Source organism: Jaculus jaculus, chromosome 6, assembly GCF_020740685.1.
Source record: "Jaculus jaculus isolate mJacJac1 chromosome 6, mJacJac1.mat.Y.cur, whole genome shotgun sequence".
NCBI lineage: Eukaryota > Metazoa > Chordata > Mammalia > Rodentia > Dipodidae > Jaculus > Jaculus jaculus.
Genome location: NC_059107.1, coordinates 167115750 through 167259928, shown reverse-complemented (window position 1 = coordinate 167259928; position 144179 = coordinate 167115750). Strand labels below are relative to the sequence as shown.

The window sequence follows — 144179 nt, the reverse complement described above, 5'->3', positions numbered from 1 at the left end:
GTGAAGTTTGTAAAAGAACAAAAACAAAAAAGACCTAACCCTCATAACAACCACCTACCCCCTCTTGGGAACCAAAGGCAAGGGAAGCACCCAGGAGAAGACGTGGCAAATAGATTTCACCCACTTGCCAGGGGACCCCTCTTAAAACTTGCTTATTACTGGTATGGATAGATAGCTCTACTGAGTGGGTCAAGGCTTTCTGCCAGACAGAAAAGACCCAAGTAGTAGTAAAGGCCCTTTTATGTGAAATTATCCTGATATTTTCAATATCCAAGAGCATACAAAGTGACAATGGGCCAACCTTTAAGGAAGAAGTCACTCAAAAGGTCTCCCAGGCCCTAGGGATAAAATTTAATCTCCACTATGCCTGGCACCCTCAATCCTCAGGAAAGATAGAAAAGATTAATAGCCTACTTAAAAAACACCTAATCACAAACTAATGCAACAAGTCCAGACTTCTTGGGCCAAACTATTGCCACTAGCCTTAGTACAATTAAGGAATACTCTGGGACAACTGGGATTAACCCCTTTTGAGGGATTATATGGCTCCTTTGTTTTGAGACACCTGCTACATGACCCTCTGATTTTCTGCTTTTATAGGTATTAATTGATCACTGTGTCTGCCACTAGCATCCTGGAGCTGGTTGTCTACCAGTAAGAGCAGTGTTCATACAATAAGTTCCTGATGCTGCTTCCTCTGTAAGGTCTCCTGGGACCTGGAAGATGAGGGAGAGGTAGCAGATATCATGATGGGCTGTCAGTTATCCTGTTGTCTCATTAATGGATCTTGGCTCTCCTCTGTTTTCTCTGCCATCTGCAAAATAAAGCAGATTCTCCAACCAAGAGTGAGAGCAGCTTGGGTTAAAGAAGATATGCAAAGTTATTTGAGAGACTTTTGGTGTGCAAGCCCACTCTTCTTCTCCAGAGAGCAGTGGAGGTTCTCTCTACAGTCTGAGTTTCCTGAGTATGGGATTCTGACTTAGTTTTCAGTACCAGATATGAGTTCTCTTCCACTGATCAGGACCCAATTGGTAATAGCTGGTTACCCACAGAGGCTGTATGCCATTGTTGCACAAGTGTGTACTTCTTGTCTGTGTGGTTGATTTCATAGTCTGCAGAGTCCCCTGCTTATTCATGCTACTGGTGACTGTTTTCTTCCAGTAGGTCTCATAGGGCTTTCCAGCACTATGAGAGCTAGTTTCCCTTTCAGTTCCAGCATGGTACCCCAATGTCCTGTGACTACAACCTGTGGGGTCTTCAGCAATAGAGTATTACCTTTTAGTGCTGGCAGGTAATCAAGTGTTTTGGCAATGACCTACATTGTTTTGGGGACCTCATGCATCTCCTTCGCTGAACAGCTCACTGTAGTGGGGGGCAAGCCAACTCTGGGCCTGGGAATTAGTGGCCAGAGTCTGTGGTTTTAAAGTTAGATACCTAGTTTTAATAAAAACATACAGAGATTACTCCTTCCTAGAGCCTACTTCAAAAGACCCTTAACCAGTCATTTTGTCTGCCCCTATGGCTGTCAAGATGACAGGCATAGACTCTTGGATTCATCACACCAGGGTCAAAAGGTGGCATACCTCCAAGGAGACACCACAGGAATCAACAACAGATACTAACTCCTATACCTGTGAGTCCATAGAAGACCTCAAGATGCTTTTTAGATGCTAGCCAGCTCAAACCTAAGTTTCTACCCTTGACACTGGTGTTAACTGTCTTTCTAGGTATTTTAATAACCATATGTAGAAGCCAAAGCCAAATGGAGACACCAGAACTAAAAAAGGACAACAGATATTTTAGCCCCTTGCTCCCAGGTCAAAAAAGCCACAAGAGATGATGGGACACATCTAGCATCTCTGGCAACTCTGGTAAGTCTTCTTGATCACACAAATCCAGAGACTGAACTCAAAATCATTGTATAATCTTCAAGGACAGCATCTAAAAAGAGGAACACGTCCTCCAAGGAAGCCACTTAGTCAGCACTGCCCTGAATTGTTTTAGCTGATTACACCAATACTGAGAGAGCCATAAAGTTTCTCCCAGGTCCCTATAGTCTCTCTTGGAGAGCCACTATTGACCTTCAAAAGTATATATTTAATTAAATTTTGGCTACTTTGGTCTTAAACAGAGAGAAAAGTATAATCAAAAAATAAATAAAGGGGTTCCTCAAATATATAGACAACCATTTCCCATTAATAATATTTTCCTGGTAAAGAAAATGGCTTCTGGGCGTAGTGGTGCATGCATTTAATCCCAACACTCAGGAGGCAGAGGTAGGAGTATCACTATGAGTTCAAGGCCAGCCTGAGACTACATAGGAAATTTCAGGTCAGGCTGGGCTAGGGCAAGACACTACCTCAAAAAACAAACAAACAAACAAACAAACAAAAAACCCTGCTGGATTCAAGTCAACAGACTCTACTATATCTACTGGGCTTCACTAATCTGAGTCAAGCCTCTCAGGTCAAAGAAAGAAAAGGCTGGAGGAAAAAAAAAAAGGAACCTGATAAACCAGACACAGACATAAGTTTGCTCTCTCTCCCATTATAAAATATGCCTTGTTTTCTGTCCTTGCTATTTTTCAACTTTTCCTTTGTACCTGCCTATACTGAAAGATGAAAATTTATTCCTTGTTTGGGCTCAAGAATATATTCAAGAGACCAGGTGTGGTGGTGTACTCCTTTAATCCCAGCACTTAGAAAACTGAGGTAGGAGGATCACTGTGAGTTCGAGGCCAGCCTGAAACTACATAGTGAATTCCAGGTCAGCCTGGACTAGAGTGAGACCCTACCTTGGGGGGGGGGGGAAAAAGGAATATGCACAAGATAGTAGTCAGACCAATTGCTGGGTCTGTGGGTCTCATACCCACTTCCAGCACCTCTGGACTCCCATGGTGCGTATCACCTCTTCAAAGAGATGACTGGAACCAATTACAAGTATATAAACCAGGAGAGAGTTGGCTTTCCTACCTTAACTCAAGTTACTAGATGGAATGTTTCTCAATAGGCTATTAATTCTACCAGAAATGAACAGGGACATAAAGGAGCTTTTTAAATAAATATAATTATATATATATAATTATTTTATTATATATATTATTTATTTATTTATTTGAGAGAAAGAAAGAGGTAGAGAGGGAGAGAGAGAATGGGCACGCCAGGGCCTCCAGCCACTGCAAAGGAACTCCAGATGTTTGTGCCCCCTTGTGCATCTGGCTTACATGGGTCCTGGAGAATTGAATGGTGATCCTTTGGCTTTGCAGGCAAATGCCTTAACTGCTAAGCCATCTCTCCTGGAGAAACGGCTTAGCAGTTGAGGTGCTTGCCTGTGAAGCCTAAGAACCCATGTTTGACTCCCCAGATCTTACTTAAGTAAGTCACACAAAGTGACACATGTGCAAAGTTGCACATGTGCACAATGTGGCACACGGAGGTGGAGTTTGATTACAGTGGCTGAAGGCCCTGCCATGCCAATTCATTCTCTCTCGCTCTCGTCTCATTAAAAAAAAAAAAAAAAAAAAAAATGGCAGTCTGTTGGGCTTGCCTTGAAAAAATGGTGGGGGCCCACAAAGCTCTTCTAAGGTATGTTGGCCCCTTCACCAGTACTTCTAGTCCATGATAAAGGAAAATAATAGATACCAAGATGGCTATTTTCTTGTTTTTGTTTCTTTTTATTTATTTGGTTTTTGCAAGGTAGGGTCTCTAGTTCAGGCTGACCTGGAATTCACTATGTAGTCTCAGGATGGCCTCAAACTCAAGGCAATCCTCTTACCTCTGTCTCTCAAGTGCTGGGATTAAAGGTGTGAGCCACCACGCCTGGCTTTAGATGGCTAATTTTAAAACTAGGATATATGGATAGGTCTGATCAAAGGCCACTTAAGTAAAAAAAGCTCCCTTATGCTGGGAACAACAAAATCATACTCATTCAAAATATCCCAGTAACATTTGTAATCTAGGATGGATCTCTTCTGACTTGTTCCAAAACATTATTGTCTTCCACTCATCAGAACAGTTTGCTAATGAATGGGACCTGAAGCTAGGAATATATTGAGCAATCCCTAATGGTACCAAATGGCTCTTTTGAACTAACCTTTGGCCCTGGCTACTCCCAGGATGGATTAGAAGGTGTACTCTGGGATTTCCCTAGATGCATGGGTGACAAGCAAAAACCTTAGAATACCTTGCCAACTTACTTGTATAGAAATTTAGGTGGATCAGAAGTGTTTTTCAATGGTCAGGTCATTTAACTTCTGTTTTTATTCCATCTATTGGCTTAGAAGATGTCATTTGACATACAGAAACTCTCACTAAATATACTCCAAAAGGTTTTAAATGACACAGGCTTAGGGAATCTCCCTTAACTCTGAATTTAAATGATAAGAGGCAATTATACAAAATTACATGGCTTTATACATCCTTACAGCAGCCTAGGGTGGTACATGTGCCATTATCATATTCCTGATAATTCTACTAGTGTCTCATTTGCTTTATATGATCTATAGGAAAAAATTCAGATCAGATACCACTGTGCCATTTGGTGAACAGTTTTTTTTTTTAATTTTATTTATTTATTTATTTATTTGAGAGCGACAGACACAGAGAGAAAGACAGATAGAGGGAGAGAGAGAGAATGGGCACGCCAGGGCTTCCAGCCTCTGCAAACGAACTCCAGACGCGTGCGCCCCCTTGTGCATCTGGCTAACATGGGACCTGGGGAACCGAGCCTCGAACCGGGGTCCTTAGGCTTCACAGGCAAGAGCTTAACCGCTAAACCATCTCTCCATCCCTGGTGAACAGTTTTTGGAAGTGAGCTTAGAATTATCATGGTAGAAAAAAGTTTTATCTATTATAATCCCAATAATAATTCTATTAATCTTTGGACCCTGTATATTCAACTGCTGTTTTATTTCTTCTCATTTAAAGTCAGTCCACACTCATATGGTTATACAACTATCTAACTCTGTCTATTACAGCCCTTTTGATCACTCTCTGAGAGCTAATCAGTCACCACTTCTAACAGGGCTACAACCATCCCTCTCTCACAATGTTAAACTTCCCAGACCCTGAGATAGATGGACTCCAATCTTTTCGTTACTAATATCTGTAATCCACTTTTACACCATATCTAGAAAAACAGACCAAAGCAGGAAAAAAAAACCCTACATACAGATGGCAATGAGATATCCAACTGACTTTTAAGTTTCTCTCTCAGGCCTGTAAGAGACTCTTAACTGCTGTGCTCTATGACCCCATTAAGCTTGATGAAGTTCAAGAATAGTCATTGTTTCATTTCCTCCTAAAAGAAAAAAGAAAATAGCCAAATAGTTTAGAGTTTCTTCTCAAAAGAGGGGAAATGAGGGAGAAATAAGAGCAAGATGGTTCTTTTTTTAATCGGCAGTCAGCTAGGGGAGGGCCTGATGAAGGAACCAAAAGAGACATCACACCACCTGCTTCTTTCAACAGAATTGGAATTCAGCCACTGCAAACAAACTCCAGAAACATGCACCACCATGTGCATCTATCTAGCTTACATGGGTGCTGGGGAATCAAACCTGGGTCCTTAGGCTTCATAGGTATGGTGGTTTGATTTAGGTGTCCCCCATAAACTTAGGTGTTCTGAATGCTAGGTTCCCAGATGATGAAGATTTGGGAATTAACACCTCCTAGAGGTGGTGTGTTGTTGGGGACAGGCTTATGGGTATTATAGTCAGTTTCCCCTTGCCAGTGTTTGGCACACTCTCCTGTTTCTATGGTCCACCTTATGTTGGCCAGGGGGTGATGTCCACCCTCTGCTCATGCCATCACATTCCCTGCCATCATGGAGCTTCCCCCTCAGGCCTGTAAGCCAAAATAAACCTCCTTTTTCCTACAAGCTGTTCTTGGTTGGGTGATTTCTACCAGCAATGTGAATCTAACTGCAACAACAGGCAGGTGCCTTAACTGCTAAGCCACCTCTCCAGCCCCACAGGTATATTTTTATGTCAAAATATATACTTCCCATACCATCAAGCTCTTCCATCAACATTCTGAAAGGAGATAAATGAAAATTCACACCCTAACCCTACCCATTAGGGATATTTAAAAACTGCCTCTAAATCAAGTATAGGGGTACATGTCTCCAGCCCCCCATATTCCTTATTTTCTAGTTAGATCATCTGGCAAAGCTATGTTACCCCCCCCCCCCCAATCCTCAACTGATAATGCAGAGGCATATAACACTTGTCAGTTTCATTAAGTGTGAAATAAAGACCACACTTGATCTATGGCTTCAGTTACCTTATTTTAGAATTCAAACTCAGTATTAAAAAAGGAACAATAGGGGCTGGAGAGATGGCTTAGCAGTTAAGCACTAGCCTGTGAAGCCTAAGGACAGTGGTTCAAGGCTCGATTCCCCATGACCCACGTTAGCCAGATGCACAAGGGGGTGCACGCATCTGGAGTTCTCTTGCAGTGGCTAGAGGACCTGGCATGCCCATTCTCTCTCTCTCTCTTTCTCTCCCTGCCTCTTTCTCTCTGTTCTCTCAAATAAATTAATTAAATTAAATAAACAAAAATTTTTTTAAAAAAGAACAACAGGGTTGGGTGTGGTGGCACATGCCTTTAAGCCCAGTACTCTGGAGGCAGAGATAGGAGGATTGCTGTGAGTTCAAGGCCACCCTGAGACTACATAGCCCAGGTCAGCCTGGGCTACAGCAAGACCATACCTCACTAAAAAAAAAAACCAAAACAACAACAACAACAAAAAAAACAATAATAGGGACTGGAGAGATGGCTTAGCAGTTAAGGCGTTTGCCTGCCAAGCCAAAGGACCCAGGTTCAATTCCCCAGTATCCATGTAAGCCAGATGTACAAGTGGCACATGTGTCTGGAGTTCATTTGCAGTGGCTAGAGGCCCTGGTGTGGCCATTTTCTCTCTGTCTGTCTCTCTTCTCTCTCTCTCTCTCTCTCTCTCTCTCTCTCTCTCTGCTTACACATAAATTTTTTTAAAAAATCTTAAAAAAAGAACAATATGAATGTATAACAATTCAACTTTATTGAAGGTTGAAGAAAGGATGGGTATATTTGATACAGGAGGGTTTGGGTTGAGTTGTGGCAGGCAGACAGAAGTCCACAAAGCATGTTTTCATGTATGAGTGTGTGTGTGTATTTATTTTATTTCTTTTTTCTCAAGAATGAAGGAAGGGTTCACTGGATCTGTTGAGAACAGGCTCAGATCAGGAGGAGAATAGTGGGAGTTCTGTTGTCCTGTGTACTGATAGCTGTATGAGACAGGAAAAGGCCTATCCCTCAAGATCTCTGAGAGATGAACTAAAGCCTTGGCAAAAGAATTTGTTGTGGCAGGTTTGGTGGGAAATGAGAATGTAGGGAAAGATAAGGGTGGGGGTGGAGTGGGGGTTGAAAGTAGGGGTGGAGGTAAGGGTTGGGCTTGAGCTACAGGTGGTTGAGGTTGGGGTAGAAAAGGCTTAGAGGGCCTAGAGGGCCTAGATGGTCTAGATGGTCTAGGTGGCCGAGAAGGGTAAGAAATGTGTTGGAAATACCAAGGAGGATGAGAAGAGGGAGGGCGGAAGGAGCCCACAGGTCTGGCAGGGGGAGGTGGTCGAGTAGTAGGTGGGCGAGGGGTGGCTGGTTGAATCATATGCAAGGCGTTAGGACCAATCTTGGAAGCAATCCAGTCCAGGTAGTCCCAGGTGGCTGTGTAGACTCCAGGACGTTTAGCACGGGCACAGCCTACCCCCCAGCTTGTGATCCCAACGACCACAAAGGGGCTGTCAGCGTTGTCTCTGCACATGAGAGGCCCACCACTGTCCCCCTGTCCAGAAGGGCACAGGGGTCATTTTCAGTTTGAGCCACTCTCTCTTCCCAGAGGGGTCATGGGGCTCTAGGTAAACAATGTCTACAACCACATGGTTTCCTGATACCAGAGACACAAATGGTAAAGATGAAAATGCCAACATCTACTGGGAAGTGAGGAGAGTAGGGACGGTTATGGGTTTCATTGCATTAAGCAGATGAGTGAACCCACATGTGCATCATGCCTGGGGACCTGTGGCTTTAGGACCTTGAGTTCTGGGGAAGATGCAAGTAATATCTTCAAGTGCTCGGTTTGGGCAATATGTTCTATATGCTAATGTTGGTTCTTTGTAGGGGCAACTGATGGATGTTACCTCCATTCTCATTGTGACAGTCTGTGCTAAGAAAAGGGATGGAAGGAGTCACTAAAGTAAAGCCATAGGCAGGGAGTAAAAATGGTGACCCAAGGACCCAAAAAGAACTTTCCTTAGGGGATGGGAAGGAACCCAGGGGTATAGATACCAGAAGGAAGTTACCTGGCAGGTGTCAATCTTGCCTTCAGGATACCCTGCACACACGTTGGTTGATGTGACACGCCCATTGTACCACTGGGTTGAGTTACACAGGTCAAGGTCGATGAGATTCACGCGTGCCTCCATCAGAACAGGTGATGGCCTGGGGACTACAGCCAGGCCACACAGTGGTCAGTGATCAAGGAACACATGAAGAAAACCCTACCTTCTCCCACCATGAGCCTCCTTCCTCTATAATGCTGTGGTTACACCTAGATCTCTCAGCTTCATCTCACACTCCTTAAGGGAGGAAATGCACAGTGAAAGTAAGACAGTGATGGAAGTGGAAGAATGTTGGCTGGATGAAGAAGGGGAAGAAGAAAAAGGTAGTTGTGTATATTAATAATGGATGAGAGATTATGGAGGTTAGTTGCAGCATTAGCAAAAATAGCTAGCATGTGCCAAGGACTGAGTCTGTGAGCCTGTTATTCCCATTTTGTATCAGGAGTTGAAGCACTACTACAAGAGCGTTGATTGAGGAGCTGGAATCTAACCAAGACTGTCCTTCTCCAGACTGTGACATACCTTTCATTCTCCAAAATATATCCAGAAGTTACCCTCCCTGCTTTTTGTCCCTCATCAGAACCTTTCCATCTAGTTGTAGAAAGGATCTTCCCAAGTGATATGCCTCATATCTTCTTTGAGGAGATTTTAAGAAGAAAAAAGCTAAGTCAGGGCCTCCTTCACTGCCCTAGACCCTGTTATGGCCTTGGCATTAGGAAAGGCCTTATTATGCACCAGCATGCATCTGGCTTAGGCACTGCCCCAGAGCCTGCTATGCCTCTTCATCACATGCAGCCACTAGCATGCTGGTCCCCCTCCCACTATAGCACCATGGCTAGGTTTGGATGTCATGAGCAGAACACGTAGGGTAACTCAATATAGGGCAGACCTGGAACACAGCCATGCAAGCCCAGAAGGTTAAGATAAGAAACTTAAAGACCCACATACACAGTACAGTAAACTCAGCAGGATAGCAGTACATGGCTGTTAAATGCATGTTTGCTGAGTTTCGGATTTTTTTTAAGGGGTATGGTGAGGGTTGTTTTTTGTTTGGCTATTTTTTCCTGTTATTAATAAGAACCTGCACTCTTCCTCCCATTCAAACAGCAATGAGATGTTTTATGAGAACTGTTCTTGGGATAGGAATGACATTGAGATAACAATAACAGACTCTTGGTTTCTTAGCCATTAGGATAACTTTAAATCTGTGGCTGAATCCACAGTCTGAAATCATGGATCTCATTGTGTAAAGCCAAGTGTCTTAAAACAGCCCAGCCAATTTAACTAAGAAGCCTGCAGGAACTCAAAATTCAAGAGAAAAGAGCAACATCTGTGGCTCTTCCAGCCCTAAAGCAGAGGAGTTCGAGGAAGAGACAGAACTAGGCAGATATGGGTGGGCCACAGGAGCTTGAAGCCTGCTTTTTTTATTTTTAAATAAGGCTTTAGAGGTGGGGGGCTGTGTTTGCAAGTCAAAAATAAGTGATGCCACCATTAATTTAATGGGATTTTAGAACAAAAAGGTCTTACTTGACATCCCTGAGACCAGCCTCCCGGAGAGTACAAGAACCCCCAAACTATGGACATGGTCAGAAAGCAGATAAGTCAGAACAGAGCTTGTAGGCATCAGCTGCCAGGGTAGGAATGGGCTGCTCAAGCCAAAAAGCTATAGTCACTTGCTAGTAAAGGCCAGTGAAAGCAAAGGTAGCTAGGACAAGGCCCTCTTCTCTGAAAGACAGAACAGGTAACAAATATGTCAAGAATTAGATCAATATCTAGGAAAAGAAAATAAGAGTGAAAATCACAAAATTATTGATTGGAATTCACTATGTAGTCTCGGGCTAGCCTTGAACTCACAGTGATCCTCTTACCTCAACCTCCTACCACAGTGCTGGGATTAAAGGCATGAGACACTACACCCAGCAATTTTCTCTAATTTTTTTTGTTTGTTTTTGTTTTTGTTTTTGTTTTTCGAGGTAGTGTCTCACTCTGGTCCAGGCTAACCTGGAATTAACTCTGTAGTCTCAGGGTGGCCTTGAACTCATGGTGATCCTCCTACCTCTGCCTCCCAAGTGCTGGGATTAAAGGCGTGCGCCACCACGCCCAGCTAACTTTCTCTAATTTTAAAGAAGGGTTATTTTTAAATCCCAAATGACTGAACTGCCTTGAATCAAGAATCCTAAAATTTCCATTATCAAATAAGAGACTGAAAGTTAAATTAATTTATTACATTTTCTTTCTTTTATTTTTTAAATATATATATATTTTTAGATTTAATTTAATTTATTTATTTGAGACAAAGAGAGGGAGAGAGAGAGGGAGAGGGAGAATGGGCACACCATGACCTCTAGCCACTACAAACTCCAGACGCATGTGCCACCATGTGCACCTCTTATGCGGGACCTGGAGAATCGAATCAGGGTCCTTAGGCTTCACAGTCATGCACCTTAAATGCTAAGCCATCTCTCCAGCCCAATTTGCTACATTTTCACATCACTAGTGTGACAGTAAAAATTTATGCAGCTACTTACAGAAAGCTGAAAACACTAACAAAACCTTGTTGTCCGTTGTTGCTACTTAAGGGGATAATCTTTTGCTTCTGGGATAAAGAGTGGCTACAAGTTTCAAGCTTTTCTTGGGACTCAGCCTATAGCCTTGGAGTTAGCAATGAGTCTAGGTCATATCCTGGGTCCCCTATGAACTGGTCTATTGTGGAAGAGATTCTCCTATTCACTTTCTACTCATTGATGAGTGAAAAGTCTGTGCCTAGGAAGAGGCAGGCAGTTTGGACACCAAGGGAGAAAGCTACATAGGCAGCTATATTCATCTTGAATGGCAAAGGACCTGCTGGCCAGTTCTCGGGGGCTTGAATCCCTATAATCTGGAGAAAACCACCCACTACTTCCCTCTCTCTGTCTTAGTTTATAGAGAGGACATCAAGTAACCCAGAAGGAACAAGTGGATGTTGGTGCTGACTGTACAAGGATGGGAGGGGGCCTAGGTGCTTGTGCTGTTGACGGATGAAGATGAAGACAGCTCAGGAATCACAGAGGTTGGAGATGCTCAACTCTAGAGGCCTCTCATCTAGCTCTTCCATTCATAGATGAGGAAAACATATGGCCACAGGATATCCAGAGCTCTTTTCCAAATGCTGTTTCAGTATATGTCCCCAATGTGCACAGTCCAGCAGCTGGGGTTCCAGGTCCTAGATATAGACACAGCCTGGCTTCATTAAAAAAAAAAAAAAATGTCGAGCTGGAGATATGGCTTAGTGATTAAGGCCCTTGCCAGAGAAGAGTAAGGACACAGGTTCAATTCCCCAGTACCCATGTAAGCCAGATGCACAAGGTGGCACAGGCATCTGGAATTCATTTGCAGTGGCTATAGGCCCTGGCGTGCCCATTCTTCTCTCTATTCAATAAATCAATAAATAAAATATTTTTAATTTTTTTTAAAAATGTCAAAGTTCTAGTATTGCCTGTCTCTAGCCTTCCTTGTTGGCAAGACTCACTAGTCATGTGACCTTGGACAGGGAACTCAGCTTCATTCATGCTAAATTCTCCAGCCACATAAGGGTCTGTGACCGGCTCTATTCATGATGCCAAGAGGAGGACAAAAATTGCTCAGCCATGCATAAGCGTATGACCCCTGCCCCAAAAAGACCATCAGGAGAATGGGCATTAGTGCCCACTCATACTCACCCTTCTCTTTTGTGTATCCCCACCCAGTCACATAGCAGGTCTGAGGAATTTTGGGAGGACCAGCCTTAAAGTGGGGTAGACAGCCTGGCCCAATGAAGCGCCCACATGTGACAGGAGGAGTGATCTTCAAGAGAGCAATGTCATTCCCCTCTGTCACAACGTTGTATTTTTCATGGATGATGATTTTCTGCACATATCTCTCCTGTACAGGCTCTTTCATTGGTCTGTTGCTTCCATATTCAATTTCCTGTGCTCCAAATATCAGTCTCCAGTCATAGACTTTTCTGTGGGCACAAAATCATTCTCATTTAGATTGGCCAGAGAGAAACCTGTCAGGAGAGGGTCCTCAAAAGCTTCCCCACTACCAGGATCATTAGCATTTGGCCCAGGACTACAGACAGACCATGGGAAGATCCTCGGGAGAATGTCCCTTTCTAAGAAGAATGTTCTCAAGACCTCCCTCTGATTCCCCACACATACTTTTGGCTATCGAAGCAGTGAGCAGCTGTAAGCACCCAGTGAGAATTCAGCAAGCTGCCTCCACAGGCATGGTACCTGCGGCTGTCATGAGATATGATCTGCAGGCTCACCATCCAGGGCCAGGCCCCATGCTGTGCAGTCTGCCCTCCGATAATCCGGAAACCCCCTTGTGGGTTTTGCCTGAACCGTAACCCACAGGGGCCACTGAGGAGAGACCAAAACACTGTTCAAACCCAGAGGCAGACAGTCCTTGTACCTCCACATGATGAGGGGAGGCAAAAACATGTTGTTAGGTAGGATGAACAAGAGCTGTGAGGAAATGGGGACATCTTGGGGTATAGAGGTAGCTATGGGCTCCAGGAAATGACTTTATGGGTCCTGGAGGTTTGGGGGATTCCTGGGCAGAATTGGAGTCAGAAGTGCTGTAGGTAAAGTTGTAATGGCCTGGGGTCTTCAGGAGGAGAGAGACTCCTGGGGGTGTCATGTGATTAAGAGGGTCTTGGGATTACAGGGTTGGGTTCAAAGGAGAGAGTAGCTACAAACATTTACAGTGACCTGCAGACATGGTCAGTGGCACAGGGGACAGCAGACTAGGAGCAGTGGGAGTCCTGAGGTGGATGAGTTTGGAAGTTGTTTGCATTGTGGGTCCCTAAGAGTAAGAGATTCTGCGAATAGATGGAAGTGCCAGAGGCACATGATGGATACCTTTGGACTCAGGCACAGGTAGGACACCGCCATTGTGCAGAAGGAGAAAGAGGCTCTGAAACTCCAAACCCAAAGTCTAAGAGGCAGTGGGGCCAGTCAGTGGGGAAGTAGGGAGCATAGATTTAGGAATGGAGACTTAGTGGTTCTGGGATGATGGTTCTAGAAGCAGGGAAAGTCTGAGCTAGAGATTCAGGTCACAAAAGCTGTGAAACTACCCAGGGAATTTTAAGGCTCGAGCTTGGTCCCCTCTCTAGCCCTGGACAAAAGGAGCGTGGGTGGGATCTAATTTTCAGAAAATGCCTTTTCCTCCCACCAAGGTACCCCTAACACTTACACACACGTGGCATTATCTTTGGCAATCACAGACACTGCTGAGACCAGCAGAACGACAGTTGGCAGCATCTCTACCATACCTCTACCCTAACCTGTCCTGCAAGCTGTGACCTCACAAAGCTCCACACCCTTCTAGCCAATCAGTGGGGTGACCTCCCACCCCCACCCCAGCAGTTAGGCTAGGCAGGCCTCCTGGCTTAACTGATTTGTGCTGAAGTGCCTTCTTGACTTCCAGTGCTAACTCTCCATTCCCAGTTGTACAATCTCATTCTTTCTGTTGGCAGACTAAGTCTTCATTACTGACAACTCTTCTGAAGTTTTGTGAGCCGTAACTACTATAGTCTCATAGACTGAGGAGCAACTTGACCCACCTGTAATGAGATGGTGCACTATGCTTGTGGTTAAAAGGATTCAGCTTCAGCTGGTCCATAGAACCTCAGTATTTAGTGGGGAAAGATGTCTTTTCTTTTTTCAAGTATGTATCATTAGCACAAGTTTCAAAGAGACATTTTGAATTTTCCTAATTTCTGACTAGAAATCCCACTTTCCTGTCTACTGCTGAACGTCACAGTGTTTCTTGAATGTCTCCAGATCTCCTCTCCTAAGTGCAGCAAAGTATTGTCTCCTATACTTGAATGTCAGGAGTTTTCATCATAGCTACCTGCATATCATGAAATGTCATCTTTTTTTTCAATTAATTCTTACATACTAGAGTGTGACAAAAGCTCATCACATACTCCTGGATGCTAAAAGGTTTCACTTCCTCCACTAGAGCATCAGAAGGTCTTGTCTCCTCTACCTTATATAAGTCTGTACCAGCCCACTATCTAATCTCCCCCTGTGTGCTAAGTTCTTTATTTCACTAAGCATCTTCTCAAACTGGATGTTCACAATTTCTTATATGTAACTGTTACAGTCAGTTTTGCATGGCTGGTAGGAAACACCCAATTAAGAGCAGCTTGTGAGGAAAAGGGGTTTGTTTTGGCTTATAGACTCAAGGGAAAGTTCCATGATAGCAGGGGAAAATGATGACATGAGCAGAGATCACCTCCTGGCCAACATCAGATGGACAACAGCAATAAGAGTTTGCCAAACACTGTCAAGAAGAAGCTGGCTTATAACACCTATAAGCCCACCCCCAACAATACACTGCCTCCAGGAGGCTTTAATTCCCAAATTGCCATCAGCTGGGGACATAGCATTCAGAAAACCTAAGTTTATGGGGGACACCTGAATCAAACCACCACATTCTTTCCCTAGCTCCCATAAACTGATAACCATGCATGATATAAAATACAATGTATTCATCCAACTTTAAAAGTCCCCACAGTTTTTTTTTTTTAATCAATCTCAGTGATGTTCAAATATCCTCAGAGTGCAAGGTCTTTTAGCTGAGCTGCAATACCAAAAACAAAACAAGCAAACAAAAAACCAGAATGGCACAGAATGAACAGTCACACTGCAAAAGATGGCATTGGGCTTAGCAAAGAAATATTCAACCAATACAAGATATAAACAGGGCAGCCAAGCATGGTGGCATGCACGCCTTTAATCCCAGCATTCAGAAGGCAAAGGTAGGAGTATCACCGTGAGTTCAAGGCCACTGTGAGACAGTGAATCCCAGGTCCGCCTGGGCTAGAGTGAGACCCTTACCTTAAAAAAAAAAAAAAAAAAGCCGGGCATGGCGGCACACACCTTTAATTCCAGCACTCAGAAGGCAGAGGTAGGAGGATCACTATGAGTTCCAGGCCACCCTGAGACTGAGAATTCCAGGTCAGCCTGGACTAGAGTGAAACCTTACCTCAAAAAAAAAAAAAAAAAGGGCTGGAGAGATGGCTTAGCGTTTAAGTGCTTGCCTGTGAAGCCTAAGGACCCTGGTTCGAGGCTCGGTTCCCCAGGTCCCACGTTAGCCAGATGCACAAGGGGGCGCATGCATCTGGAGTTCGTTTGCAGAGGTTGGAAGCCCTGGCGCACCCATTCTCTCTCTCTCCCTCTGTCTGTCTTTCTCTCTGTGTCTGTCGCTCTCAAATAAATAAAAATTAAAAAAAAAAGATACAAACAAGGCAAACATCAAACTCTGTAGCTCCAAGTCCAACAACTCTAGTAAGTGACAAGTCTCCAAGTCTGATCATTCTAACCAGTGACAAGTCTCTGGTGTTACAATGCCACCCCTTCAGCTAGGCTAATCACAGTTCCAGAAAATTTCATCTGGCACCAGCATCTTTCCTTGGCAGCCATCCCATAGTCCTGGTACCTCTAATGGGTCTCTACTGCAACCCCACAGTTCATCCTCATGGCTCCATCAGTTCTCCACACAGGTAATCCAACAAGTCTGCTTCACACTGCCCATGGCCATTTCCAAAATATAAAACCATGTTGCAAATTAAATTACCCTCTCTTTCCTTCATTTATTACACTCCATAATGCCAGGCAGACTACCAACTTGTTAATCCAGGGAGGGGGGGAAGCAGACTTTGAAGAACAGGACACTACTTTAGTATTCAGACCCCTTAGAAAGACTCTGCTTTCTTCCTGTTGTCCTAATGCAGGGCAACTGGCCCATTCTCAATGGTTGTAATCTCTCATACAATTGCAGCTGATTGGGCAACAGTTTTGGCTCAAAGACTTCATTTTTTCTGTGCAATATCCCTCTGCTCACCCCAGCCAATTTATATGCAATGCAACCCTGCACAAGTTCTCAGGACACGGGCATACAGAAAGCCTTTTACACAAACTGCTCCTAGCCCATTCCAGGCAAAGCTCTTTCTCACCCTCATAAGCCAGACCTCACAGCCCATAGTTTTTATTCATTCAGGTCTTTGAACTCTGATCAGAGTCATCAAACTGTACTTACAGCACTGCAAGGCAGCTCTTAGGCCAAGATTTCAAGTCTTTCCACATTCTCACTAAAAAATCAGCTCCAAAAGGCCAAAAGCCACACAATCAGGTTTCTATCAGCAACAGTCCCACTTGTGGTACCAGTTTTACTGTTGCAGTCAGGTTTGCATTGCTTGAAGATAACACCCAAGCAAGAGAAGCTTGTGGCAGGGAAAAGGGTTTATTTTGCTTACAGACTTGAGGGGAAGCTCCATGGTGGCAGGGGAAAGTGATGACATGGGCAGAGGGTGGACATCACCTCCTGGCCAACATCAGATGGACAACAGCAACAAGAAAGTGTGACAAACACTGGAAAGAGAAAGCTGGTTATAACACCCATAAGCCTGTCCCCAACAATACACTGCTTCTAGGAGGCTTTAATTCCCAAATTGCCATCAGCTGGGGATGTAACATTCAGAATACCTAAGTTTATGGGAGACACCTGAATCAAACCACCACACTAACTTTAAAAACATAGTCTTGGGCTGGCCTTGAACTCTCATTAATCCTCCTACCTTGGCCTCCCAAGTGCTAGGATTAAATGTGTGTGCCACCATACCTGGATCATGTGTAATTTTCATAAAGCTACATCTCCGTGTGAACTAAAGTTCTAGGAAAGCAACTGCACTTTCAACCATCCTGAAAGGCTGATGGACTGATTAATATTTCAATGATTGTGGAGAGGAATGCTGCAGAACTACAGCCAGATTATATTGGGCTATCTTTAATGGCCATCTCTGGTCTACCACTGTGTCTGACATAACAAGGCCTGCATAATAGGAGAACAAAAATAATGACATGAAAACAGCAAGGTATAATTAGAAAGAATGGGCTCAGTGAAAGGGAGAGTCAGAAGAGGGTCCACTGCTAGTTAGAACTATTGTTGACTTTTCTCCCTCAGCAGCCTGCATAGCACTTTCCAACATTATGACAGCTATTCAGTAGAGAGGAGGCTTCCAGATCAGTTCCAGTTTGAGTTCCTACAACCAAAGCATTTTGTGTCTTCAGCAATAGGGTTTTACCATCTAGGTCTGGTGGACAACCAACAGCATTAGCAATGGCTTGTATTGATTTGGGTCCTTATGGTCCTCTCCGGCCAATAACTCATTGGGAGGTAACTCACCCCTGGTGCTGAGATTTTCCTGTAGCAACCTAAGGCTTCTGGGCACAGCATTCTCAACCCCCACAGACTCCTTCTGCCCAATAAAGATATTTTGAAATTTTATTTTATTTATTTAGTTAATTAGTTTTGGTTTTTTGAGGTAGGGTTTCACTCTAGCTTAGACTGACCTGGAATTCACTATGCAGTCTCAGGGTAGCCTCAAACTCACAGTGGTCCTCCTACCTCTGCTTCCCAAGTGCTGGGATTAAAGGCATGTGCCATCATGGCTGGCTAAATTCTACTTATTTATTTATTTATTTATTTATTTATTTATTTATTTATTTATTTATTTGAGAAAGATAGAAAATGGGCATACCAGAGCCTCTAGCCACTGCAAATGAATTCCAGATGCACATACCACTTTGTGCATCTGGCTTATATGGTACTAAGGAATCCAAACTGGGTCCTTAGGCTTCCCAGGCTCCTTAACTACTAAGCCATCACTCAAGCCCTAAATTGAATTTTTTAATTAGATAACAAAGAAGTATATTTCTGTGTGGCTTATTCATTACACCTTTAGTTTTGGTTAATCTCTTCACTGTCCTCTCATTCATCTTCCTCTCCGGACTCCACTTCAACCTTTCCACCCCCAATATTCAGCTGCTCTACCTACATATCTACTATCCCCCACTTAAACCTTCTTCCCTCCTCTTTCCTCTTAAGCCCCTTTCAACATTTCTGGCTTCTACTACTGACTCTTACTTCAACTTACATACAGATATAACAATTCAAAGTCAGGATCTACATATGAGAGAAAATATATGGCATTTGTCTTTCTGAACCTGGGTTATTCACTTAGTATATTTTCCAGTTTCACCCATTTTCCTATAAATTTCATATTTTATTTATAGCTACTAAGCCATCTCTCCAGGCCCTACTTTTTCAAGTTCTTTTCATATACCCTATATTTTAGTCCTCTGTCAGATGTATAGCTGGCAAAGATTTTCTTCTGTTCTGTGTGCTGCCTCTTTGCTAGAATAACGAATTCCTTTGCTATACTGAAGGTTTTTAATTTAATGATCATTGGCCTTATTTCTTGAGCAATTGTATTTCTATCCAGAAAGTCGTTACCTATGCCAATATAGGAAGTTTACCCCCTACTTTTTGTTCTAGCAGTTTCAGAGTTTTGGGTCTGACATTAAGGTTTGATCCATTTGGAATCCATTCTTGTTTGTGGAAAGAGATAAGGATCTAGTTTCATTCTTTTGTTAAGATTTTATCTATTTGTGTTTACATGTACACACATGTGTATATGAGCATACTTTATGCAAATGAACTCCAAACATACATGCCACTTTGTGCTTAGTTTTACGTGGAGGCTAGGGAATTGACACAGACTGATAGGCTTTGCAAGCGTGTGCCTTTAACTCCTGAGCATTCTCCCCAGCCCCTAGTTTTATTCCTCTCCATATAGTTATCCAGTTGTCCCAGCACCATTTATTTTAGAGGCCGTCTTTTCTCCAATGAGCATTTTTGCCCTTTTTGTAAAAAAATTAGATGGCTGAATTTTGCCCGCCAAAATCCTAAGCCAACCAGTAGAATACACTGTTTAAATCAACCAATCAGGTACCCATCCCCTTCTTCTATGTTCAAATACTTATAAAAACCCTACCCTCCCACTACTCGGGGCTCTTGTATGGAACCACTGCGTTGGTGAAGTCAAGAGACCGAGCTTAAGCCCAAAATAAAGCTCCTTGCCCTTGCAAAAATAAATAAATAAATAAGATGGCTGTAGCTAAATCGGTTTCTATCTGGATCTTCTATCTTGTTTCAATGATATAAATTTCTGCTTTTGTGTCAGTACCAGTCCATTTTTGTTACTATGGCTCTGTAGTATAACTTGAAATTGGGAGTGGTGATACCTCCAGTCTTATTTTTGTTTCTCAGGATTTGTTTGGTTATCCAAGGTCTTCTAAATGAACTTCATTTTAAAAATATTTTATTTTTATTTATTGATCTATTTATTGAGAGAGGGAGAGAGAGAGCATGGACATGCCAGGGCCTCTAGCCACTGCAAACAAACTCCAGACACATGTACCACCATGTGCTTCTGGCTTATGTGGGTCCTAGGGAGTCAAACCTGGGTCCTTAGGCTCCTCAGACAAGTGCCCTAGAATTTCTTTTCCTATTGTGTGAGAATTTAGCTATAAGAACAAACTGAGAATGAAATATGGAAATGAACTATGGGAAAACTGTGGGAATACTTCTTAAAAGACCTACCAAGTAACTTTTCTGAGAACATTGCTGTGAGATGCTTTTTCTGCTAAGTTCTTGTCTTATAACTTGCCCTGAAGTTAATCTTCCAACCATGTAATCTGAATGCTTAGAGCAATGTGATCAGTTTCCTTAGCCTTAGTTTACCTTTAGCCTGAATAGCACACATGACCAATACTAACAAAGAATGTTAAGAGATGCTGAACTTAATCTATGCTCTTTGCCCTACTTCCTCCTACTTCCTGTGCTTAGTTACACACCTGACCCAGAACAATGTGTACATGCATGAGACATGATGACCATACATTGAAAGCAATGGACACATTAAAAGTAATGAGCCTGGTCTGGAGAGACGGCTTAGCGGTTAAGGTGTTTGCCTGAAAAGCCAAAGGATCTTGGTTCAACTCTCCAGGACCCACGTAAGCCAGATGCACGAGGGGGCACATGCACCTGGAGTTCATTTGCAGTGGCTGGAGGCCCTGGCATGCCCATTCTCTCTCTCTCTCTCCCCCTTTCTCTGACATAGAAATATTCATTTAAGTTCAAGGCCACCCCGAGATTACATGGTGAATACCAGGTCAGCCTGGGCTAGAGACAGACCCTACCTTGAAAAACTTAAAAAAAAAAAAAAAGAAAAAAAGAAAAAAGTAATGAATTGCCCACAGAAATGTTGAGAGCTCAACTTGCTCACATATTACTGTTTTTGTTTTTTTTGGTTTTTGCTGTTCAATAAAAACATCAATGAGTGCCTGTCAGCAGAAGCAACAGCCACAGAAACATCAGAACAGTGGCAACAGCAGCATCAGCAGGTTCACTCTTGGTTTAGATGACTCTAAGAGTTTTCCTCCTTTCAGGTTTTGCTCTAAGAAGCAGCTAGGTAAACTAAAGTAAACTTAAAACACACCCACCATGGCTCAGAGAACTCTGTAGAAGAGGGAGCAGAAATATTGTAAGAGCCACAGAGTGGGAGGGAATATCCAAAGGCATTGCCCCCCCCCCCCCCCAATGACTGCTGCTCTCACAACTCGTAACCCACAACCCCATGGTGAATACCAGCAATCCCACTGTGGAGGACCCTCAGTGGGATGGGGGCAAGTAGGAGGAAAATGATGGTACCAACACATGATGTGTCCATTCAAAGTTTCTACTTATTAAAAAAGATAAAATACATAACTGATTTAATATTGTGGTAGTTTGAATCGATGGCCCTCAATATATTAAGTGTTCCATTAGTTTGTAGTTTGGATATGGCTGGAGGAGGTGTGGTGGTGGGTTTGAAATTCCAGATATGCAAAGTGTGCCTAGCTGGAGTTCCTGAAGTGTGCTGTGTGATGTGGCTTTTTGGTTGTGGCTTTTCTCTCTTTGCCTGGTCCTTTAAGAGGGGACCAACTTCTTCTACCATTATGGAACTTCCCCTGGATCTGTAAGCTTTAATAAATATCCCTTTCTCACGAGCTGAGGATGGTGGTGCATGCCTTTAATCCCAGCACTTGGGAGGCAGAGGTAGGAGGATCACTGTGAGTTTGAGGCCACCCTGAGACTACATAGTGAATTCCAGGTCAGCCTGGACCAGAGTGAGATCCTACCTTGAAAAAAAATGAAAAAAAAAATATATATATATCCCTTTCTCCATGTCTGTGCCTGATTTGGAAGTTCATCTCAGCTAACCTGAAGCTGTCTACTACAAATATCACTGCTTACTATAGATCTGTTTCAATGATTATCTCATCTTGGTTTAATTTTGGAAGTCCATCCATTTTCCAATTAGTAAGTATATGTTTTTAAGTTATATCCTCATGATTTTCTGGATTTCATTATTATCTTGTATAATAGCTCCATTTTTACATCTAATTTTATTAATTTGTGTCCTCTCTCTTTCACTAAGTATTTGTTAAGATAATCTTGATTATCTTTTCAAAGAAACAACTCTGGTTCACTGATATTTTTGTACTATGGGGGAGGTGCCCTATTTCATTTATGTCTTCCCCAATCCTCATCATTTCTTTTCATCTACTGATTTTTTTTTAACTTTTATTTACAGGTTCCATAATTATAGACAATGTCATGATTATTCCCTCATGATTATTCCCTCTGCTCCACTACTTTCCTCCTCACAAATCCACCCTTCATCATATCCCTCCCTCAATTAATCTCTTTAATTTTGATGTCCTCATCTTTTCCTCCTATTATGAGGGTCTTGTGTAGGTAGTGCTGTCATGAGGGTGTGATTAAGTAGTCCAGAGGCAGATTATGTTAATTTAACTACCACACTTTATTCACTCTTCACACATATTAATTAGGTCAAGTTCCCTATTCTTTTATCCTCTTAACTGTAGCCTAGCCCCAAGACAGTTCCCCTGGAGATGACACTTGATCAGTGGGCAGGGTTTGGGCCAGCCATTCTCCTTCTTCTTTGCCAGTCCTAGGGCTCCCATGGGCAGGCTGTTCTGGTCCTGTGGCAGGTATTAACACAGGAGTGACATGGAGTCTGCTTCTCTAGATTGAGTGACAACCTCTTCAACTTTTTGTAGCTTTTTTCAAAATTTAATTTAATTTTGATTGACAATTTCCATAATTGTAAACAATATCCCATGGTAATTCCTTCTCTCCCCCCAACTTGCCTCTTTGAAACTCCATTCTCCATCATATCCCCTTCTCATCTCAATCAGTCTTTCTTTCATTTTGATGTCATCATCATCTTTCCTCCTCTTATGATGGTCTTGTGTAGGTAGTGTCAAGCACTGTGAGGTCATGGATATCCAGGCCATTTTGTGTCTGGAGGAGTACATTGTAAGGAGTCCTACCCTTCCCTTGGCTCTTACATTCTTTCCACCACTTCTTCCACAATGAATCCTTAGCCTTGGAAGATATGATGTTACTTCAGTGCTCAGCACTCCTCTGTCACTTCTTCTCAGTGTCATGGTGCCTTCTGAGTTATCCCAAAGCCAACACCATCTGAAAAGAGAAGCTTCTCTAACCAAAAGTGAGAGTAGCATTAATATATGGGTATGAACATTAAGAGAAGTAAAGTTTACTGGGCAGTTTGGTGAGCATAGTATACACATTTAGCCACAAACCAGCAGACGTTACACCCCTAGGGTTCATGACTATCCCTGTTGTAGGTTTTCAATATCAGGGATGTATTCCTTCCCATGGAGCGGGCCTCCAGTCCAATTAGAGTGGTTGGTTTCCCCCATTACAGACATGCCACTATTGCACCGGTTGGCTCATTTGGCCTGGCCAAATATAAGGCTTGTAGTGTCCATTGTTGAGTATCCCCACTGGTGATTTCTCTCTCTCCTATTGAACTGCATGCAGCATAGCTTTTTCCAGCTTTCTGTCAGCTGGTCTACATGGAGGAGGTTTTCAGCTCAGCTTCAGCAGGATTTCTCAGTGACCTTGCAGCCCAAGTATGTGGAATCTTCAGCAACAGGGTCTTACCATCTTTATACTTTTTTTCTCCAGTCCTTATCCATAGTTCTGATAGCCACATTAGGGCTAGCTCACTTGCTATCAGTGCAAAACTGACTGTGGCCATGGTCTCTGGTTGCCATGATGATGGCATCATTGCTAGCCAAGTACCTCATTTTATCTATGCTTAACTAATTGGTGCTCCTAGCAGTGCCATGCATAGTGAGATCATGGATATCCAGACCATTTTGTGTCTGGAAGATTGCATTGTAAGCAGTCCTACTCTTCCTTTGACCCTTACATTCTTTCTGCCACCTCTTCTGCAATGTACACTGAGCCTGAGAAGGTGTGATAGAGATGTCTCAGTGCTGAACAGTCCACTGTTACTTCTTCTCATTATGGTGACTTTTGAGTCTTCCCAGTGGTCATGACCATCCAAAAAGAGAAGTTTTGGAGAATGGAATTTCAAAGGGGAAAGTGTGGGGGGGGGGGAAGGGAGGGAATTAACATGGGATTTTTTTTATAATCATGGAAAATGCTAATAAAAAAATTTTTTTAAAGTATCTTTCTGAAAAAAAAAATAAAAATAAACCAAAAAGAGAAGTTTCTCTAACCAAAAATAAGAGTAGCATTAATATGTGGGTATGCACATTAAGAAAAGTGCCGGGCTGGAGAGATGACTTAGTGGTTAAATGCTTGCCTGTGAAGCCTAAGGACCCCAGTTCGAGGCTTGAATCCCCAGGACCCACGTAAGCCAGAGGGCGCACGCGTCTGGAGTTCGTTTGCAGTGGCTGGAGGCCCTGGCGTGCCCATTCTCTCCCTCCCTCCCCCCCCCTCTCTCACTCTCTCTCTCTTTCTGCCTCTTTCTCTGTCGCTCTCAAATGAATAAATTTTTTTAAAAAAAGGAAAAAAGAAAAGTGCTTAGGGGGCTAACGTGATGGCTTAGTGGTTAAAGGCTTGCCTGTGAAGCCTAAGGACCCTGGTTCGAGGCTCGATTCCCCAGAACCCACATTAGCCAGATGCACAAGGAGGAGCTTGTATCTGGAGTTCATTTGCAGTGGCTGGAGGCCCTGGCGCACCTAGTATCTTTTTCTCTCTCTCTGCCTCTTTCTGTCTCTCAAATAAATAAATAAACATAAACATAAAAAAAGAAAAGAAAAGAGGTCTCGGCGTCCTAGGAAGGAAGCGCTGCGGCTGCCGGGTCGTGGGCGCAGCCGTCCATGTGCGCGGGTGCCGCCGCGTCGTGTATGGAGCTGATGGAAGCGCCCCTCAACCCGGTGAGCGTCCCCGGGTCCCCCCCGCCCACACACACACACACAAGGCCCGCCGCCGTCCGGGCTTCGTCACTGAGCGCTAAGGGTGTGCGCCTTGCCCAGAAGTAAAAGCTAAGAAACCGAACGAAAGCCAACGAAGACACGCTGGCAGCTCGGGCCGGCGGGTGTTGAGGGAAGACGCGCGATGCCCACGAGTTCCCCGGCCGGCTGCCGCAGCGCGGCTTCCCGGGCAAGGCCCGTTTCGGCCCGAAGGCTGCGGGGCGGCCGGGAGAGGCCCGGCGGGCGGCAAGCCGGGGCGCTGTGCCCGCGCCGCACCCGCACCGGCCCAGGCCGCGTGGAGCAGCAGCCGGGTCGTGGTTCGGAAGTGGGGCGCTGAAGCCACCGTGCGGGTGCGCTCGGGCTCGTCCTTAGTGGCCTGTGACCGGTCCTCGCGTTTGTTGTGAGGCGGAGAGGACCCGGGCCCGGGAAACGGTGCGGTGAATGCGAGAGAGAGGTCGCTGTTACACTGGACGGTCGTGAGCCTCTGACTTCAGTTGTTAGCTGCGGGGAAGCACGAAGAGGCAATTTCTTGTCACAAAAAGGCTACGGCGTATCTCTCTGAAGCCATGAAGCTGGCCCAGTCTGAGCAGGCTCACTTGTCACTGGAACTGCTAAGGGACAGCCACATGAATCAGCTGCTCCTTATCCAGGCGAGGTGGAAGCGGGCGCAGCGTGAGGAGCGGCTGAAAGCGCAGCAGAGCACGCACAGAGACGGGGGCCGCTGCTGTGGCGTGTCCCAAGCCCTCTGCGGAGGCGGCGGAGGGCCAGGGCCTCCATCTGCCTCAGAAGCACAGCCCTTCCACAGAGAAACACCTCCCTGAAGTCCAGGGGGTCTTCGACAGGGATCCAGGCACACTGCTATTTTTACTTCAGCAAGAGTGAGCCAACAGAGCTGTGTATTGGCAGCAAAGCCCCCAAGGACGAGAAAACCATCATGGAGAAGCAGGCCACCAACATTGCAGACTTGAAGCGGCACGTGGAGGTGGCTGAGAATGAAAGGCTAAGGAGGGAACACAAGCTGCTCAAGGCCAGACTTGTGAGAGGGTCTGTGGAGAAGGAGCTGAACGTGGCCGCCGACTTGGTAGAGAAGTCGGAGCTGTGGAGCCTGCCCCCCACTCAGAGCCATCCGCAGCCTCCTCCACGTGGCAGAAGTTCGCCACAAACACCGGGAAAGCCAAGGGCATTCCAATCCCCAATCTTCCCCCACTGGACTTCCCATCTCTAGAACTGCCTCTCATGGAGCTCTTGGATGATATGCTGAAAGGATTCATAATCAATTAAAATGGGAGGCCGTTGTAGAGAGAGTAACAGTTAATCCAGGAAAGAGGAGGGGAAAGCCAGAGGGTCATCCTGGCAGTGCTCACAGCCTGCTCTGCAGAGGAGGCTGCCAGGACCTGGGAAAGTCACTGAAATGTGATGCCACTGAGGTTCGACTGAAGCTAATGACTCCAACCTGGCAGGTGCTAAACTCTGGGAGATTTGATTTCTCCTGATGCAAACCAAATGGCTACCTGGAATAAATTTTTCAAACTTATTTTTCTTCAGGGTTAAAAATGTATAAAAGTATGTCATATGTAATTAATCGATAATGCCATGAATGATAATGCAGAAACCCACTGCGGTAGCTGGCAAGGCTGCCTGGGACTCGAACATTCTTTCTATCATATATTGACTGTGCTGTGCACATTTTGTTTGTTGAAACAAAGGTGTGTTGGAGACCTTTCTAGAAACTATATGTGCCACACTTTGCAGTACCCTTAACATAATGATAACTTCAAGACTATCAGGAGAAATATTTAAATTTCCATTTTATGAATAAAGGAACCCAATTACTAGTTATGCATTTAAAAAATATTACCAGTTTACATAATTAATCAGAGTGCACATTAGTTCTAATTCTGTGTGTTATATGAAGCATCATTTGAAACTACAGAAGTGTCCTGTATTTTAAATGATGAGAGTACCGTGAGTGAGAGTAACGCTAGCTAGCAACATTTAATTGTAAGAGATCAATAAAGTCATTGTGTTTCAAAAAAGAAAAGTGCTCAGGGGTTAGAGAGACGGTTTAGTGGTTAAGGCACTTACCTGCAAAGCCTAAGAACCCAGGTTTGATGACCCAATACCTAAATAAGCCAGAAGCACAAGGTGGTGCATGCATCTGGAGTTCATTTGCAGTGGCTGGAGGCCCTGGCATGCTCATTCTCTCTATCTGTCTCTTTCTCTCTCTCTCTCTAACAAATAAATTAATTAATAAATAAATATTTTAAAAGATAAAAGTGCTTACCAGGCAGTTTGATGAGCATAATATGTGCATTTAGCCAGATCCATGTACTGATTTTTGTTTGGCTTATTCTTCTTCTTCCAAGACCCTAAGGTATATCATTAAGTTATTTACTTGTGATCTCTCAAATTTTTTAAAAAATATTTTTTATTTAGTTATTTTCAAGCAGAGACATAGAAAGAAGAGAGACAGACAGAAAATGGGCATGCCAGGGCCTCTAGGCACTGCAAACTCCAGACGCATGCACTGCTTTGTATATCTGGCTTTACATGGGTACTGGGGAATCGAACCTGGGTCATTAGGCTTTGAAGGTAAGCACCTTAATCATTGAACCATCCTTCCAGGCCTCACTAATTTTTTTGTTTGTTTGTTTTCTTTTTTTTGTTAAAATTTTTTATTTATTTATTTGAAAGTGACAGAGAGAAAAAGAGGCAGATAGAGAGCGAGAGAGAGAATGGGCGGGCCAGAGCTTCCAGCCACTGCAAACAAACACCAGATGCCTGTGCCCCATTGTGCATCTGGCTAACGTGGGTCCTGGGGAATCGAGCCTGGAACCAGGGTCCTTAGGTTTCACAGGCAAGCGCTTAACCGCTACGCCATCTCTCCACCCCATTTGTTTGTTTTCAAGTTAGGGTCTCACTCTAGTCCAGGCTAACCTGGAATTCACTAAAATGGCTCAGGGTGGCCTTGAACTCATGGTGATCCTCCTACCTCTGCCACCTGAGTGCTGGGATTAAAGGCGTGCACCACCACGGCTGGCTCCTCACTAATTTTTTAATATAGGCACTTAGAGATACAAATTTTCCTCTCAGAACTGCCTTCATAGTATCTCAAAAGTTTGTTAGGTTGTGTTTTCATTATCATTTGATTGATGAATTTTATATTTCCTTCTTGGTTTCTTCAATGATTCACTCATCATTCAGTAGTATATTATTTAATTTCCAAGATTTGTGTATACTCTATAGTCTCTCTTGCTGTTATTTAGTAGCTTTATTCCATTATGATCAGATAGAGTACAAGGAATTATTTCAGTTTTCCTGTATTCACTAAGATTGGATTTTATCATAATATATGATCTATCTTAGAGAAAGTTCCATGTGCTATTGAAAAGAATGTGTATTCTGGAACATTTGGATGGAATATTTTGTAGATGTCTGTTAGATCTAGTTGTTTTATGATGCCATTTAATCCAGAAACTTCTCTGTTTATTTTTTGCTAGGATGACCTGTCTGTTAGGTTAGGACAAAAATGGAGTCACAACAGGAGGGCAACAGAAACATAAGGAAGTGGGTCATCCACATTCCTCAAGGAACCACCCAGCCATCATCCCTTCCTTGCCTAACAAATTCCCCAATCTAGGTTTCCTGCCCCCTTATCTCTCAGGTCACTGTTGTGATCTCACATCTTAGCTATTTCCCTTCCTCATCTTCCCACAACTGAAGAACTCTATATAGCCCACTATCTGTAATCTCAAAGTTGACCATGCTCCACTCTTGAGAGTCAGTCCTGGCAGCTCATGTTTTCCAGAATAAAAGCTTCCATCTTTGCCTCAGAGTGTTCTCCATGGTCTTGGTCACTCCTGAACCTTACACTGTCAGTTGGTGAGAGTAGGGTACTGAACCCACCAACTACTATTTTTCTGGAATTAATTGTGACTTCAGATCTAGTAGTGTTTGTTTAATGAAATTGGGTGCACCTGTGTTCAGTTCATATATGTCCTTGACTTACTGCAATCTTTGGTGTTCTGGCTGCTACCTTTAGAGGAGGGAAGGGGTGATTATGGAATGCTGTCTGGAGGTGTTCTTGAGCTGTTAAGCTGATCCTCATTGTTCTCTTTTATAGATTTTTCTCATTAATTCTTAAAGAGGAAAAAGTTGGGCTGGAGAGATGGCTTAGTGGTTGAGGCACTTGCCTGTGAAACCAAAAGACCCAGGTTAAAGTCCCTAGTACCCACATAAGCCAGATATAAATGTGTATATGCATCTGGCTTCTGCTTACCCACAGCACTCTGTTTTTGTTTTTTTTTTTTTTTGTTTTGTTTTGTTTTGTTTTGTTTTGTTTTTGGTTTTTTGAGGTAGGGTCTCACTCTGGTCCAGGCTGACCTGGAATTAACTCTGTCCTCTTAGGGTGGCCTTGAACTCATGGCAATCCTCCTACCTCCGCCTCCCGAGTGCTGGGATTAAAGGCGTGCGCCACCATGCCCGGCAACACAGCACTCTTTAAAACAGGCTAACACTCTCCTTTTCTCTCTGGGCCTAGGAGAGTATCTGCCTGGTTATTGAGAAGGCAAATGTACTATTTGGTGGACTTTGCAGTGAATGATAGCAGCTTGGGTGGGTAATAGGGCTGAGTCTAGGAGTTCTTAGAAAAGAGGTGAATTGATGATGGGAGACCCCTTTTGTGTAAGGAAGCCTCTCTCTCTCCAAATCAGGATATTTGAATGTATGATGTTATATGCATATCTAGAATCTGTATAGATGTTCAGCTGGTGAGTGGTTGCTCTGGTGAGAGATCTGGTTAAAGCAATAAATTCAGCTTGTTGTGAAGTAGTATGTTGAGGCAGAGACCTTGCTTCTATGATTTGTGGGTCTTAAGGATCACCCTGGAAGATGACATAGCCTCCTGCAAAATTCCTGTATGAGGGCACTGCCATCAATGAACCAGTCAGGGGCATCAGCTAAAGGGAAGTCGTGAATGTGCATGAATGGGTTCAGAGAAAAATCTAGAATATCTGTGCAGATGTGAATGGAGCTATCAGATGGTATAGAGGAATGTGTGGCAGGTTAAAAAAAAAAAAAGCAGGATTCAGAGGGGGTGATTGTTCAAAAAGGAGATTGGGATCAAGAAGGTGAGCATGGAGAATTTGGACACGGGAAGCGGGGAGAGAGAGAAAGGCTCGGTGACTTGGGTGGCCTTTTAGAGAGTGAGTGGTGAGAATATGAAGAGGACTATGGAGGGATATTTTATTAGCCTCGGGGACAAGGAGGCTACTGTTGCAAGTGTTTGGAGGCAAGGGGACATCCCTGTGTTACCATATCTAATTGTTTGGAAAGATAGGCTGGGGGCAAAAAGTATCACCTCATTTTTTGGCAGAGAATGGCTAAGGCTTGTCCTGGTTGACATGTAAGAAAAGAAAAAAGGCTTGTTAGTGTCAGGTATGGAGAGAGTGGTGACTGTTGATAAAGATTATTTGAGGAGGTTTATGGGGGCCTGGAGGGACATGGTGGATAGGAGTGGCTCATCAAGGGACCCCTTGGTAGCCTCATAAAGAGGACGGGTTATGATAGAGAAATTTGAAATCCAAATATGTAAAAAATTAAACAGACCAAGCAAAGCAAGGAGTTCACGTTTAGTATGGAGTAAGGGATAATTAATGAGAACTTTAATTCTGGAGGCAGGAATAGTTTTTCCTTCCTGTGAAAGTGAAGAGACAGAGAACAGAGGTTTTACAGATTTCGGCCTTATCTTTAGAAGTTCTATATCCCCAGGAAACCAAGGAGTTGAGAAGTTTGGCAGCATACTTTAAGTTGAGATCCCAGAAGGGCTGCACAATAGGGGATCATCTACATATTGGAAGAGAAAGCTAGATTTGAGGTCTAAAGTGGTTAGGTGTCATTGTAAGGCCTGGCCAAAAAAAGTGGGAACTATCCCTAAGACCCTGGAGCAGGAATGTCCAGGTCAATTGTTGGGATAGCAGGGTGTCAGGGTCTTCCCAGGTGAAGGTGAAACGTGGTCTTGATTTAGGGTGTAGGGGGATAGTAAAGAAAGCATCTTCGAGATCAAAACCAGAAAAATATTTTGAAGAAGGTGGAATGGAGACGAGAGCGTAGGGGTTAGTGACAACTGGAAAAATTGGGATGATAGAACAATTTATTTTTCAGAGGTCCTATACTAAACAATAGGATCCATTAGGTTTTGTTATATCCAGAATAGGGGTGTTATAGGGTGAATGGATGGGGGTGAGTAGAGAGGCTGAGAGTAGATGTTGAATTATGGGTTTTAGTCCTCCACTAATGGCAGGGGGTAGGGAGTATTGTTCTTGGGAGATGTAGATAGAAGGATCTTTAAGGTTTATGAGGATAGGGAGGTGATGGGAAGCAATGGCAAGATGGGAAATGTCCAATATTAAAGGATTTCCTGAGGGTAATTAAGAGGGAGAGGTAGTGGTTTGAGAACAGACTTTAAGTGGACTTAGGTCCATGTGTAGGAGAAAAATGCTAGTTGCCTTTAGAGGGGGTATGTAAATGAAAACCTTAAGTTTGGATAGGAGATCCCTGCCAAGAAGAGGGAGTGAACATTGAGGCATGGCAATAAACTGGTGGGTTAAAGTTAGGTCCCCAAATTGGCAGAGAACAAGTGGGGTGTAGCGGGTTATGGAAGACTCTGAAACTCCTATAATAAGAATTTGTGGTGGGGAGTGTGTGATCCCACCAGGAAGTAAGTAAAGAATAGGAGGCCCCACTATCTAACATGAAAGAGATTTCATCAGCCACTATGCCTTGTACCCTGAGTTCCAGTAAGCTAGGTGTTAATTTGGCTGGGGGCCAGGAACTTGGGCCCACCACTGGAGTAGGGCATGAGAAGGGTATTTAGCGTGCTTGCCAAAGGAATCACCTAGGCAGCACATCAAACAATTCATTTTCCAGTGTCCCCATTGTCCACAGACTAGACATGCCCTAAAAGGGGGCAGAGGGTTGGGACATTCTTTTGCCCAGTGGCCAGGCTGGCTACAGTGCAAACATGGATGTGGGGAAGGAGGGCTGACCCTGCTTCCCAGAGATAGAGGGTGAAGGCTATGACTGGGAATGGTATAAGGTGGCAGCCACAAATTGAAAGTTTGCCTGGTGCTCTTTCCTAGTCTGTTCCCTATCTCTTTCTCTTTTCTGGCCTCCTATTCTCTACCATTAAATACTTTAAAAGCCAGGTCAAGTAATTCATTTTTGTGGGGTCAAGTAATTCATTTTGGTGGGTCATAGGTCCCTTTTCAAGTCTTTGGAGTTTACGTCTGATGTCAGGGGCAGATTGTCCAGAAAGTAAACATGAAGGAGCAAGGTACCTTCATGGGAGTTTACATCTACATTAGTGAACTTATTTAGAGCCTCAGATAGGTAGTTGAGGAAAAGGGCTGGGGTTTTAGTGGGGGCATGAGTAATTTCTTTAAGTTTGTCAAAATTAATTCTACCATGGGCATTTTGGTACATCCCTTCAGATAGACTGGTTATCATATGTTGGAGGTGCCTGGAGTCTGAACCTGTTGTTTGGTAGTCCCAATTTGGTTCCTGTAAAGGGATAGCCTCAGCCCCAGGAAGGGATTGGGGGTCCTGTTGACTTAGTCTATCAGCATGGGTCTGGTCTGCCTTCCAAATACATTCCCTTTCACCAGGGGAAAGGGTTGAATTTAAAATGTGAAAAACATCTCTCCAAGTGTTGCAGTTTCAGGTTCACTGAGATGAACTTCCAGACCAGGCACAGTTATGGAGGAAGGTATTTATTGAAGCTTATCCAGGGGAAGTTCCATAATGGCAGAAGAAGCTGGCTGCTTTCACAGGACCAAACACAGAAAAAGAAGCACAAACCTAACAACCACACAACCCAGCACACTTCAGGAACTACAGCTAGGCACACTGCATATCTTTAGACTGAAATCTCAAACCCACCACCACACCTTAAGATCCACTCAGTGATAGTGCCTCCATCCAAGTGGCTGCAGATACAAACTACAAACTAATAAAACACTGAATATATTGGGGGCCATCTATTCAAACTACCACACCAAGTGAAATTTGGGTGAGTCTAGTGAAGTGAATTCTATAATGGAGAGAATTTTCTGAGAAAGATCCTAATTTTTGTTCATCTGGGTCCATTTCATTGTGAGTGAAAGGAACATGGACATGAGTAGGTACATCTGTGTTGGCCATAGGTAGGGCTCTGGGTTAAAGCAAACCTAAGCTGTCTGACACAAAGGTCCCAGGGTATGGAGAGGTTACATCAGCCTGAACCGCTGGTCATATCTCAGGGACCCGACCAGCAAGGGAGCTCCTCCCCCCCATTCTCTGGGGTTGCAGTGAGCCAGGATCCAACCCCTATTCTTAGGGGTTGCTGTGAGCCTGGACTCCCAGACAAAATCTCAGACCCTGAGATCGGCAGGAAGTAATGCCACTCCCTCTCCAAGTACAGGATACCTGGACAGTCAGATAAGACTTAGGCTTTGCCCATAACCCTATGGCCTTTGGCCAGTTGCCTAGAAAACTCCTTATATGGTATCAGCCAGCACCTTTGAACAACCCATCCCCCTGCCATTGCCTATGTGCTGCAATGTATGTCCCCATGTGCTAATTAGGCATCAGCAAGCAACCTTGTACATCCAATCCCCTTAGGACTCTCTTCTCACCCTCAACTGCTTATAAACCCATTTCCCTAACAACAAACCAAGAGCTATTCGCTGAAACTGTCTCCCAAGAGTGATTCTCCCACACTCACCACCGTGGTTGCCTGGGCTCCTTTGAGGGGACCATGGCTGGCCCAGGAGGGAGGACCCAGGAACCCATAGCTGGCACTCGAACAGGGACCCTATGTGATGGGACAGGATAGGTGAGTACTCTCCCAGAGGGACTGGGAGATATTGGCCCATGTGGCCTTACCTCCAAGTTTTTGAGGGCTGACAGGTTTCTCTTTTTCCTCCTTTATTTTCAGTTTGCATCATTGTGACAGACCAGACACGATAAACTGGCAACTGACATCTCTTGGCTGAGGCCACTCTTCACTATTGAATGAAGGCCAGCCATCCTCTGCCTGGACCCCGACAGCCTGTTGGGTGTTGACAAAAACCATCTATCTATTTCTCTTCAACACAAAAAAACGGTAACACATCAACCTCTTAAAAGCCTGTAGGGCAGGTTGCCAGTCTCTTAAACTTGTGGACAGGCTCATGTCCAGATTATTGGGGAGTCCCCTGTGGAGCTAATCAGCCCCTCTGGAATGTCTTGGCATTTCCACTCTTTCTTTATCATGGGTAACATTGCCTCCCACCAAAAGGAATCACAGATTCGTAGATTAAGGGCTCTCCTGAAAGTTAGGGGAATTAAGCTCTCCCAGAGACATGTTACCTCCTTTGGAAAGCAGTCCTCCACGTCACCCCCGGATGAGTTCTGGGCATCCATGTGGCCCGGACACGTGGACCCATATTATCTGGCTAGGAAATGAAAAGTTCAGGAAGGAAATGTCCCCTCACTCCCTTTTCTTCTCCTTTCAAGTTTCTCCACTAGGGCAGCAATTAAACTGCAAGCCAACTTTGTAAATGCTCCAAAGCGGCTCAGGTCAGGCAGTTGGCTCATGTGCATGGAGACAGTGGTGCCTCCGCCTGTGCAGGCTACACGTCTCCGCCTCCTTCTCCAGGGGGCCCCCATGTGGTACCGGGGCCTCCTCTTTTCCCAGCAGCCCCCCGGTGGTCCTGGGGGTGCCCTCTTGTCCCAGTGGCTCCCAACAGTCCCAGAGCCCCCTCTCCCTTCTAGCTGGACCTGGCCATCATCTTGGCCATCACCTTCACATGTACTAGACCAGAACCCAGATGAATGCCCAGGAGCAGGGTGGAGCTGATATAAAGGTGTATGTGAGCCCCATCCAGCCTCTGCACCAAGAAATGGCAAGAAAGGGGGAAAAAAGTCACCTTTAACTAAAGCCTATGGTGAACTGAAGTTTTATGTAAACAATGCCATACTTTGTTACATGATAATCATGAATATAATTACTGAGTTTATGTTCTAGGTCAACTTCAACTTACATAGAGGATTATTGAAAGCAACAGAATTCTCTCTGAGATGATGATTTGTCAGGTATTTTAAAGTAAGAAATTATTGTAATGTCCTGTTACTTAAAAGGAGAGGCAACTGACCTGACATCTAGGCCAGCCTGCCTCAAGACAGAAACAAAATTTGCCTTAGTTACTCCTAATAAAATCATTTCCAAGTGTGTTAGAGGTATTGACATAAAACTGTTTTTAATCTAGACTACGTGCATGTCAGTGAGTAATAGGATTAATCAATTTGGTGTAGTTTCTCTTAATAGTCTTATAAAAAGATGGTTAATTGTGGGGTGAGATGAGTTGATAGAAGGAACTGGGAAGAAATTTTTCAATGTTGGACATAGATTGCTCATTAAAATGCTTTTTGAGTGGTACTTAGATCAAAATGTTAAAGTATAATGATGTGTGTGTGTAGGAAAGAATTTTCAGGCTAAAACTAAACACCATGCCTAAAGTTAAAGATTTTTCAACTGCTTACAAACTTTTAAGAAACAAAAAACTAATTTTCAGGCTAAAATATGTTGGTAGCTTATTTAACTTTACCAAATTTAAGTCATGGGTAAAACAAAATTGTTTTGTGTTAATAAAAATTTCTATGGTACAAAAAATCAATAGCTATCATGATTTAGCTAAAATCATCAAATATTGAGACCAGTGGAGTAGATTTGTTGCTAGAAACCTTAACTGTGGCTTTTGGCCTTTTGGAATTAATTTGCAGGAGGAATATTGAAGGATTTGAAACCTTGGTCCAAGAGAGGCCTTGTAGTCCTAAAGGCAGAGTTTGATAGACCATTTTGGTCAGAGTTAAAAGACCTAAATGCAGTAAGAACTGTGGACTGTGAAGTTTGGCTTATCAGGGGAAAAAAGCTGTCCATACTGGGCCGGAAGTAGTTTGTGTGAGAGGCTAGCTATCTGTGTTCTTCCCATGTCCTAAGAATGTGAGCAGGGTTGAATTTAGAAGGAATGGACTAGTTCAAACAGATGGATATGGCACAGAAAAAAAAAAAAAAAAGTACTGGGGCAGGAGATGGTAGCACCCATTCAGCTGAAATTGCTTTGGAGATTACCACCATTGACATTTAGTCAGCTGTTCTGCAGTGGGACAGCAGGTAGAATGCTGACTCTTTTGAAAGCAGGGAGCCTGAAGGAAGACTACAGAAAGGTGTTTTCCTGCTCTTCAAAGAGTGCTTTATTTCTCCCTAGATTAACAAATTTGGTAGCTTACCTGGTACTGTAGGAGTATAACAAATGCAGGAAAGAAAGGGTCACTGGATTTTCAGTGTGTCTTGTGTTTTGGAATAGCCACTGGGCAATGTGAGGCAGGGTTGTTGGAGACCCTGCATGGAGACCCAATGGACTCATGAGGATAAACTGTGGGGTGCAGTACAGACACCAGAATTTTCTGAAATACCAGAGGTGGTTGCCAAGGAGAGCTGCCAGCTTGGGATGGAGTTTTCTCTGGGCTATGGACAGTCCAGCTGGAGGGGTAGGATTTGAACCCCAAAGACTTCATTGTGGATCTCAGATGGACACAGAATTGTAGGATTTGATGTTTGCCCTGTTTAATTTGGAGTTTTCATTGATTAATTGCTCCTCATAATGCTATCTTTTGCAGTGTGAATGTTTACTCTGTGACATTATGTGCTTTTGTTTTTACAGGCTCTGTTAAGAGACCTTAGACTATGGGGATATTTGAATGTTGCTGGGATTGATAAAAACTATGGAGATTCTCCAGTTGGACTGGATGCATTGCATTTTGCATCCTGGATGGTCATCAGTTTATGGGTACCAGGAGTGGAATGTTGTGGTTTGAGTCAGGTGTCTCCCATAGATTCGTGTACTTTGAATGCTTGGTCCCTAGCTGGTAGTAATTTGGGAGATGGAACTCAGGTAAAGGAGGTGTGTTGTTGGGAACAGGCTTAGGGCTGTCATAGCCAAGCTCCCTCTTGCTAGAGTTCAGCTCACTGTCCTGCTACTATTTTCCACCTGTTGTGATGGAGGTGATGTCCAGCTTCTGCTCATGCCATTCAGCTTTTCCACAGGACTGTAAACCAAAATAAAGTTTCCTCCCATCTGCTATTTTTGGTTAGGTGCTTTGTTCAAGTAATGAGAAGGTAACTATAACAGATGCATATATTTCTCTGTCTCTAGATCTCTTTCTCTCTCTCTCTCTCTTTCTCTTACTCTTGCTCTCTGTTTTACCTCAGTCTCCTATTGCTTTTTCTTCGTATATGCACCTTTCTGTCTCTCTCTGCTGATTCTTTGGCTCCTGGGTCCTCCCCTTTTTGCCTAAAAAGATTCTCCCTATTCTGGTCTAAAAATCCTCTGTTTCAGTGTCACTTCAGTTAAACATCTGTTTTTAAGTTATCAAGTACTATGCCTTATATTATTGTTGTATGTATGTATATTTATTTGTATATATGCAAATATAAGCTTGTTTTAGAAATTTTTTGACTGTTACTGCCTGTTTCTTTTTTTGTTTTTTTGGTTTCTCAAGGTAGGGTTTCACTGTAGTCCAAGCTTATCTGGAATTCACAATGTAGTCTCAGGGTGGCCTTGAATTCACGGTAATCCTCCTACCTCTGCCTCCCAAGTGCTGGGATTAAAGGTGTGCGCCACCACGCCTGGCTGTTACTGCCTTTTGAAGGCAGGCTTCTCAAGACTTGTATTTTAGCTAAGCCGAGGTATGATAAATTCTAAAAATCTAGAACTGAAGAAAAGGAAACTTGTAGCCACTTCAGTCTTTCCATTAATTTTTATTTTATACTAACATTTTCTTTCATTTATTTGTTTTACGAAGGCAGAGTCTCACTGTAGCCCAGACTGTCCTGGAACTCACAACAATCCTCCTACTTCAACCTCCTAAGTGCTGGGGTTCTAGGTATGAGCAACCATGCCAGGTTCATGACATTGTAACTATTTTTTAAATATATATATATTGGCATACAAATTTAAAATGTGTTTTTTATTGGTTTTTGATAGACAGAGAGAGAGAGAGAATGGGCTTATCAGGACCTTCAGCAGGTGAATGTGAGTGTTTTAATGAAATATGAAAAGGCCTGGGCTGGGACATGGCTCAGCCATTGAGGCATTTGCTTGCAAAGCCTTCTGGCCAAGGTTTGATTTCCCAGAACCCACATAAAGCCAGATGCACAAAGTGGCACATGCATCTGGAGTTCATTTATAGTGCAAGAGGCCTTGGAACATCCATCTAATTCTCTCTCTCCCCATCCTAGCAAATATATAAAAATATTTTACATATTTATTTATTAGAAAAAGAGAGGCGAGCAGATAGATTGACTGGGTGCAGGTGCACCAGGGCCTCCAGCCACTGTAAATGAATTTCCGATGCATACACTACCTTGTTGGTCTGGTTTATGTGGGTCCTGGGGAATCAAACCTGGGTCCTTAGGCTTTGCAGGCAAGTGCCTTAACCACTAAGCCATCTTTCCAACCCAATAAAAACATTTTTAGAAGTCCTGATAAGTATTTATTTATTTACTTATTTTTCTTTTTATATAATTTTCTTCACAATTTTTATTAACATCTTCCATGATTATAAAAAATATCCCATGGTATTACCCTCCCTCCCCCCACTTGCCCCTTTGAAATTCCATTCTCCATCATATCCTCTCCCCATCTCAGTCTCTCTTTTATTTTGATGTCATGATCTTTTCCTCCTCTTATGATGGTCTTGTGTAGGTAGTGTTAGGCACTGTGAGGTCATGGATATCCAGGCCATTTTATGTCTGGAGGGAGCATGTTGAAGGAGTCCTACCCTTCTTTGGCTCTTACATTCTTTCCACCACCTCTTCCGCATTAGACCCTGAGCCTTGGAAGGTGTGATCGAGATGTTACTCAGTACTCCAGTCACTTCTTTCCAGCACTACGATACCTTCTGAGTCGTCCCAAGGTCACTGCCATCTGAAAAGAGAAGATTCTCTACCCAAAGTGAGAGTAGCATTAATATAAAGGTATGAATATTAAGAGAAGTACTTACTGGGCAGTTAGATAAGCATAGTATATACATTTATCTAGGCATCAGCAAATGTTACACCCCTAGGGCTCATGACTACCCTTGTTTTAGGTTTTCAGTATCAGGGATGTATTCCCTCCCATGGAGCAGGACTCCAGTCCAATTAGAGGGCAGTTGGTTTCCACCATGATAAACGTGCCACTATTGCACCACTTGGCTTATTTGGCCTGGCTGGCCAAATATAAGGCTTGAGTGTCCACTGTTGAGTATCTTCACTAGTGGTATCTCTTTCTCCCAATGAACTGCATGCAGAATGGTTTCTTCCAGCTTTCTGTCAGCTGGTCTACATGGAGGAGGTTATCAGCTTGGTTCCAACAGGATTTCTCAGTGGCCTTGCAGCCCAAGTATGTGGAGTCTTCAGCAATAGGGTCTTACCATCTATTCCTGGTGGGAAACCAAGGGCTTTGGCAATGGCCTATAATGTTTTGGGGGTATCAGGGACATCTGTGGCCAACAACTCACTGGAAGGTATCCCACCCTGGCACTGAAAATTTTCTAGCGACAATCTATGGCTCCTGAGTGTCCCATTGTCCAAAACTGGAGGATTCCACATGATTTATTTATATCCTCTTAGATTGTGATTAGCCCTCCCTCCGCCTTTCTTTTACTCAGTCTCTTCCCCTGACCTCACTTGGGTCTTTTCACCACCACTAATTTATTCTTCTACTTACATATATACAATACCATCCTATTAAGTACCCTCCTTCCTTCCTTTCTCTTCACTTTATATCTCTTTTCTAGCTTACTAGCCTTTGCTACTGAGTTTTCTTCTTACTCACACAGAAGCCCAATCATCTGTAGCTAGGATCCACATATGAGATAGAACATGCAATGCTTGGCTTTCTGGCCCTGGGTTACCTCACTTGGTATAATCCTTTCCAGATACATCCATTGTTCTGCAAATTTCATAACTTCATCTTTCTTTACCGCTGAGTAGAACTCCGTTGTATAACTGTGTCATATCTTCATTATCCACTCATTAGTTGAGGGATATCTAGGCTGGTTCCATTTCCCAGCTATTGTGAATTGAGTGGCAATAAACATGGTTAGAAGAATAAATTAGTGGTGGTGAAAAGACCCAAGTGAGGTCAGGGGAAGAGACTGAGTAAAAGAAAGGCAGAGGGAGGGCTAATCACAATCTAAGAGGATATAAATAAATCATGTGGAATCCTCCAGTTTTGGACAATGGGACACTCAGGAGCCATAGATTGTCGCTAGAAAATTTTCAGTGCCAGGGTGGGATACCTTCCAGTGAGTTGTTGGCCACAGATGTCCCTGATACCCCCAAAACATTATAGGCCATTGCCAAAGCCCTTAGTTTCCCACCAGGAATAGATGGTAAGACCCTATTGCTGAAGACTCCACATACTTGGGCTGCAAGGCCACTGAGAAATCCTGTTGGAACCAAGCTGATAACCTCCTCCATGTAGACCAGCTGACAGAAAGCTGGAAGAAACCATTCTGCATGCAGTTCATTGGGAGAAAGAGATACCACTAGTGAAGATACTCAACAGTGGACACTGCAAGCCTTATATTTGGCCAGCCAGGCCAAATAAGCCAAGTGGTGCAATAGTGGCACGTTTATCATGGTGGAAACCAACTGCCCTCTAATTGGACTGGAGTCCTGCTCCATGGGAGGGAATACATCCCTGATACTGAAAACCTAAAACAAGGGTAGTCATGAGCCCTAGGGGTGTAATGTCTACTGATGTCTGGCTAAATGTATATACTATGCTCATCAAACTTTTCAGTAAGCACTTCTCTTAATGTTCATACCTGTATATTAATGCTACTCTCACTTTTGATTGAGAACCTTCTCATTTCAGATGGCAGTGACCTTGGGAGGACTCATAAGGCATCATGGTGCTGGGAAGAAGTGACAGAGGAGTGCTCAGCACTGCAATATCTCTATCATACCTTCCAAACCTCAGTGTCCATTGTGGAAGAGGTGGCAGAAAGAATGTAAGAGCCAAAGGAAGGGTAAGACTCCTTACAACGTGATCCTCCAGACACAAATTGGCCTGGATATCCATGACCTCACAGTGCCTGACATTACCTACACAAGACCATCATAATAGGAGGAAAGATGATGATGACATCAAAATGAAAGAGAGACTGATTGAGACGAGAAGGGGATATGATGGAGAATGGAGTTTCAAAGGGGAAAGTGGGGGGAGGGAGGGCATTACCATGGGATATTATTGTTTATAATCATAGAAGTTGTTAATAAAAAATTATTTTGGGCTAAAGAGATGGCTTAGAGATTAAAGGCCAGGTTCAATTCTCTAGTACCCATGTAAAACCAAATGCACAATATGGCACATAAGTCTACAGCTCATTTGCAGTGGCAAGAAGCCCTGGTGTGCCCATACTCTCAAATAAATAAATAATAAAAATATATTAATATTTTTATTTCATTTTATTTAGTATTTTATTTATTTATTTGAGAGAAAGAGGCAGAGAGAGAGAGAATAGATGTACCAGAGCCTCCAGTCACTGCCAATGAGCTCCAGATGCATGTACCACCTTGTGCATCTGGTTTATGTGGGTGCTGGGGAATTGAACCTGAGTCCTTAGGCTTCTCAGGAAAGTGCCTTAACTGTTAACCCATCTCTCTAGCCCCTAGATAAATATTTTTTACGTTTTTTTTTTTTTTAATGGGAGCTGGGGAAATAGTCCATCAGTTAAAGACACTTACTTGAAAAGTCTACTGGCCTAGCGTTAAATTCTGCAGCTACCTACATAAAACCAGAGGGCCATTTGTTTGTAGTTACAAGAGACACTGGCCTGCTCATATACACATTTGGCCTCTGCATGCCCAATATGCAGCTTGGCCAACAGGGGGAAATTATGAACTAAAGTTTAGGGAAAGAAGCTACACCTTTAAACATCCTGCAAAGCTGTTGACTGATTTAACATTCAATGAGTTTGTAAAGGCTGGAATGTTTCAGGCCCATATCCAGATTATCTTGGGCTATCTTTAATAGTCATCTCTGGTCCACCTCTGTGTCTGATCTAATATCCTGTGACTATTAAATTAATTTCTCTGAAATGTACAAATAGACTCCCTATCTTTCCACTATCCTAAAAGCTAAGGATGTTATCAGATAGCATTTGGGACTCATAGCAGAGATTCCTCCCAACACACACCCTATCCTGTTTTGCTATAACCCAACTACCTGTTTCCATCAATGTATTTTAGAAATGCCTTACTTTTTGATCTTCTTTTGCTCTGTAACTTTAAAAACTTCATGAAATTGTTAATACAGTGTTAACAGGTTACAATCTGTGTTCTAGGCCATGGTCACTTATACTTGGCCACAAAATTAATTACCTCTTAGTCCCTTTGAGATGAGAGGTATTTTTTGTTCTATTAAATTCCTTCAACTGAACGTCCAGCAGATCTTAGTAAAATATCCCTATATGAGAACATTTCTTCCACATCAAGAACAGAAGTCTCATCTCTTCCACCTGAGTAACATCTTGTCACATCTTTGCTACCTGAGAATTAAGACGCTTTTTATTCTCTGTCTGAACATTGAAAAACTGTACTTCATCTGTAACCTATGTAAGTGTTCTAATGTCTCAACTACCATAACGAAATGTCAAAAGTTTTCATTTCCCACACCTAAGTGCCAGGATGTCTACTTACTTGAGTATAATCTCATCTCCCTACCCAAATGTTATAAGCTTTTGCTTCCTTGACCAGAGTATTACAGGCTTTTCTCTACTCTGAATGTCCAAAGTTCTTATCTCAATGTTAGGTTTGGAATTTAGAAAACCCCTGAGTTTCTTTTGGGGGCCAAAGTTTTATTAATGCCAACAAAGAAGTGGCAAGGTTCAGAGCAAAGAAAGTGGAGAGGGAGCTTTGAACCACCTAATAAGAGGAATTTTTTAAAGTCTTCTTGTGGAGAAGTAGGGAAAGGAGGGTCTTACACTGTGTTGTATGTATGGGGTGTTTGTTTCACACAGGGTGCTTAATCTAACTGAAGCCATATGGTACCAAATCCTTGTGAAATGGGATTTGATATCTTGTTTGGGGTCTACAGGTGGTAGCTCTGAGAGAGGAGCTGTTTCCTCCACTCTTGTATAGAAGGGCCTAGGAATTGCCATTATAGGTATTGATTCTCTGGTCCCAGACCTAACCTGAATTTATTTACTAGGCAGGGTAGAAAGGACTCTTTGAAACCTCAATTTCCAATAAAAAACAGATTCCTTTGGGAGCTAGCACAGGGCCAGAGGAGGAAAAAGGAAAGTGGGAATGAAAGGAGAGGCTTTGAAATCTTTTTTTTTATTATTATTTTTATTAACATTTTCCATGATTATAAAAAAAAAATCCCATGGTAATTACCTCCCTCCCCCCCCACACTTTCCCCTTTGAAATTCCATTCTCCATCATATTACCTCCCCATCTCAATCATTGTACTTACATATATACAATACCAACCAATTAAGTACCCTCCTCCCTTCCTTTCTCTTCCCTTTATGTCTCCTTTTTAACTTACTGGCCTCTGCTACTAAGTATTTTCCTTCTCATGCAGAAGCCCAAGCATCTGTAGCTAGGATCCACATATGAGGGAGAACATGTGGCGCTTGGCTTTCTGGGCCTGGGTTACCTCACTTAGGATAATCCTTTCCAGATCCATCCATTTTTCTGCAAATTTCATAACTTCATTTTTCTTTACCGCTAGGTAGAACTCCATTGTATAAATGTGCCACATCTTCATTACCCACTCATCAGTTGAGGGACATCTAGGCTAGTTCCATTTCCCAGCTATTATAAATTGAGCAGCAATAAACATGGTTGAGCACGTACTTCTAAGGAAATGAGATGAGTCCTTCAGCTATATGCCTAGGAGTGCTATAGCTGGGTCATATGGTAGATCAATCTTTAGCTGTTTTAGGAACCTCCACACTGATTTCCACAATGGCTGGACCAGATTGCGTTCCCACCAGCAGTGTAGAAGGGTTCCTCTTTTTCCACATCCCCGCCAACATTTATGATCATTTGTTTTCAGGATGGTGGCCAATCTGACAGGAGTGAGATGAAATCTCAATGTAGTTTTAATCTGCATTTCCCTGATGACTAGTGATGTAGAACATTTTTTTTAGATGCTTATATGCCATTCGTATTTCTTCCTTTGAGAATGCTCAATTTAGCTCCATTGCCCATTTTTTGATTGGCTTGTTTGATTCCTTATTATTTAACTTTTTGAGTTCTTTGTATATCCTAGATATTAATCCTCTATCAGATATATAACTGGCAAAGATTTTTTCCCATTCTATAGGTTGCCTCTTCGCTTTTTTCACTGTGTCCTTTGGAGTGCAAAATCTTTGTAATTTCATGAGGTCCCAGTGATTAATCTGTGGTTTTATTGCCTGAGCAATTGGGGTTGTATTCAGAAAGTTTTTGCCAAGACCAATATGTTGAAGGGTTTCCCATACTTTTTCCTCTAGCAGTTTCAGAGTTTCAGGTCTGATGTTAAGGTCTTTAATCCATCTGGACTTAATTCTTGTGCATGGCGAGAGAGAAGAATCTATTTTCATCCTTCTGCAGATATATATCCAGTTTTCCCAACACCATTTGCTGAAGAGGCTGTCTTTTCTCCAATGAGTATTTTTGGCATTTTTATCGAATATCAGGTGGCTATAGCTACTTGGGCTTACATCTGGATCCTCTATTCTGTTCCACTGATCTACATGTCTGTTTTTGGGCCAGTACCATGCTGTTTTTGTTACTATGGCTCTGTAATATAGGTTAAAATCAGGTATGGTGATACCACTAGTCTTATTTTTGTTACTCAGTATTATTTTAGATATTCGAGGTGTTTTGTGATTCCAAATGAATGTTTGGATTGTTTTTTCTATTTCCATGAAGAATGCCTTTGGAATTTTGATAGGGATTGCATTAAATGTGTAGATTGCTTTAGGTAAGATTGCCATTTTCACAATATTGATTCTTCCAATCCAGGAACAAGGGATGTTTCTCCACTTTCTAGTGTCTTCTGCAATTTCTCACTTGAGTGTTTTAAAGTTCTCATTGTAGAGATTCTTTACTTCCTTGGTTAGGTTTATTCCAAGGTACTTTATTTTTTTGATGCAATTGTGAATGGGAGTGATTCTCTGATTTCATCCTCTGTGTGTTTTTTGTTAGCATATAGGAAGGCTACTGATTTCTGTGTATTTATTTTGTATCCTGCTACATGGCTGTAGGTTTTATCAGCTCTAACAGTTTGCTAGTAGAGTTTTTAGGGTCCTTTATGTATAGAATCATGTCATCTGCAAATAATGATAACTTGATCTCTTCCTTTCCAATTTGTATGCCTTTTATGTGTGTCTCTTGCCTTATTGCTATGGCTAAGACTTTCAGTACTATATTAAATAAAAGTGGGGACAGTGGACACCTTGTCTTGTTCCTGATTTTAGTGGAAAAGCTTCCAGTTTTTCCCCATTTAGTAATATGTTGGCTGTAGGCTTGTCATAAATAGCTTTTATTATATTGAGATATGTTCCTTCTATTCCCAGTCTCTGTAGGACTTTTATCATGAAGGGATGTTGGATTTTGTCAAATGCTTTCTCTGCATCTAATGAGATGATCATGTGATTTTTGTCCTTCAACCCGTTTATATAATGTATTATGTTTATAGATTTGCGTATACTGAACCATGCCTGCATCTTAATTTTAATCTTTAATAAAGCCTACTTGGTCAGGGTGAATAATCTTTTTGATATACTCTTGTATTCTGTTTGCCAATATTTTGTTGAGAATTTTTGCATCTATGTTCATGAGGGAGATTGGTCTGTAATTTTCTTTTTTTGTTCTATCTTTGCCTGGTTTTGGTATCAGGGTGATGCTGACCTCATAGGAGTTTGGTAGAATTCCTTCTTTTTCTATTTCCTGGAAAAGCTTAAGAAACAATGGTGTTAGCTCTTCCTTGAAGGTTTGGTAAAATTCAGCAGTGAATCCATGTAGGCCAGGGCTTTTTTTAGTTGGGAGATTATTGATAACTGTTCAGATCTCCATGCTTGTTATATGTCTATTTAAGTGATTAATCTCATCTTGATTTAATTTAGGTAGGTCATATAAATCAAGGAAATCATCCATTTCTTTCAGATTTTCATACTTTGTGGAGTATATGCTTTTATAGTATGTCCCTATGATTTTTTGAATTTCTCCAGAATCTTTTGTGATGTTACCTTTTTCATCTCTGATTTTATTAATTTGTGTCTCTTCTCTCTTTCTTTTGGTCAGATTTGCTAAGGGTTTATCAATCTTGTTTATCCTTTCAAAGAACCAACTCTTTGTTTCATTAATTCTTTGGATTTTTTTTTTTTTGTTTCTATTTCATTAATTTCTGCCCTAATCTTTATTATTTCTTCCCACCTACTGATTTTTGGTTTGCCTTGTTCTTCTTTTTCCAAGGCTTTAAGGTGAAGCATTAGGTCGTTTACTTGTGACCTTTCTAATTTCTTAATATAGGCACTTAAGGCTATAAATTTACCTCTTAGAACTGCCTTCATTGTGTCCCAGAGATTTTGATATGTTGTGTTCTCATTATCGTTTGACTCTATAAATTTTTTGATTTCCTTCTTGATTTCTTCATTGACCCATTCATCATTTAGTAGTATATTGTTTAGTTTCCATGATTTTGTGTATGCTCTATAGCCTTTCTTGCTACTGATTTGTATTTAATTCCACTGTGGTCAGATAGAATGCAAGGAATTATTTCAATTTTCCTGAATTTGTTAAGATTTGCTTTGTGTCCTAATATATGGTCTATTTTAGAGAATGTTCCATGTGCTGCTGAAAAGATTGTATATTTTGCAGCATTTGGATGAAATGTCCTGTATATATCTGTTAGGTCCATTCCTTCTATGACCTCATTTAGTTCACATGCCTCTCTGTTTATTTTTTGCCGGGATGACCTGTCAATTGATGTGAGTGGGGTGTTAAAGTCACCCACTACCACTGTGTTTGTTGTTATCTGTGACCTTAGTTCTAATAGTGTTTGTTTGATGAATTTGGGAGCCCCATGTTAGGTGCATATATGTTTAGGATTGTAATGTCCTCCTGTTGGAGTGTGCCCTTAATCAATATAAAGTGACCTTCCTTATCTTTCTTGACTAACATTGGACTAAAGTCTAACTTGTCAGATATTAGGATAGCAACCCCTGCTTGTTTTCTAGGCCCATTTGCTTGAAACACCGTCTTCCAACCTTTCACCCTAAGATAATGTCTATCCTTTGTAGAAAGGTGAGTTTCTGGGAGACAACAAATTGTAGGATCCTGCTTTTTAACCCAGTCTTCAAACCTATGTCTTTTGGTTGGGGCATTGAGGCCGTTGATATTAAGAGATATTATTGAAAGGTGTGTATTTATGTTTGCGGTTTTTTGTTTTGTTTTGTTTTGTTTTTGTGGTTTCGCTTCTACCTTTGCTTTCTTGTGTTAACTAGTATTTGAGTATTGCTTGTTTTTTCCCAGGTTCCTTATATGTGTGCTTTTCCTTTTCTTCAGCATTGAAGATCCTACCAAGTATTTTTTGTAGAGCTGTTTTTGTCTTCAAATACTCCTTTAACCTGCTTTTGTCATGGAATGTCCTTATTTCTCCATCCATTTGAATGGATAGCTTTGCAGGATAAAGTAATCTTGGTTGACAGTTGTTATCTTTCAGAACTTGGAATACATCACTCCAAGCCCTTCTGGCTTTTAAAGTTTGTGTTGAATAATCTGCTGTAATACTGATGGGCTTGCCTTTGTAGGTAACTTGATTTTTCTCTCTAACTGCTTTCAATATTTTTTCTTTGGATTGTGTTTGGTAGTTTGATTATAATATGGTGAGGAGAGGTTCTTTCCAGGTTTTGTCTGGCTGGGGTTCTAAAGGCTTCCTGTATCAGCATTGGCACCTCTTTCCCAATTTGGGGGAAGTTTTCTTCTATGATTTTGTTGAAGATGCCTACTATGCCTTTGGAGTGAGATTCTTCTCCTTCTTCTACACCCTGAATTCTTTTTTCAAGATTTAATAACAAGGCTCTCAAAGGGGAAAGTGTGGGGGTGGGGAGGGAGGGAATTACCATGGGATTTTTTTTATAATCATGGAAAATGTTAATAAAAATTTAAAAATTAAAAAAAATAAATAACAAGGCTTTAATGGCTTGGTCATTTTTCTTGTGATACTATAAATATATAAATCTTGACAAGGTAAGTTAGTTGCGTAGGAAAATCCACAAAAGTAACAGCTTTTCCGTATTACACAGTTAAGTTCATTCTTTTGTCTTCGCCAGCCTCCCCTCAACCCCCAAGAGCTTTCAGATTACAAGTGGAAGACACTTTCTGCATGGAAGGTAGAAAATAAGCTTTCAAATTTCATCCTCCAAAATCATACAGACACCTGATCACAAGATCTTGAATGTGAGTCTTGTTGCAGACTGTCACTGCAACACAGGAAGTGGTCTTCTGTACGAAACAAGACAGGCAGTTTGTAGGCGGCTGGGCTGGAGACTTGCTGAAGAGTGCAGGCACACTGATGATGTGCAGCAGTCGCTGGAATGCCCGGGGGTAGGTTCTCAGGTTGGCCTCGGCCCTGGTGACCTGCTCCTCCATCTCCATCACGCTGTCGCTGACCATCCTCACAAAGGCTTCCAGCCCGTCAATCTTGCTGTAGATGCATGTAAATGCGAGGCACGCCCTCGTTAACCACGTGGGACAAATCATCACGAATCATGTCTAGCATGCCCACAAACTTGTCCACCCTGGTGAGCAGGTCCTCAAGGCTGGCATCCAGGGCCTCCATCTCCGGCAGCGTCCCTACACCCGCCCGGCAGCAGGCAGGCAGCATAGCCCAAGGCGGTGCTGCAGCGGATGGTTGCAGCCGGGCACGCCATCCTCAGGATCCTCGACCTCCCATGCCCCGAGCTGCTGCTGTGGCTCTGCAACACATTACTGCTGTCTCGGCTCCAAGAGGCACCTGACAGCTCCACCTCCTCTGCAGGAGCCTCTCGCCATGGCCCAACGACCACCGGGCTACCTTCCATAGCCTGCCTCTGCCCTGAATTCTTATATTTGATCTTTTCATAGTGTCCTGAATATCTTGAAATTCCCACTCATACTTTTCTATAAGTTTGTCTTTCTCTTTGTTGGACTGTATTAGATCTGCCGCCTGGTCTTCTAGCTTAGATATTCTGTCCTCTCCTTCACCCATTCTACTGGTGAGATTTTCTACAGAGTTTTTTCTTTCATTAACTGTGTTCTTCATTGCTAGTAATTCTGACTGGTTTTTCTTTATTATTTCTATTTCCTTATTTATGTCTTGTATTGCCTTCTTTATTTCATTAAATTGGTGTCCTGCATTTTCTTTGATTTCCTCTTTGATTCCTTTGATTTTCTCTTTGATTTCTTCTTTGATTCCTTTGATTTGTTCATTGACTTCTTTGAACATGTTTATAATCATTCTTTTGAAATCTTTCTCAGGCATTTCCTCTAACTCGTTCTCACTGGAGGTCATTTCTGATGCATTAATATTTTTAGGTGGATTTATATTGTCTTGCTTTTTAGTGTTTCTTGTGTTATAATGTATATATTTTTGCATCTTGGATTAAGTTAATGCTTGGATTTTCTAGCTACCTGGGTATTCTTAGTTTTATCAATTGATTTGATGTTATATGTCTTCAGGGTAGGAGCTTATTGTGTTAGGTGTGGCTCTTAAGACTCTCAGAGTATCTACAAATGTGTTCCTAGGGGTTGAGTTTCCCTTCTATGGGAGTATTCAAGTAGACTGAGTGGAATAAAATACAGGTAGATTCTAAAATTTAACTAAACACTGTACACATTCAATCAAAAACAGCCCCAAGTATGTATGCAAGAGTAGTTATTATAACAACCAGATCCTCTATCAACAAAGAGGTTAAGATTTCTGGTCTGTTGAGGGATCCAAGTCAGCTTGTGACCAAATAAGAACCTTCCCTGGTGCAATCCCAGTTATCTGTTTGGATGATTTTGGCCTCAGTCAAGTTGCTGGCTGGGTCATTGGGCTGCTGTTCTGATGTCTGGAGCTGGGCACTGGCTTTTCCTGCAGAGCAAACCAAGCCTGGCAACTGTGGCCCTGCAGATTGGCACCCCCGCTTCTGGAACTGCCACTGCTGCTCCTGAAGCTGCCGCTGCTGGGTATGTTGCCTCTGCTGGGTCCACTGCTGCTGCTGCGGCTGCTTTAGCTGCTACTGCTGGATCCTCTGCTGCTGCTGCTGGATCTGCAACTGCTGCCTCTGAAGCTGCTGCTGCTGGATCTGCTGCTGCTGCCGCTACTGGATCTGCTGCTGCTGGGGCCACTGCTGCTGGTTCCAGAGCCGCTGATGTTGCTGCCAGACCCTGCTCCTGCTTGGGTCCCACTGTCGGCTCAAGTTGGCATGGCTGGGTCCCAGGACTGCTGCTCTGTTCACTGGAGCTGGGCACAGGTGGGGGGTGGGGGGAGCCGCAGCTGTTCTAGTTCTTTCGCTGTTCCACATGTTCTTCTACCTTGTGATCTGCTCCTCCGTTGTTCACCACCGCTCTCCCTTCACGTTTCTTGAGTTGCGGAGAGCGCCGGTGTGAGTGGAAGCTCCCCGCACCTGGCTTTTCCTGCAGCTGGAGCCCAGCCTGGCGGCTTTCTGGTGCTCTGCCGCCGCAGCGGTTGGCAAACCTGCCAGGGCCGCTTTTGCCAGCCTGTGCAGGCTCTGGATGCTCTGGATCTCTTCTACTTCTCCACTGCCTTTTCGATTTCCTATACACCTCACTTTTTAGTAAAAGTGTGTTTTTTGCTGAGTTTTTTCGGTCTTTTTCCCCCCTAGGCTGTTTGATGTGGTACCTAAGCTGCCATCTTAACCGGAAGTCGGCTTTGAAATCTTTACATTTATTTCCCTGCCTATCTGTCTCAAAGTCTTATTTCCCCTGCCCCAGGGTCATGAAATCATGTATATTCTATTTGAGTTCGAGGAGGTTTTAAGCACTCAGTCAGAGTTCTACAGAACATCTCCTCCTTTAGTGGTATGTCTGAAGGTTCTATCTCTTTTAAGTGACCAAGAGGTCTCATCTCACCCATTAGAATGCTACAAACAAAGTCCTATCTTCCCTATGTCAATATCTGGCATTCCTAGCACTTTTGCTTGACAGAGAAGTGTCCTGAAATCTCATATCCCTGATTATTAAGAGCTATGAATGTCATAATGCCTAGTCTCCCTCTAGGTCTGAAGGTCATTTCTATTACTGTGCCAGGATATCTCATCTTTCTTTACCTGGAGGTAACAAGGCTTTATTTCCCTTGAGTGGCAGACTGCTTTAACTCCCTTACCTGAATATTGAGATATATTATCACCCTGCCTACTAAATGAGAGGTTTTATTTCTCTTCATCTGCTCTTAAATAAATGTAAGCAGAACTCAATTATAGCAAACACTTGAGGGACATGAGATTCTTTTTTTTTTTTTTTAATTGAGGTAGAGTCTCATTGTAGCCCAGGCTGACCTGGAATTCACTATGTAGTCCCAGGCTGGCCTCAAACCCATAGCAATCCTCCTACCTCTATCTCCCAGGCGCTAGGATTGAAGGCATGTGCCACCACACCCAGCCCAGCCATGAGATTTTTATCTCAGCTTCTTGTATGTTCTGTGGTAGCTCCTTCTCTGACTGTAAGGAATACCTGTCTCCCTATGTCTGTTTCAGGGCTTTCTGGTACTTTAAGTATCAAGAGGTTTTACCTCCCACACTTGAATCACAAGGATGCATTTCTGCAGTCAGGAGGCTTCTCATATTTATCAGAGTAAGGTCCCTCTTTCTCAACCTTTATGGCAGGCAAGTTTACCTTCTGTCCCTGAAGGTATAGCAGTCCTATTTCACCAACCAAAGTGTTAACAGGTTACAGTTTAAATACTATTAGAAGGCCACACTTATTATAAATGAGTGTCAGGTTGCTCCTGATAAACAGCCAAGAAAAGTGGGGGCTTGAACAATACATTCAAGAAATGGCAACATGAATTCAGAGAGTGGCATTAATGTTTTGATTCTTAGGGCTAGGGGTATAGCTCAGTTGTAGAGCATAAGGCCCTGGATTCCATCTCTAGCCATGCAAAATGATATTTTTCTCTGATAAAGAAAAGATTACTCAGGATTTAAAAGGATTTTGATGCACATAAGATCACAATATAACAGGAACTTAGAAACGGCTTTTGTTGTAATGGGAAGATAACTCAGTTGGTAAAGTACTTGCCTTCCAAGCATGAAGACCTGAGTTCGATCCCCAGAACCCAGGTGACATGTGCTTATAATATTAACACTGAGGGGATGGGCAGGTGGGTCCCTGGTCTCATTGAGTATCCAGTCAAGCCTACTTAGCAAGTTCTATGCCATTAAGATCAGCCCCTATTTCAAAAAAAAAAAAAAAAAAAAGTGGACTGCACCTGAAGAACAACACCCAAGGTTTCAAGGTGTGTGTGTGTGTGTGTGTGTGTGTGTGTGTGTGTGTGTGTGTTCTTTCTCTAAAAAGCACTGACTCCTCACTTGGATCCACAAAGTAAAACCAAGGTGGAAGCATGGCAACTCTGCCTTCATTTCATGTATCTCCTTTACTTTGGGCAGACTCATGCTTGACTCTGCAATATGGATGTCAGTCATTCAAGGAGTGTCTGTCAAAACCAGTGTTACCTATTTCATCCCCCTTCAAGGCTGAAGGCACAAAAGTAAGAGAAGCTGAGATATCACTGTCCTTACTGTCAGCTTTTGCAGTGTCAGGCTCCAGACCCCCAAAAGTCACCTAAGTCTCTCATACTAAACCTATAGCCACCTTAGATTCCTCAAATAGCAGAGCCCCACAGACAGATAGCCACCCCCCTCCCACACACACACCTCAAGCCAAATGAGGGCAATTACCTGCAATGGTAAGACTTCACCCTGAAGCAGAAGCAATCATCTCATGGTAGCTGGATTGTCCTTTCATGCTATAAGAACTTCTTGGAGCCATCTCACAGAACCAGAACTGAGACAATGATCAACCAGACCAAACCTTGACCAAGGCTTCATTATGCATGTATCTCTTACCTCCTGACCTATTTAAATCTAAAGTTCATGTGATTTGGGGGTCACTGGACTTTTTTATCTATTCCTCTTTTCACTACTTGATTAAATCACTTTCTCTGCTTTTCACCATTCTCATCTCTTTAACTGGCATATTTGGACATGTGGTTGCATGGTGTTGTGTTGGGACTCCCACAGTTGGAGCTTCTCTGAATCTCCAGGTAACATTCTGACATTTAACTACATGAGAATTATTTAAAAGATGCAATATTTTATTAAAATTATTTTCTAGGTACAATTTTTGGATGTCATAGCTTTGATGAGTACTTAAAAGTATCAAGACAGGGCTGGAGAGATGGCTTAGCTGTTAAGTGCTTGCCTGTGAAGCCTAAGGACCCCGGTTCGAGGCTCAGTTCCTCAGGTCCCATGTTAGCCAGATGCACAAGGGGGTGCACATATCTGGAGTTCGTTTGCAGTGGCTGGAGGCCCTGGTGCGCCCATTCTCTCTCTTCTCTCCCTATCGCCTCTTTCTCTCTCTGTCACTATCAAATAAATAAATAATAAAAATAAAAAGAAGCTCTGGCCTCAAGCTGAGAATTTCTTAAAAAAAAAAAGTATCAAGACATAAACTTTAAAATCAAAGATAGCACCTTGTTAAAAAAAAAAAAAAATTGGTGAACCACTGCCAGTTCAGCTGCAATTGAGAGTTTACAACCTTTCAGATTGGGCTAGCTGACCTGCACTGGGGCAACAGGAAGAATGTAAACTTTTGGAGGGGCCTGAGTACTCAAGAAGGGTCCTGTCCTTCAAAGTCTGCTTTATTCCCCCCACCTGGATTAACAAACTGGCACTCTTCCTGGTATTGTGGAGTATAAAAATGCAAGAGAGGGTCATTGAGTTTGCAACACAGTCTTGTGTTCTGGAAATGGCCATGGGGCAGAGTGAAGCAGGTTTGCTGGATGCCTACATGGAGAACCCATGGGGCCATGAGGACGAAACATGGGTTGCAGTGGAAACCCAGTGGAGATGCTGAGACCACAAGGTGGCTGCTAAGGAAAGCTACCGGCCCCAGTGAAGTTTTCTAGGACTGTAAGTAGCCTAGCTGAAGGGGAGGAATTGGAATGCCAGAGACGTGTTGCCAGTTAGAACTATCAGACTTGGGAGATGTGTCACTGGCTGGAGTTGTTGGACGTGAAGCTACAGAGCTTGATGTTTGCTCTGGTTGTTTTAAATCTTTTATTGGCTGAATGTTTCTTTGCTATGCCCAATGTCATCTTTTGCAGTGTGAATGTTTACTCTGTGCCATTATGGGATTTTTGAGGTTATTTTTGATATTATGGCTTAGTTAAAAGATCTTGGACTATGGGGATGTTTGAACATCATTGGGATTGATAAAAAAAACTAGGGGGACTTTTAAAGTTGGATGAATGCATTGCATTTTACATCATGTATAGTTATCAGTTTATGGGAGCCAAGGGTGGAATATGGTCGTTTGATTCAGGTGTCCCCCATAAACTTAGGTGTTCTGAATGCTAGATTCCCAGCAGATGGAGATTTGGGAATTAATGCCTCCTGGAGGGAGTTTGTGTATTGTTGGGGGTGGGCTTATGGGCTTTATAGCCAGTTTCCCCTTGCCACTATTTGGCACACTCTCCTGATGCTATTGTCCACCTTATGTTGGCCATAGGGTGATGTCTAACTGCTCATGCCATTGTTTTCCCAGGCCATCGTGGAGCTTCCCCTCAAGCCTGTAAGCCAAAAATAAACTTTCTCTCTCCCTCTCTCTCTCTCTCTCTCTCTCTCTCTCTCTCTCTCTCACACACACACACACACACACACACACAAAAAAAAAAAAAAAAAAGGAGGAAGCTGGGTGTATTGATACATGCCTTTAATCCCAGCACTTGGGAGGCTGAGGTAATCACTGTGAGCTCCAGGCCAACCTGAGCCTGAGTAAGAGCTTGCCTTAAAAAAAAAAAAAAAAAGAGGGCTGGAGAGATGGCTTAGCGGTTAAGCGCTTGCCTGTGAAGCCTAAGGACCCCTGTTCGAGGCTCGGTTCCCCAAGTCCCACGTTAGCCAGATGCACAAGGGGACGCACACGTCTGGAGTTCGTTTGCAGAGGCTGGAAGCCCTGGCGCGCCCATTCTCTCTCTCTCCCTCTATCTGTCTTTCTCTCTGTGTCTGTTGCTCTCAAATAAATAAATTAAAAAAATTTAAAAAAAAAGAAAGAGAGAGAGAGAGAGAGGGAGAAAGAAAGAAAGAAAGAAAGAAAGAAAGAAAGAAAGAAAGAAAGAAAGAAAGAAAGGGCGAACTGGAGAGATGGTTCGGCAGTTAAGGTGCTTGCCTGCAAAGTATAAGGACCCAGGTTCAATTCTCCAGTACCCACATACAACCAGATGTACACAGTGGTACATACATCTGGAGTGCATTTGCAGAGGCTGGAGGCCCTGGTACATCCATTCTCTCCTTCTCCCTCATCTCTCTTTGCTTGTACAAAAAAAATTATCCCAAAATGTTTAAGAGGTACATGATGACAAAGTCTATAGACCTGATGTCTAGGTTCTAGAGGATTTTCAGAATTCTAAAATTACTTGTGCAATCACATGTGCATGCATAAGTATGCCAAACACGTCTGGCTTTCTGTGGGTCCTAGGGAATACAAAAACAGGTCATCAGGCTTTGCAAGCAAGTGACTGAGAATATCCCCAGCCCCCACTCCTCTAGAAGATGCTACAAGTCTAGTACTTGTCCTAGAGCCACAGTGATCACCATCACTGTGCATTGCCCAGCTGGGTTTAACAAACATCTCAACTTAAACTACTACTAAGGCATCTGCTTTTCCTTGGTGGAGAGTCCTCCTCCTTACTCCTGGTTGGCTCCCTCCCAGTCCCATCCAGAACTGGGATAATTTTAGAACTTGTCATATCTGTGTGGTCCACCAGTTAGGCTCTGCACCTACTCACTCTCTGAAGCCCCTCCTCCACTAAGGCATGTCACATCTCTGAGCCCTTGGCACTCTCTTCACCCTCTTGCTGGATAGGAATCTTTCTACCCACCAACCTGACCTTGCTTCTGCTCACAGAAGTGTCTCTGCCCCTCCTGTGGGCTGGTCACCTGGCCCCTTGTTACATAATTGACTAATTGACCAGCAGCAGCTGGCTGCTTACTGCTTACATGCTGTCTATGCATTTACTTTTGAAAATCAAGTGTGTGTGTGTGTGTGGGGGGGTGTTTGTTGCTGACTCAGGGTTAACAGGAAAAAATAAATATCACATTCCCAAGTAACTCTTGACTTCTGGCGGTAGAGGATGACCCAAGATGAGAAACACTAACTTCCTCTAATTTGAGATGGTGCTGGGACCTGTGAGGATTCAGATCCTAACATCTTAACTATGAGAACAGAACAGGGATAATTCCCCAGAAGAAGGGACCTAGAATTCAACAAAGGTGGTAGGGGGTGTGCAATCCAGACAAGAAGTAAAAATGAGTAAAGAATAAGCACTGAATTAAAGGACAGCAAGGCAGGAGGCAACAGGGCCTGAGTAGGGAGGAGCAGTTACAGGTAAGGCTAGTCATAAGAGGGCCCACCATCTGTTCCTCCATGTGCACTATCTGGTGTTGATGGACAAAAGAAGTAAGATTGGGGATGGAAAACCGTTACATCAGCTCTAGAGGAAGAAGTGAAGCCCAAACATGGTCAGTGGTCCAGGATAACAGTGGGGATGGACATGAAGAGGTTTGAAACCAAAAGCAGCAGATTATGCTAAACAATTGAACTCTGGAGGTTTAAATGAATGGGACTGGTAGCTAGGCTTAGTGGTGTATACCTTTAATCCCAGCACTCAGGAGGCAGAGGTAGGAGGGTCACTTTGAGTTTGAGGCCAGCCTGGGACTACAAAGTGAGTTCCAGGTTAGCCTAGCTGAGTGAGACCCTACCTCAAAAAAATGGGGCTGGTTGTATTGCCCATTGGTAAAGTACTAGCCTATGGACCCTGAAGGACCACTGGATTTAGTTTAGAAAGGGCCACCCAATGAATTGCCGAACACAGTTCAGAAAGACTCGATCAGGATTCAGCAGACAAGAAAAGCAGTCAGTTTACCTGGGCAGGGGTTAGCAGAAGTCTGGTTGAAGTACAACTAAATCAACCATCACATGAGGTCAAGGTTAAGGGGACTTGTCTGAGGGATACACATTCTGCTCCCTAATCCTAAGCAAGCAACAGAGACATGTCTTCATTTTTTATAAATTTATTACATAATAATATTATAATAATTATAATAATATAAGAAACATAGATCTCTGTGGGGTGTATCACAACGTCAGGGTCAGGCGGCCTCAGGCCTAGAGCAGGGGGTGAAAGCCCCCAGATGGAACTCCATACAAAAGGAGGGGTGAAGCAGAACTGACCCTGTAAAGTTAAAAACCCAAATTGAACGGAACCAAAAACCCACAGGTGAATGTGAGACTGAGTGTATGTGGCAGTCTGTTACATTGACTGCTGCTGTGTGTGTGTGACCTGGTCTGTTGGTGAGAGGGTTAGTGGGTGTGTCTCTGTGCCCAGGGAATGGGGCCGGTGGGCCAGGGCGGGGCGGGTGGGCACAGACCGGCGTGCCAGGCCCCTGGGCTGTGAAAACATCTGTTTTCTGTCTTTTTATTTTTATTTAAAAAAGCTAGAAATATAAACAGAAACTTGTGAGTGACGTGGATGGAGCTAAGTCCAGACTCCAAACCCTATGTTTAAAAACGCCCCAGGGCCCCCCACCCCACAGGTCATTGCTGAGTGTGAGGAGTCACAGTAAGGGGGCTGGGGCACCTTCAGGGGTCTTTGCCTCTCTCCAGGGGCTGTGGTGGCCTGACTGTAGGGGTTCCCCACAATCCCCTCAGAAGCCCTGAGGGGGCACTGCCTGTGTGTGTGGGGTGGGGACTGGGGGTTAAGGCCTCCCCACACAGCAAGATTTCATCAAGAAACCCTGCTTAGGCTGGGTGAGGCTCTGGGAGGACAGGCTGGGCAAAGAGCAGGGCCCAAGGGCAGGATAGCCTTTCTTTGGAAGAGGAAACTGTGCTTTCACAGGCACACACCCTTGCATGTATGTTGTGCAAGCTTCCACAGGCACATACCCATGCACGCACCCTGTGCAAGCTTTCACAGACACACATCCGTGCATGCACCCTGTGCAAACTTCCATAGCCCCACACCCGTCCAGAGCAGCCCCTGGAGAGGCCACTCCACAATCAGGCACACACAGGGTTCCCATGCGCTCAGCTGCTCCCAGTTTTCACACGCACACAGGCGAGCGCGCGCGCGCGCGCACACACACACACACACACACAGGGCAGGAACAGGAGACTTTGGGGCACGATGCAGGAAGGCTTCTCTGCTATAGTTGCCCAAGAAGTGAGGTTAGACACCTCCTTGGGGAGAGACCCTGTGAGGAAGATGGCTGGGGTTTGGGTGCCAGGGCCCAGCCCCAGAGCATTGGTCTCCCAGGCCACGTGGCCCTGCTAGTGCCCTGGAGGATGATGTCTGCCGCCCCTCCCCCTGAGCAGCACCTGAAGGGTGGGTGGGGCACACTTAGCTCAGCGAGGGAAGGGGGCCAAGCCAGGGTCCCCAAGGTGGGCTGCCAGGACCCTGGCCAACCCCAGACCAGCTGGAGTGTTCCTGCCCCATATAGGGTGGCAGTGAGGGGCCGGAGATGGAAGACTGGGCAGCTTGGGGAAACCAGCAAGAGGGCTAGAGGACGAGGGGGGCGGGAACTATTACGAACACAAATATTTGTTCCTTTTCTCTTTCCAAATATAGAGTGGATTAAAATATGCAAAATAGAGGGCTCCTTGGCCCCCATCGAACCCCAGTGTCTCCCCCCTCCCCCCAGTCACCTAGGCATGTCCTGACCTCGCATGCTGGACTAGGTTCCCCCCTGGGAGAATGGCCTCAGGAGCTGTGGAGGAGGTGGTCAAGCCAGAGCATCCCACCTCAACCCCCTCCTGCCGCAACCTCCCTGGTCCCTCCCTGGTCCGCGCCCTTAGTAACTGTGTGCTGGGTGGGGCTTGGCGGCTGGAGAGGGCACTAAGCAATGTACAGGGCAAGTCTCCGAGCAACAGCAAACAGGACAATTCATGCAACATTCCTGGCCCGGGCGCAGTAGTAAGGAGGGCGAGCCGAGCCTGCGGCCCTGGGTAGGGGTGTGGGCCCTGCCGGCAGGGCACGGCCGAAGCAGGAGAGGGAGTGGGGCGTCAGCTGCCTTCCAGCTGCCTGAGCGCACGCTCAATGTTCATGCGGTGGCCCACGCGCGTGACGCCCAGCTCCACGAAGTCGTCCTTGGTGAGTGCCGGCAGGTGTGTGCCCTCAATCTCGTGGTCCTCGAAGCGGTCGCGATGCTCACCTAGGTGGATGCTCTCCAGCCAGTCGCCCACATCAAACTTGCTCCAGAGCTGCAGGGGCTTTTGCTGGAACGGCCGACGCGGGCCAGGGGCGCCAGGGCAGGGGGCCGGAGAGGGCAACGGTGATGGCGAGGGTGATCTGCTGCGTGCGCTTACGCTGCGCACCACGAAGCGCACTTCCTTGGGCTCATGCGGGATGGAGAGGCTGGACGACTTGAGGATGGTGGGAGGCGTGAGGCCAAAGGGCCGGCCTGCACCTCCCGTGCCCGCCCCCAGCCCCTCCACCCGCTCCAATGACGCGGGCTTCACTGGGCTCGGGGCGCGTCGCGCCATGGGGTAGCGGCCGCTGGGCCGCACTGAGTAGGAGGCCCCTCCGCCAGGGCCCCCGGGGCTGCGCTGCGCTGAGATGGTGCTCAGCTCACCGAGGCTGCTGAAGAGCCTGCGGAGGGGAGAGCGGATCAGGGCCAGGTGAGGAGTGGAAAGTAAAAGTGGGGGCAGAAAGGGGTTGGGCACAGCAGGGGTACAAGACAACTAGGGCTGAGTGAATTTCCTATGGTCACTCCACCCTTGTTTGCCACCCTAGGTCAGAGCCAATGCCTACTCTGGAGCCTCCTAGACGTGTTGGAATCTAAGACTGGTCTGCCACCCCCTCTCCACAGGGCTCCAAAGGCAGCCCACTGGAGGCAAGAATCACGAGCAAGTCTGCCAGCCTCTAACAATGGCTCTGGGTATCCACAGACTCTTTGGATAGTAGAATTTGTGCAATATCTCCACTACTCCTCACATACAGCTCTGCTCTTGAGGAGACCCAGGGAAACCTGGGCTAGCTTCAGGGATGACTGGAGTCATGGTAAAGGCTGATCGTGGCACAAGACTGAACAGGTCCATGACACTGGAGACAAGACACCAGGGCAGTGCTCACACCCACAGCAGGTAGAGCACTGCAGGTTTGAGGCAGCAGCACACCATAACAAGAAGACAGTCTTCTTTCACAGGAGCGTACACCACAGCAGCAATGGTGCCATATGGGTTGCAGACATGCAGCATCAGTGACAGGGATGCAGCAACACACACACAAGGACAGACGGGATTATCTAACATCCCAGCCTCAACCTGGTAGGACCCTGGTCCTCTAGCCCTGCCTCAGACTATCTGGAGGGAGACCAACCAAAAGCGGCTGCTCCAGAGGAAGCCAATTCCCATATTCCCTTATCCCCATCCCTACCCCTTACTATGCCCAAGGATAGCCTCGGAGGCCATCAGTAGCACCAAAGCACCACACAGCCATGCAGAGCAAACCTGGGCAGCCAGGCACAGCATGTGGACTGCAAGAGGCATGGGATGGGCATGCTCACTTACACAGCCGGCGCTCGGGACCACCGCGCAGCTAGACAGAGCAGCCACATGCAGATGGGCAGGAGAGAGCAATGAGAGAGAGTGTTAGCAGGCCAGGCCCACAATGCCTTCAATCATAACCAGATAATGGGAAGCCAGGCTCAGGGACCCCTGTAGGGACACCATATGGAGGTAGGGACTCAAGGTGGGCTCAGCTGCTGTGCAGGCACTGAGGAAGGGGAAGCATGGGCACGTAGGATACTGAAGATAGATTCTGGCAGAGCTGAGTGTCCCTGACTTGTCAAAAGCTCTTTAACTCTGTCCTTTGTGCAGTGTACAGCATAACTGTTTACCAGACACCCAGCACTTGGTGCTGTGTAGTCTCCTGACATTGTTATCTGACCAGCCTCTCTCCAGCTGCTATCTCACACCCACAATGCCTTTTCAGTCTATGCTGACCTAAGGATCCCGCCTTTAAGTTCCTGCCCATCTTAGTGTTAACAGAGATAGAATTAGCAGTGCCTGTCCCTCACCAGTAGAGGTGCCTTCAATATTTGAAGATGAAGTGTTCCCCCCACCCCAACTCTCAAAAGGTTCATGTGTTACAGGCTTGATTGGTCCTCAGCAACTCAGCTGGTGGACCCAATCATTAAAAGGATCATGAGGGCTTTGTCCTAATCAATGTATTAATCCCCTGATGGATTCATAATTTGATGGCATCCCTTCCCTGACTCCTTTCCCTTCCCTGTCCCTCCTTCCTGACTGTCATGAAGTGAGCAGCTCTGCTCACTACACCCTCTCCATTGCAGGTGAGAAAGAAGCACACTGCTGAGCTGGCAGGGCCACAGCCAAGCAGAAAAGATAAAGCAGCTTCAGAGCAATGCACTGGGGAGGTTCAGCTAGAGCCTCCAGGTCTGAGCTGGGCCGAGCAGAGCTGTACCTGTCTGGTGGTACTGAAGCCCTCCTTTCTGGCAGAAGTGACCCACAGGCCTAGGCTGAAGATAGCTGGATTTAGAAGTGCCTAGGGGCCAGGGAGCAAGAGACTGGAGCCATTGGGCTAGGAATGGGGAGAGGGCTAGTCATACACTTCAACCATCTCCACCTGTGTTAGAGATGTCAGAAGGCCTAGAATTTTTTTTTTTAAAAGCCCAACAAATGCTGTGCACAGGAAGGAATGGCCAGGCTATCCAGGGTCCAATAGCTGATCTTCACCCCTTCTTAAGGAAGAGTGGTCCCCATTTTGTTCCCAGGGCAGGAATCTGACTTCCATATGTTTCCGTACATCTCTGCACACCCATCTCTATCCAACACCACTATTATTAGAAGGACCACCTTCCTGGTGAGGCTCCAGCCACCACATTGCAACCTCATAGAATCTTCCACTTCCCAAAGAGCTCCTGGCCATGCACCTTCTAAGACATACCTCACCATGTTCATATCAACTCTTCTCCCCATCTCTATGCTTTCATCAACTTTGCTCCAGAAACAAGAACCAGATCACCCAGGGATACATCCATGACCCCAAAGGTATTTTTCACAAACATCTGGTCTTTCATTGTTCCCAGTGACTCCCAGTCAGTGAGATCTGACAATCACCAAAGTTGACAATAGGGTGGTCTTGCTGACCTGTTCATCTGATTGCCTTGGAGGCCCTCCTTCCTCCCAGATAAATTTTCTGGCCCACTCTTTTTGTAATCTGTACTTTTTTGGCCCTGTTATCTATTCTCACCCTTTTCTATGGCCCATATGTCCAGCAATGCCACATGTGAGGTCTTACCAGTCTCTCCTGAGCTCAAGGTCTCTACTGGGATCTCTTCACATACTTCCAACCCTGTCTCAGTGGTTAGCACCTTCATGAGGATCCTGACAGCCGCTGTCAGCTCTTATACCCTTTTTACCACTATGGCTAATAAGTCAACAACTGCTAACATTAACCAAGCCCTTCACTCACCTGAGTCCAAGATCTTTGTGGTCTCAGGGGCTTTCCCTCTTTCCCCTCCTAATATCTTTTTCTCTCTCCCCCCTCTACTTCCCTCCTGACTTGTTTTACTAGGACAGAATCTGGTGTCTCATGCATGCCAGGCAAACCCTCTATCACTCATCTTTCTTAACTATTCTCCTTGATTCCTGGTACCTGACACAAAGCCAAGGAATTTGATATGCACTGAAAAAACAAACACCATGGCATCTACTTTCTAGGCTTTTCTACCTCTGTCAGTCTAACCAGTAGTCAGGAACAACTCCACACTAAGTCCTGGCCTCTGCCTCAGGCCTTCTGCCATTTTACTCATGTGGGACAGATCTAGACCCATGGATTTTGGCAACTTGGAGGCCTCATTAAACAGTCCTTTTTCCTTTAATGTGAGAGCATAGAACCATCAGGCCTCTGAAGCTTCTCTTTCCCCTGTGCTGCCTTGGCCTCACCCCTCATGACCTGTCCTGTTTATTACGCCAACCTTGACCTGCCCAGTATCCTTATATCTTCTCCTCTATGACTCTTTACTATTACACAGCTGAGTTTGGGGCTCTAAGAATACACCTGTATGTGGTCTGCAGGGACATAGTACATCCTTGACCCAATGCCCAGCTGGACTCAAGCACATGAAAGTATGATTGCCCAAGCACATAAGCTTTGCCCAAATCCTTGGACAGACATGATAATGGGCAGAGCCTATAGAAGACACCCAGGGCTGGAATTCTGGAGAAAAATGATTGAAAGTGGATCTCCTGTGAAGTCTAATTCGTTATCCTAACTCATTGTGTCCTCCTCCACACAAGCATCTAATCAAAAAGCACTGGAAAGTATTGCAGCAAAAAGCCTCTTAGATTTGCATTTCTAAAGCTATTCACAGTGAAATTTTCCAGATGTGAGGGTCAAATAAGTGTAAAATTGAGAATCATGAGGCATGGTGGCACACAACTGTAATACCAGCCCTTGGGAAGCAAAGGCAAGATATCTTGAGGTTAAGGCCAGGCTGGGCTACACAGAAAGTTCAACACTGATCTGAACTATATAGCAAGACCCTATTTCAGTAAAACAAAGGCTGTGGGATATAGCTTACAGACAGAAGTAGACCTCAAGATAAGATAGGTAGAGGCCCAATAACCAGCTGTGGAGTTCATGGTCTGGTATGAATTGATAAGCAAAAGCAGCCTAAGTCAGATGTGGACTAACAGTAGACCAAGAGTCTATCCAGCAAGGCTAGACTTGAAGATTGGAGCACACAGCAGATGGGATCAACATTCTATAGGTCACAGACCTCAGAGGTAGCACCAAGGATGCTCTGCACTCCAGATGCCTCACAAAACAAAGGATGGCCCAAGAGCGAAAGAGCAGATCATTTTTCTGTAAGTTTCTGAGCTTTGGTCACATGTTTTACAGAGTAGTTTAACTTGGCCAGGAAGAGCTCAGGCTGCTGAACACCTATGGCTAGAGAATATCAGAGTCTGGACTAAGCCATCTGTGGAGAAGATGGACAAAAAGGATCATTTCTTTATTGGTAGAATCCATCAATAGAAGAGAAAAATGAGTCTAGGTGGTGAAACTCAGGTACCACACAGGGTACTGGAGATGTGTCTCAAAGATGTCACCTCTGCCATAATAGATCCTGGGACAGAAGCAGTCATAACCTGGATGTTGAACTCCATAACATTTTGAGCATTTTTTCTAAAAGAAAGGCTCACTAGCAGTTTTATCACAATATAATACAAGACTGCAGCCACCAACAGTTTGTAGGGCCAGAGCTGAGGCACAACAAACCAAGTGGTAGGAACAAAAAAAAGCAGATAAATGACCATGGCTGAAATAAATTGCATATAGACATGGCTAACGTGTTGTGTGCCTCCATCCACAAATAAAAGGGTTGCAGTGGGCAGCAAATAACACTCCTTTATTGTTTTGCCTAGGCCTGAAAGCGAGGAGGAGTTCAAAATCTAGGTATGGTGGCTCACAACTGCAATTCCAGAACTGAGGAGGCAAAGGCAGGAGGATCAAAGCCAATCTGGACTACACAACAAGATGCTATCTTTAAAAAAAAAAAAAAAAAAAAAGAGCCCCTAGAGGTGGAAGAAAAGTAGAGTGAAACACAATGGAATATAGAGGCAAATGGAGAAACACAAAATATAAAGTGGTTTAGTTCAGCTGGGCTAGCTAAGGAACTCAGTACAATTTATCACATGTGTCTGAGAAATTCAGATTTGTGAGTCTGTGCTGTGTAACAGGCATGTGTGTCTCTAGATTGTGGAAATACTAAGCATAAACCTAATGCATGTTATCAGAAGAGGCTTAAGGACAGAAGACCCAGAGTATAGCAGAAAACATAGGATTAGACAAACATTGCCATTTACTGGCACTTTAGTTTCATCTGAGACATAGAGTTTTTATTACTACCCATTTAACTGAATGATATGAACATGAGATGATATGATTTAACACTATCTAGGATCATACTGAACATGTTTACTTTCTTATAAAGAATCTAGGACTTAACCTGGATTAAGTGCCTGGATATCAGTGGTAGTGAATGCCAAGTCCCACATAGGAGAGCTCTTTGCCCCCAACCCAGTGCTTGCTCTGTGCTTCTTTCATAAGTGATAGTGCAAGCTAATCATTCCAGTAATCCACTGAAGTTCACAGAGGCTAAGTAAAGAAGAACTTTCCAAGAAAACAGAGCTACAATGTGACTTGTAGGCTGAAATCCAGGGCCATCTGATGGCTCTTGACCCAGTGTCAGGTAAAGCAGCAAGTCCTTGATGTTGGCAAGGGCCATGTCACCAGGAACATATGTTATTTTAGGCTGTCCAGCACCTGGTTTGTTTCTGAAGATCCACTCTCCCTCACTTTCAGCTCCTGTTTACCAGAGACTGTCCCTGCCCTACTGGCTCTCACCTAGCCAATGACCCCAGTTAGGAAAGCAGAACCATACAAAGGCAGAGGCCAGAATTTTACAGGAACTACCAAGTAAAAGGCTCACTTTCCAGCAGCCTACAGACAGAGGGTTTGAGTTCTGGCTTTGCTTTCTCCACCACATGTCTGAAAAAGAAAAACACAGGGGTCTTGTGAAGCATAGCATGATGGGATAAAACAACCTTACTCTGACTGAGGTGAACACCAAAGACCATGGTTAAAAAAAAAAAAATGAATCTAGAGAAGTGTGCAAAAGGATCTGGCAGAGAGGTATCACCTGGAACCCTGCCTGTAACTGTCCAGGTGCCCCTCAGGTAACCAAAACCAATGATGAGAACCAGGCCAGTGGGTCTTAGCTCCTGTCTGTCCTTCCATGGAATTTGCCCCCAAGACACCTCTTTGAACATCAAATCAAACATACAAAAAAAAAAAAAAAAAAAAAAGCTGGGTGTTGTGGTGCACACCTTTAATCCCACCAGAGGTAGGAGGATCACCATGAGTTCAAGGTCAACCTGGTGAATTCCAGGTCATAGTGAATTCCAGGTCAGCCTGGGCTAGACAGAGTGAGACCCTACTTTGAAAAACAAAAACAAACAAACAAACAAAACAAAGCCAGGTGTGGTAGTGTATGCTTCTAATCCTAGCACTAGAGGCAGAGGTAGGAGGATTGCCCCATGAGTTCAAGGCCACACTGAGACTACAGTGAATTCCAGGTCAGCCTGGGCTACAGTGAGATCCTACTTCACAAATAAAGGAAAAAAAAAAAAAAGGAAAACTTGTATTTAGTTTCCTTCTTCCCTCCATTTAATACATGTTTATTGAGGGCCTGCACTAAGTTAGGCAACTTATTATGTACTTAAAGAAGCTTTGACTTTCATCAAGATCAAAAGACAGGAAACACCAGAGGGGTTGGTGAAGGGAGAAGCAGAGGGAGGAAAGGAAAATGGTTGAGGCTGGGTCACAGTACCCCCATCCTTGGGGTCTACTTCCATAGACAGGTCTGGGACCCCAGCCACTCATCCTGGCTGGTTCATACCCACTGTGCTCACTCTATGGGTACCTCACACACTGCTCTCTAAGAAGAGGCTTTCAAATTCCACTAGGAGCTGGAAGAAGTTAAAAGGGAAAAAGGCCCCACAATAAGTCCTAAATTTGATAAAAGCTGGAGGAAGCACTCCTGGATATCTTCACAGAGGTAGTATGAGCTTATCATGCTCCTATTAATCTTCTGGATCCTAAACTAGAAGATGATAAGATGGACAGGCCCTTCAAATAAGACCTGATGTCCTTAACTCTGACTTGAACTGTCCCTTGGATAGCAAACGGTAGTCAGGAAGTGTTATCCCACCCACAGAGTAGGGGACCTCAGGGCTGAGGCAAAAGCAGCTTGAAAAGGCAGACAACAAGCTGGCCAGAAGCTATCCTACTCTGTCACCAGCATCCATACAGCCCGCATGGGAGACCTGAGAAGGGGTTCTCCAAGAAAAGGACCTGAGGGATCAGCCCAGGCTTCTGGCAAGTTCTGCCTAGACAAAGCAGCAGGAGTAGCCACAACAGCACCCAGACCCTAGCTCAGCACCTCCCCGAAAATTCCCATGCAGAGAGAACAGGACAGACAGGTCAGGAGAGAGAAGGCAGGAAAGCAAATGATGCGACTTCTATCTTCTCAATGGAGCTTTATAAATCACATCCAGGATTCTGTGTTTAAGGGGCCCAAGGGATACAAGAAGACATAGGTTCTAGGGAAGAAAACAAGAAGTTGTGGCATGTCCTCAAAAGAAAAGGAACCAGGGCTGGAGAGATGGCTTAGCAGTTAAGGTGCTTGCCTGCAAAGCCTAAGGACCCAGGTTGGATTCTCCAGGTCCCACGTAAGCCAGATGCACATGGTGTCACATGCTTCTGGAGTTCGTTTGCAGTGTCTAGAGGCCCTGATGCACCTAATCTTTCTCTTCCTCCATCCCTCTCCTTCTCTCTCTAAATAAAAGATAAAAAGAAAAAAGAAAAAGAAAAAGGAGCCAGTGTACTCCCCACATCAAAAGAACACAAGGCAGGAGGCTGATGGCAGCCACAGTGAGCAGCTACACTATCACAGGGAGGGAGGACAGAAATAGTCATGGAGCAGTAGACATAGGGCCACAGAAGGGCTAAACAGCTGCTGGGAGGTAAGTATGGTCCCTGAGTAGACCATGAATCAATCCTTAATGGTAGAGACAGCTTGACTTTGACTGGAAGCTACAGTATGAACCTACAAGCCTGGGGCAGGGCCTCCTCCAGCAGGGCCTGAGAGCTCTTGTGCTGCACCTGGGTCTTGTGGGACCCAGTCATACTTCCAGCACCAACAGGGATAGAGATAGCAGCAATTCTAAAGAGCCTTCTATCTCAGACAGCAAAGCAAGACCAGACAAAAATAAAGAGGTGGATGGGGCAGGAGTTTACCTGTGCCAGACAGATGAGAGATGGGACAGAATGAGAAGGAACAGAGGGGAACCCATAGATGAACAAAAGGAATAGAAAACAGGGAGAAAGGACCCTCCCCACATCACCCTGCTCACCGAGCTGCTGCAATAGGCGACTTCTTAGCAGGGTCCAGCAGGCTGCCCAGGCCACCAACTGGTTCCTCCCCCAGTGAACGTGTGTCTTTGTTCAGCTGCTGCAGACGGGAGCTGAGCTCACTGATCACAGTTGGTTTGTCATCTTCAGGCCCAGGGATCCCCCGACTCTCCACGGGGTCCCCCCACAGCTTGGACCTTCTCTGGAAGAGGTAGCGAGGGCGGGCAGGCCCGGCGGCAGAGGCCAACCCGGCAGAGGTGGCATGGTGCTGCTGGGCCATGAGCTCACTGTCTGAGGACTGCTTCAGCAGTGGGTCCCTGAAGGTCACCGGCCCCTTCCCCAGCGGGGACTTGAGCTTGGGCTTGGGAGGCACTGGTGGCTTCTCTAGTAGAAAAGTGTGTCCATCAGCGAAGGAGGTGTGGGTATCAGTGAGTTCCCCACTCTCCGAGCTCAGGGTGGACATACTGGACACTGTGGAGATGGTGCTTGTGGTTTCCAGGTGGGGGTCACTAGAGCTTCGAGTGTCAGCCTCCTCCACTCCAGAGTCAGCTGCAGACTCAGGGGCAGGAGGTGGCTCACTGCTGGGCTTCCCTGAGGCCGGGCTGGGCACTGTGGTGGGCAAGGGGCCCGGGCCCGGGGGTGGGGTGGCCAGCAGGATCCCGTTGGCAAACTCTTCAGGGGGTGGCACCAGCCCAATGCGGGCCAGCTCCTCCCTGGTTTCCTCATCACTGGAGGACAGCTGGGCAGGTGGCAGATTCACAGCAAATACCAGCTCTGGCTCCTCCTCTGAGCTGCCCTGGCCTGGCCCAGGGTCTGCTGGGGTGCTGCCAGGGGGCTGTGATCTGGGACTAGGTAGGGGCTCTGCCACAGCTGCTGTCTGCATGGGGATGGGGGCTTGGGCCAGCTCCGGAGTGCCCGGGCGCTCCTCTTCACCCCCCAGCCTGCTGGGCTCCTGCCCATTGCTGGTGGCATGCACAACAATAAGGCCAGCTGGCCGCTGCAGGGATGTATCTAAGACGCTGAGAATCATGGACTTCTTGTCTTCAGGTGACTTTCTCTCTTCCCGGGGGGCCTTCTCTGTCTCTCTGCGAGCAGGCACAGGAATCCAGGCTGGACTCCTTGGGGAAAAGGCCGAGGCCAGGGGCCCTCGTTCTGAGTCTCGGGCCTGTACATCCACAAATAGGGGTCCTGGGCGGTCAGCATCAGGGCTGTGCACAGGTGTAGGGGACCGAGAAGACGCCTGGGAGGCCAAAGCTCTCTCTCGGGCAGCCAAGGCAAGAGCCAGGGGTGAGCTAGGGTCCAAGGGTTTGCCAGTGAGTGGGTGGATGAAGGTGGAGCCCGAGGGCCCAAGGCTAGGGCCACTGACCAATGGCTTCAGAGCAGAGACAGGAGAGGGGAGCAGGAGATCTCGGCCAGTGGTGGTGGTGGTGGCGCCAGCCCCCAAAAGGCGCTCATCGATGGAGCGGGAGGGCTGCAGGGAAGGCAGATCCGCACTAGGAGGACTACCCTCAATGGCACCCACAGACAGGAACACAGTGGAGCGGCGCCGCTCCTCCAGGCGCCTCTCCTTGCCTGGTCCTGGGCCTGGGCCTGGGCCACCAAACCCAAGCCCCAAGCCATCTCCTGTACTGTAGTCAAGGCCGCCTTGCCGGGGCCCGCGGTGTGTCGGAGAGGGCTCTCGTGCGAAGCTGCCTCCCCCAGGGCCAGGGCTGCCCACAGCTAGGGCAGCACGGTCCTGTGCATCCTCCACCTGCAGCTGCTTCACAAGTGGGCTCTTTCGGCGTTGTGGTTTGGACGGCGTGAATATGCTGGCACTGAAAGCGCCTAGGTTGGCATAGGGGCTGTCCGGGCCTGGTGGCCGTGGCCGGCGCTTTGGCCGCTCTGGAGGTGTGGCAGCAGGCGCTGGCCTGGGTATGTCGCCCGCCTCTGGTGCTGAATCCTGCAAGATAATCATGGACCTTGCGCGCTTCTGCCGCTCAGGGTAGGGTAGCGGGCCCAGAGGCACCCCAGGCTCATACAGGCCAGCAACCCCTGCACCTAGACGCGCCTCTAGGCCTGGCTTGAAGCTGGAGCGCACTGTGTCATAGGCTCGGCCTGGTGGTGGTGGTGGTGAGAAGGCGGGAGGTGGCCCAGAATCGAAGTAGTAGGGTGCAGGTGGGGGTGGCGGGGCAGTCTGAGGTGGGGGCGGTATACCGCGACCCTCACGCACTGTGTCCTGCATCGATGTGCTGCGCGGGAAGCGCCCTTCAAGCAGGGATGCCAGCTTCTCGTCTTCCCCTGGGGATGAAGGGGCCAGGTGAGTCAGGCCTGGAGAGCTGGCCATTGACTTCGAATTCATAGTCCAGGTTCCACATTGGCTAGTCCTACCATGCCTCCAACCCAGAGTAGCCACAGCCTGTGGAAGGCCAAAGAAGTGCAGGAAGAGCAGAGCAGGAGCTCTAGGCCAGATGCCAGTCTGGGCTCATGGTAGGGTTCTGCCCCAGGCACTGTGCAAGGAGGGAGGGGCCTGGTGAAGAATCTAGGAGACACCATTCAGTCCAGCCATAGGATGGTGGGCCTCGTCTAAGAAACCCAAACTGCCTGGGTTCTAAGAGCCAAGACCTCCCCAAACCTGTGGACATGGACCAGGCCATGGAGAGACACCGGGTATTCAGGGCAGCCCAAACACAACTGAGAAGTCATAGGGAGGAGGGGCAAGGGGCTTCCCACCCAAGACTGAGCAAGACAGCTCAGAAATATCCATACTGGAACAAGCAGGAATCAATGGGAAGTATTGGTGGCAACCAAAGTGGGAAGATGATTAGAAAGAAGGACTCAGGAACAAGAGTGAAATACTGTTGAGGGAACAGCAAGACTATGAATACTCGTAAGAGAGAGCACTGATGCTCAGGGTAGAAGTCTAGGAAAGCTCTCCAAGCTCCTCAGACCCTTTGTAGGCTGCCCTGCAAGTAAAGTCTGCTAAGAGGTTGGTGCCCTAGCCAGTGGCTCGAATTCAAGGAGGCTGGTGGAAAGAAGGATGGATGAGTAGGTTAAAGACCAAGGCATGCTTCTCTATTGGCTGTGTGCCCCCCAAGCCAAGCTGTGAGCCCCTCCAATCTGTTCTCTCATGGGCTACAAAGGCTCAAAATGATCTCCATCCTCTTACATATTAGGTTATAGTATTCAGCTAGAATCTGACAGAACTTCCTGTGTATTTTCAGATGTAATATGGACACCTTTGCAGAGGTATATGCAGTGAAGCAGCTGGTGCTAAGCGGCCCAACCCAAATAGTGAAAGACAGGCTTGGTGGTGACATGCAGTATCTCTGGCTCTGTTGCCTCAGGTATAGCAAGGGTAGGTTTGTTGCAGACTTAATACTAAATTATAGCTCCACCAAGTCACCTCTAAGAATCTATCTCATCTCAGGACCATCAGTCCCCATCACAAGGCCACTTACAGTTTATAGTTCAGGGCTATGCAGGCAACATTGTAGCCCAAGAAAGTGGCTGAGTTCATGATTGTTATTTCTAGGTCTGTCTTCCCTCCGAGCCACTGCCAGACAAATCTGTGCCTTGCTGGTCCTAAGGCTCCTCTTGATACCATTACTGCACAGCACAGGAACATGTATTGAAGACCATTAGATGGAGAAAGAACTTGCATACCTCAAGGATGTAGAAAGCAGGAGTGATGTGTGAAGATGAAAATAGAGGAGGGGACTTGACATGCTGAATTTGGACTGAGAGTAAAGAAAAACCACCAGCCTCAGCCTGGAATAGGAGTTTGTGTTAACACCAGTTGGGGCAAAGAAAGACCCTCTCTGCCATACAGCAGCAGGAACATTTTCTGAGCACTCACTGTGTGTTCAACACGCAGCTTGATCAAGGGACTGTCACAGCTGCTTCATAGTCCAAATGTGGGTTATTTAGGGGAGGAGTTCAAGCAGTCCTATACACCAGGGCCATAAGGCTCCAAGGGTTGTATTGTGTGCCCAGGGACACATAGCCAGTACCTGGGGTTGAAGCCCAAGGATTCTGATAGCTAAGCAAATGCTCCTGTGTGTGCCAGGTAAATCTGAGCATCTTTCTGGCCCACTGGTCAGCTGAGCACAGAAGGAACCAGTGAGAGGAGCTGTCAGACTTTCAAAGGATCTTGAGGCCTACAGAGCAAATGGGTAAGTCTGACTCTGTAGTGATTAGCTCTAGGACTGAATATGGCTGAGAGATGGTCTCCCTGACCATCCAGGAAGAATGAGGAGAGGTGGGCAACAATGAATATGTGAAAATCCAAGTCAGAGAAAGGCAGTAACAAATGTTCCCAGATATCTACAGCAGTCCCCAGGCCCTGAGACAATTGGAGCCTACAAAAAGGGCCAGGACGTAATATGGTAACTGTACTACAAAATGCCAAGAGGTCGGGACAGACAAAGCTATGGACCAGGCACAAGACAATGAGACCTGTGCTAAACAATTGTAAGAATATGTGGAGGCAGCTCACCTCTAATCTGTCAGGTGAAGAAGAGGATAAGGGACAATGGAAATTTTCCAGGTTGGGATTGGGCCAGGGAGGGCAGAAACGGACACCTCTTTGTTCCAAAGTAGCTGCAGTCTCCCCAGCTGAGGTTTCCTACCCTCTCTACCTACAGAAATGACCACTGTCAGGCCATGAAGGATGTGCCAGAGACCTGAGTTTTTTTACCCACTAGCCTCTAAAATTCACCCCACTGTCCCTCATAAATTCCTACTCATATTCTAAGCACAAGAGTTTTCAACAGCCTTCTCAGATGTCTAGGTGCTGGACTTCCCCAGTCATTCTCCATTTTTATGTGTGCCCTGACACCCATCATATAATGGATGAACTGACATATCTGCAGGCATGCATTTCCTAACTGAGCCCCAGATCCAGCCTTGTACCAGCTTAGAGTAAGCAGAGGTCTTGGGATAAGGGAGGGCTCAATCAGAGTTTAGACAGCTACATGGCTTGAAAGGAGACAAGAGACATAAGCATGACAGCTGTGTGACCTTGGGGAAGTCATTTTACCTTAATTCTCCGTGTTTAAGTAAAATTCATACTTGTCCCATCTGGTGGCTACAGATATTAAATGAACCAGCAGGAAAAAACACCTCATGAGCAGCCTATAATTAGTACTGAATGGGAGCTTACTCTGATGCTGATCCAGTGGTGGGTGTGCTGGGGTATATATGGACAGGTGAACAGACAAGTGAACAGCTCTGCAGCTCTACAGGTAGACAAATGTCAGTAGGAAAGGAGACTAGATGCCTGCAAAATATGCAATTGGCAAAGCTTGTTAGAGACCCAAGCCTAGGGTTAGAGTGTGATGCTGACTGGAGGGGGGATGGAATGAGACCCTAGGGTGATAAGAGGCTGAAGGAAAGGAATCTTGAGGACCTAGTCCTGAGCTAGCCCTCCATTTTGGGGAGCTAAACAGGTACAGAACAAGAGAGGAAGGAAAAACAAGAAACACAGCCCTAGAAAATTGGGAGGAGTTTCATGAAAGAGGGAAGGAGCAAAGAAATCAATGCCAACTGATGTCAGTAAGAAGAAGGCTACTAAAGGGAATGCCTGGAGGCCACTGGGAACCCTGGTAGGAATGGCATAAATTTTGGCAGTGGAGAGAGCTTAGCTGCCACAAACTTAGGGGGGAAAGGTGATGGAAGACATTTGAAAGCAAGTATAGGTAACTTTTTGTTGGAAAACTGGCTATGAAAGAAGAGGATAGAAGATACTACCTGAGGAGGTAGGGGCCTATTCAAAGACAAGGTAATTTTTTTTAAATATTTTTTTGTCATTTTTATTTCCTTATTTGAGAGTGACAGAGAGAGGGAGAGAAAGAGACAGATAGAAAGGGAATGGGCACGCCAGGGCTTCCAGCCACTGCAAACGACCTCCAGATGCATGCGCCCCCTGGTGCATCTGGCTAACGTGGGTCCTGGGGAATCAAGCCTCAAACTGGGGTCCTTAGGCTTCTCAGGCAAGCACTTAACCGCTAAGCCATCTCTCCAGCCCAAGACAAGGTAATTTTATGATCAGAAAGTGAACCTGAATTCGAGCTTTAGAGTGGCAGCCAAAACAGGAGATGGCTGACCTGGTGACAGGGATGCTGGTGCCTGTGACAGACATAAGTGATGGATGACAAGAAATGGATTAAGGGATGTCCACAGTCGGGGAGAAGACTGGGGAAACAATCTCAGAATATCTTCCTATGGCACATCTCTGGGCTAGACAAATGAATTCCCTTATGTCCACAAGCAAATGACATCCTTGCACTATACAGGAAGATATGGGGAGTCCTCTAAAGCTGAATCCACCCAGTCCAGCCCTCCCAACCCCAGAAAGGCAGCCCTTAACCCAGCCATACCTACAGACTTGGTCCGTGGAATCCCCTTCCGCAGAGAGCCCGGCATTTTCTCTGGGCCTGGGAGGCCCTGGCGCTCAAACAATGACTGTGGGGTTGGGGAGGGGGAACATAGAGGTTCCAGGGTAGTGGGATGCCCAGTTCTCCATCCAGCCCCACCCATCCACCTAAGCTGGAGACCAGACATCCCACACACTTCCCCAATGCCACTGGTGCCCATGCTGAGTTGGGGCATGGGTTGGTTGAGTGGGCAGTGTAGATGGACACAATATAGACCATGGGTACAGGCCCTGGGCAAAACGTGAATGGAGGGGGGATAGGAAGAGTCCAGAAGATGCCAAGTGGCACAGTGTACTTGGGCCGGGACAGGCTATGCAGTAGACCCAGCACAGCTGGGGACCCAAGTCATTCTGGATAATACAAAAGCTGCCTGAGGTCATTAGAGGGACTACAGCCTTAGGAGCTCAACTGTGAGCATACTGGGGACTGAGATAGTCCAAAGTGTCTCCCAGAGAGGCCTTAGAGGATTTCACCCCCTCTGGAGAAGGGATTCAAATGAAGAATGCTTACCTCAGAAGAGAGGTGCATGACCCTCTGACCCCCAGACCCAGCCCTCCTAGAGCCCCAGCCCAAGGCTTACACTGATCTCAGCAGGGGTGATTCTCCGGCTGGTTGGCCGCTGCTTGACAGTTGCTGCCCTGGAGTCTGCGTCCGCAATGTCTGGCCTCAGTGTTGGCTCCGCAGCAGCTGCCAGGATCTCATCCAGCTTCTCTGCACAGCCAAGGAAACACCACCTCAGCCCTAGGGCTGCCTTGGCTCCACTGTCACACCAAAGCACAGTGTACTATAGTGCTGAACACTGCCTGCCTTGAGGCCCTTACTGCCTAATGCCATGGATTTTGCATTTCATCAGAACCTCTCACACCCCAAAACCTAGCTCCTGCTTTAGCCAGCCTCTGTCCTTGAGACCCTAGGGTCCCTCTCTACCACTCTAGGAGTGGCCACGACAACTGACCACAGGGAGGGGGCAAGGTTAGGGGACAGAAATACAGCCACCTCCACTCTCTCATCTGTTCTCCAACACTCTCCAAGACAAGCTTGTGGGATCACTTCCATAAAAAACAGACCCTGATGACAAAGCAGATATCCACAGAAGATGTGTGAATAAGCTGATAATCAAGGAATGAACAGACAGATAGGGAATTCTTCCTGAGAACAAAGTTTACAGCATCTTCCCTTCTTCCTTTCCTCTGAAGAAAAGCCAGCCCAGCAGGGTGGGAGGTGAAGAAAGAAAAGGAATGGGTGTGATTCTGGAAAGGACTCTGCTCGCAGAAAGGTTCCCTAACCCTCAAAGAAGGCAAGCTTAGAAGATCCATGTGAGGCTGATGCCTGAGTTATATCAGCTGGTTGAAAGGTGCCAGACACTCAGGCATGTTCTTTTCACATCCACTATAAAATGAAAAACTTGATTTTAAAAGTATTTTATTGATTCATTTTCATTTGCTTATTTGAGAGAGAAAGAGGGACAGTATGAAACAGAAAGAAGAATGGGGGGCACCAGGATCTCCAGCTGCTGTAAACTTATGTGTGCACCACCTTGTGCATCTGGCTTACATAGGTACTGGGGAACCGAACCTGGGTCCTTTGGCTTTGCAGGCAGGTGTGTTAACTGCTAAGCCATCTCTCTGCCCCCCCCCAAAGAAAACTTGACCTTAAAAAATAGTTATTTATTTGAGACAGGGAGAGAGAAAAGGAGAGGGAGAAAATGGGATCACGAGGGCCTCCAGCTGCTGTAAATGAATTCCAGACACATGTGTCACCTTGTTCATGGCTTACATGGGTCCTGAAGAATCAAACCTGGGTACTTTGGTTTTGCAGGAAAGTGCCTTAACAGCAAAGCCCACCTCTCCAGTCCTAAAACTTGACTTTTTTATTAAAATGAAACTGCTGTTTTAAAAAGTGATACTTTTGCTTATTAAAAGGATTTAGAAAAGCCAAATGTGGTGGCGCATGTCTTTAATCCCAGCACTTGTAAGGCAGAGGCAGAAGGATTGCCATGAGGCCACCCTGAGACTACATAGTGAATTCCAGGTCAGTCTGAGCTAGAGTGAAACCCTACCTTGAAAAACCAAAAAAAAAAAAAAAAAAAAAAAAAAGCAAAAAAGGATCTTGAGAGTCTGGTATGGTGGTACACCTTGTAATCCCAGTACTCTGGGAGGCATGAGGATTGATCACAAATGTGAGGCCATCCTGAGTTACAAAGCAAAACAATTTCAGGGGGGAAAATGGTTTTAGAAATGTGTAAAGTGTATCTGCAGGCTATAAGGACTATGGTTACGCAGTCGATTCACCCAAGCGGAAAACAATCAGCTCTATCCTGGAATCTATTAGGGTAGGTGCTCTGACACTAGGGATTGGGGACAGTACCTGTGTCCACCTGGCTACTAGCCTTTTTATTCAGCACCCACATCAGACCTCACTTATCTTTCAGGCTCCATCTGCCCTCAGTTCCTGCATATAATCAAATGCTCTACCACTGAACTATAACCCTGGTGCTGTCTCTATCTGCAGCACATTTGACAATGACTGTGTGGAACTAAACTAACTCCAGAGGGTGTTCTGTATGTGTTTGACTGAGACCAGACCTACCTTGCACAATGACTCAGTCCAAAGGTATACCCAGTGCCCTCACCTCAATAAAGCAGGCATAAACAGTGCTTGTACCAAGAGGCTCTAGAAAGAATGGGCAAAAACGAGCCTACAACCATGCTGCCAAATAAAGAAGCCTAGCAGGCTCAAGATGTCTGCACCTTGTCCTCACAAACAATTCATGGGATCCAGAAGAGAAGTGGGTCAGAGTCCAAGTGATGCCCTGAACAACACAGGAGCTCTCCAGCAAAACATACTCCTACTTCAGAGCAACCTGCAGTAACCAAGAATTGTGCAGCCTAAGGACTACAGGCTTAAAGGGTCTTTCCATTCTTTCCATTTGTTTAGTAAAGTAAATAATTTCCTTTTGGAAGGTGAAATCACCACTCTGTGTTAAGTCCTTTGTGATACAGAGTGTGATAAGCTTTACAGGAATCCCACAGCAGCCACATCAAGATCCCACTATCAACTTCCTTTTACCCAGAAGGAATTTGAACAGAGAGAACAATATATAACCCATCAAGTTACTGCCACACTATCCAGAAAATGCAAATGACAGAAATGGAAAGAAAAGTGTATGAGATAGTAAAAGCATGTTTCCTATCAATGCACATTGCCACCTGAGCCATGGAGTAAGTAAAGGAGCATCTCTAAAAATACCCACAGTACCTGTTCCCAGACCCAAAGCAACTATACATACAAAGTTTAGCAAAGCAACTGCTTTTTTTTTGTTTGTTTGTTTGTTTGTTTGAGGTAGGGTCTCACTCTGGTCCAGGCTGACCTGGAATTAATTTTGTAGACTCAGGGTGGCCTTGAACTCACGGCGATCCTCCTACCTCTGCCTCCCAAGTGCTGGGATTAAAGGCGTACGCCACCACGCCCAGCAGCAACTGTTTTATGAAGTCATGAGGCAATGGTATTTGGGCCAAGTAAAAATCATTTTCAAAATTAAAAGAATTAAGAAGTGGTCACATGATAAGTTGATAGGCTAAAATGAATTCCCAACAACTAGAAAACATAATAAAAAATAATTTTAGTGCCAGGAGTGGTGGCACATGCCTTTAATCCCAGCACTCAGGAGGCAGAGGTAGGAAGCTCGCTGTGAGTTCAAGGCCACCCTGAGACTACATAGTGAATTCTAGGTCAGCCTGGGCTAGAGTGAAACCCTACCTCAAAAACAAACAAAAAAAATTTTAGCTGGGCATGGTGGCGTACACCTTTAATCCTAGCACTATGGAGGCAGAGATAGGAGGATCACTGTGAGTTCATGAGTTCAAGGCCACCCTAAGACTACACAGTGAATTCCAGGTCAGCCTGAGCTAGAGTGAAACCCTACCTTGAAAAACCAAAATAATAATAACAAAGTAAATAATAACAATAACTTGAGATACTTTAAAATGTAAATAAAGTCCTTTAAGGAACCAGGTCCAGGCACTCCCACTAGCCTCCCACAGGGGCCATCTAAGGGTAGGGCAGGGAATGCTGAGATCCAAAGAGGAAAGAAGGGCCTGGGAAGATAACAAACCAGCCACTTCCCCCAGCTGCAAGAGGTGCAAGGCTACAGCATAGCACCATAGAAGACCCTTTAACACACTGGAGTATAGAACCAAAATACTTAAGAAGTGGCTTGCTTTCCCAAGGAAAAGAAGGGGTTTATTGAAGGTGACCTTGTCATTTTGTTTTTTAGTACCTTAAAGGACAACAGGCTGGAGAACCAGAAAATTGGGAAGCTTCAGGACGTGTACTGAGAGCTGGGGAGTGGCCCTGGCCAGGGCAGACCCAGTGCATCAGAAGTGAGAGCTGATGGAGTGCTGGGTACATAGGCAATGTACAAACCTACATGCCTAGGGTCATGGGCCTCTCAGGGCTAGACTCCCATCCACCCAAAGGGCAACAGAAACCAGGCTCTAAGACCTCCCTAGATGCTGGACCTCAGAACCCAAGCCCAGGCCCTAGAGTCTGTTCCCAATGTACAATATCCCCTGGACACACAGGACATATAGAGAACCTCAGAGGACACAGGGGTGTGGGCAAAGTCAACAGTCCATGAGGTACTAGACAGGAGAGCTCCAGCTCCTTCTCAGTGTTGTAGAACTTCAAGCACTGCTGTAAAGGAGTTCTTCGCTGGGCTGTCCTATAGCCAGTCAGCATGTAATTGGCCCCATAGTCCAGGAAGAAGGCAGTACCAAAGATATAGCACAGGATGGAGCTGACTACCTTGGCACCAGTGTACCAACACAGCCCAGTTACCTAGCAACCCACAATCTAAGGCCTAGCTTGGCCTAACTCTGAGTCCTTCCTTCCCACATTCTGGGCTGTGATACATGCAGGGGCCTCCACCAAGGGTTCTTCCACTTCTTCCCACCAGACTGTCTCCAAAGGTCATATTCCCCAGCTCACCTGAGCCCACAAGAACTATGGTTGGGCTTCTCTATTGATCCTAATCATAACCCTAGAAATGCCCCATTCATCTTTCCCAAACCCCAGCCCCAGGGAGAAAGCTGAACAGGAATATGTGTCACCAGCACTCCTTAGAAGGGGCAGGCAAGTTGAGCTTAAAGATGCAGCAAATGACTTACCCCCTTTTCTTCTCCGAATGGAGGCTTGGAATTGAGAAACAGAGCAAAAGGTGTAAGAGGCAGGCTTCATCCTATAGCACTTGGGTTCATTCTGCACACTGATTTCTCTACCTCTACTCCTCCCACGGACACCTCCCCAACAACCTGACCTCACAGGTCTGCTGGCATCTATACCCTTTTATTAGACTAGGGGTACAAGCTCACAAATGTCTTGAAACACAGGAAGCAAACAAGCAAACTCATGAAGATATGCTGTATGCACATGCACACACATGTACACACACCTACACATATTCACATGCACACATGCATACACACATACATTTATACACTCATGCAGGTCTATGGGAAGGGCTAGGCCCACCGGGCTCCTGACTTGAATCTCCATTAACGTCTGGATCTAGCACAGCCCTCTTCCAGCTAAGCGGATGTGCACTGGTGAGGTGTGTGAAGCCTCCAACAAGAAAGGTGAAGGGAATGCTCTATGCTTCTTCCCTTTCCACCTCTCATGAGCAGCTCCTTCCTCTCATTCTCAGATCTTTTGAGACAGAGTCCCACTACATAGACTAGGTTGGCCTTAAACTTACTCTGTAACCCAGGCTGGCCAGAAATTTTTGGCAATCCTCCTGCTGCAATCTCTTGAGTGCTAGGACAAGCATGTGCCACCACACCCAGCTCTCTTGTTTATTTCTTTCAGATACCACAACATATTTTTTTAAGATTAGCTTCTGCTCACCTCATTGGCCCCCAGGAACCCACCCCTTCTCTTCCTGCTATGCATAAGGCTTTGCCTCATCCTCCAAACAGCATGAGTCACCCTACTTGCTGTGAACCTCCACCCCCCAGTACCCACACCTCACACTGTCCTTCCTTTCCAGGTGTTCATGTCATCTTAAACTTTTTTTTAAATTTATTTGAGGTAGGAGGACAGTCATGCCAAGGCCTCTTGCCACTTCAAAGGAACTCCAGACACACGTACCACTTTGTGCATCTGGCTTTATCTAGGTACTAGGGAATTGAATCCAGACATCCCAAGGTTTGCAATCAAGCACCTTTACCACTGGGTCATCTACCCAACCCTCAGGTACCCTTTCTGATAAGACTATGGATCCTAGAAAGCTTCATTAGCTCCTGACGGTGACTTGCAGGATGGATATGTTTATACCAGTGGTGAATCAACCTGTCTTATTTCTACCTTTTAAAAACACTAAGCCGGGCTGGAGAGATGGCTTAGCAGTTAAGCGCTTGCCTATGAAGCCTAAGGACCCCGGTTCGAGGCTCGATTCCCCAGGACCCACGTTAGCCAGATGCACAAGGGGGCGTACGTGTCTGGAGTTCCTTTGCAATGGCTGGAGGCCCTGGCGTGCCCATTCTCTCTCTCTCTCTTTCTGTCTGTCACTCTCAAATAAATAAAAAAAATGAATAAAAAAAAACAATAAGCCGATGGGCATGGTGGTACACACCTTTAATCCTAGCACTCAGGAGGCAGAGGTAGGAAGATCACTGTGAGTTCAACGCCAGCCTGAAACTTCCAGGTCAGCCTGAGCTAGAGTGATCCTCTACCTAAAAAAAAAAAAAAAAAAAAAAAAAATCCACAAAGCCAGGCATGGTCGTTCATACTTGTAATCCTAGCACTTAGGAGGCATAGGCAAAAGGATGTGAGTTCAAAAGCATGGACTATATAGGGTGACCTTGTTTCAAAAACAAACTATTTTTAATAAAAAGAAACACAAACTACAAACACTGGATCAAGTACTTGGAGAACCATGGCACGGGTCTGCCTTTCTCATACCCAGGCATGCCCAGAGAGGCTGTATCAGGAGGTAAGACAGTGGACTACTACTCACCAATCTTGACTGGTGTCCAACCTACATAGCTCCCTACTTATACTAACTTATAAAGATCAATGCGACAAGTCAGTTCCCTGTGCCTTACTTGAGTTAGATTAGATTCTGGGGCCAGAAGTCTGCTGATTGGCTGGGTGCATAATCTAGTTGGGAAGGCATCTTAACTCCATTTTTTCATTATCATCTGCTTTCTACCATTGCTGATGAAAAGTCTATAGTCAAAACTATCCCTCTGTTTTGAACCAACTGGCACCTCTACCCTGTCCCAGATAGTAGTAAAGATTTTCCTGCTTGTCTGCAGTATCCTAAAGTTCTACTCTAACTTGTCTAGATATAGATTCATTTTTGTTGTTTTGTGGGTGTTTTCTTTGAGGCAGGGTCTCACTCTAGCTGGCCAGGCTCACCTCAATCTCATGGAGATCCTCCTACCTCAGTCTCCCAAGTGCTGGGATTCATTTTTATTTCCTTACTTGTGATTTATACTTCTTCAAGTGGAGTCTCATGTTTCTGTTCACTTTTCGGAATATCTTCATCATTTCTTTTTACTCTTCATCATTATCTTTTATTATTTCTCTCTGGACTCCACCAAGTACATGTTGGGGTCTTCTCACTTGTCTTGTTTCCCTTAACTGCTCTTTAATGTCTGTATCTCATCTGCTTCTTGAGCTGAATCTTAAGTAAGCTCCTCAGACTGATCTTTTCACTCACTGCTTTGTTTTCAGCTGAGTGTAAGATACTGTGTATCCTTTTATCTATAACTGTTTTTGTTTCAGTAACAGTTTTTTTCAAGAATTCTTCCCAAATGTGCATATAGTTTCTTTGTCCTGTTCTATAACTTGTTACTTCTCTTCCTCTATAATAACTTAAACATTTTGTTTTACTCTCCTGTTCTCTCATTTCATTCCAGGCCCTGTGCTTGGTACTGGCTTTCCTGCCTCTCACAGGTCCAAAGCACATCTTCTTGCCTTGTAGGAGTTTCAGAACACAGTGTTGCCCCTCCATCACGAGCTGTAGAAACACTAGCTTCCCCTTTCACGTGGCTTGATTTCCTTATGTATTTATTTATTTGGATGAAAATGGGTGCCACCTTGTGTGTCTGGCTTTATATGGGTGCTGGGGAATCAAACCTGGGGTGACAGTTTTTTACAAGCAAGTGCCTTTAACCACTGAGCAATCTCCCCAGCTCCTTCCCTCTTCATTTTTGTGACTTGAGGATTCTTCTACTTTTGCTTTGAATGTCTGAAGGTTTTTAATTTGTTTTATTTTATTCAGAACATTTATGTCAAGTAAAATCCTGGTCATGTCATCCTATTCTATCTTGGTATCTGTTTTTCACACTGAAGTAAACTGTACTCAAAGCACCTGCTTAGAATGGGGCAGCTCAGTCTATGGCCAAGACAGGGCCAGTCAGTCCATGTGCAAAGGCAGGGACAGTCTGGGGACCAGGCAAGGACTGCTTCTATGACTACAGACAGAGGAAAGTCTAGGATTGAGTCTGGGCTCAGACTAGAAGCAAAGTGAGTTTCAACCACCATGTGTATGGGCATGTGACTACCATGAGGTTGTTGAATGTCAGGACATACCCACAATAAGGCTTTTAACAATTACATGTACTAACACATACAATGAGGATGCAATCAGACATCTCAATAAATGCCCATGATTAGACTGTTAACAGCTAAACATGTCAAGACATGGTCATGCATATGGCCATGATGAGGCTGTCAGTAGCCAAACAGGGTTATACATACAGGACATGGCCATGATAAGACTGGTAACAGCCACATATGTCAAAAGCCACGAATATGAGCCATGCTTATGGCAAGGCTAGAAACCATAACTGTCACACATCAAGATGTGGTCATACATATGGAACATGTCCATGATGAGGCTGGTTACTGTCACACATGGCAGGACATGATAATGACAAAGTTAACTGTCACATGTTAGAATATGGTCATGTACATTAGAAAATGTGGGCAATGAGGCTGTTAGCAGTCAACCTGGAATTGTACCCATCAAAGCCTGGCACACTTTTATCTACCTCCCACAGTTCACAAGGCCCTATCCCCTCACTGTGCCTCCCTCTACAAGATTATCAGTCTCACTTAACCAATGTGTGAATAGATACCAACAAAGTAAAATAAATGCAAGGATGACCCTGCTCATACCAGGTAGAATAACAGACTAGACTGCCCAAATACTATTCTTCCCTGGCTAAGATGAAGTACAGGAACAAAGTCAAGAGTAGAAATGTGGAAAGCCCATAACCCTGCACATGCACACGCATACAAAACATGGGCTACAGAGCCAGACACTACTTCCAAGCCACCCATCTGGTCACTTATGCCCATCTCCAGTCCTGCATTCCATCTTGGCCCCTTGCCACCTTCATAAGCAGGCACCCAATCTCCCCATCACTCCAGCACTTACTTTATCCTTTAATCTGCTGCAGCATCCACCTGTCTTTTCTCTCTGATGTCTCTAGCTCTTCCTGCCAACCCATACTTCCTATGTCCACCCTACCCTGGCCAACCCCATGGTGGGCCACTGGCCTGTTGTCCACCTCCAAATCCACCCCCAATGCTCACCGAGTTCTTCAAGCTCAGCTGTCATGGACTTGGAGCGCAAGGTCAGAGTGGTGCTGGGGGCCCTCTTAGGGGGTGGTGGGGCTGCAAAGAAGAGGGAGGCCTTGGCCCTCCTGTCCAGCAGCAGGCGGCGCGGCGTGGCCAGGTGCAAATGCCACTTGCGCTCCACCGCCTGAATCTCCTCGTACTCCCGTGAGGACGAGTCACACTGTGCCAGGATCTTGTTCAGGCTGCGGCTGGATGCAAACTTCTTCATGGCGCGAGGAGTTCAGTGAGTGCTGGGGCCAGGGCAATTGGGCCTCTGGGGGCCTCTGAGACCCCCAGGGCCAGGGCCTCAGATGGTGGTCAAGGTTACCGGCAGGGGTCAGGGTGTTGGCTAGCTATGGTCTGAGCACCCATCCTGCAGGCTCCACAGGCCCAGTGAGTGGGCACCGGAGCCATGGGGGCTGAGGCTGAACTCCTGCCAGAACACCTCCAGCTGCCCAAGGCTCCACAGGCCCAAGTACCACTCTGTCTTTTAAGGGACCTGAGTGTGACCAGGCAAGCCACAGGCCTGGGCTAAACCAGCGGCAAAGCCTCTTGGGCCCAGGCTGTGCCACTGTGCCGCAACGTCAGAGACGGCGCGGGGAGAAGACGCTTTTCCTCTTCCCTCAGGTGCCGCCTCCCCCTTCCCCGCACAATAAGCAGCAGCAACATCAGCGTCAACCTCACAGTTACCATGGCAACCCGGCCTCCAGGCAGGGACTGGAGTCGGGAAGGAAGGCTCTGCCATGGCAGGGCTGGGGGAACGCAGGCAAGGAGGGGGTAGGGATCTGAGAAGGGGCAATCTGGGGTCAGAAGTCAGTGGCCTTGTCAGGGGCCAGATGCCTAACACCAGGACCTTGGCAGCAAATGTGGACATTTCATTTAAGCCCAGGTAGTAATTTGATGTCCACAGTGTGGGATTAGAATTGGGGAGGGGAATGTGGACCTGAGATCAAAGGGCTATGTTCAAGAACTAAGGGGGGAATCTGGACAGCTAGAGCCTGAGCCCTCACCTCTGCGCCGAGCCCCATCCTCTTCAGGTTTCCTGGTCACAGACACGACCTTCATGACCAGGCGGTTGCCGCCCTGGCGGATCAGACCCACCACTTGCTTGTGTCCGACCTTCACCACATTCACCCCATTCACCTGGGATAGACAGACAGCTGGGTGGGGTGCCTAGGTGCATCCCCTCAGAGTTCAGGAGACAGGAGCCTCCCCCAAGTTCCTAATGTGCCAGGAAGGGTCAAGATGGGACTCACCTCTATGAGGAAGTCCCCAGTGCGCAGTCCTGCCCGCCAGGCCACACCCTCCACATCCACAGACTCAAGATACTGGAGTGCAGGAAAGGCAGGTGTTGGCGTGAATTCTTCAATGGGGGTCTCTGCTGCGGGGGCAGAGGTGAGATAGAAGACACTACCAGTACAGCTCAGGTCAAGGGGCTGCCAAGCAGCAACCTCACCAGCTCTAGGCACAAGACTACAGGGAGCAGAGCAACCTAGGGAGAGGAGTAGGACAGACGGAGGTACCCAGCCCAGTATACCGGCACACATCCCTCTATAAAACCACCCACTCACCCTCACCTGAAAGGTCCCTACTCGGTTAGGCTCCCCGCAGCAGAGCAAGGAAGACAGTGAGGGGAGGTAACTGCTGCATTATACTGGGATGTTCCAAACCAAGACAGATAACCACCAAAACACAGAATGGAAGGGGCCCAAAAAAGGAAAGAGGCAGAGGGAGCACATAAAACATATCCACAGCAATGCAGCACCCTGTCATGGCACCCACACCCATTACCTTTGGCACCCCGAAGCACGAAGCCAAAGCCCTCATGGTCCCGTTTTTGTAGGATAGCCACCTTGTCATCAATGACATAATCACTGACAAAGGAAAGCAAGATGGGGTGAGGTGCACCTTACAGGAAGCCTGGCATGCAGGCTGACCCAAAGGGTCCCAAAGGCACAGGACAACCCAGGATTACAATTACAGCCAAAGACAGCAACAGCTGAGTAATACTCTCTTTTCCCTCCTCCCGCCTTCCCATACCCTGGCCTCCTCCCTCATCAGACATTCTGCACCACATCCACAGGCCCAGCCAGTGTCCCTGTGTGTCCACATCCCTGCACTCCCACCAGTACCTGTGTGAAGTGAGGCTGTCATAGGAGCCCACAGTGTAGTGGCGAAAAAGACGTTTCGTCCGGTCTTCCCGGGTTTCTGGAGGGAGTATGAGGGGCTAAGGAATGGTCATGGCCTCTGCCTGGCTGAATTTCCCCAACTGTGCTGGTCAACTCCTATCCACACACACCCTGGGCCTATTTGTGCCCAGATGGAATTGGGGGCCCAAAATCCTGGAGTTCTGGGTCCAGGAGTCCTTTGGCAAGAAAACTCAGAGAACCATACAGGAAATTTCTGGCCTTTGAGAGTTGGGGCTCAAGGAAGACAGCAGCACCCTGCTCATCTTTCCTTAGTATGTAGCTAAACAGAGGAGACCAGGCAAGGCCAGGCTGGTCCCAGTCAGGAAACCTCAAAGCCAAGTCCAAAAAGTACGTGTGTGTGTGTGTGTCACAGTTACATGTACATGCTGTGTTAGTATGCTTATGTATGTCTATGACCCACAATTGTGTGCAAGTGATGTGTTCACTCTTCTTATCTGTGTGTGAGCTGTCAATAACAAGCATGTGTTTCTGTGTGACTCAAAATGTTTAAGTGCTGGGCTCATGCAATTGCATGAGTTTGTGCTATTTAGCCCATGTATATCAGTATGGAATGTCTCAGTGTCTTAACTTAATTCCTCACATCAGCCAGATACACAACTTCAGGGTATCTCTAGTTACAGACCTTGACTCTGAATTGGTGGGGTGGGTTTCCAAGGAACTGGGTCCCCATTCCCTGACTTTATTGTACCTCACAGAACTTGATCCAACCTGTTCTTTGATATCAAAGTTCTTCATGACCACAGTAGAGCTGGCCAGCTTCTGCTGTCATACTTCAGCCTTGCCAATGTCCTGAAGATTCAATCTACAACCAGCCAGTAGGCTTTAGTCTGGTTCCTAGGCTCCATTGGCAGGGAATCAGATGGTACTCAAGGTGGTGCCACCATTGCCTTCCATTTTATCACTCAGGACTTCGCCCCTCCCTCATTCTCTCTTGCTGAAGTACTTTTTAAGATTCGTTTTGTTTTTGCTTTTTCTGTTTGTTTTGTTTTTGCTTTGTTACGTTTTTACTTCAACAAATATTTATTGAGCTCCTACTATATACCAGGCACAGTATATTTTAGGCTATGAGAATATAGCAAAGAATGGAGCAAAGTCTGTCCCTGGAGTTTATTCTAAGAAATGGAATAAACAGACAATAAATATCAAATGCTGCAAAGCACTAAGAAGAATTTTAAAAAGCATAGCTCTAGGGATAGTGAAAACCTTATTAACAAAGAGATCTGAGCAAAGTCCCAGAGATGTGAAGGACCAACCAACCCATGGATATGAGAGTAAGGGGCTTCTGGGACTGGGGCAATAGGGCAAAGCCCATGGAAAAGGCACCAATCTGGAGTATGCCAGGGACAGTGTATGCCTAAACAGGTGGAGCAGAGAAAGCTAGAGTGACAGAAGTGAGATCTGAGGTAATCAATCAATCTTTCTTTCTTATCTATTTATTTATTTGGTTTTGGCTTCATTTTCTACTGTTCTCTCTTTCCCTCCCTCCCTCCCTCCCTCCCTCCCTCTCTCTCTCTCTCTTTCTCTCTCTCTTTTGAGATAGGATCTCACTACATAGGGCAGATTGGCACTAAACTCCTCCTGTCTTCTTTCTCACAAGCTGAAATCTACTATTTTTTTTATCTGTTTTCCCAGTAACTCTAAGCTCCATGAAACAAGTAGCCACATTAATTATTCCCATGATCCCAGTGCCCAGTATGTCACCTGGCATGTAACAGAGAGGAGAGATGGTAAATAATTGACCAGGTGTTAAGTACATAATGAATGGCCAAGAGGATGATTGGAGGAAGAGATAGATAACAAACCAAAAGTTAAATGTATATATGTATATCTAAGTTAATTCAGGAGAATAGATGAATAGGCCAAAGGATATATTAGTAGATGAATGAATGGATGGATGAATGGATAGATAAAAGGAGGCGTTAGGTGGGCTGGATAGGTTGCTGGATGAATTGGCAGCTAGTTGCGAGAATGAAAGCGTTTCCTATTCATATCAGAAGACACCACTGTCAAGAAAAATACTGGTCCTGGGCTGCAGAGATGGCTTAGTGGTAAAGGCACTTGCCTGCAAAGCCAAAGATCCTCAGGTCCATTCCCCAGGACACACATAAGCCAGATGCACAAGGTGGCACATGCATCTGGAATTTGTTTGCACTGGCTAGAAGCCCTGATGTGCCCATTCTCTCCCTCTCTCTCTCTCTATCTATCTATCTCTCTCTCTCTCTCTCTCTCTCTCTCTCTCTCTCTCCCCTCCCTCCCTCCCCCCTTGTCTCTTTCCCTCTCTCAGATAAATAAAAAAAATTTAATTTTTAAAAAATAAAAGTACTGGTCTATATTTCAGATTTGTGCCACTGGATGTTGAAGTCTCAATAGTACAACTGCTCCTTTTAAGCATCTACATATAGTCACTTTGAAGTACACCTGGGTTCTAGTACCCTACTATCTTACCACTCTGTCTCTGTCCAAGCATTCATCAGCTCATTTCTCTCTTTCTTTCCACATAGACTACCATGACTAAGATCTTATGACAAACCTGTACTTGTTTCTCATTCCCGAGGCCAATGCAAGTCAGGCCTCATCACCATGTGAGGGGATCCCTCCTGGCTTCCACCATACCCTCCTCCAGGATGACCCAGTCACAGATATATTCAGTGCCAGCCTGAAGAAAGAGCCACTCCCCAAGGCCACCTACTGTAGACCCCCTAACTCTGAAATTGCTAGCCTCTAGCTCCATCACTCCCATACCAGTTCTCTGGGGCCCTTTTCCTTTTCTGTGACCTTAGCCTATCTTATCTACCTCTCTGTCTTGCCCTGCCCTGCCCAGATCTTGACCCTGATCCTAAAAGACATGCATAGTTGAACAGCCCTATCCTGGTCAGCTCCCACTACAAAGCTTCTTGTTTTTTATGTTTTGCCAATCAAAAATAACCTATTTATTATATAACACAAATTCATTTTCCAGTTTTATTAATCACACTTATGAAACCAGCCTGCTGAAAGCCAGTTCCTGTTGCTGGACTGCCCTCTGCCCTCAGGTAGAACTCAGCCTAAACCCCAGACAGAAGTTTTGTCCATGGTGTTAGGCTGGACCATACAGCTGAGATCAGGGAGAGGCCACTACTGTCCCTATCAGCTCCCTATAGGCAGTCTCAGCAGGCCCTTTATCCTGTGGCTACCCATAAAGCTCCTAGGCCACCCAGACACTTTTGAATTCCACTACACTAGCTATGGCCCTGTTTGCCTGATTGCCAGGAAGACTCCAGCTCCCACACTAGATAATCTACAGAATTCTCCTTTCTCTGTGACCTTGGCATATTCTGCTCATCTCTTTACTCTGTTCTACCTTGTCAAGATCTTGACCCTGACTCTAAAAGATCTGCATGGTCAATCAGCCCTATCCAGTGAGCTCCCACTACAAGGCTATCCTTTCTCATAGTCCCACAAACATCTCTCTAGCTTCATGCTCCCCACTCCAGCCTTGTCACCCCTCACAAAGCTGCTTATGTAGCAGACTCTTCCCCACATAGTCCCACCTCCTAAAACTGATGGGACATATCCACAACCTCATACATGTAAGAATACTAAAATCATGTCTGCCACTGCTCACTTATGTGAGTTGCCAACATGTGTACTCTAGAATGCTATGCCAAATCCCTGAAAACATGGTGACCACCATCTAGACCCAGAAGTTTCAGCCAAAACACCTCTGCTTTGAAACCTTCGTTGACTTCTTCAGGACTAGGGATCACCATGCTCCATTAGAGCCTTTGCCACTGGTACATCTATTATAGCCCACTGGCAGCCAGCATAAGGTACAGCTTGGAGCAAACCGGAAAAACACCTGTTTCTTTTAGATTCTAACTCTAGCATAAGCTCCCCTCCTCTTCCTTAGCTTCAGAACAAGGTGCAGATGTCCGTAGATCCACAGTGCTCAGATAAGAATCTTATCACCATTCCTGTGAGGAAGCAAAGAACTCACTCCCATTCAACAGGTGTACACTCCCTGGTATTTTCTATTCTTTTTCTTTGTCTTGTTGGAATTAGCCCAGTCCTCTAAAATCATTTCTAACCTGGATGCCACTCTATCCTCCACAGGTGGAGAACAGGGGGCCTAATTCCTGCCATACTTCCAGATACCAGGAAAGCTATCAAAGTGCGCAAGAACCAGCCAAGTAAGGAAGCAAGGTATCTAGCCAGCAGTGGGCCAGCAACTGAGCTCCAGCTTGCCTAGCCTTCCACCAAGTTTTGGCACAAGGCAAGGTTCCTCACCACATGGGTGTGGATTCCCCTGGGAAACAGTGAACCCAGGACAGGGACAACCACAACCTAGGACCCAAGTCTCCATGTACATATGGATGGTCACAGTATCTCAACCCAGACACACTGCTGATAAATACCCAAAACAACCATTCAAGAGGGGGTTACTGGTCCAACCCACTCTCTAGGCCCAAAGTAACATCATGGATCTTAGGGCCCCCTTGGATACCTGAGAGTTCAATGGAAGGGTACCCTCCAGACATGTACCTGACCCACACAGTGGGCTCCAAAAGAACAGCCACTGTTTTTACAAGCACTCAGAGGGATCCTTTCCAGAAGCCCAAGTGTTCAGCAGAGTTGGGACCATGGATACTCCAAAGCCCCAGGAGCTAGATCTTTTACCTCCATGTTACCCTCCTGATTAAGGACAAGGGCCATCCCTCACCACCTGCTCTCAGATCATACTAACCCCAAGGTTATAACTGCCCCTTGGGAACTAAGTGGCCTCATTTCCTCTTGGCTGGTCTAGGCCTCCTGCTCTGCCCACTTGTACAATCTGTCTACTTTGGAAAAACGCCTCTTTTCTCACACTGACCTCTTTACTTGTCTGCCAGTCACACATGAATTGGGAGCTCCAAGTACCTGGTATTTCTGTAAAGTGTGTACCAGAGGGGTAGTTGCCATCACTGGAGTCTTGTGTGCTAACATGCAGACAGAAGATGGTCATGAGTATCTCCTGTTGGCATGTCAAAGATTCTCCACTGTGTGTGAAATATCAGGCTCACATATTCATGCCCCAAGTGTGTACATGCTGTACCTGTACTGTGTCTGTGTGTATATACAAGTTTGTGTGTATCTTGAATGTATATGAGTTTACTTTTCAGTATATTTCTGTATGAAGGTCCAGACTTATCATCAAGACCAAAGGGAGACTAAAGAACGTGTCTTTGGGGAGCTACCTGGAGGAATCTGGGGTCACTCACCATGCCGAGTGTCATACTGTCGCATCTGCACCTCTTCCACGCAGTCGGCTGGGAACCAGCCTGTACGGCCCTTCACGGTCCCCTCCCAGAAACCGCCCTCCCCGATGCTGAGCACTATGGGAAGAAGCCAGACAGAAGTCAGGGCAGAGCAGAGCTTCAGGGCACCCACCTCCCTGACACCTGAAGCTCAGGTTCTGCCCACAGCTCTAACCCTTGCTGTCCTTCCCTTCCACATCCTCCTGGCTTTTTCCCTGGGAATATTCTGGGATCCCCAAAGAAGAGAAAATGGAACAGATGGGCTCAGCACAGGATGGGCATATTGGTGGTTGGGGGGGGGGAACAGACACACAGATGGACACACATGAGGAGGAGAGAGGCAAGGGCCAGGGGCAGAAGCCACATCTCTGCTCCACAGTGACCACTTTCCCCAAAGCATACCAGCTGATACCCACCCAAGAGACACTCCAAGAGCTCAGGGTCACCTGTGTCATAGCCAGTGGAGTAAGCCACATGATGTACCAGGAGGACTGTTCCTTACAACTGCTTCTACCTCAAGTTCTCATAGGTACAGGGCACCCCAGGCAGGACCCAAATAATGACATAGTCCCCCATAATGAAAAGGACTTGTCTCACCAGAACACAAGCAGTACCCATGGTCACAGATCTCCCCAAGATGACAAGCCCTTTTCACCCACATCCTACGGCTTTCCAATGATGAAGCCCCAGAAGTAATGCAGAAACCCCACAATGCAAGGAAGCTCTGGAATGGGTTATGGTCCTTCCAACTCAAGGACCCAGGTGTCTTTAGCACCCATCCTTACAAAAAACGCCCCATGACAAGAGCCAAGCCTCTACCATGACAGAGCGTGCAACATGGAGCCAATGAAGCCAGGGCCAGGGACACAAAGATTCCAGCGCAGCTGCATGCAGTTATGACCCAGGGACAACCCCACCACGGAGACCCCAAAATGGCATCGGCTCAACCGCGCGCCCAGCCCCGCCCCCTCCCCTCCTACCCGTGCCCCTCACCCTTTACGGCCTCGCCGCGGTGCAGCGGGATCTCGCCCTCGCCCTGCGGACTGTGCGCCTTCACAGCGATGAACTTGCGGCCGGGGACAGCGCTGTAAAGTTTCCGCTTAGGGCCCCGGGGCGGCGGAGCGGGGGGCGCAGGGGACGCCGGGCCGGGGCCGGGAGCCGGGCCGGCGCCGCCGGGCCCGCTCGGGCTGTAGACGAACACGTAGGTGACGGACGCGATGCCGGGGGGCAGCGGGCACGCGAAGCCGGCGCCCGGGGCCTCCATGGCGCACGGCCCGGCCCCGCCACCGGCCTCACCGCAGCCGCCGCCCGCCCGCCGCCCGCCCGCCCGCCGGGGGCCGGGCCCGGGGCCGCTCCATGGGCCGCGCCGCCGCGCCCGGCCCGCTCCCGCCAGCGCACGAGCCGCGCCCGCTCAGGGCTCCGGGGCCGCGGGGCTGCGCTCCCGGGCGCGCCGGGCTCGCTCCATGCCGCGGCCGCTCCGCGCCCCGCCTCCTCCTCCGCGCCGGCTCCTCCCTCTGCGGGCGGCAGCGGCCAGCGCGCCCTCGGTCCGCGGCGCCCCCCGTGGACCCCACGCCAACGGCCAAAGCAGGGCGCAAGCCATTAGGTGGGCGCATCGGGGGCGGTTGGCGATGCGGCCAGGTAGGAGCTGGAGAAGGGCTGGCGCGGGGGGCTTCGAGTATTAGAGAACCCGCCTGGGCTCGCCAGGAAGGTCAGGCAAGTGCTGTAGTCTGGCCTCCCCACTCCTCCGAACCATCGCCTTGAGCTGGGCGTCCCAGTTCCCCTGCCTCTGGACCCGTGTCCTCCTGTCCCAAGACACCTGCCCTTGCTGCCTACCCCATCCCATGCTGACCACCTTCCCCAGACCATTTCCCAGGCTTGAACATAGAGCCAGAAGTCTTGATCTTCCTCCCAACTCAAAGCCAACTGGGCTCCCCAGTACCCAGGCGGACCAAATTGACTCGCTTATCCATGGAACACAGGAATTTGCTACACTAATATCAGTATGTAACCTATTGTGACCCTGCCCCTTTGGCCAGCGATAAGTTAGCAACTTAGCTCCAATCTCGCCGTTGTAGGCTCCAGTGATGCTAAGCCAGGAACCTGCAAACCACATTTCTGGGCTCTGTGCCAGGCTCGGAAAAACAAGGAGCCCGTTGCAACCCCACTAGGACCACAAGCCATCGGCTCTTGGTCAGAGGAGACAGACCTCTGCCCCTGAGAGTATCTTCCTCTTTAATATGCACCAAGCTTACTCAGTCTCTTCCTGGTCATCAGACCCCTGTCACACCATGGCAGCCCCTTAACCTGGATCACTGCCCACCTAAGTACTCGGCCCTGGACCCAGCTCTCCATGTCCTGAGACCCAGTGAGGAGCCCTTCTGTGATATCCACCACATCTGACACTCTAGTCACCTACTAAATGTGAGGAAGAATTATTCACTCCCACCCATAGCATGCTGATTTTCATTTTGTGCCTGTTGAAGGCATAAATAAAACACAAGAAAGCAGGAACCAGTAGAGGCCACACAGCTCCTCTCAAACAACCACCATCTTAGGAAAACTCCACCACCCTAGAATGTGTTCTTCAGCCACCAAACAATTCAATCCTTAGAACATCCAAGGGGCTATGCAAAAGCTTGGGGGAGCAGGGCAATGGTTTGGGGCAGGACAACCTTGAGGGTCCAACAAGTCTGGATGGAGACAAACACAAGATAGCATGGAAATCAGGTCACATGAGCTAAGCAAAGAAGACCTTGTGTAAGCTCCTGCTGCACTGCACACCCTCTGCCAAACACTTGTAACCAGGTAAGCTGATTACTATTCTGTGACTTCAGACAAGTCTCAGACCAAACTGAGAAGCAGGAAAGCCACCTGTGCCATGGTGTTCCCAGGTACAACTTCCTAAGTCATGGACATTAACTGAGTGACACATTTGCTGCACAATTCAGTGGTGCATCAAGCCATAGAACTAGCCAGCACTGTGAAAACAACATGCTGCTTATGTAACACTTGTGTCCAACAACATCTTCCAAACACCTTCTGTCTACCTGGTTCTGGAGAAACAGCAAGAAGATAGCTCCTACCCTCAAAACACAAGAAATACAAACTCTGCAACCACAGTAGGTACTAGGGTCCCAGCAGACACCCAACCCATGCATTCTAGAAGGCTTCCCAAAAGAAGCACCTTGGGAAGATGAGTCCTACCTTACTGATGAGGAAACAGCACTGGCCAGCCTCAGCCCCCACTGTGTAAGTTGCAGAGGCCAACAGGCTCTAGTCTATGCCTCCTATTCTTAGATCTGAGGAAACCAAGTCTCTCAAATGACTCTGGGTTTCTATGTCCCAGGGAGTGGGGGGGGGGGGGGCTAAGGATAAGGACCATGACTCCCTCATGGGAATAAGGCTGGCAGTCACCTGTAGGTTTTAAGACCTCATGGAAAACCATTCCCTCTTAATTCCCCTTGCATTAGCATGGATGCTTCATGAGCTGTCTAGCCACAAGTTGGACCACACCCTCTTCACCCAAAACTCCCTCAGATACTCACCGTCCTCAGATCAAGCCTCAGCTACAACTAGAGATCAGCATAAACAAACCTGCAAAGACCCCTCACCTCAAGCCCCAGCCCATTATTGCATAGGTGCCAGGCACCCCTTGACAATCTCCCTTCCCCCAGTTCTGACTCTTCATGGATCACTACACACCCTGGCCCCTTCAGGTCCTCCCATCCCCCACCTACCTTATCTTGCTCTGGCTGCCCCTGCCTGCTGAGGGGACATTGATGTCATTCTCCTGTTCACCATCTCTGTCACGATCTTTCTCCTCCTGAAGCCGCTGGAGCAACAGCTGGTGAGGGAGGCTTCGGAGTGAGGGTCCAGGAGAAGATGCTGGTTGTGCCTCACCCTTCAAGTTGATATCACTGGCTGAGCGCTGCAGAGGCCGAGGGGATGCCAAGCCACTGGGGCCAGCCAGTCGTCGCCGCTTCGCATAGCTGGGTGTTTCCCTGAATGGTACTGGAATGGTGGGGCAAAAAAAGTAAGACTCTGAAGACTAATTAGGCTTTTAAAACCATAATATTAGAAATTTGGCATATGCCCTTAATCCCAGCACTTAGAAGATGAAATGGAGGCAGAAGGATCAGAAGTTTATGGTTCTCCTCGGCTATATCATCTGTTTCAAACTAGCCTGAGCTAGAGACGCTGTCTCAAAACAACAAGAAAAATTCTAAAAGACAATTTCTAGGAACTGTCCCAGTCATGGGCAAACTAGGACAACTAGCCATATGAAGTAAGTATCCATTAAGAGACCACCAAAACTCACACTGCCTCCAACCCCTAGCTTCAGGGATAGAAGATTGCTCTGCTCATCAGTCAGTTGAGACCTTGGGAACACATTTATTATCATAACTGCCCATTTCCCAAGCATCAGGACAAAGCACGCTACATGTGACAAATCTTACCAGATGACTGTGATATGAGAGTTTACTGTTGATAGCCAGGAAAACCAAAAAAGACATTCTAGACTGAGCAGCAAACATCCTATAAAGCATCAGACACTGGGCTGGAGAGATGGTTTAGTGGTTAAGGCCTGGGAAGCCTAGGGACCCATGTTCTACTCTCCAGATCCCATGTTAGCCAGATGCACAAAGGTGAGGCAAGCACAAGGTCACACATGCCTACTAGGTGGTGCAAGCATCTGGAGTTCAATTGGAGTGGCCCCAGCACACTACTTCTCTATCTCTTCTCTCTCACACTCTCTAAAATAAAATAAAGTAAAATAAAATAAAATAGGTCAGGAGAGATGGCTTAGTGGTTAAGGTATTTGCCTGCAAAACCAAAGGACCGTTGGTTAGATTCCCCAGGACCCATGTAAACCAGATGCACAAGGTGGCACATACATCTGGAGTTCATCTGCAGTGGCTGGAGGCCTTGGTGAGCCCATTCCCTCCCTCTCTCTCGCCCTCTCTGCCTGCCTCTTTCTCACTCTAAATAAATAAATAAATAGAAAGAATCAGGCACTAACTATCTCAGGTTCTGAAAGCCGTACTTTACTGCCCTGACTCAACTCTACCAAGGTAGCACAAAAACAGCAAACAGTATATATGTGTTCTGATGAAACTTGATTTAAGGGCTGGAGATATGGCTAAGTGGTTAATGCACTTGCCTGTGAAGCCTAAATACCCAGGTTCAATCAATTCATCAGTACCTCTGTAAGCCAGATGCACAAGGTGGCACAAATATCTGAAGTTTTTTGCAGTGGCTAGAAGCCCTGCCATGCTACCCATTATCTCTCTCTCTCTCGCGCTCGCTCGCTCTCTCTCTTCAGTAATTATTTTTTTTAAAAAAGGAATTTTATTTAAAAAGCAGACAAGGGACTGGAGAGATGGCTCAGCAGTTAAGGTGTTTGCCTGCAACGCCTAACGAACAACCCAAGTTTGATTCACCAGTACCCACATAAAGCCAGATTCAAGGTGGCACATGAATCTAACCCAAGTTCAATTCCCCAGTACCCACGCAAGCCAGATGCACAAGGTGGTGCATGTGTCTGGAGTTTGTTTGCAGTGGCTAGAGGCCCTGCTGTGCCCATTCTATATCTGCCCTCACTCAAATAAATAAGTAAATACAATATTTTATTTTTAAAAGCAGATGATAAAATATGATCTGACTATATATTATTTATAAGAGATGCATTTAGACCCAAAGATATAGTTTGAAAGCTAAAAGTTATATTTTTAAATATTTTACTTATTTATTTATTTATTTGGGAGAGAGAGAAAGAGAGTGCATGCCAGGGCATCTAGCACCTGCTAACAAACTCCAATGTATGTGCCATGTGCATATGGCTTACATGGGTCTTGTGGAATTGAACTTGGGTCCCTTGTCTTTGCAGGCAAGCACTATAACCGCTAAGCCATGTCTCCAGCCATTAAAGATATTTTAAAGATATCTCATGTAGGATTGAAGAAATGGCTTAGTGGTTAAGGTGCTTGCCTGTGAAGGCTGGGGGACCCAGGTTCAATTCCCCAGGACCCATGTAAGCCAGATGCATAAGGGGGCACATGCGTCTGGAGTTCATTTTCAGCAGCTGGAGGCCCTGGCATGACCATTCTCTATCTGCCTCTGTCTATCTCTCTCTCTCTCTCTCTCTCTCTCTCTCTCTCTCTCTCTCTCTCATAAATAAAGCCAAATATTTTAAAAATTATATCTCATGTAAATAGTAACAACCAGAGAGCAGGTGGCCATATTAAGGTCAGTTAAACTTTTAAAAATGTAACAAGAGGGACTGGCAAGATATCTTAGTGGTTAGGCCACTTGGCTGCAAAGCCAAAGGAACTAGGTTCCATTCCCCAGGACCAACATAAGCCAGATACACAAGGTGGCACATGCATCTTGAGTTCATTTGCAGCAGCTGAAGGCCCTGGCATGCCCATTCTCTATCTGTCTCTGTCTCTCTCTCAAACAAATAAATTAAAAAATTAATTAAATTAAAATGTAACAAGAGGAGCTGGGAGATAGCTCAGCAGTTAAAGGTGCTTGCTTGAAAATCCTGCCAGCCCTGGTTTAAGTCCCCAGTACCCACATAAAGCCAGATGCACAAAGTATACTATACTATGGGTCTGGAGTTCATTTGCAGTGGTAAGAGGCCCTGGTGTTCTCATATATATTCATTCCCCGACCCCTCAAATAAATAAAAATGTTTTAAAATGTAACAAGGTAGGCTGGAGAGATGGCTCAGTGGTTAAATGATAGCTTGAGTTTGATTCCCCAGAACCAGATAAAGCCAGATGCACAAAGTGGCCATGCACCTGGAGTTCATTTGCAGTGGCAAGAGGTCCTGGTGCGCCCATTCCCCACCTTTCTCTCATTCTGTCTGCTTGCAAATATATTTTTAAAAATGTAACAAGTGTCAGAGAATCAATGAGGGTCAACTCATCAAGAAAATAATAATTACTGTATATGGCATATAATTATTAACATATAACACCAACCAAAAGAATGCCAAAACACAGCTAGAGAGATGGCCCGGTGGTTAAGGGTGTTGCTTATAAGGCCTGACAGCCCTGGTTCATTTTCCCAGTACCCAGATACACAAAGTGGTGCATGCATCTGGGGTTTAGTTACAGTGGCAGGAGACCCTGACATTCTCATTCTCGTTCTCACTCTTTCTCTTTCTCTGCTTGCAAATAAAAATACATAAAAATATTAAAATATATACAAAAAGAATACCAGGCAGTTCCACAATAATAGCTGGAGACTTCAGCACTACATTTCCAATACTGGATAGAACATCCAAAGAAGTGAATGAGAACTTAAACCACTCAGCCCTGACACACATTCCACCCAACAGTGGCTAAATATACCAGATAATTCTTTTATTTTTAATTTGCATGTGTGTCAATTGCTAATGTAAGCAAATGCCCATCCAGCTTTACATGGGTGGCTGAGGAATTGAACCTAAGCTGGCAGGCTTTACAAGCAAGCTCTGTTAATCACTGGGATCACTGAGCCATCTCACATGGAGAGAGAATTCTTAAATACACATGGAACATTCTGCACATAAGACTATATATTTGGCCTCAATAAACTTAAAAAGAATAAATTCATACAAAATATCTTCTTCAAGCACAATGAAATAAAGCTAAAAGAAAACAAGAAGGAAGGAAATCTGAAAAACTCATGCTTCACCACACTCTTAACCACCAATGTGTCAAATAAAGAAATCACAGGTAAAATTACACAACACTTTGAGACAAATAAAAATGAAAACATGGGCTGGGGAGATGTTAATGGTTAAGGCACTTGCCTGTGAAGCCTAAGGACCAAGGTTCAATTCCCCAGTACCTATGTAAAACCAGATGCACAAGGTGGCACATGTGTCTGGAGTTCATTTGCAGTGGCTAGAGGACTTGGTATACCCATTCATTCTTTCTCTCCCTCTTCCTCTTTCTCTCTCAATTTTTTTTAAATAAATGAAAATGCAGAAAAAATGATGGTATGCAGCAAAAACAGTGCTTACAGGTAACACCTATGTTAAAAATGGACTATGGGGCTGGAAAAATGGCTTAATGGTTAAGGTGCTTCCCTGCAAAGCCTAAGGACCCAGGTTCGATTCCCCAGGACCCACATAAGTATAAGGTGGTGCATGTGCCTGGAGTTTGTTTGCAGTGGCTCAGTGGTTAAGGTGTTTGCCTGTAAAGCCTAACAACCCCAGTACCCAAGTAAAGCCAGATGCAGTAAGTGGCACATATGTCTGGAGTTCATTTGCAGTGGCAAGAGGCCCTGACACACCCTTTGTTTCTTTGCTTTTTTGGTTTTTCGAGGTAGGTTTCATTCTAACTTAGGCTGACCTGCAATTCACTATACAGTCTCAGGGTAGCCTTGAATTCATGGCGATCCTCCTACCTCTGCCTTCCAAGTATTGGGATTAAAGAGCGTGTGCCACAACGCCCAGTCCATTCATCCATCTGTCCATCTGTCCTTCCTTCCTCTCTTTCTCTTCTTTCCTCCCTCCCTCTCCCTCTGCTTGCAAATAAATAAAAATATTTTAAAAATAGAAAATGCAGAGATGGCTCAGCAGCTAAGGTGTTTGCCTACAAAGCCTAACAACCCCCAGTGCCCATAGGTCTGGGGAATTGAACCTGAGTCTTTTGGCTTTGAATGCAAGCACCTTAACCACTAAGCCATCTCTCCAGCCACCTAAAGAATGATTTATGTTTAAAAAAAAAAAGTTCTAAGCAGATAAATTTTGGGGGGGGGGGTTAAAAGAAGAAGAACAAATTTTGTAGTAATGTGACTGCTCCAAAAAGCTAGTAAGGGAAAGCTGGTTATAAGTAAGTTGAAGAAGTTCATAAAAGAGAACCTTTGAGCCAAGAGTGGTGATGTATGTCTATATTCCTAGCACTTGGGAATCTGAGGTAAAAGAATTGCCAGTCTGAACTAAAGAGTAATACCTATTTCAAAAATAAATAAACATGAGAGGAAAGAATTTAAAAGAGAAATTTCATGTACAGATGACCCAGCTAAAATTGAGTACGTTTATTAAAATTCTGAAAAAAAGTTAGAGTTAGGGTTGGCTTTAAAGTCAAAGTGCCTTAATATAAAACCAAAAGCTTGGGCTGGAGAGATGGCTTAGCGGTTAAGCACTTGCCTGTGAAGCCTAAGGACCCCGGTTCGAGGCTGAATTCCCCAGGACCCACGTTAGCCAGATGCACAAGGGAGCGCACGCGTCTGGAGTTCGTTTGCAGTGGCTGGAAGCCCTGGCGCGCCCATTCTCTCTCTCTCCCTCTATCTGTCTTTCTCTCTGTGTCTGTCGTTCTCAAATAAATAAATAAAAATTTAAAAATAAAAATAAAAAAATAAAACCAAAAGCTGGTTTTCCTCTGTTAAAAAAAAAAAAATGAAGTTCAAGATAGCTATGGTGGCACACGCCTTTAATCTCAGCACTCAGAGGTACATGAATTCAAGGCTACTCTAAGACTGCATAGTGAATTCTAGATCAGCTTGGGCTAGAGCAAGACTCTACCTTGAAAAAAAAAAAAAAAAGAACAAAGTTTAATACTGGGCATGGCGCTGCACTCAGAAGACTGAAGGAGGAGGATCACTTGAGTTTGAGTTTGAGTTTGAGTTTTGGGGTTTGAGTTTGAATTTGAGTTTGAGGCCAGCATGGGGCTACAGAGTGAGTCCAAGTGCCTTGTGACCCCATTTTGATCAAGAATTTTAAATCTTTGACACTATACACATACTTCCCAAAATCAAGTTCTACATTCTTTCTTCTAAACCCAAAACTAACTTTGTAACAATGTAGAAAGAACTCTATAATGCTAAACTAACTATAATACTAAATACTAAACTAATCATACTGTTAAAATGTATGGAAAGCATTGTCATATAAGTAATGCTAAACCTCTTCTTTTTTTAAATAAGGTCTTGCTATGTAGCCCAGATTGGCACCACCCAATCTCCAAACCTTCTTTTTTTTATTTAAATTTTTTTTGTTTTTTATTTTTATCTATTTGAGAGTGACAGAGAGAGAGAGAGAGAGAGGCAGATAGAGAGAGACAGAGAATGGGCGTGCCAGGGCCTTCAGCCACCGCAAACGAACTCCAGATGCGTGTGCCCCCTTGTGCATCTGGCTAACATGGGTCCTGGGGAAGAGAGCCTTGAACCAGGGTTCTTAGGCTTCACAGGCAAGCGCTTAACCGCTAAACCATCTCTCCAGCTCTCCAAACCTTCTTTAAGTTATACTTTCACATACTCTATTGACACAAGTATTTTAAAATTGGATGACATTCCCAGAAATCTGATATGTCCTGGCATGATGTTGTCAGTCTTAATTTTGGTTATGTGTTAAAAATGTGTGTCACAGAAAATAACCAAAATTCTCTTGTCAACTTCATAATCAGAATTTAACCATGGCCTTTTTACAATCTTGCTATACATACAAAGTAATTTTTATTCTTTTTTTGTTTTTTCTTTCTTTTTTTTAATTTTTATTAACATTTTCCATGATTATAAAATATGTCCCATGGTAATTCCCTCCCTCTATTCTTTTTTTATTTTTACAATTTTTATTAACATTTTCCATAATTATAGTTATTTTTATTCTTAAAAAGCATTTGCAATTAGTTACAGTCCAAAATTGTTTTTCCTTCAAAGACATTTTGGACTTGGACAAGTACTGTGGAATATAGGTTTCTAGTAACTTTAAGATCATACCATTAGACTGGGTAAGAATTCCATAACTCTAATGAAAAAAATAAACCAGACATGGTGGTATGTGACTGTAGTAACAGATAGTCAAGACTGCTTGGGTCCAGGCATTCAGTGCCAGCAACATAGCAAACCAACATTGAAGGGGAGAAGAAAAAAGAAGAAGAGGGAGGAAAAGATAGAAAAAGAAGGAGGAAGGGAGAAAGAAGGAAGAAGGGAAGTGAGGAAGATAAACCACTGGTAGTTCAATGAAACTACTCACCAAGTTCAAGCAGAACAAAAGATAAGAACATGGCAGGGTATGGTGGCTCATACCTATAATCCCAGTACTTCTGAGGTTGAGGCAGGAGGCTCACCATGAGTTCAAGGTCAGTTTGGCTTACATAGTGAGTTCTGGGCCATTCTAGATTATGAAGTGTGACCCAACCTCAGAAAAAAAAAAAAAGAATTAATGACATAGAACTAAAAAAACAAAATGATTTTAAGATTTTTTTTACTTGAAATTTTATTTTATTTTTAGATTTAAAATACTCTTTTTTAAGCTGTATCTATAGCTTGCGGCAATTTTGTTGACTATGTTTTTGAAAATTAAAATGGAAGTATTTACTTTTTCTCCCTACCTGAGGCTTCATAATTGATAAAGCTAATCATAGATATTTTTATTCATGGCAATACAATTTTTTGCACATGTTCAGTAGGAATCTCTTCTTTTTATAATAGAAAGAAAAAAATTGGAAAAAACTGATTCCATTACCAAAGTTTTCACTGGAATGTCATCTGAGAATGTGCACAGGATGCTAGCCTGTAAGAATTCCCAGCCTTGCGGTGAATGAAAATGTCACTTCCTGTCCACTCTAAAAATCTCAAGATATTTTGGGGACCCAAAGAGGCTAGGAATTCACACCATCCTATAGTTTGTCTTGATTTGACTTGCGAGTCTTAAAAATCCAATCTCAAGATCCTAATCAAAAGTTTCAGCAAAACAAGCTTAAAAAGAATCTGTGGGCTGATCCTGGTTCAACACTCCAGGACCCACGTAAGCCAGATACACAAGAGGGCACATGCATCTGGAGTTCATTTGCAGTGACTAGAGGCCCTGGCGTGCCAATTCTCTCTCTCTCTCTCAAGTAAATAAATAAATAAAATATTTTTTTTTTAAATATCTGTGAAGCCGGGCGTGGTGGTACACGCCTTTAATCCCAGCACTCAGGAGGCAGACGTAGGAGCATCACTGTGAGTTTGAGGCTACCCTGAGAGTACATAGTGAATTCCAGGTCAACCTTGGCTAGAGTGAGACCCTACCTTGAAAAACAAAACCTGTGTTCCATTGCTTTTCTTGTTAAATTTGTTGGTTTACATTTGGTTTGGTTTGGTTTTGAGACAGTCTCCTATATCTCAAAACTGGCATTAAACTCACTATATATAAGCAAGGATGACTTTCAACTTCTCATCCTCCTTCCTCTACCTCCTCAGTACTGGGAGAGATGTATTACATCATACCCTGATTTTCAAGGTGCTGAGAGTCAAACACAGGGCTTTGAGTATATTAGGCATGCACTCTACCAACTGAGCTCCATCTCCAGCCCTTCTGACTGAATCTGTGTGAATATTTAGGCCAGGTTTTATGAGACTAACTAATTTTACAACCAAATCAGCTAATCTAGTTCTCTGACAGAGACTGAGATGACTACAGAAAAAGTAAAGTATGCTTCAGAAGAAAAGTGTGTACACTGTTATTAGACCATATCTCTGTTTGCTGTTGTTTGTTTTGTTTTGTTTTGTTCAGGGTAGTGTCTCACTCCAACTTAGGCTGACCTGGAATTCAGCCTGTACTCCCAGGCTGGCCCCAAACTCACAGCAATCTTCCTACCTCACCTCCCAAGTGCTGGGATTAAAAGCATATACCACCATGCCAGGTACCCAGGCTCATTTAAAAAAAAAAAAATTATTATCTGCCTATAGACTAGATCCTGAATTTTTTTTAATATTCTTCCCATCAATTATTCTCTCAGGATCACTAAGAACAAGACACTCACTGTGCCTGAAACCCCCAAAGTTGGAGATAGACACCTTGATGCAACTTCAGAGAACAACCCTACACTGAATATGCACCAGCAGGGAAGATCAACCACTTGTCTAGTGCCAGAACAAGGATATTCATGACACAAGCCAGGAACATGCTTTGAGCTCAACTCTAGAATCTTTACTAACATTTCTCTGGACTCAGACTGATTTAAAGTTTGTTCTACTTACTAACTTATGTTTTGCTTTTGTGTCTTAGAACTTGTTTTTTGATCATTGGGAACTCTGGCTTAAGTACATACTCCAGTCTCTTGGTATGTTCCTGACAGTCACCACTACATTATCTCTAGTATGCTACATTTTCCCAAGGATCTTAAATATGTTTTCACAGCCATCCATTTAATGCCAGCTGATCTCAGTAATATGGGCCAAAAAAAATGAGATATACAACAAAATAATCTTCAATGACTATAAGACTGATGAAGTCCACCTTGAGACAAAGATAATCAGCCATGATGGCTGCACTTATCTCCAAGTTTTGGTCAATCTCATAAATGAGAGGCTAACCAAAAGAAGATAATTGCTTTTGTTTAAAAGGAAGAAAATTCCAGAGGCTGGAGAGATGGCTTAGCAGTTAAGGTGCTTGCCTGCAAAGCCAAAGGACCCAGGTTCAATTCCCCAGTACTCATGTATGCCAGATGCACAAGGTGGTGCCTGTGTCTGGAATCCATTTGCAGTGGCTAGAGGCCCTGGCACACCCATTCTCTCTCTGTCTATCTCTTTCTCCTCTCTCTCTCTCCCTCTGCTTGCAAATAAATTAATTAATTAAATTAAGTTAAAAATTAAAAAAGAAATTCCGGTCTAGCATGGTGGTGGCATGCCTTTAATCCCAGTACTCAGAGGCAGAGATAGGAGGATTTCCATGAGTTCAAGGCCAACCTGAGACTACATAGTGAATTCCAGGTCAGCCTGAGCTAGAATGAAATTCTACCTCGAAAAACCAAAAATTAAATAAAAATAAAAATTGCAGGGACTGGAGAGATGGCTTAGCAGTTAAGGCTCATGCCTGCAAAGCCTAACAATGCAGGTTCAACTCCCCAGAACCCATGTAAGCAGACGCATATGGTGGCACATGCATCTGGAGTTTGTTTGCAGTGGCTGGAGGCCCTGGCAAGCCCATTCTCTGTCTCTCTCATAAATAATAATAATAAATAATTAAAATATTTTTCAAAAAATTCCAAAGATTTTCAAGCTCTGGAATCCCCTTTCCAGAGGAGTCTGTTCTCTCTTTCTTTACCTCTTACTTTGAAACAAACTATTCTTTTTTTGTTTGTTTGTTTGTTTTTTGGCTATTTTGGTGATGTAGTCTCACTATATCCCAAGCTGACCTGGAATTCCCTATGTAGTCGGACTGGTCTTGAACTCACAGTAATCCTCCTACCTCTGCCTCCCCAGTGCTGGGATTAAAGGCATATACCACCATGCCCAACCTAACTTTATTCTTTTAAACACTAAAAAAAAAGAAAAGAAAAGAAAATTAGAGCTGGGTGTAGTGGCATATGCCTTTAATCCCAGCACTTGGAGGCTGAGGTAGGAGGATCGCTGTGAGTTCAAAGCCACCCTGAGACTACATAGTGAATTCCAGGACAGCCTGAGCTACAGTGAAACCCTTCCTCAAGAAAAAAATCTAATTGGGATGCCATTTATCAAGGTGTTATGTTCCTACTAGAGCCCACTGTCTTACAGTAAAAAAACAAACCAAAACCTTCACCAATAAAAAACAAATCACCAACTAAGCCAGGTTTGGTGGTGCACGCCTTTAATTTCAGCACTCAGGAGGCAGAGGTAGGAGGATCACCATGAGTTTGAGGCTACCCTGCAACTACATAATGAATTCCAGGTCAGCCTGAGCTACAGTGAGACCCTACTTCGAAAAAAAAATCACCAACTAACTTCCAATCAATGTTCTTTTTTTTTTTTTTTTTTTTTTTTTTTGCCTTGCTTCTGCAAATATTTTTTAAAAGTTTCCCCATGTGCCCCTCCCAGTGGAGTGCAACATGAGCTCAAGGCCAACTTGGCCTATAAAGGAAGTTCCAGATCAGCTTGGCCTAGAGTGAGACCTTACGTCAAAAATTAAAAAAAAGAATAAAGAACTCTCATAATTCAAGAATGAAAAAATTAAAAATAGACAAAAGGGCTGGAGAGATGGCTCAGTGGTGAAGGTGCTTGTTTGCAAAGCCTGATGGCCTAGTTTCCATTCCTCAGTACCCACATAAAGCCAGATGCACTCAAGTGGTGCATGAGTCTGGAGCTCATTTGCAGCTGCAAGAAGCTCTGGTACCCATTCTCCCATTCATGTGTTCGTTCTCTCTCTCTCTCTCCACTCCTTGCAAATAATTTTTTTAATATTGTTAGTGGGCCAAAGACTTTGGATTTCTCTAAAGACACACAAATGACCAACAAGTTCATTACAAGACATTCAACATTACCAGACATTAGGAAAATGCAAAACCACAGTGAGATACTACCTCTTACCCAGTAAGAGAGCTATAATCAACACAACCAGTGCCACAGAATGTGACAAAACTGGAAGGAAGCTCAGCACTGCTGATGGAAGTGCGAAATGGTGGAAACCATTTGTCAGCTCCTCAAAAAGGTAACAAGAAGCCAGGCGTGGTGGTGCACGCCTTTAATCCCAGCACTCAGAAGGCATAGGTAGGAGATTGCTGTGAGCTTAAGGCCACCCTGAGACTACATAATGAATTCCTGGTCAGCCTAGGCTAGAGTGAAACCCTACCTCAATAAAAAAGAAAAAGAAAAAAAGGGGGGGGGGGGACAAGAATTATACCACCTGGCAACTCATACCCAAAAGTAGTGAAAACATAAATAGACATATATACATGAACATGACACAATATTGACAATAGTCAAAGGTAGAAGCAACCCACATATCCTTCAACAGATGAACAAACAAAATATCATAAATGCAGACAATGGAATATTTTTTAGCCTTAAGAAGAAATGAAAAAGTGATACATCTTCAAGCTTAAGAACATGATGAGGGCTGGAGAGATGGCTTAGCGGTTAAGCGCTTGCCTGTGAAGCCTAAGGACCCCAGTTTGAGGCTCGATTCCCCAGTACCCACGTAAGCCAGATGCACAAGGTGGCGCGTGCATCTGGAGTTCGTTTGCAGTGGCAGGAGGCCCTAGCGCACCCATTCTCTCTTTCTCTCTCTATCTTTCTTGCTCTCAAACAAATAAATGAAAATAAACAAAATTTAAAAAATAAATGCTACTGGATTGTCAATAAATCAATTTAATTTAATTTTTTCAAATTCTTATTCATTTTTTATTTATTTGTGGATGTGAAGGTGTGCATGCCACAGCACACATGTGTAGTTTTAGAAGACAACTTTGAGGTGTCTGGGCTCTACCTTCTTTGAGACAGCATCTCTTGCCACTGCAAACTGCAAGACTGTAAATGCAGTCTGACTAGTTGGTGCCTTTGAGTTTTATATTCTCTTGACTCCACCTCCCTTTGCTGTGGGTGCATGGGAAGCACAGATACATGTAGCACTTTGCACATGGAGTGAGCTGGGAGGCTTTGAAAGCAAGCACCTTTAACCTCTGAGCCATCTCCCCAACCCCAATAATTTTTTTTGTAGTTGTTGTTTTGGTTTTTCAAGGTAGGGTCTCCCTGTAGCCCAGGTCTACCTGGAACTCACTATGCAGTCTCAGGGTGGCCTCAAACTCATGGCAATCCTCCTATCTCTGCCTCCTGAGTGCTGGGATTAAAGGCATGTACCACCATGTCCAGCATTCCTTACATATTTCAAGCTCAAGTGAGATGTACCACCTCATACTCTCACATAGTTCTTCTGGAATCTATTTAAAGGAAGCACAGACACCTCTCCTAATGCCAACCTCTAAACTTAGTGCTATCCCAGCTCAGTCCAGCTTTAGGCTCTAAGACTTCTATGTAGTCTTATATCTGCAAGGTTCACCAGCAGATTCTTGGCTTGGAATGTGGAAACCCTGTTCTACTACCACTTCTGGAAAACACACAAACCCACATCCAATGGGGACAAGTGATATAGGTGGGTAAAAACTCACCAACATCTGAATCTTTGTGGGTCTTGATAACCTCAGCAAGCTCAAAGTTCCCTGCGATAATAGCCACCTAGGAAAGGGGAGGTCAAGACATGGAGATAAGGGAGGGAGGCTCAATAGCCTAGGCTTACTTCTCCCCAAAACTCTCCTGTGGGGTAGGGCTTTCCTCCCCAAACCCACTTCTTCTCAAGTTACAGCACTCATTGTCTACTCAAACGATTCATTACAGATAGGAGTCAGGGTGTTACATGCACACCTGGTAACTAGGATGGCCCATTGTCCTCATCTGCAAAGAACCAAGGCTGCTTCTAGAAGACAAACTCAGAACTAAAACCTGCATAGACCCAAGAATACTACCCAAACTATTAATCATGATTCCTATCTCAGCTTTGGCTACACAGCTTTGCAACCCATGACCATCATTCTTCCTTCCCACTCCTTTGAACCTACATGGCTCTGGTGTATTTCCTTCCAGATGTACCTAAACCCTCCACCTCTACCGTACAGTCCCAAACTTCATGACACCAGCAACCCACTTTTTCACATTCTCTAAGGCCTGTGCTTCTACTGAGAATACACTCCTCCCCTGCTCCTTCCACAGCCCACAAATCCCCTAAAACTCCAGACCACAATCTTAAGCACTTGGTCATCTAGTGCCAGCCAGCCTGGAGGACAAGGGACTCAAAAATGTAACTTGATTTAAGTCAGAGATGAGGACCACACCCCTCTGAGCTTTGTCTCTGCACCCCTTGCCTGTCTGAAGGTAAGCCCCATAACTGTCCTCTTTTTTCCCTCCCCCATCCTGGAGTACTCTGGCTGTTTTCCATGTAGGGGAATTCAGAGAACCATACCTAACCCCACCTCAAATGCTGAGCACCACACTGGCCCACCCACTGGCACCTCCACCTTCTACAGTGGCAGCTCTGGAATTGGCCACTTCTTTCTTGCTTTCCAGGGCAGAATCATTGTTCAAAGTGAAGTCACAGACAACCTTCTAGGGAAGCCTCATACTTCTTTACCTGGAAAGCTGTCTGGCTGTTGTAATTACGGACATCCTTGTTGGCTCCACGGAAAAGCAAGACACGAGCACAGCTCTCCTGTTGGGAGGCAGCAGCAGTCACAATGGGCGGCTGAAGAGGCAGGGCCACAAGCCCATGGAAGGTGTACAGGACACAGGAATTGCACACGTGCAGACACACACCTAGGCTAGGTATGTGCAGTTCATAGGTGGTTGTTCAGAACACGAAACGTGCACACATGTAACATGCGTTCATGGAATGTATGTGTACATATAGGACACCCAGTAACCACAATGAACATAGAACAAGTGGATATACAGTCACCTGTGTGCAAGTGCTACAGCTCACCAAACACAGAACCTGTGAAGGAGCCCACATGGGTGGCACTCAAGGTGTACCTGGTTGTAGAGAGCACAGATGTGTAGGGCTGTGTTCCCTGAAGCATTCTGGGCACCCATGTTTGCCCCATAGAACAACAGGTGCTCCAAGTGTTGTACATGCCCAAAGCGGCAGGCCTAAGGAAGAGGGAAGTGCTGCAGCATCCCAGACAGAGGCTGGGACAACCTGCAGAGTCTGCACCCTGCCCCAGGGCCCCTGCCCACCTGGTGAATCTCCTGCCAACCATTTTCATCAGTAGTCCCAAGTTGTGCATGATCATGGAGAAGCAGTTCACAACAGAGGGCATCCCCGCCCCCTAGTGCACTATGGTACAGGGGTGTCAGGCCACGGCTGTCCTTGTAGTCAGGTGAAGCCCCCAGGTCCAGCAAAGTCTGAGGGTGAGGCACTTCAGCATCCATGCCAAGCCCAGCTTTCTATCTCATGAGCCCACATGCCCCTCCAAAACAAGGTCCCATCCTTACTGACCGTCAATGCCCCTGCATTCCGTTGGCGGGTGGCACAGTGGACAGCCGTCAGCCCATCTCGGGTACGGAAGTCCAGGTGAGCACCACCATTACGCAGAACCTTTAGTAGATCGGTGGCATTATCCAGCTGGGCTGCAAGGCTCAGAGGGCACTCTGGGTTTGCAGACAAATCAAAGTTAAGGTCTCAACCATTCAAAGAACAGCCTCTCCCTGCTCTGCTCCTCACCTCCTGAATCAGGGTCGTGGAAATTGGGGTCCAGCCCCTTGTCCAGCAGGCGGGCCACCTTGTCTGTGCTGTGTAGCTGGACATAGTCCATGAACTTCTTCAGGTTTGCCTAGAATACCAGCCATCCCAATCAGCTAGGTACCATGGCCTCAGCCATATGACCATCACCCTCTTCCTCCAGCATGCTCCAGACCACCTGCAGGATACACACTGACCCCATAATCTATCTAACCTCTTGCTCATCATCAGCCCTACACTCCTACCTCAGTTCAGATTCCAGCTAGGCTGGACCCAAGCACTGCTCACAGTTCTTCCTTACAAACCCACCATAGCTGTTGGCCCAAGTTTGGCTAACCTTACCACAGCCAGGTCTCCCAATCATGGCCTACAAATAAATCCCCTTCCCTCAACCTCAGATATCCCTTGGCTCTGCCTTCTGGCCCTGGAACTTCAATCTTCCCAGCCTGGAAGAGTGCTAAGTCCACTTGGTCAGTAGCAAGCCTTGATCCTCCTCCTCCCCAGCCCATCTTCCTCACCAGCTCACTCCACACCCCATGGCAGACCCCTGGGGCCCCTATGTCATGATTCTGCCATTTACTCCTTCACCCAATCCCACATCAGGTCACCCAGCAAGGCCTAACTAGTTTGGGCTGGTGGCACAAACACCACACACATAAGGCAAAGTGCCCTAGCACAGGCATCTACAAAGAGTGGGCTTGAATAAGAAGCAGGACAAGATGTCTAAAGGACCAGTGCCATGGGTCAGGGTAATGAAACCAGAGAAGGGTCTATGCAAAGCCTCTAGGACAGAACTCAGCCAGCTTCAACATGAGCAAGGAAAGGATAGGGACAGCTGGACTCCATGAAGGCAGGAGCACAGGCTGTGATAAGGGCATCAGACTCATCCTAAAAACAAACAACTGGGCGTGATGGTGCACACCTCTAATACCAGAACTCCAGAGGCTGAGTAGGAGGATTGCTTTGAGTTTGAAGCCATAGTGAACTTCAGGTCAGCCTGGGCTAGAGTGAGATCCTACCTCAAAAAAAAAAAAAAAAAAAAAAAAGACTCTCTAAAGTGCAAGTCACACAGTACAATACATGAGCGATCTCTCCTAAGAATAGATCTAGAGGAACCCAAGGCAACAGAGTCATACAAGTACCAGTGGAGGGATACAGCAACCTTTCTGACATGGTTTCTGCCCAGCACAAAGCCAGGGCCTCTGACTACCACTTTCTCTGGAGAAACAGAAAAGCCTGGCACAAAAACCTAAGGATCTTGGACCACAAACAGAGTCATAAGGGCCCTCTCCTAGATTCCAGAGACAATGAATGAAGTGACCAGCAAGCAAATGCCCACTGACCAATGGAGGGGGGACGGGGACGTGACTTGGCCTGGTGACTCTACATCTTCAGACACTCAGAGGAGTGAAGAACCCCCACCCTAAAGAACTTATGAGGTTAGGCCCATCTGAGGGTTGCATACAGCAGTAGACACCTCACAGGTGTGCCACAGTAGAGGACATACAGTCACACAGATCTGGGCCCAGCTTCACTGGGTATAGTCACAAGCAAGTGACATGACCCCTCTGGCTCCCAGTTTGCTCACCTTATAAATGGGGCAAGGAGCCTTTCCTAGGAAAAACTTAATGAGACACCTAATTATGCATTTCCAGCACTAGGAGAACCCAACTACTAGATCTCTTGCCACCATAGCCAACACATCAAATACTTATCTGCTTCCTTCTCACCCAGCTTCTAATAGGGAATTTATCCCCTACACCATGGGCCAGCAAGAATCTGATCTAAATGAAGCCCAACAACAGACTAGCCATGAGCTTGGAGCCCAGACCCCTACCAGGTCCTGAAACCCATTTAAGGGAAAGCAGACTGTGCCAAAGCTGGACTGTAATTAGCAGTCCAGTAATTGCCTTTTTACCTTTGTGTGCAGCTTTGCAAACTGCTTGTCATCTATGAGGTTCTGGGCATAAACTCTCCTCTTGTATCGGAACTGTTCAGATAAAGAGAAAGTGGAAAAGGCACCAATACATGCCCAATGAGAAAAGTGGTGACCACCATCATCCTACTCATGCACATGCTACTCACCCTCCTGCCCACACTTCAGTGCAGAACAGTCTAACGTCCATTTAAGTCCCAGACACACAGTTCCACAGTGGACAGACCTGACAGCTACTGCCTGCTCACTACACAGCCATGTTTGGTACAGGAATGACACTTTTTGGCTGATCCACAGCTGGTAGGCCTACATCCTGTCTCATTTCCATCCCCACCCCCCCCAAGATGATGGAAAAAACCCCACTGTTCTCTCAAGAGCTGAAACCAGGCCTACCTTCCTAGATGAACCCTCTTCAAGTATAACTGACCCACTTCCTGGTGCCACCATTGGGGTCAAGCCAACTTTGAGAATGGCTACGTAATTTTTGTGTTCACTAGAGTTTGTTCACAAAGAAATAGACAAGACATACCCACACAGCAAACTACAAGACCTCCCCTTTATGACTCAATCTGCATCCTCCATTCCTGGAAAATGGCACTCAAAGCACCTTTATGTCATGACTTGGGGAAACTTCAGGAGACGTGAAGGTGAGGAAAGAGGACAAATGTGTACACAAAGATATCACTGCTAATACCCTCAAAGCATTCATCCCTTCTCACACTCCTCCCTTCAGTGTTCAAACTGCTCACACTACATGCTGAGTTTGCGCCCTGGGTGTGCTGTGCTGCATATACTTCTTGCTGCGATCCCCCTACATACCTCTCACACTGCACGTGTGGCCCAAGCTGCAATCCACTGCACTCGCTGTATTCACAGCTCCCTCAGGACACACCGCTCAAGCTGTATACCCACTCCCCTTCCCCAGACCCTCCTCCTGCCAACTCCCGGCCTGCCCTTCACACTGTTCCTGTCACCGAGGTCTGGGATCACACTGTACTCGGGTCCACTACACACACACACACACACACACACACACACACACAAGCACACACGCCCGCAGGCCTGCCCAGCACCTCTAGGTAAGCAGGGGCGTGTCCAGGTTAGGCGGGTAGTCCTGCACACACACACACACACACACACACACACAAGCACACACGCCCGCAGGCCTGCCCAGCACCTCTAGGTAAGGCAGGGGAGTGTCCAGGTTAGGCGGGTAGTCCTGCAAAAGCCGCTCTTCATCCAGGAATTTGCCCGCGCGGCCCCGGGAAGGTGGCTGGAAGAGCCCGTAGTTGAGCGCGTCTTGAAGGCTGTGGTTGAGTGCGCAGAGCACGCGCTGCTTGGCAGCCCACACTGGAGCTGTTGGGTCCAGACGCAGACACTTCTGCGGTGGAGCGAGTCGTGAGTGCGAACCGGCCCGCCTAGCCCTCCCTGGGTGCCGCGCCCAGGACCCAGTCCGAGTGCGAGCTGGAAAACCGAAGCTGGGACCCCAACCACCGCTCACAGCGACTGAGGCCCCGCCTAGGGGCTGGGCTTCTCAGGCCCCGCCCTAGCGATGGGGAGGGTCCCTCGGAGGCAGCGGGGGAGGGGTGAGTGGCCACGGCAGGGGGTCTGGGTTTAGCGTGCACCCGGCAGGGGTCACCGCTATAGGGTGGCTCGGGGGCACGATGGGACCTTGGGGACTCACCGTCTGCTGCAGGTCTGGGATGCCGACGCGCACAACCACGGCGCTCGCCCCGGGGCCGTCCATCCCCGCACCAACACTTGGGCCCGGACTCCTCGCAACCTGGAGCGGGGAGCTCGGGGACTCCGCACGGCGCCCCGGCCCCCCCTGGCCCCCTGCAGGGGCCTCGCCGGCCGCACTGCGCGGGTGGGGGCCGGGGAGGGCCGGGGCTGGAGCCAGCGCGGGAGACAGCTGCTCTGGGGGCTCCGCAGGCGCAGCGGTGGCGGCAGCGGCGCGGCTCAGCTGCATCGGCCCGGGCTCCGCGCGGCGCCTGCCTTCCCCGGGGGCGGGGGCGGCGGGGGGAGGGGGCCGAGCCGGGAGCGGAGCGGGGGCGGCGAGGGGGCTGTGCCGGAGGCCAGTACGGGAAGCCCAAGTCCGGGCGGCAGGGATCCGGGCTGGGTCGGTTGGCGTGGGCGTGCGGTGGGGAGGGCGGGGGCCAGGGGGCTGCACCGAAGTGTGGGCGCCTTAGGCCTCTTGAAAGGAGTGGCGGACAGGGGTTACACCGCGCTTCCGCTGTAGGAGAGCATCGCAGACCACTGGGCTTGGGCTCCGGCGGATCCTGGAGCTGGGTGGGGGCCGCGTCGGGGCGAAAGAACTGCAGGCGACCCGGAGAGAGAGAGACAAGCTGGAGAACTGATGTCCGGGGTGAAAATCTCCCCAGGCTACCGACCCCCAACTCCAGACCCCAAGGAAGTGACAGGGTCAGTCAGGCCCCGGCGACTAGGAGTCGAGGGGCAGCAGACTCAGGACCAGGGCGGGCCAGGGCTGCAGCGCCCCCAAAAGTGTCCCCCAGATCAACCCTAAGGGCCGCACCCAGGGTGTTCGCGGCCCCCACCGCCACCGAATTTGAGGAGTCCGTGAGGACCCCCGTTCGAACCAGCTCCGCCGCCTCCCTGTCACCTTAGCAACAGCAAAATGGGGGCGCGACCTACGAAGGGCTTAGGGGAGGGGGCGCCACTAGTCTCCACCTTCGAGACAGGGAAGTGAATTTTAGTTTCACGCGTTGTCGTGGCAACGCGGGAGGGAGTGACGAGTGGGCGGGGGGGGGAGCACTTCGGAGGCGCCGCCCGCGTGGCATGCCAGTCTCAGCTCGAGGCTTCCTCCCCAGTGCCCAGACGACGGGCGCCTGCGTCCCAGGTCTGTGCAGCCCCGGAATTGCCTTGTTCTCACTAGGGTCCGCTCCTGTCTCCCACGAAACTCTCCCAACTGCTTTGCCTCTCATTCCAATGGCCCCTGACTTGGGGGATAGAGCACACACACTGGACACCTCTCACTGAGCAGCCTGGGGCCAGGTTAAGGGAAGTGCGGAGGAAGCGGGGAGGAACTGACAGTGGCACAAAGCATCCCCTAAGGCCTGGCTTCCCTAATGCTCTTCATGAGCAACCCTGGGTCACTCACAAAACTTGTTATTCTGAGCCTTCCATGAAAACCTTGAACTGCCCTGGTCCTCTACACATTGTAACCTCCCCATGACGATCCGGGTCACCCTAGAACTACCCCAACCCCACATAGAACAGTGATTGATACCCCTCCCTCAAGAACAGCTTCCACTCCCCCACTGAGCAACATGACTACCACCTTCCCTTCCAGAAAGTGCTCCCTGATTCCATACAGGGCTTTCCAACCCCAGAGGTCAGTCCTCCAGGAACCATCTGCTCAATTTTGCCCCCCTGCCATCGCTTGAAAATAATCTCTGCTTCCCCAGGAGCCACTCACCCAACAGAGCAGAGTCTCCAGCAGTTCTGTCCCTCTGTTCCTGCCTGCCCTCAAACCTATGTGGATCTTCCCTGCTGCGGGAAATGAAGCCCCATGAGGCTCCAGACCCCTCCCAAGGCCACTGGTTTGACTGAGTGGTGCAACTGAGGGTTGCCTAGGGGCTAGAACAGGATGGGGGGGGGTGGAGCAGGAGCAGGGAGCAGGAAGGGATTGCCCTTATCTGCAGGAAACACCTTAGGAAGCACCAGGCTGGGTTTCCTATGGCCCAGCCCAAAAGAGGAAACTCTGGCGTCTCCACAGTCTTCCTCCTTTGTCTCTTTCCTCTCGCCCTTTACCCAGGCCCCAACTCTTTTCTGGCCATCCCCCATCCCTCCCTGAACTCGCCTCACTCTACTCCCAGTCTGTCTTCCCTTGTGCTAGCTATTCATTGGTAGACAATGCTGATCACTAGTCCACTAGCCATGAGGCTGGAAGGAAGGAATCCTATCTTCCCAACCTAAACAGCCTTGGGTTCCCTGAAAACTTGCCCTTGACCGAAGTGGACTCAGAGTCCTGACTTTTACTACTTTAGACTTGTTATCCCAGACTGAACCTCATGAGAATCCTTGAGCCTTTCCTGACAACCCTCCCACTGAGAGACTCTAGTTATTCCTTCTGTCCTGCAGCCCTGGCTGCTGATTTGGGGAGAGTCATATGTTCACCAAACAGCTACCAGCAGATTGATGGTCTCTAGCCCCAACTAGCCCTCACACTGCCGGTTTGACACCAAGCCTGTCCTGCACAATGCCTGACCCACTGTGAATGAATCCTAGGTCTAAAAAGTATCCCAGCCCATTGACAGGCAAACAGCAAAAATAAATGCTTAGAAGCACTTACATGAAAGTCCTTCCAGTGGATTAGTGGAGGAAGAAGTCAAAAGTGTTTTACCAGGTGTGTTTTACCCCCTTATTTGGTTGAATTTAATCCCAGGCTCCTCCCCTAAGCCTCCTGAGCAGCCAAGCTGCCCTCCCTCAGTCCCAACAGACCCCATCTCCCAGGCAGGGTAACCCTTTGTCTGGTTCTGCCTTCAAATACAAAGGCCTTCTGCTTACTGCCTCCTTTTATAGAACCAAGATTCAGGAAATATCCTAGTTTTCACCATCCTCACAGCTTCCCCATTTCCCAGTACCCTGCCAGCCACACAGCTTCATGGAACTCATTGGGGAATAAACAGGGTACCTAGAACAGTGCCCAGCATGGGTAGGGGCAAATCCACCCTTGACAGTCCTCAGCCTATTGTGCTGTAGCTGGCTCCTGTCCCAAAGGCCAACGGTCCTCTGTCTTGTGACTTCTTCTGTGCTTAAGCATTTGTTCTGAGGTGCTCCAAACCTTCAGCAAGAGCATCCCCCAGTTCTCTGGGCCCTCCCTCATCCTAATACCCTCCAACCTGTGGGTCACACTCCCTTCTCACTTCTGGCCCTCTGGTTGCCTTTGCCTGCAGGCTTCCCCCTCTGTTGGATGGCTTGCCTCACTTAGCTTCAGGAAGTGTCCCTTTCTGCAGTCTATCATTCCTACAGGCCCACACTGGCCTGGACCCCTTGCTGAAAGTCCCACAGTCATATTTCTGTCCAGTCTCTGCTCCTCCTGAAGCCCCCACTCCTATTGAATATTATGATAAGAGGAGATTTTACCTACAGGCCATCTCCTAGATAATTTCCTCTCCCAGTCTACATCTTTCCCTATGTGGACCCACCCCACCTCATGCTCCTTAACACCATTGTCTAATCTGCACTGATCTACTTTTTCTCCTAACATACTCTATGATTCACTTAGTTGTTGCTTAGCATCTGTCTTTCCTTGTCAGAAGGTAGGCTCCTTGTGGAGACAGGTCTTGGCCTGTCTGGTTCTGCTGTGTCTAAGCCTATGTCTCAGAGAAATTCAGATTGTCTGCCTTGTAGATAAATGAGATTAAACCAAACTAGCTCAGACTCTCTCCTGGCTCTGGAGTGGGTAAATACAGCAGAAACTCTGGAATACTTGGTTGGTTATAAAGGTGTCTGCATCTGGTATATGTTTTGTGAATAGTTTTTTATTGCTTTGAGTTATATAATATCTAAAGGTATATTCAAATTCTATTTCTTCTTGAATATGATTTTTTTTTTCTAGGAATAGCAATCTCTTTAGATTAAGCTTTTTGGGTTTTTTTTTTTTTTTTGGTTTTTTTTGTTTGTTTGATTGTTTCCTGAGATAGGGTCTATACCAGGCTGCCTCAAACGTGGTATCCTCCTCCTCAGCCTCCAGATTTAAAAAAAAAAAAAAATTGTTTATTATTTTTATTTATTTATTTGAGAGTGACAGAGAGAGAGAGAGAGATTGAGAATGGGCACGCCAGGGCCTCCAGCCACTGCAGACAAGCTCCAGATGTGTGTGTCCCCTTGTGCATCTGGCTAACGTGGGTCCTAGGGAATTGAGCCTCGAACCGGGTCCTTAGGCTTCACAGGTAAGCGCTTAACCGCTAAGCCATCTCTCCAGCCCAAGCCTCCAGATTTTTTAAATAACCTGTTTGTTTTCATTTTATATTGTGTTTATCTCTCTACATTGGGATGAGTCCTAAATTAAGTAGATAAATAGATATCTGATGAGTTTTTAGTGTTTCTTTTCTTTAAGTTCTTCATAAGTATTCAACACTGTTAATTTCCAAGGGCTCCTTAAGTTATGTCCCTTAAATGTTGATAAGTAATATTTTTATTTCATTTTGTTATTTTCTAATATCAATTATATATTTTGGCTTGTGAAATACTAGAGTATGCTTATTTTTTACACTAATGCATTGTGCAGGTACATGTGTGTGGAGTGTGTGTGCAAATGTGTGAGTATACTTGGGCAGACCAGAGGGCAACCTCATGTATCATTCTTCAGGAACACTATCCACCTTTTTTTACATTGGTGTAGAGCTCACCACATAAGCTAGACTGACTAGCCAGCAAGCCCCCAGGATCCACCTATTTCTGTCTCTTTGAATTACAAGCACAAACCACTATGACTTATTTTTACATGAGTTCTAAGGTCAAACACAGATTCTCATATTTGTTACTTTATCAACTGAGCTAGGAGTACGATAATTTAAGTTTCCAAACATATACTACTATTTTAGGAACTAACTTCTTTAATAACTTCTTACTGCATTATGGATATGAAAAATGGTCTGGATGATTCTGATATTTGAGGAGTTTGTGAAGACTTTCTTTGTATCAGCATCCTCCTCTTTTTTGAAACAGGGCCTCATAGCCCAGGCTGGCCTTGAACTCATTGTGTGGCTGAAAATGATCTTGAGCTTCTGATCCTCCTGCCTCTACCTCCTTAGTGCTGATATTACAGGCATGCACTATCACACCTAGGTTTTATTTAGCATTACTTATCAAACTAGGGCTTCATGCATGCTAGGTAAGCATTTTACTAGCTGAGCTAATCCCCAGCCCACAAGGTTGATTTTTTATTTTGTTTTGTTTTTCAAGGGTTGATTTTTGTAAAGACCTCCTATCTATCTGTTCAACAGGAATTGTTAAATAAATTATACACACACACACAATGTCCTTACATCCAACATGGCATGCATATAAATTCATATACATATATAATTTCAATTAGATAAAACTTGTTAAATTGTTCAAATATTTTGAACCTTTCTAAAATTTTGTATGCCTGATTTATAAATGACTGAAAACAGAGTATCATCTCTGCTGCAGCCTGTAATCATAGTTCCTCTGGAAACTGAGGCAAGGATATCACTTGAGCTCAGGAATCCCAGGCCAGCCTGAGCAATCAGGGAAAGCTGTCTCAAAAATAAAAACCATACAAACAACATCTCTGCTACAGTGGTGACCTTATCCTTGAAGTTTTGCCAATTTTGGTTGCATATATTTGGGGTCTTTGTTACTAAAAACTAATAAATTTAGCTGGGTGTGGGCTGGAGAGATGGCTTAGCAGTTAAGTGCTTGCCTGTGAAGCCTAAGGACCCCGGTTCAAGGCTCTGTTCCCACGTTAGCCAGATGCACAAGGGGGCACTCACATCTGGAGTTCGTTTGCAATGGCTGGAGGCCCTGGCACACCCATTCTCTCTCTTTCTTTCTATCTGCCTCTTTCTCTGTCTGTCGCTCTCAAATAAACAAATAAAAATGATTCAAAAAATTTATCTGGGTGTGGTGGTGCATGCCTTTAATCCTAGCACTCGGGAGGCAGAGGTAGGAGGATTGCTGTGAATTTAAGGCCACCCTGGGACTACATAGTGAATTCCAGGTCAGCCTCAGCTAGAGCAAGACTCTACCTTGAAAAACCAAAAAAAGAGAAAAAAAAACTAATAAATTTAAAATTATTATAGCTTCCTATAGGCATCACTTTCTTTCTCATTGCTGGGACCCAACCAGAAGCAGCTTAAAGAAGGAAAGAGTTTATTTCAAATTACAGTTACAGAGGGTATAGTCCATCATGGCAAGAAAAGCATGGCAGGAGCAGGGAGCTGACTCACATAATTACATCAGCATGAAGGAAGTGGAGAGCAATGAAGGCTGAATGCTCAGCTAGGTTTCTCCTTTTTATATACTCTAGGAACCCAGTGGATGATATTGTGATGCCCATTTAGGATGGGTCCTCCCACTTCAACTAATCTAGAAAATATAAACTAGAAGATCCCTCACAGTCATGACCAAAGATTTGTTTCTATGGTGATTCTAGATCTGTCAGGTTGACAACCAGAGATTAACCATCACACTGTAAATTGTTCTTTTTATCATTATAGAGGACTACTGTATCTCAAATAGTACTTTAGGCCTTAATTTTTTTTCCCAAAGTTGATGTGGCCACATCTTTTTTCATGAGTTTGGGCCTTATATGTATTCTTTCTTAATTTTCCTTTTATTGTTTCTGTCTTTATATTGTTAGATAATCTTCTGGCAAATCATGCATATGTCTAGATTATTTTTAAAAGCCCAGTCTAGGGCTGGCAAGACTATCTAGTGGTTAAGGTGCTTGCCCACAAAGCCAAAGGACTCAGGTTTGATTCCCTAGCACCCACATAAAGCCAGATGCACAAGGTGGTGCATGCATCTGGAGTTCATTTGCAGTGGCTAGAGGACCTGGCATGCCCATTCTCTTCCTCCCCACTCAAATAAATAAAATATTTAAAAATATTTTTAAAACACAATCTAGCCGGTCATGATGGCACACACCTTTATTTAGTTTCAGCACTCAAGAGGCTAAGATACAGAGATTGCCTTAAATTCTAGGCCACCTGGGCGAGCCAGTGAGATCCAAGTCATCCTGGGCTAGAGTGAAACCCTGCCTCAAGAAAAACAAACCAAAAGGAAAAAAAAAAAAAAAACTAAACTAGATAGGTGGTGCATACTTGTAATCCCAGCATACCTGTGACCAAGGGAGGAAGATGATAAATTCTAGGCCAGCTTGGCTACACAGTCAGACCCTGTCTCAAAAAAAAAAAAAAAAAAAAAGCTACAGATTTCTAAAATATTTGTTATGGGACTGGAGAGATGGCTTAGCAGTTTAAGCTACTTGCCTGTAAAGCCTAATAACCCAGATTCAATTCCCCCCAGTACCCATGCAAGCCAGAGGCACAATGTATCTGGAGTTCATTTGCAGTGGCTGGAGGCCCTGGTATGCCCATATTCATTCTCTCTCTCCCTCTCTCTGTCTGTCTGACTCGATAGATAGATAGATGATAGATAGATAGATAGACAGATAGACAGATAGATAGACAGACAGACAGACAGATAGATAGATCTGCCCCTCTCTCAAATAAATATTTTAAAAATTAATAAAAGATATTTCTGATGTTTATTTATTTGGGAGAGAGAATAAATGTGTGAGTATGTAAGAGTGCCAGAGCCTTTTACTACTGCAAATGAACTCCAGATATATGTACCATTGTGTGCATTCGGCTTTACCTGGGTACTGGAGGATCAAACCTAGACCAGCAGGCCTTGCCACCAAGTACCTTTAATAGCTGAACCATATCTCCAGCTCTCATTCGATAGATTTTTCTCCACATTTTTTTGAGGCTAGCCCAACAGACTGGTGTTTTTTATGAAAGATAGCGAGAGAGAGAGAAAGAGAGGATTTTCCTCCTTTTTTCATTTGTTTTTTTCAAGGTAGGGTCTCACTCTAGCCTAGGCTGACCTGGAATTCACTATGTAGTCTCAAGGTGGCCTTGAACTCATGGTGATCCTCCTTTCTCTGCCTCCCAAGTGCTGGGATTAAAGGCGTGCGCCACCACGCCTGGCTTGTTTAAACTTCAAATGTAGCTATTCCTGTTATTGTTTCCACTGTCTAGATTTTGTCATATGTTGACCAGTTTCTTTACCCACTATTCTAAAAAAAATTAAATTTTTATTTATTTATTAGAGACAGAAAGAGAAAGAGGGAGAGAATGGGCATGCCAGGGCCTCTAGCCATTGCAAACAAACTCCAGATGCATGTGCCACTTATGCATCTGGCTAATGTAGAACCTGGAATCAAACCTGGGTCCTTAGGCTTTTCAGGCAAGTGCCCTAATCACTAGGCCATCTCTCTAGCCCCAGTTTATTTTTGTTTTGTTTTACAAGGTAGGGTCTCACTCTAACCCAGGCTTAACCTTATACTATGAAGTCTCAGGATGGCCTCAAACTCATGGCAATCCTCCCACCGCTGCCCCCCAAGTGCTGGGATTAAAGGTGTGTGCCACCACACCCAGTTTACTATTCTTTCAGCTCACTCTTTCCTTCAAGGTTCAATTATCATCTTCTTGAAAGCTCATCCTTTGAAATTTCTCAGTGGGACTGGAGAGATTGCTCAGTGAGTAAGACTGCTTGCCATGCAAGCATATGGACCTGCTTTCATATCCCCAGAACACATGTAAAGTCAGACACAATAGTACATGTCTGTAATCCCAGCACATCTTCAAAAAGATGTGAAGGGGTCAGCTAAACTGGTGTATGCAGTGGCAAACAAGAGATCCTGCCTCAAACAAGGTGGAAAGCAAGGACACACACCCAAAATTGTCTTCTACTCTCCACATGTGTATGGGGCACTCATGTGCTCACATGTACATCATACACACACACACACACACACACACACACACACACACACACGTGATTTTAAATTTCTCAGTGAATGATAATATCAAGTGCCCTTTCCTTAAAATGTCTTATTTCAGCCAGGTGTGGTAGCACACACCTTTAATCCCAGCACTTGGGAGGCAGCGGTGGGAGGATTGCCCTGAGTACGAGGCCACCCTGAGACAACATAGTGAATTCAAGACAACATAGTGAATTCCAGGTCAGCCTGAGCTAGAGTGAGAACCTACCTTGAAAAGCAAAAAAAAAAAAGAAAAAGAAAAAGAAAAAAAAAGAAATTAGCTGGGCATGGTGATGCACACTTTTAATCCCAGCACTCAGGAGGCAGAGGTAGGAGGATCCCATGAGTTCAAGGCCACCCTGAGACTACATATTCTTAGATCATTGTATTTAAAACATTTTCACCCTTAAATGTGGAGTTAAAAGCAAAAAAAAAAATCTGTCTAGTTAATTTTGCATTTAGAATTCTATCTTTTTTTAAATTTTTATTAGCATTTTCCATGATTATAAAAAAAAAATCCCATGTTAATTCCCTCCCTCCCTCCCCCACACTTTCCCCTTTGAAATTCCATTCTCCATCATATTACCTCCCCATCTCAATCATTGTACTTACATATATACAATATCAACCTATTAAGTACCCTCCTCCCTTCCTTTCTCTTCCCTTTATGTCTCCTTTTTAACTTACTGGCCTCTGCTACTACTAAGTATTTTCATTCTCACGCAGAAGCCCAATCATCTGTAGCTAGGATCCACATATGAGAGAGAACATGTGGTGCTTGGCTTTCTGGGCCTGGGTTACCTCACTTACTAAATCCTTTCCAGGTCTATCCATTTTTCTGCAAATTTCATAACTTCATTTTTCTTTACCGCTGAGTAGAACTCCATTGGATAAATGTGCCACATCTTCATTATCCACTCATCAGTTGAGGGACATCTAGGCTGGTTCCATTTCCCAGCTATTATAAATTGAGCAGCAATAAACATGGTTGAGCATGTACTTCTAAGGAAATGAGATGAGTCCTTCGGATATATGCCTAGGAGTGTTATAGCTGGGTCATATGGTAGATCAATCTTTAGCTGTTTTAGGAACCTCCACACTGATTTCCACAATGGCTGGACCAGATTGCATTCCCACCAGCAGTGTAGAAGGGTTCCTCTTTTTCCACATCCCCACCAACATTTATGATCATTTGTTTTCTAGAATTCTATCTTTTAATTCAAGACTGTATTTTAAGGTTATAGGTGTAGTTCAGTGGGAGAGTACTTGACTAGTATTCATGAGGCCTTGTGATTTGATTCCCAGTGCTAAAAAACTAAAAAAAGGAGAGTTAAAGGCCAACACAGGCAATTTAGTGAGAATTTGTCTCAAAAAATAAAAAGGAGGGCTGGAGAGATGGCTTAGTGGTTAAGGCATTTGCCTACAAAGCTAAAGGACCCTGGTTCAATTCCCCAGGACTCACATAAGCCAGATGCACAAGGGGACACATGCACCTAGAGTTCATTTTCAGTGGCTGAAGGCACTGGCATGCCCATTCTCTCTCTCTCTCTCTCTCTCTCTCTCTCTGTTTCTCTCTCTCTCTCTCTCTCTCTCTCTCTCTCTCTCTCTCTCTCTCCCTTCCTCCCTCCCTCCCTTCCTCCTTCCCTCTTTCTTCCCTCTCTCTCTCAAGTAAATAACTAAATAAAAATTTTAAAAAACTGAAAAAAATAAATAAAATTAAAAGGAGTTGGACATGATAGCTTATGCTTTTAATCCCAGCACTCAAGAGACAGAGATAGGAGGCCAGCCTAGGACTACCAAGTCAGTTACAGGTCAGCCTGAGAGAGTGAGATCCTACCAAAAATATTAATAACAATAAAATAATAATAATAAATAAATAAAATAAAAAGGAGGGTTGGAGAGATGGCTCAGCAGTTAAATGTACTTGCTTACATAGCCTGACAACCTGGGTTTCATTCCCAAGTACCCATGTATTGTAGTCAGTTTCATGTTGCTGGGATGAATATCCAAACCAGATACAGTTTATGGGAGGAAGGGGTTTATTTCAAGCTTATAGATCCAGGGAGAAGTTAAGGTGTTACTGGGGGCAGATCTGAATTCCAGTGTAAAATATGCAGAGTGCTTGAGCTCTGCCTGGGGCTCCTGGAGTGTGCTTGCTTATGATGCTGGTGGTAGTATTTCCGTTCGTGTGGACCTGTGAAAGGGGGCCAGCTTCTTGCACCATTATTGAACTTCCCCTGCTTCTGTTAGCTTCAATAAATCCTGTTGCTCCCATAAACTGTACCTGGTTTTGAAGTTCATCCCAGAAACCTGAAGCTGTCTACTACAGGAGATATACATTCAAACTACTACACTATGTAAAGCCAGAAACACAAAGTGGCTCATGTGTCTGGAGTTCATTAGCAGCGGCAAGAGGCCCTGCTGCTCCCATTCATTCTTTCTCACTCCCTTTGCAAAAAATAAATGAGTAAATTTTAAAAATAATGAGAGCTGGGTCAGCAGTTAAGGCACTTGCCTACAAAGCCTAACAACCCAGGTTCAATTCCCCAGTAATACCAAATGCACAAAGTGCCCATTCATCTGAAATTTGTTTGCAGTGGCTAGAGGCCCTGATGTGTCCGTTCTCCCCCACTCCCCTACCTTCCTCCCCCTCCCCCTCCCTCCCTCCCTCCCTCCCTCCCTCTCTCTCTCTCTCTCTCTCTCTCTCTCTCTCTCTCTCTCTCTCTTTGCAGATAAATAAAAATTTAAAAAGAATGAGAGACGGAGGGGAGGTGAAGGGAAAGTGGTAGGAGAAATGGTGCAGTCATTAAGCACTTGCTGCTCAAGCATGAGTACTTAAATTTGGTCCACAGCACCCACATAAATGCCAGGGGCAAAAGTGAGCATTGTAATCCCAGTGATCAGGAAGTAGAGACAGGAGTATTCCCTGGACAAGCTGGCTATATAGTTATTTTCTCATTGCTGTGATGAAATATCTGTCAAAAGCAACTTAAGGAAGGAAGGGTTTATTTTTTAATATTTTATTTATTTGTAAGCAGAGTGATACCAATTGAGAGAGAGAGAATGAGTGCAGCAGGGCCTCTAGCCACTGCAAACAAATTTCAGAAGCATGCACCACTTTATGCACCTGGCTTTACATAGCTACTGGGGAATTGAACCCAGGTCATTAGACTTTGCAGGCAAGCACCTTAACTGCTGAGCCCTCTCTCCTGTGCCCACTCTTTTTCTTTCTCTCTCTCTCTCTCAAATGAATAAATAAATATTTTTTAAGTGTAAATTTCAGGGTGGGCGTGGTGGTGCACACCTTTAATCCCAGCACTTGAGAGGCCAAAGTAGGAGGATCACCATGAGTGTGAGGCCACCTTGAGGCTACAGAGTGAATTTCGGGTCAGCTTAGGCTGGAGTGAGACCCTACCTCAAAAAAGAAAAAAAAAAAAGTATAAGTTTCCAGGTGTGGTGGCACATATCTTTAATTCTAGCAATTGGGAGGCTAAGGTAAGAGGATCACTGCAAGTTAAAGGCCAACCTGAACTTAAATGAGTTCCAGGTCAGCTTGGACTACAGTTAGACCTTACTTCAAATAACAAAAAACAAAAAAAAAGTGTAAGTCTGACAATATCTTAACTGTGAGCAGTTGAAACATCAAAATATAAGTTATATACAACCAACATAGAATGGCATAAACATTCCCAGTCCAGAAAAGAAGAATGGCAAGGGGCATAGCAAGAAAATAAGGCAAAAACAAAAACAAAACCCAGCAGGTCAAACTCCCAAATCTTGCACATCCATCTCTGGCATCTGGAATTAATGATGAAATTATCTGGGCTCCAAAGTGCTTGGGTAGCTTGATCTCTCCAGCTATGCTGCCTATAGAACTCATGACATCTCTCTTGGGCTGGCTCCAATCTGAGCCTGCAGCTTTCCTTGGCAGATGGTTCTAATATCTTGATCATCTTGGAGTCTCTGTTGCAATTTAGGATTCACCTTTATAGCTTCCTGCAGTGGCCTAAAGTCCTAAAGGACTCCAACCCTGCCACATATAGCCTGGCCTCAGTGGCTCTCTAGAACCATGGTGAAATATTCCATGGCCCACTCAATCTTGTACTTTTCATGCCTCCAAAATCACTACTATGTGGATAATGCTAAATTCTGCTGCCATCTTAGGATGAAGCCTAACCCCTTGGATCACAGCTGTAGAGGCCTCTATCTTCTTTCTAAGCTGACCTTCACAAAATATTTCTGTAGGTGATTATATTTGAGCAGGGAACCCATTCAGTTTAGGCTGGCTGGCTGGCTTTCTTTTTCTTTTCTTTTTTAATTTTTTATTTATTTACTACAGACAGAGAGAGGGAGAGAAAGAGAATGAATTGGCACACCTCCAGCCACTGCAAACGAACTCCAGACACATGTGCCACTATGTGCATCTGGTTTATGTGGGACCTGGAGAATTGAACCTGGGTCCTTAGTCTTTGCAGGCAAGTGCTGCCTCGACCACTAAGCCATCTCTCCAACCCCCTGTTTTTCTTTTCTTATTTTACTTTTTATTGATTTTGTAAATTTAGGAAGAGTCACTGTAGCACAGTCTGACCTGGAACTCACACTGTATGTAGCTCCAGGCTAGCCTCAAATTCATAGTAATCTTCCTACCTCATTCTTCCAAATGCTGGGATTGTAGGTGTGAGCCACCATACCTGGCCTTAGTTTAGGCTTTCCTTTCAAATAAAATTGAATATGTATAAGATGGGTAGGATTTTGCTCTCAGGGTATCTTTCCTCTTGTCCCAGTGTAGCACCTGAGGTTTTTCTTCAATGGTGCTGACCTTTTTAACAATTACTGCTTTCTCAGCACTAGCCTGAATGCTATGCTTTTCTGTCTTTGTTATTCAGTATATGTGTCTGTGTTTGTGTCTGTGTGTATGTGCGCACATGCACATATCACACATGTGGTGACCAGAGGAACTCCCTCAGGTATTGTTCCTCAGGAATGCCATCCCCCATTTTTTGAGACAGAATCTCTCATTGGCCTGAGTTCACCAATTAGGCTAAACTGGCTAGCCAGTAAACCCAGGGATGGCCCAGTCTTTGCCTCCCCAACTGAGATTAAATTCATATACCATTTCATCTATCATTTTACATGTGTTCTGGGAAATTAACTCAGGTCCTCATGATTACAAAACAAACACTTCACAAAATGAGACATTTTCAGCCCACTATTCTGTCTTGAGATTTCCTCCATCCAACAAATTAACAAATTAAGAGTTCTCAAGATATGGGCAGAATGCAGCCAGTTTCTTTGATAGCATGTTCTTCTTCCCCTCTGAAGCTTCATGAGCTTGGCCTCCACTGTCTGCATTTCTCTCTCAGCATCCCACCAGAATAGCCCATTAAGCTATGCTTACAGTATTAAATGACTTTTCTAGCCTAAACTCCAAAACTTGTCCACATTCCTTCCACAAACCAGTTCCAAAGGCCTTTAAACCACATGGTCAGGTTTATCATAGCAATAGTCCTGCTTCTTGGTACTAATTTTCTATACTAGTTACTTTCTCATAGCTATGACCAAATAATTGATAAGACGCAATGGGAGGAAGGAAGGGAGGAAGGAAAGAAGAGAAAGAGGGGGTAGGGAGGCAGGAAGGGGAGAAGGAAGAAAGGAGAGAATAAGGAAACAAAGGTTTATTTCAACTCACAACTAAAGATTACAGTCTATCATGCTGAAGGAAAATTCCCCTATTCTGGGAAATACATAGTTAACAAAACCGCATGGCTGACTCAGGATGGGCTAGGGTTCTGGGAATTCAGCCAGAAACAATGCAGTCAGCTGGAGGCAGTTATGAATGACCACTTCTGTGATCAGACTGCTCTATTCCCTGTTCTATCCTCAACACAAAGGATCTTCAATTGCTATTGAAGAATTCTCAAAAGACAATCAATCAGCCTAGGACAAGGGGTTATAAGTACAAGTATAAGGTGATCCAAGGGGTTATAAGTACAGATATCCCCAACATACTTACTACCCCACATTCAGTCCTCAGATGAGTCCCTACTCTGAGACGGTCACCCATTCCCGATAGGGTATTGCTTTTTCTTGTAACTAAGTCTGCCTGCTGTTTAAGTCTCTGCTGTAACTCTGATTCCTATACAATAAAGCTGGTTGCATTCATTCTCTCCCACTGGCCTTGTGGTTGTCTCTCAGTTGGACATGGTTCTTTACCAGTGTCTTTGGTAAGAATCCAGCTCAGCAGAGCTCACTAAGAGTAGAGCTGTTCCCACACATTTCAATGCCAAGAAAAATATGGCAGGAGCATAAAACAGTTGGTCATAGTGTATCTATAGTCAGTCAGGAAGCAGAGAGAGACAAATGTTGCCACTCAGTTCATTTTCTCCTTTTTATACAGTTCAGGACCCCAGCCCATAGAATGGTGCCACCTATATTTAGAATGGGTCCTCCCATCTCAATTAATCTAATCTAGAAAATCCCTTAGACAGTCCCAAAGATTTGTTTCTATAGTGATTCTAAGTCCTGTCAAGTTGACAACCAGAGATGAACCATCACATTTGTCTAGCTGAATTGATAAGCTCCAGGCTTAGTGAAAGACCCTGTTAAGGTGTTTGCTTATGAAGCCAAAGGACCCAAGTTTAATTCCTCAGGACCCATGTAAGCCAAATGCACAAGGTAGTGCATGCAATTGGGGTTCATTTGCAGCAGCTGAAAGCCCTGGCTTGCCCTTTCTGTATCTGCCTCTTTCTCTCTCACACTCTCTAATATAAATAAATAAATAAAACAGGCTGCTTCCTTTAAAATAAATAAATAAGGGAGAGAGAGATTGCTGCCGACCTCTGACTTCTACATACATATACATGAGAATGTGCATATGTATGGGCATGAGAATGCACATATAGCTGCATGCACATGTGCTTACACACATACAGACATGCATATACACGTGCCAAAAAAGAGAAAGAAAATAGCACATTTAGTTTATGTATTGATGTGAATATTTGAGTTATTTCCTGTGTTAGTCACTTTCTCTTGTTGGGACAAAATACCTGACAAAAATTAGGATAAGGGATGAAGTTCTAGGTTATAGTCAATTATGGCAGGGAAGGCATGGCAGAAGGCATTAAAGCAGAGCTAGTCATATACAGAGAGCAATAAATGCCAATGTCTAGCTATCTCTCTCCTTTTTATACAATCCAAGACCCTGGCTCATGAAATAAAGGCCACCCTCACTTAAGGTGGGTCTTCCCACCTCAATAATTTTTTTTTAATTTTTTTTTTTTTATTTGAGAGCGACAGACACAGAGAGAAAGACAGATAAAGGGAGAGAGAGAGAATGGGCGCTCCAGGGCTTCCAGCCTCTGCAAACGAACTCCAGACGCGTGCGCCCCCTTGTGCATCTGGCTAACATGGGACCTGGGGAACCGAGCCTCGAACAGGGGTCCTTAGGCTTCACAGACAAGCGCTTAACCGCTAAGCCATCTCTCCAGCCCCCACCTCAATAATTTTAACAACATAATCCCTTATAGGGATGCCCAGAGGCTAGTCTAATCTAACTAATTGCCCAAAGGTGATTCAAGGTTACCTGTTACATTGGCAATCAATAAAAACCACAGATTGTTTAGAACAAGTATAACTAAAACTGCTTCCAGATATTTGTGTACATTTTTGTCTAAACTTCCATTTGTCATTTCATTTCTCTTAGATTAACACTTAGATGAGCATACTTTTTGGTAAATACCTGCTAACTTTTTAAGAAGTCAAAAGTTTCTGGAGTAATTTACATTCCAACTTTTCCCATTTCTTCCTCATCCTTCTTAGTATTTGGTATTGTCAGAGTTTGACTTCAGCTATTTCAGTAGCATATGGCATTATCACACAGTAGGTTTAAATTGTGTTTCCTTGATTACTAACTGATATGAGCTTCTTTTCATGCACTTACTGGCCATTCAATTATCTTTTTTGTGAAATGTCTGTTTTAGTGCATTGCTCAGCACTCAGGAGGTTGCGGCAAGAGGAACAAGTGTTTTAGGTCATTCTGGGCTATATAGTGACATTGTATCACTGTAAAAAAAAGAAAAGAAAAAGAAAGTTTGACTTACAGAAATTTAGGAGCTCTTTATATATTCTGGATAAAAATTGTTGTTTTTTTTTTGTAAGATACATACAAAAATCTGAAATCAGGGCTGGAGAGATGGCTTAGCAGTTAAGCGCTTGCCTGTGAAGCCTAAGGACCCCGGTTCGAGGCTCGGTTCCCCAGGTCCCACGTTAGCCAGATGCACAAGGGGGCACACGCGTCTGGAGTTCGTTTGCAGAGGCTGGAAGCCCTGGCGCGCCCATTCTCTCTCTCTCCCTCTATCTGTCTTTCTCTCTGTTTCTGTCGCTCTCAAATAAATAAATAAATAAATAAAATTAAAAAAAAAAATCTGAAACCAGTAATGGTGATCCATACTTGTAATCCTAGCACTCAGGAAACTAGTTTAAGGATCATTAGTTTAAAGCCAGCCTGAGATATCTACCAAAACCCCATACCCAAAATATTTTTTTCATTTTTTTGTTATTTTATTTTTATTTACTTTTTATTTAATTTTTGTTAACATTTTCCATGATTATAAAAAATATCTCATGGTAATACCCTCCCCCACCCCACGTTCCCCTTTGAAATTCCATTCTCCATCATATTACCTCCCCATCTCAATCATTGTACTTATATACATACAATACCAACCTATTAAGTACCCCCCTCCCTTACTTTCTCTTCCCTTTATATCTCCTTTTTAACTTACTGGCCTCTGCTACTAAGTATTTTCCTTCTCACGCAGAAGCCCAAGCATCTGTAGCTAGGATCCACATATGAGGGAGAACATGTGGCGCTTGGCTTTCTGGGCCTGGGTTACCTCACTTAGTATAATCCTTTCCAGATCCATCCATTTTTCTGCAAATTTTGTAACTTCATTTTTCTTTACCGCTGAGTAGAACTCCATTGGATAAATGTGCCACATCTTCATTATCCACTCATCAGTTGAGGGACATCTAGGCTGGTTCCATTTCCCAGCTATTATAAATTGAGCAGCAATAAACATGGTTGAGCATGTACTTCTAAGGAAATGAGATGAGTCCTTCGGATATATGCCTAGGAGTGCCATAGCTGGGTCATATGGTAGATCAATCTTTAGCTGTTTTAGGAACCTCCACACTGATTTCCACAATGGCTGGACCAGATTGCGTTCCCACCAGCAGTGTAGAAGGGTTCCTCTTTTTCCACATCCCCGCCAACATTTATGATCATTTGTTTTCATGATGGTGGCCATTCTGACAGGAGTGAGATGGACTCTCAATGTAGTTTTAATCTGCATTTCCCTGATGACTAGTGACGTAGAACACTTTTTTAGATGCTTATATGCCATTCGTATTTCTTCCTTTGAGAATGCTCTATTTAGCTCCAAAGCCCATTTTTTGATTAGCTTGTTTGAATCCTTATTATTTAATTTTTTGAGTTCTTTGTATATCCTAGATATTAATCCCAAAATATTTTAAAACCCCACAAAAACTAAAATTATTCTTCATATTCTCACAATAATCTTGTTTATTTGTGGGGGGGGGGTTGCTGTTTTGAGACAGGGTCTCACTATGTATCCTAGACTGCTACCAAACTTACAACACCTCTGTCTCAGCCTAGACAGGGGTTACAGTTTTATACCACACTTGGTTTAGTGGTTTTATTTTTTTCTTTTTTGAGGTAGGGTCTCACTCTAGCCCAGGCTGACTAGAATTCACTCTGTATTCTCAGGGTGGCCTCAAACACACAACCAATCCTCCTGCCTCTACCTCCTGAGTGCTGGGATTAAAGATGTGTGCCACCACTCCTGGTCCTTGGCTTGTTTTTCATTATCATAAAGTACAATCTTTTTTCTTTTATTGTTAATATTCTTTGGGTCCTATCAAAGAAACATTACAACATAATATGAAAAATTCCCCTGTTTTATATAGTCTGTTTTATTTATTTTTAAAATATTTTATTTATTATGTGTTTATTTATTTATTTTTTTTTTTTTTGGTTTTTCGAGGTAGGGTCTCACTCTGGCTCAGGCTGACCTGGAATTCACTATGTAGTCTCAGGGTGGCCTCGAACTCACGGTGATCCTCCTACCTCTGCCTCCCGAGTGCTGAGATTAAAGGCGTGCGCCACCACGCCCGGCTATTATGTGTTTATTTGAAGGAGAGAAAGAGAGAATGGGCATATCACAGCCTCTAGCCACTGCAAAGGGACTCCAGATGCATGCAACACCTAATGCATCTGGCTTTATGTGGGTACTGGGAAGTTGAACCTGGGTCCTTAGGCTTCCCAGGCAAGCACCTTAATTAACTACTACACCATCTACCCAGACTTTTATGTTTTTATTTTTATTTATTTATTTGAGAAAGGGAGAGAGAGAAAGACAGAGTGAGGTAGACAAAGAGAATGGGCACACTAGAGTCTCCTACCACTGCAAACAAATTCCAGATGCATGTGCCACTTTGTGCATCTGGCTGTCCATGGGTACTGAAGAATTGAAACTAGGTTGCCAGGCTTTGTAGGCATGTGCCTTAACCACTGAGAAATCTCTCCAGCCCTATTTGCTTTATTTTTTATTTTATTTTATTTACTTAGTTTTATTTTTTGGTTTCTTGAGATAGGGTCTTGCTCAGGCTGACCTGGAATTCACTATGTGGTCTCAGAGTGGTCTCGAACTCACATATCCTCCCATCTCTGCCTCCCAAGTGCTAGGACTAAAGGCATGTACCACCATGCCCAGCCCTATTTGCTTTGTTTTTAATGTTTATTTGTATATGAACACTTGTATCACTGTGGACCAAGTGGAGGTCAAGACAACGTCAAAGGAGTCTATTCCACCTTCTGAGACAGTGTCTCTTGCACTAGAAATTAATTGTCAGACTGCAAAGGAACATGAGCCCCATGAGATGTTCCTGAGTCCACCTCCCTTTGTTTTAGGTGCGTTGGGATTATAGACATATGTACCATTTTGCATCTGGCTTTATGTGATTGCTGGCTTTGCAAGCAAACACCTTTAAACCACTGAGCCATCTTCCCGTTCCTTGTGTTTTATAGTTTTAGCTCTTGCTTCTCCTGTTGCTGTCTCCCTCAGCCCACCCAGTGTTGAGCCTTGGATAAGCTCTCTACCATGGAGCTATATCCCCCACAGTTTTAGGGTTTTTTTTATTATTATTATTTAGATCTTTAACACTTTAAAGTTATGTTTTGCCATTGGTGTCAAGAAAAGTTGTTTGTTTTTTCCTTTGGGATATCCAGTTATTCAGAACCATTTTTTAGGGTCTGGAGTGTGCTTCAGTAGTAGAAGTATGTGTAAAACTATTTTTTGTAGGGAACCATATTTTTAAAAGATTTTGTTTAGTTATAAATGAAAGAAAGAGAATGGACACACCAGGGTCTGTTGTCATTGCAAATAAACTAACTCCATGTGCTAATTTATGCATCTGGCTTTACATGGGTACTAGAGAATTGAACTCAGGACTGGAAGGCTTTGCAAGCAAACACCTTTAACCACCATACTGGACCATCCTCTGAAACAAAACCAATTTTTTTTTTCATTTCTCAAGGTAGGGTCTCGCTCTATCCCAGGCTGACCTGGAATTCACTATGTAGTTTCAGGGTGGCCTTGAACTCACAGTGATCCATCTACCTCTGCCTCCCAAGTGCTGGGATTAAAGGTGTGTGCCACCACAAATTTTTTTGTTTAAGGACTGGCACTCAAACCCAGGTTCTCACACATGCAAGGCAAGCACTCTGCCACTGTGCTACACTTGTAGCCTCCATTTTTAAAAATCTTAAAAAATATTTTTATGGGCTGGAGAGATGGCATAGTGGTTAAGGCATTTGCCTACAAAGCCAAAGGACTTTGGTTCAATTCCCTAGGACCCACATAAACCAGGTGGCACATGCCTCTGGAGTTCGTTTGCAGTGGCTGCAGACCCTGGAGCACCCATTCATTCATTCTCTCTCTCTCTCTCTCTGCCTCTTTCTCACTCTCAAATAAATAAAAAGATAAAAATATATTTTAAATATATATATTTATTCCTAGTATAGTGGCACTCATATGTAATCCTGGCACTTGAGATACTAAGCCAGGAACCTCTTGAGTTCAAGTCCACTCTGAGCTAAAAAGCAAGATACTGACTCCAAAAATTATTATTATTTATTAATATAGGCACAGTGGCTCACATCTATAATTTCAGCATTTGGGTGGCTGAGGTAGGAGGATTATAATGAGTTTGAGGCCAGCCAGGGACTACAAAGTTAGTTACAGACCAGCCTGGGCTAGAGTGAGAGCCTGCCTCAAAAAAAAAAATTGTCATGGTCAAATATGCATAACATAAAATTTTCTATTTGACCATTTTTAAGTGTGCAGTTCTGTGGCATTAAGAACATGTGTAATATTGTGAAACTATCACCACTATGTATTTCCAGAACATTTTCATCATGCCAGACCTTTCCTATTAAACAATCATTTCTCATTTGCTTTCCTAGCTCCTTTTAACCAGTGTTCCCCTTTCTCTGTGTTTCAGCCTATTCTAGGTACATCTCAGCACCATTTTTGAAAAGACTGTCCTTTCACATTGAATTGATTTGCACCTTTGTTGAAAATAAGTTGGATTTTTTTATTTTTATAATCATGGAAGTTGTTAATAAAAAAAATTTTTGACAAGAAGAAAAAAAAGAAAATCAGTTGGCCATATATGTGTGGTCTATTTATGGATTCTATTCTTTCTCTTGATCTGTATTTATATACTTTCTTCAATACAAACTGTTGAATGTCTAAAATGTCATAAGTTTTGAAATCAGATAGTATCAATCCAACAACTTTGTTTTTCTTAAATTTTGTTGGCAATACTAGGTCATGTTCATTTCTATGTAGGTTTTAGAATGAACTTGTCAATTTCTAAAAAAAAAAAAAAAAACTAACTGGAAAGTTGGAGATTTAGCAAGCACAGGCCCTGTGTTCAGTCCTCAGCACTCAAAGTGGCGGGGGGGGGGGGGCTTTCTTCTTTCAGAAGTTTTATTTACTAGACAGAGGTCTAGTGAGAATGGATGCACCAGGGCCTCTGACAGCTTCAAACAAACTCCAGACGCATGAGCCACCATGTGCATATGGCTTATGTGGGTTCTGGGGATCAAACCTGGGTCCTTAGGCTTTGCAGGCAAGCACATTAACTGTTAATCCATCTCTCCATCCCTTTAATTTTTTTTTTATTTATTTATTAGGGAGATAGAGGCAGGGAGAGAGAAAAATCTTTCTAAGAATATGATCGATATTACACTGAATCTATACAAATATTTACAATAAAAGCCAGGCATGGTAGCACACACCTTTAACTCCAGCACTTAGGAGGCAGAGGTAGGAGGATCACCATGAATTTGAAGCCAGCCTGGAGCTACAGAGTGAGTTCCAGGTCAGCCTGGGCTGTAGTGAAACCCTGCCTCAAAAAAAAAAAAAAATTAGGGCTGGAGAGATGGCTTAGCGGTTAAGCGCTTGCCTGTGAAGCCTAAGGACCCCGGTTCGAGGCTCGGTTCCCCAGGTCCCACGTTAGCCAGATGCACAAGGGGGCGCACGCATCTGGAGTTCGTTTGCAGAGGCTGGAAGCCCTGGTGCGCCCATTCTCTCTTTCCCTCTACCTGTCTTTCTCTCTGTGTCTGTTGCTCTCAAATAAAATAAATAAATATTTAAAAAAAAAAAAATATGTTTTATTTGTTTATTTATTTAAGAGAAAAAGAAAGAGGTTGAGAGAGAGAGAGAGAATGGGCATGCCAAGGCCTCCAGCTGCTGCAAACAAACTCCAGACCCAGGCGCCACCTTGTGCATCTGGCTTACATGGGTCCTGGGGAATTGAACCAGAGTCCTTTGGCTTTGCAGGCAAGTGCCTTAACTGCTAAGCCATCTTCTCCTGCCCTAAAGAATAAATAAATAAATAAATGAATGAATGAATAAATAAATAAATAAATAAATAAATAAATAAATAAATAAAAACTAGAGAGAGAGACAGACAGACAGACAGTGAATTGGCATGCCAGGGCCTCAGCCACTACAATCGAACTCAGACACTTGCGCCACCTAGTGGGCATGTGCAACCGTGTGCTTGCCTCACCTTTGTGCATCTGGCTTATGCACAAAGGGTTTGTCAATGAGGCAGATCAGATTCTGATTTGACAGTCAACCAATCAATGAAACACACACACCTGCATACTTGGAAATGGAAGATGAAGATACAATTGATGTATTCTAGTAGCTTAACTGCTAAACCATCTCTCCAGCACTCCCATTTCTTTATTACATGCAAAATAACTGGTGGATGTGCCCAAGATACTGTGTTTTCTTTAAAAAGATAAATGGCTAATATTATGTTTTGGTTAACATCAAATTGAGATGGTATGGGAAAAAGCACTGATTCTGTGAAAATATCTTCTTTCTCCAATAATGGTTCATTGTGTTCCCTCTCTCTCTCTGCCCCACCCTCCCTCCCTCTCTCTCTCTCTCTCTCTCTCTCTCTCTGTCTCTCTCTGTGTGTGTGTGTGTTATTGTTGTTTTTTAATTTTGTTTTTTGAGGTAGGGTTTCACTCTAGCCCAGGCTGACCTGGAATTCACTATGTAGTCTCAGGGTGGCTTCAAACTCACCATAATCCTCCTACCTTTGTCTCCCAAATGCTGGGATTAAAGACATATGCCACCATGCCTGGCACTCAGCTGTTTTTTATTTATTTGCAAGCAGAGATAGACAGAGAGAATGGGTGCTCCAAGGCCTGAAGCCACTGCAAACAAACTCCAGAAGCATGCACTCTGCGTCTGGCTTTATGTGGGTACTAGGAAACTGAACTCAGGTCATTAGGTTCTGCAGGCAAGTGCCTGAACTGCTAAGCCATGTCTCCATTCCTCATTCAGCTCTTATATTTATATTTCAATAAGGTATTTTTCTCTCATTATTTGGGTTTTTTTTTTTTTTTTTCCAAGATAGGGTCTCACTCTAGCCCAGGCTGACCTGGCACCCTGAACTCACAGTGATCCTCCTACCTCTGCCTCCTGAGAGCTGGAATTAAAGGCGTGCACCACCACCACACCCAGCCTGGATTTCTCCTCCTCCTCCTTCTTTTGTTGTTAAAATAATAAAGCCAGGTGTGGTGGCACAAACCTTAGTCCCAGCACTTGGGAGGCAGAGGTAGGAGGATCGCCCTGAGTTCGAGGTCACCCAGAGACTACATAGTGAATTCCAGGTTAGCCTCAGCTAGAAGGAAACCCTGCCTCAAAAAAAACAAAAAAGAAGGAGGAGGAGGAGGAGAAATCCCAACAATTCCCAAAGCCAGTTTCATAACTTTTTTACATGCAGCTGTTACATGTAGGTCAATCTGTGTATAGTAGGGATCAATTACTCTGAAAAAAATGAATCCTAGGTAGCTATCCCTTCAAGTGAAGAATCTTGTTTAAATAAACCTTTTGTAAATGAAAAAATAAAAAATAATTTATTAGGTTTTCTCATTGTAACATCCATAAATTGTTTTCATCTCCTGTTCTGTCCATTCTGTATTATAGATCATTTCTGAGCAGCCATCTTCAAATTGTTGTTTGGTCTTATTTATTTACTTGCAAGTGTGTGTAGGCACACTAGGGTCACTTGCCACTGTAAATGAATGTCCATCCAGTTGTACATTGGCACCTGGAGAATTGAACTCAAGCCAGCAGGATCTGCAAGCAAGTACCTTTAACTGTAGAGTCATTTCCCCATTGTTCAGTTTTGTGAGTTGTATTTTTCTTCTTGTTGTTTGGTTGGTTGGTTTTTTTTTTTTTCTTTTTTCTTTTTTTTTAATTGTTATTTATTTATTTGAGAGTGACAGACACAGAGAGAAAGACAGATAGAGGGAGAGAGAGAGAATGGGCGCGCCAGGGCTTCCAGCCTCTGCAAACGAACTCCAGACGCGTGCGCCCCCTTGTGCATCTGGCTAACGTGGGACCTGGGGAACCGAGCCTCGAACCGGGGTCCTTAGGCTTCACAGGCAAGCGCTTAACCGCTAAGCCATCTCTCCAGCCCTTTTTTCTTTTTTCTTTTTGGATACAGACCATTTATCCCACAATGGCTGGCAACACACTATCCTTCTATCTCTCATTAACACTGGGATTATAGGCATGTGCCACTAGACCTGGGTTAGTAACACTTTGTTTTTATTTTTTATTTTTAAAGATTTTATTTTATTTATTTACTTATTAGCAACAGAAAGAAGGAGAGAGAGATAGAGAAAGTGAGAATGAGTGTTCCAAGGCCTCTAGCTACTGCAAACTCCAGATATATGTGCCACCATGTGCATCTGGCTTACATGGGACCTAGAGAATCGAACCTGGGTCCTTATCCTTTGCAGGTAAGTGCCTTAACCGCTAAGCCATCTCTCCAGCTCTAGTAATACTTTATTTATATCTGTGACTTTCTTAGCTCTAAGACAGTGTCCTGCTATGTTGCTGGTCCTTGGAGCATTGCCACTGCTACCATGTCTTCCAGGGCAAGTGTGAGAACTCAGCAGTGCCCAGCTGAGCAATCAGAGGCTTGGGCAGAGAGGATCAAGGTCCTCCTAGTCACATGCACTACCTTGGGCATCTGGCTTATGTGGGTCCTGGGAAATCGAGTCTGGGTCCTTTGGCTTTGCAGGCAAGCACCTTAACCACTAAGCCATTTCTCCAGCATGCCCCCCCCCCCACTTTTCTGAGAAAAAGTCTCACTCCGTAACTTAGGCTCATCCATAATTCCCTGTATAGTCCAGAGTAGCCTAAAAACTTGTAGTGATCCTCCTGCCTCCCAAATACTGGGAATAAAAGCATGAGACACCATATCTACCATTGTGTGTGTGTGTGTGTGTGTGTGTGTGTGTGTGTGTGTGTGTGTATGTCCAGATGCATGTACCACTTTGTTCATCTGACTTTAGATAGGTACTGAGGAATGGAATCCAGGCCATCAGGCTTAACAAGCAAGTGCCTTTTAACCACTGTGCTATCTCTCTAGCCCCCTTGTATCTTTTATATGATAAAACATTTTTTACATTCATCTGATTAAGTTTTTGGGGTTTTTTGAGGGGGGAGTGGAAACTCCAGGGTCTCTTGCTACTGTAAATGAACTCCAGATGCACACACACCCTTGCATCCAGCTTTATATGGGTGTTGGGGGACCAAACCAAGGCCAGCAGGCTTTGCAAGCAAACAGTGTTAACTCCTGAGCCATCTCCCCAGCTCTATCTAATGGAATACTCTAAGCACATTTACTAGCTAGCCAGAAAGCCCTTGAGGTCCCCCTGGCATTTTACATGGGTGCTGGGTATCCAAACTTAAGCCCTCATGCATGCATGGCAAGAACTTTACTGACTGATTCATTTCCCTAACCACTTATGTGAAAATCTTATTTCATATATTGTATGTATCCACATCCTTATCTCTTGCCTTCTGGGCGGCCTTAAACCCAAGGCTTTAGCTGGGTGTGATGGTGCATGCCTTTAATCCAGCACATGGGAGACACAGATAGGAGGATTTCTGTAAGTTTGAGGACAACCTGAGACTACATAGTGAATTCCACATCATCCTGGGCTAAAGTGAAACCCTACCTTGAAATCTCCCCCAAAAAACAAACAAACAAACAAAAAAACCCAAGGCTTTTAGTTCCTGGCATTAAGAATGTGCCAGGTTTCATACAAGTTCACTCTATTGATTTCAATTCCTCCTTCATTTTCTGTCTCCCTTACTTTTTTTAAAGCTCATCTATGCATGTGTGGTGGTTTTAGTATGAATATCTGTCCCCCATAGCCTCAGGGATTTTTTTTTAAATGTTTTATTTTTATTCATTTATTTGAGAGAGAGAAGAAACAGGCAGAGAAAGAGAGAGAGAATGGGCATGCCAGGGCATCTCTCAAAAAACAAAACACAATACATCACCTGCCCACCAAAATAACCCTCTGACTACTGGACTTTGGAGGATCAGAGTGTCTGGTAAGGGACAACAGCTCCCAGACAATGTCTAATAACCCCTGAGCTGGAGTCATCCCCTCCCCCAGAATATGGCCATTCTGGCTAATGGCTATACCTTCCTTCAGGTGATGCTGGGGTTAGATAGTGTGGGCTTCAGTGTTTCTGTCAGGATTGGCCCTTAGCATATGGATCTGGATCCAGGAATGACATAACTGAGAATTGTTCCATTGCACTGCAACCAAGTCCAGGTCAAAGTCCTGAAACCCAGGGTTTTTCCAGATGCCCACCTCATATTGTCTTCTGCTTTTATCCTTGAGGATGACTCCACAGCGAATGAGTAAAAGGTAACTGAAGCCATACAGCTTTGCTTGCCCCATCAAGGGTGATGTCACCTGTTAGGCTCTCAGCAGCAATCTTCCCTTCATCCTTACCCTATAGCAATCAGTCTCTCCACAGCTTTTCAAGAGTGTTACTATTCTCTCCCCTTTCACAGTATACTTCTTAATGTTTTGAAGGGTATCCTTAATCCCGCTTCATGGGGACAATTAATGAACAGCTGAGCATGTAAAGCACAATACATGCCTGTCTCACATCTTCAGATGCCTTTTTCTCCATTAAACCAAGAAGCATCAGTCTACCTGACATAAGACCATCTTTCTCCAATATCCAGTCCTCAGGGCTTTGCTAAACAAGATTTGTAAAATGGTTCAATTATTTTGGTGTTCAATTTTTTTTTTCCCAGACTCACTTTAAGTGGCTCCTGCTCTACCCTGGAAGACCTGTTGACCTAGTCATGATTCATCTTACAGCCCTTGCTTAAGATGTGCCATTCTCTAACCCCCAAGGCCTTTGGATCTGTTCAGTGTATAATAATGGCTGCATTTCAGCTCACCCTGGCCAGAACAGAGGTCTGTACTAACTCTATACAGGGGTTCCTGCCTGTGGTTGCTGCCAGGTCTAGTGTCTGTTCTCTGTGGTTATTTTAGGGCTTGGCTCTGCTTGAGAAGGTCATCCTCATGAGCTTTGTTTAGTTTCTTGATTTTTTTTTTTTTTCAAGGTAAGGGCTCTCTCCAGCCCAGGCTTACCTAGAATTTACTACATAGTCTCAGGCTGGCCTTAAACTCACAGCAATCCTACCTCTGTCTCCCAAATGCTGGGATTACAAATGTGTATGACAATGCCCAGCTTTTTTTTAAAAGATTTTTATTTATTTATTTGTGTGTGAGAGAGAGAATGACCATGGACGTGCCATGGCCAGTTTGTGCATCTGGCATGTGGTTACTGGGGAATCAAACACAGGTCATCAGGCTATGCAAGCAAGTGCATTAACCACTGAGCAATCTCTCCAGCCTGTTTCACTTTAAAAAGAAAATTGGGGAAATTTTCATTGAGGAAGAATGGGCATCCCAGATAAATTGCTCATAGAATTTTCTATAATACTGTAAACTAGAATGATGGCAGGACTTCTTCTTGACAATTAATCACCTGTCCACCTAGCTGTCATTCACAGGTTAATTGATATGTCACCTGACCATGATTTTTTGCTTCTTTCTTAAATAAATCTTTGAAAGGGTGTATCTCATCCAAGATGCTTCCTCCTCTGGAAGGACCACACTTCCCGGTGTTTCTCACGACCCTTTCTGGCGCCACATACCCAAGCACCTGCACAAAGATAATCTGGAGCAGGCCATGGAGCAGGGAAGTGAAGACCCGCTGGGGGCCTGTGTCCCTGTTCCCACATCAGCTGATGCAGGAACAACTACAGAACTCCTTCTCTCAGGCCAGTGTTTTCACTGATGCAGCTTAATCACCCCACCTTCCTCCATGCAGAGGCCTTGCCTATCCCTTTCCAAGGTGTTTAAAAAAAAAAAAAAAGAACTGCCACTCAGTGCAAGGTCCCCTCTCTCAATTGTGGGCATTTATCCCAAATTAGCAATGCCCCAGGCATCCAGAGCCATTTCCTGAACCCTAGCAAGCTACCTACAATTGGGACTCTGTTGTTGCAGAAGAAAAAGCTCACATTTCTAAAAAAAAAAAATAGGTTGGCCTACAGAGCTTGACTTTGAACAAACAGAACTGACAGCACAGATGTGCCATTCTCTAACCCCCAAGGCTCAAGGTCAGACTTCAGCTCCTACAGCCTTTACTTGTACACACATCTGAGAGTCCTGAAGAGCCAGGAAATAGTGCCACAATTTGCATAACATCATAACCCCTCACTGACTCTCCAGAGAATAATGAGCAGGTCCTGGGGGTAGTTGTCAGTTTACCACTAAAAGAGAAGAAAGTGCTTTTGGTTGATTCCTTTTAAACTCCAATTCACAGTGCCAGCCAGCTGTGAGAGCTCCAATTACATGTTCAAAGATTTCTGGGCCAGAGGAACTTTCTGTCCTAACAACAGAAAGAAGGGCCAGTATCACCTTCCACCAGCACAAAGGTCAGAAACCATGCTACAATGTGACACTGAGAGGATTGCTAGGTGGAGACAGTGTCTCCTTAGCCCCACCCCTCTAGCTCCCCCCCCCCCCATACTTCCCATGAGGTCAGCAGCAGCCTTCCACCCAGTCTCTTCTCTATGCCATGCCAGGGAGTCTCTGTCCTTCAAACTTTGTTCTCCATGCTGCTTGCCATCTTGGAAATTGAATATTTCATCAGGAAAATTCCAGCTCCCCAAGCAGAGCTGAGTCTCAGTGGAGATTGAGTCCTGATCCCCCACTGTACTCCTAAGGCTCTTCCAGAGCCTTGTTCCTCTTCCCCTTGGCTCCAGCGTAAGTGGCTAGGAAAAGTCTTTCCTTCCTTGGTGCTCAGGTCCTGTTCTTCCCGAGATAACAGGTGTTACAGGGACCGTGGTGGTTTGAATATAAAATGTTCCCCATAGCCTCACATGTTTGTGATTATGCCTCATACTTGAGCCCTTGCTGGCTGGCGGCAACTTAGGAAGTGGAGCCTTGATGGAGGAGGTATACTATTTGGGAGTGGGCCTTGGGATTTTATAATCTAGTTCCCCTTCCTTGCCAGTGCTGGCTAACTCACTCTTGCTACTTTCTCCCAGTTGATGTGACACTCTGCTGTCTGTTTTTCCATGCTTTTCCCACCATGATGGAACCTCCCCTGGAAATGGTAAGCAGAAACAAACCATTTCCTTCCATAAGCTGCTTCTAGTTGTGTGTTTTGTCCCATTAACAAGACGGTAACTGCTACAGGGGAACCCTAACTTGCGGGGAAACCAAAGGGGGGCCTGCACCCAGAAGCAAGTGATTCAGAACATGGCCTTTGGGGGATGCTCTGGCCTTTAAGTGTTAACATACACTAC

At 45.1% G+C, this 144179-nt stretch overlaps 2 protein-coding genes and 2 pseudogenes across 3 annotated transcripts; 1 reads left to right on the top strand and 3 right to left on the bottom strand.

Moving 5' to 3' along the window:
* Positions 1–7771: 7771 nt before the first annotated feature.
* Acr (acrosin) lies at positions 7772–13662 on the bottom strand. The gene is made up of 5 exons (XM_045153263.1): positions 13586–13662; positions 12547–12750; positions 12067–12350; positions 8330–8475; positions 7772–7804 (listed from the first exon to the last, which is right to left on the bottom strand). The coding sequence occupies exons 1-5, from the start codon at positions 13660–13662 to the stop codon at positions 7772–7774; spliced, it is 744 nt and encodes a 247-aa protein (XP_045009198.1).
* An 11044-nt stretch (positions 13663–24706) lies between these two features.
* LOC123461561 lies at positions 24707–25906 on the top strand (annotated as a pseudogene).
* Positions 25907–48056: 22150 nt separating this feature from the next.
* On the bottom strand, positions 48057–48711 carry LOC101601376 (annotated as a pseudogene).
* Positions 48712–58570: 9859 nt separating this feature from the next.
* Shank3 (SH3 and multiple ankyrin repeat domains 3) lies at positions 58571–114284 on the bottom strand. 2 transcript variants are annotated; one of them, XM_045152797.1, is made up of 22 exons: positions 114000–114284; positions 113493–113696; positions 112298–112369; positions 110362–110470; positions 110137–110288; positions 109875–110042; positions 109671–109787; positions 109273–109350; positions 108257–108323; positions 95153–95426; positions 92409–92602; positions 91380–91493; positions 86065–86140; positions 85724–85806; positions 85189–85313; positions 84943–85075; positions 83909–83989; positions 79471–79494; positions 74883–75013; positions 74246–74330; positions 67892–70166; positions 58571–59537 (listed from the first exon to the last, which is right to left on the bottom strand). In XM_045152797.1, exons 1-22 carry the CDS (start codon positions 114282–114284, stop codon positions 58952–58954), a joined length of 5433 nt encoding a protein of 1810 aa, XP_045008732.1. In that variant the 3' UTR covers positions 58571–58951. The 2 variants fall into 2 exon arrangements, with proteins under 2 accessions (XP_045008732.1, XP_045008734.1); XM_045152799.1 differs by having other exon boundaries at positions 59484–60485.
* Positions 114285–144179: the final 29895 nt, after the last annotated feature.

What these genes read in the sequence shown, in the direction of transcription:
- Shank3 (XM_045152797.1), bottom strand. Translation starts at nt 114,284, where the DNA reads ATGCAGCTGAGCCGCGCCGCTGCCGCCACCGCTGCGCCTGCGGAGCCC. An exon ending in ACAGCCAGACAGCTTTCCAG is followed by an intron (nt 108,324 to 109,272) that starts GTAAAGAAGTAT and finishes CCCCTTTCCTAG; the next exon opens with GTGGCTATTATCGCAGGGAA. An exon ending in CCGCGGCGAGGCCGTAAAGG is followed by an intron (nt 91,494 to 92,408) that starts GTGAGGGGCACG and finishes TTCTTCCCATAG; the next exon opens with TGCTCAGCATCGGGGAGGGC.
- Acr (XM_045153263.1), bottom strand. Translation starts at nt 13,662, where the DNA reads ATGGTAGAGATGCTGCCAACTGTCGTTCTGCTGGTCTCAGCAGTGTCT. An exon ending in AAAGATAATGCCACGTGTGT is followed by an intron (nt 12,751 to 13,585) that starts GTAAGTGTTAGG and finishes GTCTCTCCTCAG; the next exon opens with TGGCCCCTGTGGGTTACGGT. An exon ending in GCAAGATTGACACCTGCCAG is followed by an intron (nt 7,805 to 8,329) that starts GTAACTTCCTTC and finishes ACAGGGGGACAG; the next exon opens with TGGTGGGCCTCTCATGTGCA.